Source organism: Chlamydotis macqueenii, chromosome 1 (assembly GCF_036417535.1).
Source record: "Chlamydotis macqueenii isolate bChlMac1 chromosome 1, bChlMac1.mat, whole genome shotgun sequence".
In the NCBI taxonomy this organism is placed as follows: Eukaryota; Metazoa; Chordata; class Aves; order Otidiformes; family Otididae; genus Chlamydotis; species Chlamydotis macqueenii.
This window is the reverse complement of record NC_141556.1, coordinates 124,705,015-124,849,193: the sequence shown is the minus strand read 5'-3', so window position 1 is coordinate 124,849,193 and position 144,179 is coordinate 124,705,015. Positions and strand designations below refer to the sequence as shown.

General features: G+C 40.5%; 2 protein-coding genes across 4 annotated transcripts; one reads left to right on the top strand and one right to left on the bottom strand.

Annotated features, from left to right (window-relative positions):
• The first annotated feature begins 25,883 nt into the window (after window positions 1–25,883).
• SYTL5 (synaptotagmin like 5) lies at window positions 25,884–83,480 on the top strand. 2 transcript variants are annotated; one of them, XM_086740165.1, is made up of 17 exons: window positions 25,884–26,002; window positions 39,101–39,316; window positions 48,483–48,598; window positions 49,991–50,123; window positions 52,586–52,711; window positions 57,723–57,879; window positions 59,485–59,614; window positions 61,351–61,457; window positions 65,990–66,082; window positions 70,148–70,213; window positions 71,170–71,348; window positions 72,207–72,309; window positions 74,968–75,129; window positions 78,833–78,941; window positions 80,278–80,413; window positions 81,726–81,934; window positions 82,538–83,480. In XM_086740165.1, exons 1-17 carry the CDS (start codon window positions 25,884–25,886, stop codon window positions 82,678–82,680), a joined length of 2,304 nt encoding a protein of 767 aa, XP_086596291.1. In that variant the 3' UTR covers window positions 82,681–83,480. The 2 variants fall into 2 exon arrangements, with proteins under 2 accessions (XP_086596291.1, XP_086596292.1); XM_086740166.1 differs by lacking the exon at window positions 70,148–70,213.
• Window positions 83,481–93,340: 9,860 nt separating this feature from the next.
• On the bottom strand, window positions 93,341–142,679 carry SRPX (sushi repeat containing protein X-linked). 2 transcript variants are annotated; one of them, XM_086740163.1, is made up of 10 exons: window positions 142,526–142,679; window positions 116,625–116,684; window positions 109,497–109,688; window positions 108,582–108,758; window positions 101,987–102,113; window positions 99,903–100,024; window positions 99,015–99,194; window positions 98,417–98,550; window positions 96,971–97,092; window positions 93,341–93,892 (listed from the first exon to the last, which is right to left on the bottom strand). In XM_086740163.1, the coding sequence occupies exons 1-10, from the start codon at window positions 142,593–142,595 to the stop codon at window positions 93,712–93,714; spliced, it is 1,365 nt and encodes a 454-aa protein (XP_086596289.1). In that variant the 5' UTR covers window positions 142,596–142,679; the 3' UTR covers window positions 93,341–93,711. The 2 variants fall into 2 exon arrangements, with proteins under 2 accessions (XP_086596289.1, XP_086596290.1); XM_086740164.1 differs by lacking the exons at window positions 116,625–116,684; window positions 142,526–142,679 and adding an exon at window positions 116,423–116,545.
• Between the last annotated feature and the right edge of the window lie 1,500 nt (window positions 142,680–144,179).

Below are 144,179 nucleotides of genomic sequence, written 5' to 3'. Positions count from 1 at the left end.
AGCAGCAGGGGTTTGAGTCCAAGATGGTAGGTGGGAGGTATGTTTGTGATAGGCTCAGGAACTGAATTTGTATGGGGTTTTTACCTTTACCTTAGCCTGTACTGAAATTTCTTCATAATTCAATTACTTTAATCTGTACCTTTTTATTTTCACTGTAACTTTTCCCTGGGTATGCTTTTGTATCGCTTAGAAAATTAAATGGATATCAGAAATGAAACAAAATTCCATCGTGGCTTTTAATATATTCCAGAGATGAGTATTAGCAGGAATCTCCTTAAATGAACATTTTATTTATCTGTTCATTTTTAAGAGAGTTGCTCTGCATTTTCATTTCAGTGTTTCTCTGGAATATTTAAATTATCTGGGGCATCCTTCGTTGTTGACATATAAGTTCTCTTTTTTGATTGCTCTGTCTTGGTTCCAGATGAATTTGTCACAGCTTTTTTTTTTTTTTTTTTTTTTTTTGTGAGAGATCACCTTTCACCCCAGCCGTTTCATGTGAGGAGGACTGTGCTTTTAGGAGCAATTGCATTACGTGCTGGGATAACTTGTCATCTGAATGCAGCTCAACTTATTCGTGAGTCTGGTAATTTCTGGACTAGACCAACACCTTTCACCTCTACGGCCTGGCAAGCTGCGGAAGTAGCAGTGTATTGGTAGATGGGAGGACGGTATGGTTGCTGGATGAATGTCTCCAAATTTTTATAGAATGTATTACAGGGATCAGGACAATGCAAGAATTGCTTACAGCACCAATGCATTTCCAGGAGTTGCACAGGAGAGTGGAGCTGGAAGGAAATATTTTTTTATATGTATGGTGTGGATCTTGCAGGATATTATCTGAATACCATGGAAGCAAATGTCCATGACTATGGGAACATTGTTTCCAAGGATTCTGCTCTTAGACAGATTTCTGGGAGATGCACTGTTTGAAGGCAAGCCATTTGTCATTTGGAGATGATATTTTTCATTTGCAGTTACTACATGGCACAGCTGATGGCTTTTTGAGCAATTGTATATAGGTTGAACCTGAGCTTGTCTCCTTACTTCTGGGGGCATTGCAGAACTGTAGAAAAGGTCAGACTTAGGAAGAGGTGTACGTGATATTGCTTCTAAGAGCACATTCCTTTTCCTGAATCTTTGCACAAAATCCCTACTGCCTGGTGGGTTGGGGAAGAGAAAAATTGAGGAGATAAGGAACTGAATTCCCATTCTCACAATATTCTACCTGCTTAGGAGAAGAAATAGGCTAACGATGCCAAGGGTGACAGGTGCTTATACACAGGTGTGACTTCCAAAGGCTAAGAGAAGCATGTCATACATTCAATTAAATAAAGATACGGTGTAGGAATTAGCGTCCATTCACTGTAGACATTAGTGCAGACTAACTGCATTATGGAGTGTGTTAACATGGACAGGTGAGAAAATGAGACTTGTATTGGGAATGGACTATCTTAATCTTGTGTAAAGTAACCCACAAGACTGGAATATGATGAAAGTGAGCATTCTTGAAACCTGTAGGTTTCAATTATATTTGAGTTTTACACTGGAGATTAATAGTAAAAAATTGCAATACGATTCCCTGCAGTGAAATGTTGCATTGCAGAAGACATCTTTTTTTAACAGCATTTTCTACACTAGCTGTTGTTTCTGTAACATCTTTCACAGTTGCCAACTACAAAGCAGCTTCTTTGATTTTTGTTGTGCTTTGGAATTAAAGTACAAGTATATACTTCTCTCCAGGAGTATTTCTATCCCTTTGCTCTGCAGATATATTTTAAGTAGACTTAGATGATATAGTAGTGAAAATGTCTATTAACTGTTGGCATCTTTACCCGGATTAGAGCCCTCTTAATTGTTATTACCATGGTTAAGCTTCAGAGGGGGAAAAATCATGACACCATAGCTAAGTTTTTAATGGGACTGCTGTCTAGTTTTGAAACCCTTGCTGCTAGAACAATATGGACAAGTAGGATGCAGTTAGGAGAAGAAAAATGATGAGTGTGCTGGAGAATGATGACATATTAGGTAAGACTGAAGAATATTAAGGGAGAAGGCTATAGCTCCTTGGTATTTTCTGTTTCTGCTATAAAAGTATTACGGCAGCAAAGAAAGGTGGAGGAGTATGAGTAACCTATGCAAACACAAGTGTCATCTGGCTGGCGCTAGGGTGAGTAAGGAGTGCCCTGACAGACCAGGGTGTGAGGAATTCTGCATGCCATGGTGCTGCTGGTATATTTGTAAACCCTGTGCTTTTGTTAGTATACGTTTGTCTGGCTTTGGCTTTGCCAAGTGCAGAACCTGAATGGAGGCCATTTAGGCATATTTAACTGCGCAGTTTCCCAGTATTCGGGCTGCCAGAATTTCACACTAGAAATAATATTGCTTTGGATTTCCTGTTTTTCCTGAATGTCTTTAGGCAGGGATATGTGTTTGCTTAGGACTGCAAGAATCTTTAAGGGAATTGTTTAAATTGTATAATCCATGATAAGGTACAAGTCCCTCTTGATTAAACCTTTTTTTTTTTTTTTAAATGAGACAACCTCTGATTTGGCAGGAATTTGGAGTTTGCCCTGAAATCCCTTTGAACCATGACCTTGCCAATGACATTTCAATTATATTGTGGAAGGGAGCAGAAACATGTCCAAATGATTTGTGGGACATGAGTTTTGAAAGTGCATATTCTCAATTAAGTGTGTAAATAATTAATGTAATATTGCTTATATCTGATTTGAAATTATGAACTCACTTCTGATTAATTTTGTGAAAACATTTTAATGTTAGCTTGCCACACTGTGTTTTCAAATATGAAAAGACTGTGTTTGGAAGTAAAAGCAATTAAGCATTTGGCTTTAGGCTTGGTGGAAGACATGAACCATTGGTACCTGCAAAAGCCTTCTTGCTAATTTAGTGAGGATAATGGTGCTGATTGCTACAGGCATTTCTAACATTTTCAGAGTCAAGTGGGGTTTTGAGGAAAATATGGGAAAAGAAATGTTCTAAAGGATTTATGTTCATTGTCCGCATCCTGCAGTTTCCTGTGAGATTGCAGATGATTTTAATTGACCATCTGCAATGGCTATCGTAGACGGTCATCCACAGCGGCCTGGCCAGCATCCTGCTTCTGCTTTGAACAATGTTCCAGCAGCAATGTATCTCTTGTATGAGGAAAGGAAATTCAGTTACAATCTGTCTCCCGGGATGAATCGGGGATGCACAACATCAAGTAGTAAAACTTGTAAGTCAGTCACAAGGTACTGTTTTTAAGTTCGTAGTTTTTCAGAACAGAGTTAAGCCCTGGGGATATTTAGAAGTATTCTACACATCTGATGCTTTTACACCTAAAACCAAGTCCTATGGTTCAGAAATAGTGGTGTAGAATTGTTTTGCAACAGTTTACCACCTTCCGAACATTGCTCTTTCTCTCCCAGACTTAAGATTGAAGGACTTGCACCTGGGTAAAAGCGAAAAAAGAGCTGTGGATTTTTTTTTTTTTGTCTTGCTGTAAAGGTCTTTGCCTTCTACTGCTTTACTGAGATGACCTAGTGGAAAGTCCTCTTTCTGAACAAGTGCAGTCTTTCTCCTGGCCCGTTCCTGTGCTTGCTCCCATCATGAAGGTTCTGGCTTTCATTCATTGAACCTCTGCACTCATTCAGATGTTGGTTTCTGATGAGATTGATCTGAGTCAGTGCTGTTACTAGAGATAGATTAATTTCATTGACTTAATTTTAAACATACTGTGGATCAATTCAGAGACTTGCTATGTCTGTAGCCTGCCACCTTAAAATGCACAGCAGTATCACAAATGATGTTTTATGAGACTGATCTTTCTCCCTTTAATCAAAGAAAGTAATATTAGAAACGCAATAATTGTTTCTTAACCTTAAATCTGGACAACATTGTACTTAATTTGATACTGAAAACATAGCCGTCAGATGATACAACATGGATTGCAAGTTTTTTCGGGGAGTGTGTGTTAATTTGTATCACTAGCACTCAAACAGCTGATCTCAAATTTGAAAACCCCATGAATTAATACAGCTTTAATTGCACAAGCTGTTTATGGTGGAATAGTTTATTGTAAGTACTGTGTGTAGTGCATGTTTTCTGGATTGCCCTATGCTCAAAAGCTAGAAGTAATCAAAGTCTTGTGTGATACTCTTGTCTTTTGACTTGATACGATCCTTCTAATTCTGCTTGGAAATAGACTGCATCTGATGTACAAAATTGCACTTTTTTGAAACTGCCTTTTTATTTGACATTTTCAAAAATACCCCTTTATCACCTTCTGGTTCTTGTTAATGGTGAAGGAACCAGGTCGAAGTTTTTCACTGTGGTATTTGAGGAACAGAGGAAGGGCAAGAGGGAAAGAATAACGTTATCACCACGTGGTGAGCCAGGGATGTGACTTTCTTTTTTCAATAGGGAATTCAAATGACAAAATAATCAGTAACAAGACAGGAATCACTAAATGGAGTGGAGCTGCTTGTCTTAACTGTTGTCACTGATTTTACAGTGGAGATGCTTTTGATTTACATAGGTGCAAGCTGAAGCCAGAAAAAATAACACAGCAGTTTTCCTGTCTTGGCTTCAGAGTGCTCTGAACCTCCTATTGGCATTAGGTGAAGACCCAGTGATGGTGGGCAGAGAACACGCTGGGGTTTACTGCATGTCCCCAGGTAAATGAATCATTTTGATTTCAGATGGATGACAGTGCAAGTATGAAATGGGTCAAGACAATGAAAGACACTCAGAAGCTCAACATTAGAGTTTAACCGGATAGTATGAAAGTTGTAGCTTTATTCAAGAATGAATATGTATGTGCTCATATACATAGAAAACTCTCTCAGTTAATTCACAAACAGAATTTTTTGTTAGATAACTATGCAGATGTCTTCAGACAGTAATGCTTGAGGACAGCAATGATGAACTGTTCAGTTATTAGTGCATAAATTATATGAGAGAAGGCTGAAAGCTTTCTTTCTATTACTGCAAATATTCTTGAGCCTTGCTGTTAAAGTAAGGTCCCCCATTGTTATCTTTCCACTTTTTTTTTTTTGTTTTGTTTTGGGGAGGAAAAGAAAAATAACTGTAGCTCATAAAGGATAAAATACATGGCAAGATATTCTTCATTCAGTAGTGTAAGCAGATATTTGAACAACATTTTGTGAAGGAAAGCACTAACAATATATATATGAGGTCTTAAAGGTGTGTAATGTTTGGGTTCTTGTGGATAAATAATTCTGGCATGCTTTTATGGGATCGCAAGGTGTCTTCCTTTACAGTACTATTAACACGCATACCCAAAAAGCCATTTTTAGGCAAAAGAGTAGCAGCAGAAGGGTTATGCAATTGTCATGTCTCAGGTGGCACTAGGAGGCCAGTGACAATTAACAGTCTGTGTCTTGTGAGGTAGAAAGAGTTTCTTTTTGCCTCCCAGTGGGTTTCTCTGTTTAGTTTTGAAGGACCTGGTATACCTAAGCAGCTTATGGTTCATTTTAAATGATAAAAAGCATGGACAGAAACTTACTCTTTTGAAACACTATCTTAAAATTGCAGTGGAAAATACCTCTAATGTTAAAGTGTACTCCCTGTGGCATGATATTCTTCATTTACTGGTGAATACGGATAGTGGAAAAAGCAGCATGGGCTGAGTGCATGGTTCCCTTAAAATAAGGAGAATTTTTCAACTGGTCAGAGTCAGCATTCAAGCAAATGCTTCTGAATTAGCCAGATGCCAATTACTTTTGTATTATAAAATTTCTGCATCCTTAAATTAAGGGACCATGACCATATCTATTCTTCGCATCGACATTATAACTTCTCTGTTATTATTTAAGGAATCCCACAGTGTTGATTCACCTGACTTAATAGTGGTGTACCTCCTATTAATACCTGCTGGGGCTGGAGAATGTTGATTCATAAATACACAGCATAGTACAACATAATGTTGGCTTTGTGCTTGTAGGTTTTGTTGCTCTGCAATAGTATGATCTTCAGTAGTAGAGGAGTGGTTCATCTTGAGTGCGCTCACCAGGCATGTGCAGGACAACCAGGAGATCAGGCCCAGCCAGCATGGGTTCATGAAGGGCAGGTCCTGCTTGACCAGCCTGATCTCCTTCTATGACCAGGTGACTCACCTAGTGGATGAGGGGAAGGCTTTGGATGTTATCTACCTGGACTTCAGCAAAGCCTTTGATACTGTCTCCCACAGCATTCTCCTAGAGAAGCTGGCGGGCTTGGACAGATGTACTCTGCAATGGGTTAAAAACTGGCAGGATGGCAGAGCCCAGAGAGTTGTGCTTTACAGAGTTAAACCTGGTTGGCAGCTGGTCACAAGTGGTGTTCCCCAGGGCTCAGTTTTGGGGCCAGTCTTGTTTAATATCTTTATCAATGATTTGGATGACGGGATTGAGTGCTCCCTCAGTAAGTTTGCAGACGACACCAAACTGGGTGGGAGTGTCGATCTGCTTGAGGGTGGAAGGCTCTGCAGAAGGATCTGGACAGGCTGGACTGATGGGCTGAGGTGAACTGTATGAGGTTCAACAGGGCCAAGTGCCAGGTCCTGCACTTCGGTCACAACAACCCCATGCAACGCTACAGGCCTGGGGAAGAGTGGTTGGAAAGCTGCCTGTTGGAAAGGGACCTGAGGGTGCTGGTTGACAGCCAGCTGAACATGAGCCAGCAGTGTGCCCAGGTGGCCAAGAAGGCCAACAGCATCCTGGCCTGCATCAGGAACAGTGTGGCCAGCAGGAGGAGGGAAATGATTGTGCCCCTGTGCTTGGCACTGGGGAGGCCGCACCTCAAACACTGTGTGCAGCTTTGGGCCCCTCAGTACAAGAAGGATGTTGAGTGGGGAGAGAGAAGGGCAATGAAGCCGGTGAGGGGTCTGGAGAACAAGTCGTATGAGAAGCGGCTGAGGGAACTGGGATTGTTTAGTCTAGAGAAGAGGAAGCTGAGAGGAGGCCTTATTGCTCTCTACTACTACCTGAAAGGAGGTTGTAGTAAGGTGGGTGTTGGTCTCTTCTCCCAAATAACTTGTGAATAGGATGAGAGGAAATGGCCTCAAGTTGCAGCAGGGGAGGTTTAGATTGGATATTAGGAAACACTTCTTTACTGAAAGAGTGATCAGGCACTGGAACAGGCTGCCAAAGGAAGTGGTGGAGTCACCATCCCTGGAGGTGTTAAAACGTGTAGCTGTGGCACTTCAAGACATGGTTTAATAGGCATAGTGGTGTTGGGTTGATGGTTGGACTTGATGATCTTGGTGGTCTTTTCCAATCTTAAAGATTCTATGATTCTCCAACTGTGTTTTGAACTCCTATCATATAAAGAATCGTAAATGGAAAATCAGCATGAGACAATGTATAGAAACAGTTGAGCAGTAATCATCATGACAGTGTTGTAATGAAACGCTGTGCAGTATTTGAGATGTCCAGGATTCTCTAGAAATAAACAGAAACTTTAGCAATTATGCTTTTTGGTAGACTTTGACTGAAAAGTTGTCCAGTGATTCTAGCAGAGAAAGAGTATGCTTTAATATGCTCAGGGACTGTGCTGGTTTACTGCAACTCCCTGGTTACATGAGACCTTTTTTTCTCTCTAACCAATGTAACAAAATGCTGTATTGAAGTGTTGAGGGGAAACTAATAATGGAGCTGAAACAAACTGAACCCAACAGAACCATATAATGACAATTATTTTTCCTTCAACAGAGCCATATCAATTTATATTACTCGAGGAGCTGAATCCCTGTATTTAAAGGAATTTAACCTGGGCTCTTTGTTCTCATGGAGAATTCTGTCTGGCGCAGTGGATGGTTCTCAATCTTCTGTGAGAACTCAAATCATGTGAAATTGAGATATATGCATCTTCATAGGGGCAGATTTTAATGACAAGCTTGAAAATCAAAGTAGGCTTTCAAACGTTTGTGGTAGTTCTGGAGTGGAGCAAAATCTACTGAATGGGTTTGAGGTGGTTTTATTCTAGAGTGAGTTTGAACAGAATGATTTTTGCTGAAACACAAAGGAAATAAATGCCTGAAGCTCTAGCAAAACCAGATAATGTTTCATAGCTCTAATTATGTCACTCTTAGAGTCCCTTTTCCAACCCCTGGTACAACAGTTCTTCACTCTTTTATTCCAGTAGAGCATTAAGGACAGAATGACTACTTTACCAAAATACTGTTAACACCTTCCCCACACTAAAAGACTGCAAGTATATATGTGTATGGAGATCTTGGCGGGGAAGAAGCTATGACCGGAAAAAAAAGACAGGTTATCCACTTACTGAAGGAGAGCAGTCAGCCAAGCTGCAGAATAGTATTTAAGGCTTACAACCGTTAGCTGTGGTATTTTGCAATGACTTTCATGACCCGTGCAGGTGCAGTTTTCATGTTCTCTGAGAGCCAAGCATAAAAGCGTGCATGTTAGGTCAGAAAAAAGGTTCAGTGAGGCTGGTTTTTCTGACTATGAAAGAACTGAAGAAATGGAACAAAGACCTTCATTTTCCTCCCCACAATTCTCTGTAACTCCATAACTAAATGGAACCAGTGCACTTATGCTTCCTCAGTTAAGTTTGTATCTGGACTATTGCAATTAATAGACCTGGTAGAAGTCTAAAATCAAAGCAAGCTTCCTAAATTTTGTGAAACCTCCTGAATTGAGTTGTTTCTGTATTGATACCCCAGGATATTAGTTTTAGCTTTCAGTGCCTTGCTCTCTCAAGCTACCCATTTAATTAACTTTTAAACCATTTGTAATATTGACTTAGACAGGAAAGTCATCAAATGAATTATTTGGTTTGGTGTGTAGTGTTCCTTCTTTTTGCTAAGCAAATAGTTTCAGCTGTTCCAGAAACTTGAATTTCTTTGCTTAAGTGATGACACATGTTTATGGAGAAGTCTTGAAATGCCTCCCTTCTGATAAGGGTGAGAACAGATGGAATTGGTGGATTTGGATGTGTTATTCTCATAGATCAAGTAGATAAAGTTTCCCAGTATGTCTTGCACATAGGGTGTTTATAACTTCATATTTATTTTATTTTGTGGGTTGTTTTTGCAATTTGTTTGTTTGGGTTTTTTGCTTCCCATTGTCCCCAAATCAGCCAAAATTTGATCCTTGGGAAATTTCGGTCTTCATGTATTTAGTAGCTCTAGCAAGTCTTTAGCAAACTTGTAGGAGCTATGCCTTCTTCCAGAAGCTTAAAATGTGGTTTTAACCAGAGAAATTTTAACAATGCCTGCAAAAATAGATCCCCTGATAGCAAACAGGATAGGGAACATTTTCTAAGTTTGAAGTCCCTGTCCTACAACCTGTATATGAATTTATGAAAAATGGAAATTGTTATGCCTATGACAAAGTAAAAGCAATGTGATAGGGTCTTGTTCCTTGCTCTTTTCAGAAACTTGAGCTAAAATATTTCCCAAAACATCAGTGTGATGGAAAACTTAATCTCTGATAGACAACTTGGCAAAATTGTTAGGAAAATTACCTTTTATAATGGGGAAAAAAAAAAATTACTACTTTTTAATGGAGAAGCTTCCTGGCCCACCTAATGTTACATGCAAACGAAGAAAGAAGGGACTCCTATTTGCCACAGAAAATAAGTGGAGGGCTTTAGCAATTTGACATTAATGCGTGCGTTTTAGTGAAATGTCTGGTATGCCTATAATACCAGTGAGCCTCATGATCCTTGATGAATTTTTCCTTGGGATAATGTCTTGAGGCAAGAAAAGGGATTCTCCCCGTATAGGCTGGGAACTGGAAGTGTAGAAAAGTGAAGAGATTTGCTGTGGTTTACCTCCAGTGGAAACAGTTTCTTCTTAGTAGCGGTCTGCTGTTCCTCTCGGAGGATTGTCGCTTTTCATATTTTTACACGGTGATAAGAGATTCTCATGAGCAGCAGTGAACTGATGATTTACATAAGAATATATCACAGAACAAAAGTGTTTAAGAAACTTCTCAGGAATTTGGGGATTTTATAATATTTTACATGGAAATGACTTGTACATGTGGAACTTTTATTTTAGAACTTCCTATAATAAATTACTGAGAAGACAAACTGCTTGAAGAGTTATAGAGAGTCAAATAATAGTAAACCTGTCTTATCTTTAAGTGCCTTTAAATGAGTAAGCTTTGCCTGCTACTACAGAAGACAATATTTGAAAAAATGATGAAAATTTCAGAGCGCTCAATACAAGGAAGATGTCAGAGCACGTAAATTGATGGATGGATTTTGATAAGTTTCATGTGGTATTATATATGTAAAGTGATATAAGATGACTATTATATATTCCCCAGCATTCTGGTGAATTTAACACTCTGAGTCCCACTTACTCAATTCTGCAGCAGTGTGGAAAATGAGTAATGTGTCTGGCAATTAAGGGGTCACTTAATCCTGATTTCTCATCTACTTCTCCAGGCTGGAGAGTATGTTCCAGTGTCTAAAAGCTTTCAGAAACTTCTATTCCCTTTGCTTCCACAATAGGTCACGAGTAATCTTCTTGTCAGGTCGTTTGTAACAGCAATAAGGGCTGCACTTAATACATCTAGGATTAGTGGATTCATTTATTAAACCAACTTTAGTCCACACCTAGAGACCTGGAAATCCAACTGTGCCTCTCCTTTTGCTTTCATGGGTAGGACTTCCCTGTTTCCACACATTTGGACTGTGTATAAACAATTGAGCTTGCTTTTTTTTTTTTTATTTAAACACAATATTTTTCAGTACCTTGGCCTACTCCTTTCGCAAACAATAAGGAGAACATCCCACAGGTGAGATCATCTCCCATTCAGCTCCTCAGTGATTAGCCAGAGACAGCCTCTCCTTGATCTGCCTACCATCCCAGGGAGATGCTACCCTGGCCCAGTGAAACAAATCAGATTTTGCTTGCATGTGGGCAAGGTGTCCTTGGGCCAGGCCATCTTCAAACCTCTGCTTTCTCTTCTTTTGATGTTTTGGCTTGTGTCTGTTGTTGTGTCATGGGAACTTGTACCTCTTCCTTGAGCCGTGGGATGGATGCTTCCTGTGCACATCAGGTCATTTGGAAGGACTGGATCTGCTCAAGGAAACTACACCTGGCAACTGGGCTCCCTAGGGGGTTATGACCAGCAAAGATGTTAAGTTGTGGTGCAGCACAGCATGTTTTATCCTCCCCAGTTACCTCATCTGCCAGGTGTGTGATGAGCTGACTAGCTGCATTTGTTCATGCAAGTTCACAAATTGGCAGAAAGCACTTGCGTTGCTCTGAAGAAAACTTAAAAAGGGAGCCTAAGATGGGAGTTGAATGAATCTTATCTGTAAGATTTGATGGGTCTGCATATCTGATAGTAGAATTACCCTCAAGAAAAGGTTGCTGCTGTTGAGAAAAGAGATCATAGCTACAGAGAAGTAACCTAATTCCTTTTTGTGGGAATTCATGTTGCATCTGCATTCAAGCTGTATGCAGAAAATGTGATTTTTCAGGTGACATGGAAGAATTGTGAGGGAGTAAGCCTTGCGTTAGAGGCTTGACCATGGTTTGGATTTTCCTGAACACAATGGAGTGCATCTTGGGATAACTTTTTGTACCCATGTATGTGAAACTAAAAAATTAATTCCCTAAGGTTTTCTGTAGTGCCCATAGCCCATTGCAGTGGTAGGACATTGAGATCCTATTGTGGCATGAAAGAAGTAAAAATACATCACCACTAGTCTGCATGGACACCAGTCCTGCAAGTTTTTTTTATTTATTTTTGCAGCTGGTTGAACTTTCTATTGATCATTATATGGTATAATTAAACTTTAAGTGTATCTGTGTGTATCTGTTTATTAGTTTACCAAATGTACTGAGTAGCATAGCCAAAATACATCAAAGGTAGTTTATCATATCTTAGTTATACAATTCAATGATCTAAAAATTGATCCTTTTCACAGGAAAGTACATTTCAACCTGCGCCCCTTTTCTCTCCCCCCCCCGCTATGCACCAAAGAAAGTGCCCAAGTTCTAATTTAGTTCAAGGAAAGCTTAAACTTTTCTTGTTGTTTTATAATGGAGTGGTGTTCCCTGCTTGAACACCACATGTTTCCTTATGGCAGGAAACCTTATTGAGGATGTTATATGCAAAGCGCTCTGCATCCTGTGGTCCCTCTGCGAATGTTTGAGTTCATACTGTGTTTGACCTATGGACTGGCACAACTGCACCGCAGAGCTGCGCGATCAAACGGGCTGCTGAACAATACTGAATTCAATTAGAAAGTTCTTCCATCTGCCATCCTGTATTGTTTTGAAATGTACCGTGCTTCCATTTTTAAGAGACTATTCAGTATTGCTACAGGTAGTTTATTTATAAATTTAAGAGGTGAAGGAGTGGAGGGAGGAAGACTGTAAATCTAAATATATTTGCTAAGAAGTGATTGGGTTTCTAGGGCTCGTCATTTAAGAGGGGAAGGAACTGCCCTTTCTAAAGGTAATCCAATTACTATTACAGTAAAATCTTGCAGTTTTCTTAGTAATAGATTAAAGTACTAAAGACAATGTTGGCTTCAGTTATTATTTTAAACAGGTATTTAACACTGAATTATCCCTACAGAGAGCATGTGGGTTGATAAAAAGGATCAGGCTAGCCTATGTTGAGTTGGGCTTGATCTGTGGTCTTTAGGGTTAAGTCTGAAGCAGTTGAGAAGTAAAAGATTCAATAATCTGTTACTAAGTACGGTTCCCTCAGACTGGAGGAGAATATTTTGTCCTTTTGATATGCTTTTAATAGCCTGAAGTGTGTTCTTTATGAGGCCATGCTTTTCCTTCAGTAGATCATGTGCGGCAAAGACAAAGCTATGTTATTTATGCTGTTAGCTTCTGGTTATATTTTCTGCTTTCCAACGGCAATTTGAAACTGTAATGTATGTTATTAGTTGGATTTTACTGCTTCATTTTGTGCATTATATGACTCTAATAACATTCACTCCAACTTAGATTTTTTTTTTTGCATCCTTTTAAAAAGCTTATATTTAGAAGTTTCTAGAAATATATTCCTTAATGTCTTCCAAGAAGATGTCATCTCACAGTTGGAAAGGCCCTTTAGCTTCTGGGACTGACTTTCTTAGTGTCTCTTGCTATCCTTTTGTTGGAAAAGATTAGTTTTATAACAGTGCTGTGGCTTTTAAACAAATGTTGCAGAGAACAGTTTTAGATTTCCAGTTGACTTCAGATGCTCTGAATTTCAATATAGAAATGTAATCATATTGCTTACAACTGGTTTATCCATTTACCTGTGTCACTATCACATTATATTTAATAGAATCATTGCTCTACAGTTTTGCAATGGTGTGTGTATGTGTGCATATATATATATATAAATACATATATATAAATAGGTAATGGATAAATGTGGGATTTTTTTCCCATTAAAAAGATGTTTTGTGGCTTTTTGAAGGGCATAGGGAAGCCTTTGCAAGGAAAGAAGAGGATGAGTGAAGGGTTTTTGTTCTCTATAACAAGGTGCAGTATTTTATGCCTCAGAGCCTGGCACTCAAAGGTGCTGGGACTCCATAAATTTCCTTAAAATCATATGAAATTATGGGTGATCACAGTAGTTGAAAAAAATCAGGCTGTCTGTAACTGGAATATCCAGCCATCAAAATACATCAAATTACCAAAGTGTTACCCTTCCTGTCCTGTCATTAACTTAAAGGAATTTGCTTTTCTGTCTAAAACTTAAGATAATACATCAAAAATGCTATATAAATCAGTGTTTGTAAGTTACTCGGATACATGTGTAAAGGTACGGTAAAAAAAAAGTTGAGCCTTCTATTAATTTTGTATTCAGGAGTGAGAAAATGTGCCACAAATGAGGCATGGGCTATATGCTGAATGGTGAAATTTTGAAGAAATTTTGGGCAGCTGCCTTGCCATTCTCTTTCCTGTGTCTTGAATGGAACAGGAGTCCTGTGGAAAATAATATTTGTGATTATGTATTTGTAAAACTCTCTCATATTGCCAAGTGAGCGGAATAAAAATCCATTTTTAAGGTGTCGAACAGTTGAAAGTCTGATGTAGTACCAAAGGCTGTGCCTAAGACTTCATGGCTTAGGGGTTTTTGTTTTGTTTCTTGAAGAATTCCAGGAATAGTACGGACAATATAGCAACAGTTGCCTAGGGGGGTTTGTGCATGCACACAAGCTTAATTGCTGAGGGTTGGAATAGTGCTGATATTCACCAGTGGTAAAGGTAGGAGTTATTGTGGCATATTAACTTGGGATGATCAGAAAGTGGTTTTGTCAAGACCTCTTATTTGCATTTATTTACTCTGGTTTCTGGAAAAAAAATACTTTAGGGGCTTTACTTAAAGATGAAAAGATATGTGTTTGAGTGTACTGATTTGCAACAATGATAAAGGAAATAATAAAAATTTAAATAGAGTTAAAACCATGCACTTCTAAAAAATTGAGAATGCTTGTTCTTCTCTCATAAAATAACAAACTTCCAGTCCTGACAGTTTCTTCCTCTGCAGTTTTTGAGGGGACCCAAACAGTTACCAGTACCCAATAATCTACATATGGAAATGTGGGGCAGTGTTTGCCGGTGTGTGGTGTTTCAATACCAATGGAATGGGAAGATCACTTGATCTAATATTAGAATAAGTAAAAAAAAAAAAGTCATGTTCTCTTCCTCAGCCATGTGGGTTTATCACATAGGGAGGCATTTTTTTCCCCCAGATTTTCTTGAAAGATAAGCTAGTCTGCCCCAGACAAGGTGCATGCAAGAATCCTTTTGAGAGTGCCTGCTAGGCTGAAGAGCATGAGCTATGTGCAACAACAAGCTGAGATACTAATAAATGTGAGGAAATAACAAAACCTACCCCAAATCTCAGTGTGAGTGAGTCAGGGATTGAATAGATAAATCTTATTAACCTTTCAATAGTCCTAAGCTAAAACTGTCCTTATCACTCCTGTATACTCCCTGAGGGCATCTATTAAACTATAGTTGCTGCACATGATATGTAAGGAGAAATGCTCAACTTTGGAACATAGGTATCCAGTATTTCATCACTGGAAAAAATGTAACTCTATTCACACTGATAAATTATTAACCAGGCTTCCATAAATGTATCCTTAACTTCTAAAACCTGTATTGCTAAATGAGGAACTTGGCTTTGCAGGTCAGGTTGTGATGGGCTGATTACTGTAGGTTAGCAAGAGGCAGTAGGAGTAGCAAGAGACCTCATGCTAGTACTTTGAGTCGTCTTGGATAGAAATTTATCTTAAAAATCCCACCTTGGGAAGCAAAGGAAAACCCCCACATATTCCACCACCTTCCCTGCCCTGCTGAAAGTGATCCTCAGGACTCTGATAGCCGATGCACAACGCAGTCTTCAGACTGACACCAGTGTAACCTGTGAAAGTAAGATTACATCTTCTGACAAGATTTTTGTGGGTTTTTTTTCTGCCTGCCACAAGAATTTTGGAAACTGATATGCTTACAAATGCAGACTTCCTAGCCATGCTCATTTTGAGGTAGACACACTGGGACAACATACTGATGCATTTCATGGCAAGATTTAAGCACAACTTGTTAGCTTTATTTGCTGTTTGTAGAGAAAAGCATTGTAGCATTGTATTTAATGAAAAACAAAACAAGGCAACACTCCAAGCTCATGCAGCTTTCTGATTAACCTGTTTATATCCTCTGGTAGGTTTCTGAACAAGTGTCCTTGTGAACAGCTCATTTTATACTGCAAAGGAGAAGCAGAATGTATTTGCTCATGTGTTTTGTGTGCCTGCATTTGAGGTACTTGTGCTGCATCCCCTTCATGGTCAGTGGAGAGAAATGGATGCTACCAGGCAAGGGTTCCTCTGACCTTCTTAAAGTCTTCTTATGAAGATGAGGTGAGTCATGCCCTAGAAATGCCTGTTTCTCTCTGTTGCTTATAGAATGGGGCTGGGATCACTAGGTCAGATTAAAGAGAGATCATAAGATGGTTTGAGTTGGAGGGTGCCTTTAGAGATCACCTAGTCCAACATCCACCCGTATCCCCCTGCCTTGGGTAGATGAATCAGCTGAAGATTTTCCACACCTCTGTAGAGATAAGTCATAAATGTATGACTACACACCTTTGGTGTGCATGAAACAACCTTATTTCTTGTCATTAAACCTGAATCCAGTTGCTTTGCTAAATCAAATAGAGAGATGTGTAGCGGATAATGAGTGTTACTACACCATACTGTTGTTGCAGAAAAGCAAACAAGCACTTAGCATCTAACAGGCTGAAATAATGGAGGACTGGATTTCTCACCTCCTACGCACACACCACATGCACATTTCCTCATTCAGAGCACTCACATGCAAGGTCCAGATTCTCTTCTCCCCAGACCCAGACGGGGTCTCACTGGCTTGGTGGATGCTTTTCCAAACGGCTGCTCTTCTAAATGCTAGTTCCCTCTTCGCTGACTCTGCAGCCTGGCTGCAGTTCTTCGGCAATCTCCTTGCAGCCCTCTTGCAAAGCTCTGAGATCACTTCATTTTTCTTAATTCATGAAGAAAGCAAAGTCAATGACAGAATTTTAGCAAGTGGACTAAACCTCAGATTGATAGTCATGAGTTTTTCTGCAAAATTAAATGTTTGATAAAGTCAAGGCACCTTCTTTGGAGTACTCTGAATTCAGCAAATTAGTGAAAACATTTGAAGACTTACAAACAAGTTTCTATTAAAATTTTTGAAGAATCCTCATATATTTATGTAGAACATACCTGCTCATGTTTTTTTGATGAGAAACTTCTGTTGGGGGACAAAATCAAGCAAACCTACTGATATTCCAGTCAATCATTTGCTGCAGCTAAAAGAAACGGGCACTTTATTTTGTGACAACATCTTGTTAAGTAATGAAAATAATCGTTTTACCATGCATTTTCTAGTTCATATCAGATGAAGTTTCCTGTAATAGCGCTGCAGTACAGACCACTGCCCAGGAATCTCACACAGTTACATGTGATAGTTGCAGCCCAGAGCAGCTTCGAGTCCTAGTGAACAGGAGAGAGGGCATTTAAAGAGGATGGAGATAGGTCATGAGTAGATCATGGAGCAGCAGCTGCTGACCAGTAACAGAGATGACAGTGGCTTTCAGGTGTCCTGGATGTGCCAATTCATTCCTGTCCTATGCGTTCTGGTGTCAAATGCAATCATGTAATCACATAATATGTATTAATTTAACTTCTCCTAAACTTACTGTATTGAGAGTTGTAGTAAGAAGTGCTAGTGGTTAGGAAACTTGCTGGCATTGTACTTGCTCTCTATTTCTAAGAGAACTCAGTATCAACAAATGATTTCTTTCTCCCAAATGACATGCCTATTTTCATGTGGGGAAAGGATGCCACAATTTTTTTTTTAAAAAAGAAACAGTTGATAAACCTTCTTCAACTTGTCTTAGTTAAATTTCATAACTGTGAGACTTGGTTAAATTTATAATTCTCCTAGCTATCAAACAAAACATACGTAAGGTGTATATGAAGACTTGGTTTTAAACAAAAAAAAAAAATCTGTTCTGTTGTAGACCTTGGTTCACTGCTTTTCTTTCAATTTCATCACAGAAAGTATAGAGACACAGGAATAACTTAAATGTATTAAGGTAAACTTCAGTACTGAATGAATACTGCCTTTATACATGTTGTGACTAAGCAATAAGATTGAGATGACTCAAGCCCCAAGTCATATTTTCATGGGTGATTTAACACTGCACAGATGTTTTTTTTGCTTAACAGTAGCAAAAATATTTTTCCTTCCTTCATTCTTTGGTCTGGATCTGTTCAGTTTGTTTAATTTTGCAAGCTGACGCATTGAATTTTATTTCCATTCTTACCCCGGGAAGTATCATCTTTTCTGGTTAAATGCTCAGCCAAGAAAGTGAACCATGTTTACTCAGTGATGAACAAAACAAGAGAAAAAAGTTGCCACCCTGTTGTGTCAGTCTTCCCACTCCTTGCTCTTGTTTGTAAGTATATTAGCTAAAGGCGTGCTATATAGAGATTATTAGACATTTGTTTATTCCAAAACATCTCGTAAGGGGTTAAATTCTCTCATGTAATTGTTTTGTAGGATCTCTGGGGAGCATGGGCTTGTATTCACAAGTGAATGCCGTCTGGTGTACTCCCTACCTTTGGTCTGTTCTATACTTGCTCCTTGCCTGCATCCGCACTCCTTTCTCCCAGCATAATGCGCCTGAAAAGTAGCACAAGGCTGTTGGGGCAGCGACCAAGCGTTGCTCTCCGTTGGGAGCGTTCACTGGGCAGTGGTGTTCCCTGTTGCATGCATGTGACCTGACCGTTTGAGGAGCTGGGTGAGCCTGAAGTTCTACGGCAAGGAAACAGAAAACATCATGTTTATTTTTTTTAAAAATGCTTTTTCATGTTACTTGAAGATTTTTATAAGGTATGAAAACCAAGCAGGGGGAGACCTGTAGTAGGAGCACAGTTTGACGAATGCTCAAACTGGCAGTGCTGAGCTTAGTCTTAGCCCTCTTATTATACAAGTCAGGCATGTTAATTTACTGCTTTCCTACACAGTAAGGTGGAATACTTTGTAGGCTTAATGAGCTTTAACATTATTGCTTTAGTCTTTAAACACTTATGATTTTGGTTTTGAAATGTTATTACACCAGTGCTAAAAACTAGATATAGCTAGCAGGAATTGACCGTGGTTGGAGAGAGACCTGCAGTCATGTAGGTATTACAGCTTTGCCAGTACATCACCAGAAAGCTGGAATTGTGCCTCACCTAAAAAAATGAACCACCTCTGAATCCATTGCTTTTGTTTAATGAATCTGATTTTCTTACTACTGTGAAGTCAAACACACTTATGACTTACACACACATGACTTACAGAGGGTTAGATTTAAAAAATGTAGTTTCACTCTTTCTCTCAGCTTATTTCCATTCCAATGCAGCAGTACAAATTTGTATGATGATACTCTGTACTTTTAATGTCTCTCTAAACAACGTTGTTGCCACTCATACATGACCCTTTCTTTAATGCAATATATGACTTGTCGGTTCATAAATGTTCCAGTTCTTATATCTAAAGATCTTTTAAGTTTGGTTTTAGGCAAAGAATCTGTTTGCTTACTGCTTGCATTGTAGTACTGGCTAGAGCTCTCAGTGAGTCTACTCCAAGTGCCGTTAACCAAAATTATATTTAGCAAATTTGGTTTGGTTTTCTTTTCTTGCCACTTGGTTTCAGTGCCTTGAGTCACTCTTCCTTACCTTGCAAACGTATTGGTTTTGTGCAGGAAGCATTTCTGGATGCTTCAGTACCTGCTGGCACTTAGTTTGCTTACCTGGGCGTGTGCGCTTTGCAAACACATGGTTGAGAAGTGAAGCTGGTTTTTCTTGCTCCTTTATATGGCATTTTGCAAGCAGCATGCTCGAATTAAAACAGGGAGAGAGAGGAGTTGGCCATTACACTCTCAACATAGTAAGCTTTATATTTGTTAAGGTTTCTTGATGTGAGAAAAACCTTCCTATGTCTATCTGCCATTTTATTAGACTTAATTGTGGTGGCCTCCCTTTCCCCATCATAAGCTGATATAGAGCTGTGGGCCTCAGAAAAGATAAAAGACAGCATGGAGCATGTTTTGGTGGCTACCTTATGATACCACCTTAGTTTTGAACTTTATTTCAGGCCGCTACTGGTGTGTTTTGAGCCTTGCATATATGAAATGTGTCTCTCTTCATTTGAGTGCCAAAGCTGGGTGCACTGGATCCAGATTCAGCATGTTGTGATACACTGTGCCACCACTGAGCTGGAAGCTGGGAACTGGGGCCTCCTGAAGCATGTATCAGAGGCTGCAGTGCCATCGGTTCTGCTCCTGCTCAGTTTCAAACATTGCCACTGTGCCTCGTGCAGCTTTGGTCTTGACAGTGGTTGGCGCCTTTTTGAGAGACAACCTTATCTCAGCTTCTCAAGTGGCAAAAGTCAATTACAGTCCACAACACCATGCTGCATTCGGCTGCTGTTGGCAGGAATATCTTTACCAGTACAGAAATACTGTGCCTATCCCAGATACACTCATGCTAGTAAATATGTGTAGTACAGACCACATTGCTGGCAAAGAATTTCCCACTAGCAGTAGGCAAAGGCTCCATCACTCGAGCAACGTGAGGTGACACCGTGGTTCCCACACCACTGCAGTCAGTGCACGTGGAAAATGCTTCCTCTGTTGCTGAGTCACTAAATTGTTCCACGTACTGGCTTCTGTCTAAGTAAACATTATGTCTTGGCAGTAGAAGTAATTTCTTACATCAAGCAATTTGATAATAGCGCCATTGAAGAGAACAGGATAATTCCTCTTGCTTCCTTTCAGTTCTGCCTCTGTCTCTCGGGGGCGGGATGCCTCTCCTCCTGCTGGAGGAGATGGGGAAGAGAAGAGGGGAAAACATTTTGGAGTGCAGATGAAGCTGTTGATTTGTTGGGTTCGAGAGGACGTGCACGGCAGTGACAGTAGTGGTCACTGCGCCTGTGGTGACTAAAAATGCAGCTGATTGCAGTGGACTCACTGTATCTCCTGTAGCTCTTAACTAACATCCCTCATGAAGATTCAGTTTTGGGGGTGCTGTATTTCCAATTGTCACAAGCAGCTGTACCAACAGTTAGCAAAAAAACCACCACAAAGGCATGTTCTTCCCCACTAATGCTTTCTCTTCTTTTTCTTTTTTTTTCTTTTTTTTTCCTTTTTTTTTTTTTTTTTTTTTTTTTTAATTAAAAAAAACCCCAAGCCTTAAGTAATTCTTTTGTCTTGGGATGGTGAGCAAATGCTCTCTGGATAGACATATCGTGACGTACAGTGGATGGAGGTATATTGCAGGATAAACTGCACCTTATTACTCAGTTCTAATTTTGTGAAAGCTCTCATGTGCTAACGAGTCTCTTATTTCTAAAGTATTTTTTCCTCAACAATAGCTTCAGAGAGCAAGACTCCATTCTAGAAAACCCTTTCCGCAGGGATAAGAGAAGTGTGAAAAGCATGCAGGTAGTCCCAATGAGCAGTTCTTCTATCCCTTTTCATGAGGCAAGGGAAAACAACCATGTACTCGAGAGGCTCGCTTACGTACTGTCTTACCATTGTGTTACTTCATTCCTCCTCCTTTAGTAGTTCCTTTGCAAGTCCAATGATTGGATTGTTGCATTACTCTGATTTAAGAAATTAACATTCTGTCTACAAATTGAATGTAGATTAGAACTAATCCCATTCTATTTAGGGGGGTTTACGTTTTCCTTTGTGTCCTAATCTGCATTTTAGTGTTCCTCAAAAGCTCTGTTGTGTGAAACCTTCACTCAGTTTAGGATGAAAACAACTGAATTTCCTAACCAGCCACAGGGCTGTTTAATAAAACATCAGAAGTGTGTTAAAACGATCATTGTCACCTTCTAAAAGCTGACTGACTTATTTTGTTTTTAAACCCTAAGTTGGTTCATAATTCAGCTTTTGTCAGTTGATTTATTCTGGACTATTTAGAGAGCAAGCAAAAATTAGTGCAGAAAAGGAGAAGTGCAAATTTTCCTATTAAATCTTAATGTGAAATACAGGCCTGATCTTTAATCATGTGTTGTCTAAAGCAGAGAAGTCTTAAGTGGTAGTTTGTTAAAACAGTATCTCATTACTTATTAGTCTCCTTTTCCACAGAGCAAATATTTGTGCTGGTTTTTGCTGTCGCCATTCTTTTTGATTGACAGCTACGTGTATAACAGAAATACCCACCACTTACCAGAAAAGATACGGGAGCAAAACCAGATTGTCTCCTGCTGTGAGGTAGGGTGTGTTTTGGTACCTCTGGTACCAGCACATGGCAGAATGAAGACAGTGTTATCAGAGTTTCAATGCAGAATTTGTCTAATCAGGCAGGAGTGAAGTAGGATGCAGGGACAAGGGATTTTTTACTAGATCTGCTTCATGCAGGGTAGAGATACCTACACTATCTTCAGTCCTAAAAGATAGCTTTGCAAGAGTAACATTATCTAAGAATCCGGAAAACTTGGCTTATGTGAAGTTGACTGCTCCTAGTACTTCAGCTGGCTTGGGGTAGAGAATATTGCCTTGGCAGAGGTGACAAGTGTATTATTTCCTATATTATAATAGGAAATCTATTATTTTTGAGTAGCAGTTTCACAGTGCAGAACAACATCGGGAAGCTGAGGTGCATCCAAATCTTAATGTCAATTAGCTGATTGGTATGCATGCATTGGATAGCTGGTGGACAGAAAAACTGGGCTATTTCAGTATCAGATATGTTACTGTGTCCCTGAACACAAAAGCTGTGTTGCCGATGTGCTCAGTGTTGTGCTGGAGGCTGTGTTCCCCCACCAAAGCAATAAGGGAAATGTGAGGATACTGGTTTTTTTTGTTTGTTTGTTTTTTTTCTCTCCAGACTCTTGTTGCTGGGTTTTGTCTTGCTAGTACCCAGTATGAGATCATTAAACAGGCTGCTATCGTGGCTCTTTAGGAGAATGTTTTTGCTAATTCACAAGATACTTTAACCTACATAAAACTGGTTGATGACATAAGCAGGTAAAATTGTATTTTCTGACAGTTGCCAAATCCCACTGTTACATGATAAAGACAGAACCCACAAGATTTTTGTCGTAAATGGGACTGAAGGATCTATTCCCAGTTGTGTTCAGTAAAAAATAGAAAGCAACAGAAACTATTGTGAATAGACTAGAACTTTAATTGATTATAGTCTTTCTATAAGAATAGATTTTACTACAAATATCTTTCTGTTAATGTGGGTAACGAGTTTAATTTGGCTTTATCTGTCTATTTGGTAAACATTATCATACTCTGCATTATTCTCTATATTGCAAACTCTAACGTAGTTTCTATTGTCTTTACAAACAAGACTGTAATAATTTCTACTCAGGTTTCGCATAGTTCATCTAAAAGGTCAGCTGTCAGCATAAGATACCAGAATTTTGGTGACTAGACCACTGTCCAGTGAGTCTGCTCCGGTGTTTCTAAGCCAGGCTCATCTGGCGTGCAAGGTAGTGGTAGCTCAGAGGTCAGTTACAATGTCAGGTTTTGCCTGTGGGCAGTAAGAATAATTCTTCCATTCTCTCCTTTTTTGACCACTTCTTGTGTGCTTCCACTCTCCATGCCTTCAAACCTCTTGCCACCACCTCTGGTGCTGGCCCCTAAATCCAACCTCTTCCCCACCTATTCCTGAGTGTAGCTGCGGGTTGCTGTGACCACCGGTGAGCCTGTGGCTCAGAAGGATCTCCATCCATGTGGGATTTAGATCCTACCTGCTTTTTACCTGCAAGTGTTGCCTCCGCTGCCAATGGTGTGTGTTCTGTGGTTTAGGATTTCCTCACTGGTGAAAGCTGTAAGAAACTTAATGAAATGATCTTTCAGCTGATTTACATCTGGCACAGGAGAGTGTTGCACTGCCTTAAATTTTAAGTCCATCTAATCTGACAATTTGTGATCTCATCACCCTTTCCAGTGCTTAGTTCTGCTCTGGAGTCGACATATTTGACCCTTTGCTCCAAGTGGCAAATGAAATAACTGGATTCCCAATTACAGCATGTCACCTAGGTAATCTTGGATTTTATATGTGCCTTCCTGTATTGAGAGAAAAATCTTCCAGGAGATTGAAGGATGGACGATGTGCTTAGCCAAAGGGAATTTTTGTGGCTTTCAGATGTTCTGGTAGGAGTACTAAGCTCTTCAGAGTCAAAAGCAAAAAGCCCAGAAAATATGACCAGATGTCAAGTTAATCTTTTGAAGTATTTTTTCTCTTTCCTAAATTTCCAACACCAGAATAGATCTTACAAGGTCGAGTGTTCTTGTCTGCTTACTTGTCATATCACTGCACTCTGTTTTTCTGCAAGAACCCTAGTTACCTGCGCTGCATCATCAAGACTATAATGGTGCTGTCAGAGAAAAAAGTAGAAAATATAGATGAAAATAGAAAAAATAAATGAAAATACTTATATGCCAGTTTTGTATACTTTATTATTTTTTATTCATTTGAAAATTTTGAATTAATTGAATTAATTGAAACAGCTTATAAAATATCAGAAGAAATTCCCATGCCAATGTAAGACTAATATGAGGAAAAATCTCCTTTGAAAGTAAATTGTCACACTTGTATCCTTTACTTAATAAATAGTCAGATAACTGGGGGAGTGGGGTATTTCAAAACTCATATTCTGAAGTCGTTGATGAAGAGCAACACAAGAATTTCATTTGATGCCATTGGCAGCAGTATTTGCTTCTGCAGTGGTTATTAAGAAGGGAAACAAAAGGATGCTTTGTCTTATACCCATAGTTGTCTTAAACTGTGAACACTACTCCTTCAATTCTCTGTGCTGTTTATCTTTGTCAAAACCTTTCCAAACTGTTGAAAGCCAGGGAAGCAAGGGCTATTTAAAAAAAAAAAGTTAAAAATAAAAATAAATCTTAAAATCTGTTTTAGTTCTTCCAGGATGTATATTCTGCATTATCTTATAGCATATGTGCACTTATGTATGCTCACTTACGTATTTGCACTTATACATGATGGTGTGGTTGCATTTTTTTGTGTATAAGTGGGTTTATGTTTGTGTACTGTATATAATATGTGTATAATTCAAAGTACAATGTGCATCTGTTCACATAGCTTTTTTGTTTGTTTGTTTTTAAGGAAAAGCATCTCACAGGTCTTGCCTTGTTTTGATGTGAAACTCTATGTTTACTTATGAGACTATGAGGGCTGGGTGTTCCAACCAGTTAACTACAAGTTTTAGATATTTTCCAAGTAGTTTCCTAGTGACTCTTTCCAATTAGGCTCAAGTTCAGACCTCCAGTATGGACTAGGTTATCTCTACTGGTTTTGTTTGGAAATTGTTTTCTGTTTAGAAATGACTGAAAAAAAAAAAAAGTTAAATTTGTCCTACTTCTCGGTGGCTATACAAATCACTCTAAGTTCTTGCTGTATTTACTGGAAGGCAATGGGCATTTCTAGAACACGTCATCCTAAATTAAATGTCTGCAGTAAGTGGATAAATCACTCCTTGAAAGTTCCTTTTTTTCTGAATTGACCATGAAGTGAGTGTAACAGATTGCTTGCTGAGATGCAGGTGTACACTTGTTTTGAGGTGAGTCTTACCTTTAGTGCTGTCCTCTGAAGGCTTTTGATTTGTTAATTTTTACTTTTACTCTTAAAATAATCTCAAGGAAATTTGTAGAATCATTCCTCCTCCACCGCCCGCATGCTTATGGATGTTAGGGCGGAAGTATTACAAGGTGAATATAGTCATTTAAATGTATTGCAGTAGGAAGATAATTGCAGAACCCTCATGGGAACATAATAATCAAACATTAGCGAGTAAATAAACAACAACATAGAAAACATGACGTGTAAGTATCCCCTGAGATAATCTGACAGTCTGCAAGCCATTCTTTGGTGAGTTTCAAACCATTACTAGATGAGGCGTTTCTCATATCAGACCATGATGGTAATGTCAAAAACCCTTGTTTGTTTTGACTTTCAGGTAATTTGAAATAAATATACCCAGCTATTTTGTGGCTCCAGACTACAATTATGCCAGGAAGTTGACTCTGCAGCTGCTTGTGAATGCAGTCTGAAGGCCTGCAGCACGCCGGTGGGCATCGGCCAGGACGCAGGGGCACTCAGTAACCAGGAAAATGACTGGCTTTCTTGAGGAAGAAACAAAGAAGAAACCTTTATTTCTTGCGTAGTTGGAAGGCAAAGCAATACAATCTTGATACCTGGTTAACTCAAAGAAGCATTTTTTTTTTAAAAATACCTCTTGACTGGGTGGATCCTGTAACTCTGACACAAACGTGGCTTTGGACTTGTGCAAATAAATCATTGGAAGGAGCAATCATTGAAAGGGTGGCTGTTGAAGAATCATGACAAAGCACTTGGAGATCATCAATTTGTCATTTTTGTTGGAACATGAAAGGGAAACAATATTGGGAGTGCTGAAAAGAGATGAGTATCTGAAAAAAGTGGAAGATAAAAGGATAAGGTAACCCTTTTTGTTGTTGTTCTTAAAAATATGATCCATAGTACAGATATTTTTGTGGTACCCAGTTGTCGTAGTTCAGCCCCGATCAGGACCAGACTACGCAGTCTCTCTCTCTCACTCCCCCCACCCTCCGAGAGAACAGGGAGAGAAAATATAAGAAAAACGGCTTGAGGTTTGAGATAAGGACAGGGAGAAATCCTTAAAGTTACCGTCACGGGCAAAACAGACTCAACTTGGGGAAAACTATTCATTTATTACTACAAATAGCAGGATAATGAGACAGAGAACAAGATAACCTCCATCCACCCCTCCCTCTTCCCAAGCTTAACATTATCTCTACTACTTTCCCCCCTCCCGAGCGGCACAGTGGGGGAAGAGGGAATGGGGGTTGCAGTCAGTTCATCATACATTGTTTTACGCCACTGCTTCATGGTCGGGGGGAGAACTCCTCACATTCCTCCCCTGCTCCAGCGTGGGGTCCCTCCCACGGGCCACAGTCCTTCATGAAACTGCTCCGGCATGGGTCATCTCTTCCACGGGCGCAGTCTCTCCAGAACAGCTGTCCCAGCGGGCCCTCCACGGGCCACAGCTGCCTTCAGGCATCCACCTCCCCCAGTACGGGGTCCTTCACGGGCTCCAAGTGGATCTCTGCTCCTCCGTGGACCTCCATGGGCTGCAGGGGGACAACCTGCTCCACCATGGTCGTCACCACAGGCTGCAGGGGAATCTTGGCCAGGAGCCGCATTACTCCTCCCCCTCCTTCTGAACTGACCTTGGCGTCTGCAGCTGTTCCTCACAACAGGCTGGTAGATGTCTCTCAGGATCTTTTTTTTTACATCTTATTCACTTCTCATCTCCTTTCCACTTCTTGCAGCCGGGCTGGACCGAGTCGGGCCCAGTCGGCTGCCTGGCAAGAGGCCAGAGGGTGAGGCCTGCAAGGCCCATGAGGCCTGCGCCTCCCCCTCTGCACCTCTGCCCCCGCTCAGCTTCTTCACATCTTCTCTTTTTTTTTTTTCTGTTTTCCCCTTCTTAAATACGTTATTGCAGAGGCGTTATCACGGGACATTCTGCTACCAATCGGCTCAGCCTTGGCCAGCAGTGGGTCCGCCCTAGGCCTGGCCAAGTCCACTGAACAAAGGGGAGCGACTTCTAGCAGTTTCCTACAGAAGCTACCACCTTAGGCCCCCCCTTACTAAACAAAACCACGACACCAATGAAGGTTTTCTAGATGCCTCAGGGGAAGGATAAGTGTTGGGAGGTGGCACAGTTAATTATAAGTCAAAGTAAAGTGTGTTAAAAAGAAAATTGCTTGCTAGTGTGACCCTCTGCAAACAAAATGTTGCATCCATTACTTCAAGGCAAAAGAGTAAGAAAGATAACAAGTGCAAAAATACACAGCAGTGGGTTTTAAATTTCAGATTCTGTAGATTTTGCCCAGTTTGGCTGAGTTTTCCCCTTGTGAATGGAAGACTTCAGTGAGGCTCTTGAACTTTCTTCCTTTGAGAGGAGCTGTGTGCGTTGTGCCTTCAGAGCCGACTGCGGGAGGGGAAGTTTGGAAGGTGTCACAGGGAGAGAAGTGAGGCATCTGTTTCTGTGCAGGAGTCCATACAACATGGAGCAAACGCTTTTTCTTTCTCTTGCAGTACTTACAGAATAGGGAGAAGGAGGAACACTTCATTTTTTAGATGGCTTTGATTTGCTAATAAGTAAATAAAACTGAAGATCTCTGGTACGAATCTCAAAAGATATTGATGGGAGAAGTAGAGACTTAGGGTATTAATAGAGTCCATGTGTTCTTTTCTGAGTAAAAAAACGTAAAAATCAGATTTCAGAGAACAATGTGTGGAGGCAGGCTGCGAGTCAGCTCTTTTAGGTGACTCAAATTCAGTTAGTTCAGCTAAGTATTGGTTCTGCAAAGGTTCATATGCTTTTCCAGTATGTTGCTGCTTCCTCTTGCTTCTTCCCACTGCCCTTTTAAACTTTTCTATAGAATTGGTTCTGAGAAACAGGCTTAGTGTGGATAGATGCAGCCCTTGGTGTTGGTGAGGCTGCTGAGTGTAATGGATGACAAAAGGAAGATTTCCAGCCTTTGCTGGTTTCTGTCCATCTGTATTCAGAGGCTGGGCTGCATTGTTCTTCCCTTTGATTTGCTGAAAAGCATTTTAGATGTTGTGCATTGCAGAGGTGTACATTCAGCACCTGCTGAGGCTTATTTTATATAAAACTATTATTTGGAAATCCATGCAAAGTTAGCCACTGGTTTTGGAAGTCTTTCTACCTTGAGAGAACCAAGTCTAAGTGCAACGCCCCTATTGGTGTGCAGTCCATTTAACTGGGGAAATGTAGTAGCTCATCTAAATGGAGTGGGCTAAAACAGGCTTGCCTCTTTGAATGTAAGACTGGAAGGAAAGGTTTTTCTTTATGGTGATGTGGGCAAATTAATAATTTTGTCTCCTTCATGATTTGTCAGATGAAGAAGAAAACAGAACACAAGAAAACAGATGGAGCACTGTTTGTTCTAGGCACTGTGCTCTATTTTGTAATAGGATAAGCATTTCAAAGCAAGTGTTTCACTTCTCTAACGTGGTGGGCTTGGAAATATGTGACATGCCAGCAGTCATCGATCAAAGGTGTCAGTATGAAGTGCAGCAGTGTATCAGATGGCTAGCTTCCCTAACCCTCAGAAGCCCTGCTTGCTTTTCTACTACTGTCATGTTCCAATCTCAAGTGGAAAGTTGAAATTCCTGAGGTTTAGTGGTGGGGTTTTTTGTTTGTTTTGGGTTTATTTTTTGTTTTTTTTTTGTTTTGTTTTGGGGGGGGGGTTGGGGTGGTTTTTTTTGTTTTTTTAATATGATGTCTTAAAACCTCTAGTTTTCTGCCTTTTTTTGGCCCTACTGGAAGTCGCTGTGCTAAGCCTACTGACTTCGAGAAGCTAAGGCACCTTTGGAGGATGTGGTTCAGTAAAGTGATAAGTGGTATTGGCTTATCTGTGTTTTGGTACAAATGGAAAGAGTACCCTAAAAAAGGCTGAAAATGAAGTTCATCTGAAATATAATGCTAATTAGGATGACTAACAATGCAATGTGATGCTTATACATATTTCTAGCACCTGTATATGAAGAATTGGTATCAGATTCAGAGTATATTTGGAGAATTGTCACTAGACCATACTGTGCCTGATAATGGTGGAATGTACCTATAAGATCTCTAACATATACAAACCATAAATATCTGGGTGGGTAACTGCTGCCTAGAAAACGTCATAATTTTTCTTTCTGAATACAGCTTGGCAAGTGTATCTTTAATCATGGCTTATAAGTATACTTCAGAGGAACATTTGTTGTCTTTGGAATTCCATTTGGTGCAATCTGTTATATATTTTATTGAAGTATTTTGCAGAAGAACAAGTCCCTTTGTATTTATTTTCAAGGCATTTTTCATTCTAGCAAGATGCTTACTTGTACATTGTACTGGAGAATTTTTATAGTCTGTTCCACTCTTTCTTGAATCTACCTTGATAATTGTTTTTTCTATTCCTACTAGTCTTCAAAAGCCATCATAACTTGAAAGGATCTTTCCATTCAACATTAAAGCAATAGTAAGTGTACGAGGATGTCCTAATAATAAAATTATTAAGAGTTATTTTCACTGCTCTTACTTGTGTTCTGGCGTGCAGGTGGCTGTTCTTGTATTCTTATTTGATGTACAAATGTTTCACCTACACACGAGAGAAACACAAAGGCAGCAAGTACTCTTTTTGTGGTCTAGTTTTCATAATACAAATAAGCAATCTCCTTAGTAAATATTAGGTTTTATGTTCTTAACGTTGTGTGCATCTTGTGTGACAGGAAGTTTTCTTTGAATATGGATTTAAAGTTGTTAGTAGATTACTCATGCAAATAACTTAGTGTTCTAAACATTGGTCTATAGTGCTTTTGACATCAGTTGAGTGACAGTCATGATTGTTTTCAAATGCTAAGATTATTTGGATGAAATAATTAAATTACGTAGAGCTAAAATAGCTAAACACAGTGAACTTGACCATACTGAGGGTGGAAAAAATATGATTTTTTTTTTTTTTTTTTTTTTTAACATATGAGTGGCAGGGAGAAACTTTCATCCAGATGATGTTAGTCAAGACATTCAGAACTGACTGGTTTGGACTGAAACATGTATCTTTTCCCTTATTTTCCCATCCTTTTACTATTTTCAAATAGTTTTGTTCTTTTAAGACCCTTTTAATGAAAACCCATATCACATTTAATGTGTAGTGTTACAAGTCATGAAATCAACACTAAATCGAAAGCATGTGTTTGCTGAAAGGGAGGTGTACTATGTATGAGGTGTGTTTCATCTAAGTGTTGTTGGCTTGTTTCTGTTCCAACAGCAGCCCCACTGCATCCTCCCCAGCTGTGGTGTTACACAGGGAACTGGGTCGCATGGTCACAGCGTTTTGCGTTTTGAGCTAGCTCTTCATCACAATATTATTGTGCTACCATAGAGCAAACATGCATGACACACTGCTAATGTACATTACTTTCTTGACTATTTTCCTAGGCAGTGTTTAAAATACAAAAGTTCTTGTCATTCTTTATGAAGCAAAGCTGTGTATACTGTGCTTTTAGAAGAAGAGTTACCAGCGTAATAATTGCTGAACTGAGAAAACAAAGAAGCAACATGCCAATTTCTTCCAGGATAGGCTTTATTGTGTTATTACTTGAACTATTGCCTCAGCATTTAGGTTGCCGGTAGTTGTGTAAGAATTGCACCAGCCCCAGATCTGTATTCACAAGGCAAGTTGACATTCCTGTCATTTCAGTTAACTAAAATGACATCTCCTTATCAGTCCAAACTCATCCACAGAAGCATTTTAGGGCATTAACTTTATTACAATATAGGAGAAACTGTTAGCGTGGATACCACCATGTGGTAACTACAGGCAAGTACTTCAGAAAAAAATGAGTAACGGAAATGGGAATTGACTTACCTGCTGAGTATATATTTTTACTTGTTTATAAGCACAAAATGTTTGCAAGATAGTGTAGAATAAGATATATGATTTGTGTCTTTGCAGAACTGCCTATAAATATTCAAAGGAAAGAGTCCTTATGTTAAAGCATATTCCTTATTCATACATTTATGAGAAGTTAGGAGGTTGCTTCTCTGGCAGCTCATTTGTCAAGTGAATCTAGCACATTGTTATTCTTTGACCCGGAGACTTTTCCATCAAAAGTAGTTAATATTGCCAGTACTTTAAGTGTAGACATGCCTGGTTTGCTCTCCAGTGTTCTTTGAGAATGAAGATCCTCCACTGATGAAAGAATTTGTGGTAGTGATTAATTCTCATACTCTGGGTACAATTTATTTTATCAAACACTAGTAAGAAACCAACAAGCAACTTGCATTTTATTTTAGTTTTTTAAAAATCTTAGTAACAGTTTTTAGTTGAGAGAATGAGGCAATTTCTCAGAAAAATGTTCATCTGTGGAAGTTCGTCATCATTATAGTATCGAATATAATTTCAGTTCCCAAGACCCCTTTCCTTCTGTTCACTGGGCTCTGTTCTGCCATTCATTACACCAATTCCCTTTGCCTTTGCTAATTAATTCTTTGCCTTTCCCTGTTTCCTTTCATTGTCACCAATATACCTCCATACTCAGATATTCTTAAGACAGTTTTAATCATACAGATCTGTTACATAAGCAAAATGTGAAAATCTGTGCTTAAGAACCTAAAAAATACTTCGAGTACTCTGGTGGCTAGATTTTTACAATGCAAGGAGATCTCAATGGAAACTGGTAATAGCTTATCCTTTTCTGAATTGTCAGTAATAGTTACTGTTACTTTCCATGTATTGTGTCAGACAGTGAAGGAATCTGGTTGAATTTGGAGGAGGTACTGGAAATCAGTCTGGGGAGGAAATTTCCTAATTTCCTTTCTCCCTCAGCCTCCAGAAGTGTGTTGATACCATTTCCTACACAGAAAAATTCTCTTGTATCTAAGTTACCAGCTGCAGCTGAAGGAGGAGGATGTGGGAACTCATCTGTGCAGGAAACAACTTTCTTAAGAACAGGTGCAAGACTGGAGCAGTTTCATATATTTAAACTTTTTTTTTCTGCTAAAATCTTTAATTACAGTTAGTTGAGGAGAGGGTGTTTTTCTACTGTAATGTTTTCTGACTCTTTGAAATCTGGAAATTTAGAATGGCGAAATGAAATTAGGAATACTTGGATTCTACTGCTTTACATTTTCTCTTAAGATGAAAAAGTCTTTTGAAATGGAGAGAAGGAAGATGCAGGAGAGATTTGAAAATGAAACTGAGGAAATGTATTCAGCAGCGTTGTTTTTTTTTTTAAAAAAAAAAAAAAGGGAGAGGAGATGAGGTAGAAAAATTTTTCTAAATAAGAAGGTGTTTTCAAAAATCCTACTGGGGAAAAAAACCCAACCAAACAAAAAACTAAAACAAAACCCTGTCTGGTATTTTTAAAAAAAGTTACCTGACTAAATGCAAGTGAATTGTGCTTACAGAGGTAGAGGAAACAACATTATTCATTTAACTGAATGGCTTGAGCAGTGACTGTCTTGCCACTTGCAGCAGTGAAGCTATTCTACTTTTCTGTGTTTGGGGGATAAATGTTCTCTAGGGTAAAACATACAAACAAAATGGATCTGTTAAGGCTTCTCTTTGCTTTGTCATCTTTGCAGGATTATGAGGGTCTGGGAATATTCCATCCCTGGAGGCTGCATTTGTGAGGGAATGAGTGCCTTTGCCTCATGACTTTCAGCATCTGTAGGAAAGAGTCACTCTCGTAGTGCCCGTTTTGTGCCTCTTGCAGGTGGTGGGCAGCTGTGCCAAGAGCTACGACTGCTTACTGCTCCTGGTTTGGGTTTGTAGAAATGCAGTCCTTGCTGCCTGCATTGTTCCATCATCTTTTCAAGCCATAAGATTTTCGTATTTACTGGTTATAGATGGACTTAATCTGGGATCTCAATCATTTACCAAATTTGCTGTAGGCTAAGTTTTGGTGGGTTTTTTTTTGGTTTTTTTTTTTTTTTTTTTTTTTTTTTTTTTTTTTCTTGCTTTGATATTTTATACAGGCCTTTTAGGCTCCATTTGGAAAGGCTTAGATTAAGTCATTTGGTGTTACCTGGAATACTAGTTACAACAAAACTATTTTCCCCAATGCACTTAACGTATTTTCTCTGACACAAGAGGGTTTTTAGTATAAATTCAGTTACAGGAAGGGCTATATGCTCTGCTATCCTTGGCAGTAACAAATTTCTTTTTAATAGCTATCTTCTATCAAACAGGTGTTGTAATAGATGGTTTAGAAACTTCAGTGTATAATAAGATTATTTTTCTTAAGCGGCTTATTAAATTGGCTTCTGCTGAGTTTTTTTCTTTCGTATTACTAGGAGAGGATTCATAAAGATTAATTATTGCTTAGTATTGGAGATTAAAAATATCTGTGTGGTTAATTAGATTCCTTTAAAATTAAGGAGAACTCAAACATTAGAATGGCAAAATGGATGTTTATAATACAGCTGTATTTTGGGGATAAAGAGTAGCGGTAAGTCAGTTCAGCTACATGCTGCACTTGTTATCCCTTTTCAATATTGTGCAATTCGCGCAGCTAGACTGGGGTTGTTTAGAGGCTGTTATCATGATGGATTTTTTCAGATGATTCACTCACCTCCTCCTACTCTTCCTGGCCCTTGAGGTATTTCATTCTTTATTTTCTTTAAGGTTTGAAGATATTCATTACAGTCAGTCAGTAGTTCAACTCAACAAATAGTGTAGGGAATCCCAAAAGAAATCTCGTATCCAGTATATCTGTCCATACATTGTTTGCTTGCTTTTTAAATTTTTCTATTTTATTTGTTTGATTAAGTGAGCAGAGAAGCTGGGAGTTGATTTATTTTATCTCAGTTCCCTAAAAGTCATCAAAGGCAACTCTGTATTGAAAAACAAGAAAACAAATACTTTTCAGAATTCATGGTGTTGGCAGATCAACTATCACCTGATAAGAACTCAAGATTTTGTATCACATAAGCAGTGGAAAGTACCGTTGCAGTCACCACTCCTGGGTAGTAGGAATAATGCCTTTTTAATGTCAAAAGAATATTGTTAATTTTTTCAACATGTTGATCTCTAAGCAAGCTTTTGTTTAAAAATACACTGTTCATTGGTTTGGGCTGATTAAGGTTTCCTTATTTTAAATGGGAACTATTTAAAACACAGAGGACCTAGTGGCAAAGCATGCGGAAAAGGCTAAGGTGCACAATGCCTTCTTCATCTCAGTCTTTACTGGTAAGACTGGTCTTCAGGAATCATCTAAGATCATTGGAAAGTCCAGGACAAGGTAAATTTGCCCTCAATGGAAGAGAATCAGGTTAGGGAATATTTAAACAGACTGAACTGGTCCATGAGGCATGATGAGATGTACCTATGACTGCTGGCTGATGTCATTGCAAGGCTGCTCTCAATAATCTTTGAATGATCATGGGGACTGAGAGAGGTGTTTGAGGACTGGAAGAAAGCAAGTGTCATTCCTATCTTCAGAAAGGACAAGAAGGAAAATCCAGGGAACTACAGGCTGGTCAGCCTCACCTCAATCCCTGGGAAAGTGATGGAGCAACTAATCCTGGAAACAACTTCCAGACACATGAAGGACAAGGAGGTCTGCAGGAGTATTCAGCATGGATTCTCCAAGGGGAAGTCATGACTGACCAACCTGATAACCTGCAATGAAATGACTGGCTTGGTAGATGAGGGAAATGCAGTTGTAGAATCTCCATTCTTAGAAATAGTTGAAATAATCAAAGGCAACCTGATATAGCTTACTGTGCTTTGAGCAGGGGAGTTGAACTATTCTGTGATTGTGTGTTGTGGACTTCAGCATTGGAAAGATTAAGTTTGTGCAGGGAAGGAGCTTGTGCTTCAAGTGGTTTGGCGAGTTCTCGCAGTTCTTTTCCTCTGTGTATTTTAAAATAAGACCTTACTGAGTCGAGTTGTGTTGAATGCTAGTTTTAGAATGAAGCATGTAACAGTGGGTGCATTTAATTGTAGAAAAACTTCCAAAGACCTTAGCAACATTTGGGACAGTACACTGTAAAAGTTGTTCTTGTGAATGCTCTTCATCCTTTAATGCTGTGATTTATCCTAAGGATTTTTTGTATTAATAACTTAAACACATTCTTGTTTAGAAACAATTATTTTATTGAAAATATACAGCTTTATGATGAGAAATAATATTTATAGGAGAAATTAAGTGAGCCCAAGTGTATTTATTTAGCTGCAGTTGTCTGATTTTTGTGCCACAGACACATTTCCCCTCTCCTTTCTTCTGTTTCAGGCAATCTAGAAAGGTCTATAGCATGCAGTTGCTTGTCTTGAACTCTTCGGCTTGCACTTTCTCCCTTCTGACTGGATAACCAATACTCTGTGTTTGTAGGAATCCAGTCCAGCTAGCTGAAGACAATTTCTGTGCTCCAGCTGAAATAAGAATGTTTTGGTGTTACCAGCTTCTATCATACTGTGAGAAGCCCTTAGACTTTGTTGTGTTTTTCTTGGCCACAGTTTCTTAGGTTTCGCTGGGAATGAGTGGAGGGAAGAGAAAAGCCTGTCCCTTGTGGTTGCAAAGAAGCTTGAACATACTCAAGGAACCAAGTATGATTTTTAAATGTTGAGTATTATTTTAGTATTGAATCAATCATATAACTCTGAGAAGATTTTGAAGGGATTCAAAAGTCACAAGATTTTCAAATGCGTAAGTTGCCATTATTGTGGATTGTTGACCAGATGAAACTCTGGTAAGAGGCAGGTAAACAATGAGAGTACATTTTATGCGCAGAGTGTTTAAGGCTGATTTGCCCTATTCTTCTCCAGAGACTAAGTTGTCTCCTCAGTACTAGTAAGCTAGTTTTGCTGCTGAAGGAGGCTCAGAACACACAAGCAAAGAGGAAGGGGGAAGAGAGGCTGTGGTGGGTTGACCTTGGCTGAATACCAGACACCTGCCAAGCTGTCCTCTCACTCCTTTCCTGACCGAGACACGTGGAGAAGATAAGATGAAAAAACTCATGGGTCAAGATGAGGACAGGGAATTGCTTACTAATTACTGTCACAGGCGAAACAGACTTGACTTGGAGAAAATTAATTTAATTTATTCCTAATTTTTTTTTTTAAATCCAAAACATAGCCTACAGAGAAACAAGGACAAAACTGAAAACATCTTCCCCTCATCCTCCCCTCCTTCCCAGGCTCTACTTAACTTCTTTGTTTCTGACTCTTCTATTTCCTTCCTGTTGAAGGCAGGCTTATTTAGGACGTAGATCCAAGGAGGTGGTGGCAAGAGTGGTGATCATCTGCCTTCCTTGTGAGCAAAGGCAATATTGCAGTGCAGTTGGCAGCTGTTGTAGTGCAGGTCACCCATTTGCATTTGGACCTGGCTGACTGACAGAAGACAAAAATGGACATGGACCTGTAACTAAGTGTATCTCTGCAGAAGGTAGCTAGATAGATATAAGATGCAATTGATAAACTGCAGGAACAATTAGCAAAGTATCAAGAAAGCTCATGAAGCCTGGACAGACTTTTGAAGGCTGTGGCATGAGGGGAAAATTGTTTGGATTGATTGTGGGAGAAGCGTCCAAAGCAGAATGAAGAAATCACTTTTGGATAGAGGCTAGCAGAGGAAAACACTTGACAGGATTTGTAGTAACTGCCTGGAGGAATTGGACATGCCCTTTTTCAAAAGCTGTCAGAGGCTGAGCATCCAGAGGCCAGGTGGCTGCAGAGCAGCTGTTGTTCATGGGATCCCAGTGGGAAGCAAAATGCTAGCCAACCTTTTAGCAAGGCAGTGTATCCACAAATAACCTAATTCTGTCAGAACTTAGTCCCTGCTGACCCAAGCAATGTTCACAGCCTCCCTCACTGGGCTGCAACCTATAATCTTTTATTGGTTTTCTCTTCCTAAAGTGTTTTTTTTTTACTGATCTTTAGGTGAAGTTTATAGTCAGGTTTTCTAAATCTCCTTTAAAGCATTTTGTTTATGCAGAGATTGTGATTTCGGTGAGCTGGAGTGCTTCATGATAGAGGGACTCAGGAGGCTTGTGGATGGCAGTGCATGAAAGAGAGCATAGGGAAGGGTGAGGGAATGGGGACAGACACAGCAACACTCAGGCACGTAAAGCTGAAAGAACTTAGCAGCCATTGATCTGGGGCCTGGGGGAGGAGGTATTTTGGGGTAGAGTGCAGGAAGTGTTTGAAAGGATGGAGGAGCTTAGGATAGGAAGGATTTTGGGAGGGGGAAAGTCAGGAAAGAGCCTGGGGAGAGCAGGGGACCTGTAGGTTGTTTACTGAAAAGGTTGAGATGGATGAGAAGATAAAGAGGAGCCTGGGAGTTGAGTGGATGGAGCTTCAGCTGAGAAGCGTTGAAAGGATGTAAAAATTTTGACCACATACAGGACTATATTAGCAGTTGGGGCCAGTGATTATTCCCTCTGTTCAGCATTTGAGACCACATTAGGAATACAGTTTCCAGTTTAGGGCTCCCCAGAACAGAGGGGTATTAATATACTGGAGCATGTTCGATGTAGGGCCATCAAGATGATTAGAGGGCTGAAGCACATGATGTAGAAGGAGTGGCAGAGGGAGCTTGGGTTTCCTTAGCCTTCAGAAGAGAAGGCAAAGGTGATTGTTGTCTTCAAGTCCTCAGTGTGATGGTATAGAAAAAAACGGAGCCAGACTCCTTTCAGAGGTATGCAGTGAAAGGAGAAGAGGCAATGTGAACAAGCTGAAATGTGGGAGATTCTGGTTAGATATTAGGAAGGCTTTTTTTTTTTTTTTTTTTTTAAAAAAAAAAAACAACCAAACAACAAAAAAAACCCCAACCAACAAAAACCAAAACCCAAGAAAACAAACAAACAGAAAAGCTGACCACCATAAAGTTAGATTCTAGAGCAGGTGCCCAGAGATATTGTAGACTCTTTACTTTAAATTACTCTGTTACTCAAGATTCAGTTGGACAAAACCTTCATCAGCACCATCTGCTTGGCCTTGCTTTGAGTGCAAGTTTAGACTGCCAATATTCCCTTCCAATCTAGATGGTTTTGTGGGTCACAGTGGGAGGAGTAAGAGCTAGAGGCTGTGGTGTAGGAGGGAAAGCTCTGGAGTTGAGGTTGGGAATCAAAATACAAGGCGCTATTAGTGAGAGATTTGAGTTATGATAGGGTCCTGCTTGAGTCCCTGATTTGGGAAGACAGGCATAGAAAACTGCCTTTCCTGTCGTCCTTCCCGATTCTTTCTCTTAAAACTCCTTTTTTTTTTTCTGTTGTAAATATACAACACAGTGAGTGTTGTATATAAGTGAGTTACATCTCCCTTATGGTTATTTTCTCATTAAGGACCCAACTCATGCACCATTGAAATTGTAGCCTTCAAAATTAGGTCTTAAATGCAAGTATTTTTGTCCTGTAGAGCAGGGGCAGAACTGGTAATCTGCAAGAGACATTATTTCAACTGACATTCTCATTTTTTTTCTCTTTTTTTTTTTTTTTTTTTCTTTTTTAATTGTGACAGCATAACACCACTATCCATTTAGGTGTTTTAGTCTGGGGTTTTTTTTAGGCTTTGAATAGCTGGTGCAGAATTCCGTATGCATTCCTAGCTAACTCTACACTGGCATAGTATTAAATGCACACTAATTACAAGAACGATTTTCTTCTTTTCTTTCTGTGGATGCACAGGATACTCAGACTTTTGAGCTGCTGTCACCCTGGGCTCAGCCTGACTTGAATTACTGATGAGGGAGAAGCAAACATGCTTTATCAATTGTCCAGAACGGCTCAGCTGTCTGCAGTTACTTGTACAGATCTATCACAAGATTTTCCTCTTGACTGCATGTTTGGGACATGGAGGATAAATTTATTCTTCTTTATCATATGTGTGTCAAAAAATACAGCAAATATTTTAAAAATCCTTTGTATTGTACTTATTTGTGTCTTGTAGTTTTTAGCGCTAAATCTTAATCTGTTAAAAAGTTCTTATAGATCATTGAGTTGTATTATCTCCACATTAAAAGATTTTCTTACTTCTAGGAAATTGAAAAATGAGCTTCTGGAAGTGAGAAGGAAAGGTGGAAACCGCCATTGTCAGCAGGAAAACAGCAGGGTCTGTATTCGCTGTCAGAAAAGCCTGGGCTTGATCTTTGACAGAGGAGACCTGTGCCAAACCTGCAAACTTCGAGTCTGCAATAAGTGTCGTGTCGTGGGAGCTGATGGGCAGTGGAAGTGCTCAGTGTGTGCCAAGATTGCGTAAGTTGTGCCACTTTCTACAGATTACCACTGAATAAGTAATTTTGTGCTGGTGTTAGTGTTTTACATGGCCTCAGCACAAAAGCGTATGCGTAGTAAGTACACAAGGGAAGAAACTTATCTGGTTGTTTTATATGCTGCACTGTTTTGCAGTGTCTTTTTTTTATAGTTCCAAGCCAATTTCAACTGTCTTGCTTTCTAAAGAAAGCTGCAGGCATTGCAGATACTAAGCTGTTAGTGGGAAGTACTCTGAAAATGGCAGAAAATCAGTTACAAGCCGGTGACAGTCTGTTCACGTTATGAAGACGTAAATGTAAAAATCAAGGAATTAAAAATTAGCTAAACAGAATTAAGAACAAGTGAGGTCTGCGTGTTCTGACTGACATGGTAGGTGGATTTATGGGGAAAGAGATGTAAAAACTGTGAGTCCAAGCACTTCAATCCATGTTTCTGTCCTTGCATTTTTCTGTGTTTGTAGTAACTGAACATCTCTGTATGAAGAGAGAGGGCTGTATTTATAATGTCTCTATTAGTGAGCGTTCTAATGTAAATTATGCTATGGTGGGAGGGAAGACAAAAGGGGATAGATTAATCTTCACGTTTCTCACTGTTGGAATATTGAGTGTGGGGAGCAGAGGAGGGTAGCAGATCACCGTGCTGAAAAGCACAGAATTGGTATTCTAACACAAGATACCAAGTGAATAAACAAAAATAGATGTTCAAAGATATTTACTTTGTATATACTTGGAAGAATAATTCACTTAATTCCTATGGTAATATGGGATTTTGTTGTTTTGAGTCAGTAATTTAACCATGAAGAAAAGAAGAAATGTGTTGGGCAATAAAACTCAGTTATTCATCATATCCTGATGTAAGAATTGGATGGTGTAAGAAGAAGATATGAAGAAATAATCATGTTAAAGGAGGTAATTTCAGAAGGTTGTAGGGTTTTTTTACAGATCATCAAACTAAAGAGATCAGGAAGACTTTTCGTAAATCATATTGGAGAGTGGACCCGAATTGCTAGTTCTGTCAGACTTTGGCTACTGAGACAGTTAGTGAAAATTAATACAGCAGGACATGGAGTTTCAGTGTTTGTGTCTTCAAGCTTTAGCTTTAGAAGTTTAACATCTGTCTTTAGGTAGATGCCTTAACTTTCTGTGCAGCCTGTGGGGCACATCTAGAAGATAATGTCTTACCTCTTCTTAAGATGAAAGATGTTTAAGTGCTTGATTTTGTAAAATGCTTTTAAGTTGGCAGGTGCCTGTCTGAGCTCCTTATGGGATGCTTCAGCCAGTCCCTGAGGTGAACTCAGTGCTGTGCCTTTCAGAAATGATGGGGTGCAAGCGAGATGACAGAGTGGAGAATGGCAAACACAATGCTACTCTTCAAAAATGAAGAAAGGAAGAACAAGAGATTTGTTGGCCCTGTCAGATTACCTTTGATTTCTCTGAAAATACTGAAACAAATGATTGCTGTGCTAGTTGAAAGCTGAGAGAAGATGACAGAGTGATGAGTAAGAGCTGGCTCAAGAACAAATAATGTCAAACCCAATATAATTTCCTCCTTTGACAGGGTGACAGACCTCATGAATAGAGGAGGATCTGTTGATGTGTTATAACTTGACTTAAGTGAACCTTTTGTTGCATTCTCTTGTGCCATTCTAATAAGCTAATAAAGAAGGGGAGCTACGTGTGATTTCAGACCTGCCTGGAAAATTGTAAAGCTCCATTCTCAAAAAAAAAAAAAAAAAAAAGGCAGTGGAATAGAGCGGAATACTTCCTGGCTTTTTGCTGTTAAGTATTTTAGTTAAGGACTTCGATGCAGCAGATGAATTTGCCAGTTACATCTGCAGGTGACATAAAACTGAGAGGTGCTACAGGCATGCTGAAGGACAGGGTTAGGATTCAGAGTGATGCTTACAATTCAGAGAAAGGGTCTGAAGAAAAAGCAAGTGGTGGCTCCCCATGGGCGTGTGCAAGTATTACAGTTGGGCAAAACCCGCTGCAGAAACAGAATGAGGATAAAAAAAGCATATGCAGCTGTTCCTTAGGAAAGGATTTGGGTATTGTGCTGAATAAAAAGCTGAACATGAATCAGCAGTATTTTCCACTGTAGAAAAGCCCAGCATTACACAGGGGGATGTACAAGCAGAATCATGGTCTGTAAAATACATTACATAATCCAGTTTTATGTAAAGTACTCTGCCCAGATTTGTGTTGCACACTTCATGTTGGCCAACTGGAGAAAGTTCAGCAGAAAATAATGATCATAGATCTAGCACTCAGTATGTCCAGAATGATGGAAGGAGTCAGAAATGTTTGGCCTAGGCAAGAAAAGACTGAAAATAACTGAGTTTCAAATCTACAAAGGCAGCTGCATTGAGGAGGCATACAGGCTGTTCTACCGTACTCACTTTGGATGAAAAAGTAATATAATACTTAAATTGCAGTGAAGGGATTTAGGTTAGGGAATGTGAATATTGAGAGGCTGCAGAATCTTGTTTTGAAAACAGATTAGGTAAACCTTTCCCAGGAATGATGGCATCAGTAAAGATGGTCTTGTCTTTGGGCTGCAAGATGGGTGAGATAGCTTCTCAAAACATATGCCACCCCTGTTTCTTGTGATTGTGCTGCAGTTCTGTATGCCAAACAGTGGTCCTAGTAATCGTCTTGAAAGTAAGTTCCGGTTGAAGTTTGCCTCTAAGTTACTACAAACCGTGGTGTAATTTGTTTGCAAAGTGCTAAAGTTTGTCCCTGTTGAGTATCTTTATTAAATTGAAATCTCTCTCTGTCCTGTGTTTTTGTTCACGTGCAGTGTTTTTGCAACACTATAGTGCCAGTTAATGATACGTAAAATGCCTTTTACACAGTTAGGAGTACGCAGCAAAATGATCTTCTATGTGGGCAGTATAGAAATGAAAGTTTGAAATGGGTATTTCAGTCACATTGTTGTGTGTACTTTAAATTCTTAGATTTCTGCCTTCCTCTCTCTCACTTAAGTGAGAAACACAGGGAAAATTAGAACTTTTAGGCTTTTAAAATTATATTTGAAGGAGGAGCTGATTAAGTTAATGCAAATAGGGCCTTTGGCAAGATTAAAAAGGCAGACTGCAAGGAAAAGAAAATGGGAAACCAATTAAGGGACAGTTATGCTGTGTAAGTAGCAAATGAAAGGCAGGAGGAGAGGAGAAAACATTTAGCTCAGTAGTGTTGATCTGCATACAGTGTTTGGGTCTGTCCAATTGGATTGTTTCACCATGCTAGTGGCTTTGCAAAAAGGGATAGGAAACTTTTTTTTTTGCTCCTGTCCTTTTCTTTTAGCAGCCATGACGAATAAGATTGGTTAATGCTGATACGTGTATAGACTCTAGGATCTGCTATGCTCTGCCGAGAGCACAGCCAGGTGATACTATTGTTATATATATTTATATAGTCCTTTTATATAGTCATCAGTTATACCCGCAGGAATATGTTCAGAAGCAAGTTTTTCCGAACTGTTGGAAAGCCTACTGCATTACATCTGGTGACAGTGAAGAAGATCTGATGCTAGATGTTGAATGAACTCAGAGAGATCGACAAGTACTGCAGAAATTACTACAGAAATCCCTTGAATTATGCAGATAATCCAAAATAGTTGCTGAAACAGAGAACGTCTTGTGGCAATAAAAGAAAATCTGGATGACAACAGCCAGCTTCTACCTGATGCTTCTTTTAACACATTTTGACCTTTTCTTCCTTCTGAGCACCGTGAGTCCTGCCTGTCCACTCATAGCACAGGAGTTTGGGATACCCGTAGTACAGCAAAGGGACATTCTGTCAAATAGCCTGGCATGAAATGTTATCATTGCATTAGTGTTTATGGTGGGTTTATGTTCAGCTACCAAAAAAAAATTTTAAAAGATGGCAGCAAACTGCAAGTATGCTGACTTTGACTTGAGGATCAGGTAGTTTCAAGATGCTAATTTTTAAGGTTATGGTAAAACACAGTATTATTTTCTGAACAAATTTAAAAAGATTACATAGTAGCATGATGGCAGTTGTAGGGGTGAGATACCAATTTGTTTAATAATACAATCTATCTGTTCATCTGTCAGCCAAAACATCATCTGTCAACAAGTGAATCTGACTTCTCCAAAATAATCTTTAAAGCATTTCCTCTACCATTCTCCAAAGTCAGACTTGCCTGAAAGACAGGTTATGGTCATGGGGAAACCCATTACAACACAATAATTACATTCTAAAACACTTTCAAAAAGAGATTTAGTGAATTTGAGGAAAGAACTTCTAAGCAAATTTGCCTTCTTTTAATAGGGTTGAAAATTTCTATTTAATAGCCTCACAGCATGTTAAAAATTATTCTGGAATTAATTATGTTATGGAAAATACTCTTTGGAATTGAATACACACAAAGATGAGTATGTATGGTTTGGTATGTTCATGTATAGGCTGCATTTTATCCAGCCTTTGGTCTTACCTTTTTTTTTTTTTTTTTTCTCCCAAATTCTACTCCCCATGAGGAAGTACGATATTTGAGTAACAGGAAAGGAAAAGGAACCCAGACTAAATTTCTCTTGTCTACTGTGAATGCAGGTTAAGCTGGATGATCAAATGGATAATGAAAGTGTTTTACCAATATGGGTTTTTTCCAAAAGAAATGATGAAAAGTAACGATTGGGACTTTCCATCTTAAATAGAATTTTTATAATTGGGCATTTGACCATAAAGCGTCTTGCAAAAATAAGTGGAAAATAACAAGCTGAGATTTTGGCAGGACTAGGCCACAGGTTATGTCCAATTTTTAAACTGAGCAATGTGTTAGTGAAGTTAATCTATTTGGTAGAAGGTCATAGAGGAAGAAGCCTGGAACAGTAACATGCTCCGTCTCACGTGATGGTGTGTGTAGGTGGATCAGTAATTAATGTATAAGGACTTTATCTGATACCTAAAGTATTTGGTACTAAACCTACCTACTTGAACGTGATTTTTTTTTTTGTTAAAATTTTCCTAGGTATTCTGAGGATAGGAAAAAGCAATCATGCAAAAATTGCTGCTATTACAATGTATAACACTTCTTTCTTTCTGGAGCTGCTCGCTTTGGCATCTGTTGTACACCCTCAAAAGCCAGTCTAAACACTTTTGGTGGAGCACATACCTATTTTTTAGTTTGTATGCTGTATGCTAAGTGAGAAGGAAAGTAAATAAAATGCATGCACATGTCATGATTTACAATCAGTATGGACCTTGGACCCAGTTTAAAACCAACAAAAACCAAACCTGCGATTTGATGTACTGTTGCGTAAATGCCCTTGTTTCTTTTCCCACTGAAATTATGTGGAAAGAGTTCATTTAAGTCCTATACCAGAAATAGAAGAAAGATGTGTTGTCTCGGTAGGAAAGACACTTTCTCTTTGTCATAATTATAAATGCATGAAAATAACATTATTATAAGACTGTTTAAATCTTGCTCTTCAAATTTTGATTCAGAATGTCAAATGCGATTATGAAATTCAAACTTCAATTCAGAGACTTAGGCAGTCACTTAATCTGAGTTCATTTCTATGTAGAACAAAAATTGTTTTAATAAGTACTCCTGACATGTATGAACGATTAAGATAACACGAACACTAGTCTTTCTATGAATTGTTCAGTATATGTGAAAAATACATCCATTAGTGCAGTAGAAATTCAAATCTGCAAAGCTTAAATTTTTTTTTTTCCCCCTGTATTTTGTTAGAATGTGATATTTTTGTAGAGGTGCTTTGTTGGGTAAGGACAGTTTCACAAAAGGGGACTGCCAGCTGAAGTCAAGATCTCAAGACTGAGTAGCCCTGATGATAATAAGGATGAAGTTCTGAAGAAGGTTGAGGCCTCTAGACTTGTTCCATGCAATACTCGCAGTGGCTGGCTATTGATGGCTCCTAGTTTTTCACCTTTGCTTTGAGTAACAGGATTGGCTACAGAGGTGAAGCACTTGACTAAAACAAGGCAATACTCCCTCTGTTTGCTGTGCTTTGTGCCTCAGTGGAGGGAGCTGTCTGTGGTTTACCTCAGACCTCTTTATCTTGGTGAAGTCAGAGCAGAATGGGTGTGGGTCTCCTCAAAGAAGCACTGCCAAGGAGCTGGCAACTCAATTTAAAAAGTGGATCTGCTTCACAAGACCAACCAGATGGAGAGGATGGGGAATTGTTTACCATCGTCAGTTGAACCGGCACTCGATTCAGCTCTGTCGGTGTAGTGGATATTGCACTCCCTTCTGCACTCAGTCCTGCAAAAGGGATCGTTCATACCCTCCTTCTTCCTTTAGGGTCTGGTTTTTGTTCACCAGAGCATGCAGCGATTACCTTGAACTTCCTTGGCTAAGCAAGAGGTGACCAGACACATAATAGGGTCTATTTAATGGTGGCATGTTACAGCCTACAGAGAGAGATTACTAAGATTAGTAGATTCCTTATTTATCCTTTGCCAGAAGATACAGGGATCAACTGCTGTTGCCAAAATAGATTAACCTATCTCTTCCCTGAACAGCTTTATGCGACTGTGAGGAAGATGAGTATGGAGTCAGTAGTTATTACTACAGGGGGATGGTGAGAGGAAATCCTTCTCCACAGTACTCCTGCCTCGCCTGATTCTGGCTCTTCCCCTCTTACAGACTGCTTCATTCCCAGAGTGAGGAGGAGGAGAGGTTATTGGGATGGCATGGGATAGAGTGGGGACAGAGAGAAGGAGACATGGTGAGCTATAAGGATGTGGGTGACCCAAACCACAGTGGAGTGGAGGAGGAGAGGAAGACCTTCTCCCAGAGGTGGATGCTGGGAGAGCTCATCTCTCCACCAGTATCCCCGCTGATCCTTCATTGCGCAGCCATTCATCCTCTTCCTTCCTGGCTTCTTCCCACAGCTGTCCCAACTGTCCTTCTCTTGGCTGCAGCTCTTCGATCTCTCCAGCCCCCATGACCCTCCTTGAGCCCTTGATTCTGCTGCAAGGATGAATCTCCACATCATGTTATAAGACTAATCTATGGTAAATCAAGCAGATACACTGATCTCAGCCACCGCTCTGCCCTGTCTGAGGTCCCCTGGATGCTTGTGATGCAAGAGGCACCAGAGAGATTTTATTTCCTTCATCACTGTTCACATCTGGACAGAAAATGTAGGAGATGGCTCTTCAGGGATCCTGTGACAGAGGAGCTGCTCCTACATGAACTGCAGTAGCCCAGGTGGATGGCACAGTTCAGGATCGAGTGCAGAAATAATTAAACTTTTTTGTTGTTGTAAAAGCCTGTAGTTTTGTGTGGGCAGCCTTCCATGCTGCTGAAACCCTAGGTGTAGGTTGCACCACCTTCTTCAGATTGTCCTGAGTTTGGAGAAATGTGAAGGCACTTGTCTGGAGAACGGGGTGGGGAGTGCCCTGTCTGATCTTGATCAAGTCAAGCATTGCTGGTAAGATATTGTGGACTAATAAAATCTCTATTCAAGGGGAAAACTGTGCTTCTGGAGTTTTATGGTCAAACCTGAGAGTGACTGGGGGGGGTGGGGAAATGAATGAACTGTCTAGTTCATACTGCAATGTAATACGTCATTTATATTGCAAAGGAATATGATGGTGTAGTCAAAGGTCTGAAAGCTTTATGGTTTGATATAACGCATTAAGCTTGCTGTAAACCTTGGTATAAAAATAACTACACTGAGAAGCGCGTGCTATAAATGAATTGCAAAAATACACATTCAGAGAAAAACTGTTTTTCATACTAGCCAGACTGTGCATAGTTTCTAATGCAATGAAGCCTTTCCAGTGTTTGTGTTTAACAAAAGTAATTTAAAAATTCTGAGTGGAAGCGTAGATATTTTATTTAAAGCCTTGCATAATGACTGACTGATTGTGATGATTAATTATATGGGGCTTCGTCACTAGGAGTCTGGAACAACAAGATAAGGCAGTAATCTTTGATTTCAATGCTTGTGGGCACATGTTTTGGATTTAAGGTGCATGATTCATTAATAGGTTAGGAAGAACTGATGATATTAGGGTCTTTCTACCAATGACAGGATCCTAATCGGTAGTTTTTAGTATTTTCCCAAGCCAGACTCTCCATTCAGGCATGACTCAAAAGTCATTTAATAGCGAAGATATCGATCAGTGCTCTAAATCTATCTGCAGTCATTTTCATGCTCGAGAGACTAGGTTATTTCTTTTCTGGTATAGCTTTGAAAGTAAGTTTTCTTATTGAGCATAAAGTAAGCAAGAACATGTCTGGAGCTAAATCAGTCTTTAATGTAGGTTTTTTTTTTTTTTTTTTAGTTTGTTTACTTGCTTTTTATTTGAGTATTGATGATTAGTAGCTTTTTGCTGTTGCCTGTATGTAGTGAGGCAGTAGAAATGGTGATGCTTTACCATGATGAAACTAATTCAGGAAAGGGCTAGTAATCAGCATAAAAATGTATCTACAGAAAACACCAATGCCAGTACAGAATTTCTCTGTTGCTAGTATAGGTAAGACAATTTCAACCTAGAAAAAGCAGCATTATCCAGAACAGTAATAAAGGCAAAAGTTCATTGCTCTGAACCTCTAACACACAGCTAATTCGTAACAACACTGTCATGTGAAGAAACTGCACATAGTAGCAGAATATGAAGCTTAGAGATGGAAAATACATATAGGCTTGCAGCAACCTGTGTATAACCAGGCTGGGCCTGTGAGATGCTGAAGTGGCTGGCCAGGAGCTTTGGTGGCGGTGTCTCTCCCTCCATCTACTGTTGTTGTTTCTATGTCTCTTGTCATTTTGGAGATACTGAAAATGGTGAGGTTGAGTAGTTCACTATCCAGAGGGCCAGGGAGATGGTGAGTTATGTGTTCTCTACGGAAATGTGGTAAATGTGGTTGAAACACTTTTTTGCCAAGTAAATTTCCATGTACTGGAAGTTACTTTTCATTCACAAAGAAAGATGCTAATATTTTTCTGCTACGTGTCCTGCTATCTCAAGCTTTGCAATCAACGTTTTTACTCTTTATTTTGAACTGTGCAAATGTCTGGAGTTTGTGAGCATGATGGCTGAATGATGACCTAAAGGTTTAAGCAGTAGTTTTGGTTGGCCATGTTTGTTAATGTGCATGTTGCTATGGCTTTTTTTTTTATTATTATTTTTTTTTTAATTTCCCCATATAGGCAGCTACGGATAGTGACAGGAGAATGGTTTTTTGAAGAGAGAGCAAAGCGCTTCAAGCAATCAAATCTTCTTGGAACCGATGTTGTCAGACAGTCTATCCTACGCAAATTCCCAGGTAGGGACCACAAGAGAGAGATTTGCCTGTGCTTAATACATTCAAACCTTGTTTCCAGAGTGTTTGACTTGTACTGTATTTTATTCTTCACTGTTGAAGGTGTAAGTATAACCAGTATTTTAATTTTAATTTCAGATTTGGGTATTACTATGCAGTGATTTGTGAATTATTAATATATAGGAAAGGTAAGGTGTAGATGAATGAAGAAATATCTCAGAGAAATCTTACTATCCAAACAGATGGACAGCATTATTCAGATACAAAGCCAGCAGCAGAGACTCTGAAAGTTCATTCTCAGTTCCTGCCAGGAAGTGTGGCTGTATGCAGAGATGTAAACCCAGCCATTTTTTTTAACTTTGGCTTTTATTTGTGATGGTGGTATGTAAAAAGTATCCCATTTTTCTTTTTCAATTCTATATAAGAAAGATAAACGTTAACTCCTGTGCTGTATGTTGGAGCATGGGCTACATCCGGACTATTTGGTACTTCTCAGTTCTCACTTGTCTTTTCTTCGGCCCAGATATCTCCAGTAACTTTAACTGCATTTTTAGGTACAGTGAACAGTCTGGCTGTCTTGAGCAAGCGTAGCAAGTGTACCGTGTCTGTGAGCTGCTGTGGTACCTTGCACTGGTTTAAGAAACAGGAGTTTTTCCTGAATGCTGATGCTTCTGTCTTCACTTGACTACTTCACTCTGCACACAGAAGCTGTTATTTAGGTAGTCTGTTTTCAGATGCAGTATTTGTCACTTTCAGGAGGAAGGTGATGGGTATGGGCAGTTTGTAGGGAGAGGGACTGGTTTACTGCCATTGGAAAAATGCCTGGTGCAAATATACTTCTTCATGAAATGCTGATCTCTCCAATATCACTGTGGTTCAGAAGCTGTCAAACTGGCAAGTATCTAGCGTTCTTTGAGTTTTGACACTATGCAGCCTGTCCAATTGGGTATTTTGTGATTTGTTACTTTGTTGTTTGATAGATATATTAAAAATATATTTAAGCCTTTTTTTTTCCCCACACGTTGTTCCTAGTTGAACAAAAATTTTAATTAGGAAAATGTTCTTCCATTTAACACAAAAAATACTGTACACTGCAAAATGATATTTCAGGTCCTTTGGTTATTAAATGTCATCAGTGATTAATTCAGCAGCATAGTTCAAGACAGGTTGATAACGAGAAGCATTTCAAGCTACTTAAAGTTTTAATTTCTTTTGTTAGAAGGAAAAGCCAAAGAACCTCCTAAGTTTTTTTTTTTTTCATTATATTTTATCATATGGTTTTATGTCATACTGAAAAATGGAAAATCTATTTTTGTAGGTTGTTTGACACATGCTGTCTTTTTTTGTGCAAACATTCACCTTTTTCTTTTTTTTTTCTTTCCATCTCCACTGAAGACATGGTTTCCAGTAAGGATGAAGGAAGAACATTTAAAGATCAACCCCAAGAGAATGAAGAAGAAAGACCAGATGTATCAGTCTCCTCCACAAACGGGCATAAATCAGTCTTCGGCAGACCTAGAAAGATAGGGTAAAGCCTTTTCTTTTGGAAGCTGATAGATCTGATAACAACTTTGTGTAGCTGGATGGATTTTCTTTTGAGTTTATTGTGTGTAGTTTCTTTTGAGTTTCTCAATCAGCATTCCACATCAGCCTCAAACTTCCCAGGGTTAGAAACAGCCTTCATTTAAAAAGTGTGCTTACTATAATTAGGCTACTGTTTCCTAGGAAATGCAGCAGTAATTACTCTTCAGCTATAAAGGCAGCAGAAAAAAAGGCAATTTTACTCCTGGATTTTTCTTTTCTATACTCAGAACTAACAGTGTCCCTAAAGGCAGGTTTGATGAAGAAGTAAATTTGAAAAATAATATTTGAAGGGCCTTTTTTTTGTGCGTACTAGTTGGTTCTGCTCACAAGTCAAGTTTTCCTTTGGTTTCCAGCTGTGTAAGAGCAGTCAGTGAAGCAGTGCTCCTTTTTTGTGTGTGTGTGTGACAGTGAATAAACAGATATGTTGCTGGTCATCTTGCAGTCTCAGTGACATATGTAACCCCAGTTTGGCTATGCCCTTAGAGGAGTGCTTGCTTATTCTCAGGGGCCAATGTGTTGAATATATGGTTGCATGAGTGTTGTCTGGATGTAACTTGAGGCTGTTGAGTGAATGGGAAGAAAAATCGGATATGAGAACACTCATATCGTGGCTGAAACTCCATGGCCTGGTAGTTGTAAAGCTTTGTTTCTGTTAGAAGAAAGGACACATTTTATTATGGATTCTAGGGCAGGTAGATAGCTTTATAAATCTTTTTTACTTCTGAGGAGAGCTGCATATGGAATTATTTCTTAATTTCTGGAGTCACTGGAACATGAGTGATTATCTCTCTTCAATATTGGGGAAAAGAGCATCAGAACACCTCTAGCTTCTCCAGTTAAGGTGAAGAAAGAAACAGCTTAGGGACTGTGAGCGTCTAGCTCTGGAGCCCTCAATGTAAGAAGGATGTGGACCTGTTGGAGCGAGTCCAGAGGAAGGTCACGAAGATGATCAGAGGGCTGGAGCACTTCTTCTATGAAGACAGGCTGAGAGAGTTGGGGCTGTTCAGCCTGGAGAAGAGGAGGTTCCGCGGAGACATTATAGTGGCTTTCCAGTACCTAAAGGGGGCTTATAGGAAAGATGGGGAGAAAGACTTCAGCAGGGCCTGTTGTGATAGGATGAGGGGTAATAGTTTTAAAATAGGAGGAGGTAGATTCAGACTGAACATCAGGAAAAAATTTTTACAATGAGGGTGGTGGAACACTGGCACAGGTTGCCCAGAGAGGTGGTGGATGCCCCATCCCTGGAAACATTCAGGATGGACAGGGCTCTGAGCAACCTGATCTGGTTGGAGATGTCCCTGCTTCTTGCAGGGGTATTGGACTAGGTGACCTTTAAAGGTTCCTTCCAATCCAAACCATTCTATGATTCTGTGAATCTGCTATAATAGGACCTAGATGTTGCTCTAAATCATGCTAATTGGTAGCTATAGTAAGAGTGCATTAAAGTTTATTTTCCTAATCCTCTTCTCATTTAAATAATTTATACAAATATATGAGTCATATTCTCCTATGAGAAACAATTATTTTTATATTTGCCTGTTGTTTATTTTAGTGGTGTTCAGCCTTTTTCAGTTTGTGGCCTGGAATGTTTTCTGATGGTGATGTTTGCCATAAAGGAAACTTAATCCTACAAGAATTAGACTTCCTCTTTCTAGTGTATTTCGTGGCCTCTCTTAGTAGAGCATTATTCCTCCTTTTACCTCCTTACTCCTTTTTCCTCCCTCAGGTTCCACATTCATATATTGCATGAGTGGATTTATTTTAGCAAAGCCATTTTGGGGCCAACTCCTACTGGCACTTAGTGTAATGGGATAACTTAACAGTCTATTGTTGTTTGTAAGTCTAAGAAGAATACTATTACTTTTCAAAACTTTATTTCTTTCATTTTTGTCTTTGTAGACCACATGTTGGGGGGGTAGGGGACGATGTTGTGTATTTGGAAATATATGTTTGGGGCATTGATGCATGTAATTGTAGACATTGCAAAGAAAGCTTTAAATAAAAATCGATGTAGTGTAATTTACTAGGGGAAAATACACATATTTAGTCAAAAATACTTTGCTATGTGTAAATTGTAAAAATAAAATAAAATTGAGAGAGAGGAATTTTCACAAAAGACACTTCTGGTTCAAAGATTGTAGTGGCCATGTTGAGTAGGAGAGGTGTTTTAATGTTTTGTGTCTTAAAAAAAAAGTTTATAGCAGATATGATGCCTTTTTTTTTTTATTCATAGGAATCAGTTTGGTAACCAGATTTGGTGCTCTGTTGACTCTTATATCCCAAGTTGTCCGTAGGTCAGACAGATTAAATTAATAGAATGCGTGTGTTACAGTATTTCAATCAGACTACCATTTTCTGGGAAAAACTTTACAACTTTTGAAATCTTTTATCCCTTGTTTTCATCAGGAAGGTAATTAGGGCAGTTACCAAAGGAGAAATTAGAAATACAAAAGACGAAGGTGAAAGGAACATAGGCTCAGAAGCTGAAACCCAAAGTCTGCGCAGTGGCAAGTCAACGCCTTGCTCTGAGAGGTGAGCAGCAGAAATTTGATACAGCACATGCCAGGATTGACCTAGGAAAAAACCTAAAAATTATCTCCATCCATCTTCCTTTTCTCTCCTTGTGTTTGGCTGGTGATTGCCATAATACATTGGGGGTTTTTTTTGTTTTCTGGCTTCTAATTGATAAGCTGTGTTCATGTTACAGAATCAAGGCCCTTTGTTCCAAAGTTTTTCTTTGGTAATGACATGTTAATTGATTATGATTTATATTTTCTTCTTCAAAGGTTCTGTTTGCCCTTCTCTTTCCATGATTATTGTCTCAGTTTTTTCTAATAGAATTCCATTTTTCATTCTTCGGGGCTTAAGAGATCTCTGTTAGCATTATAAAATGCCAGATGCAACATTCCTCTCATGTCCCACCTCCAAAATGAAGCAAAAAAATAGCTCAATTTTTTTCTTGTTCAGTTGGATAATCTATACTGGATGTAGATTCACATTCTTTGCTGAGGTGCACACACCTAGAAATCTTGTAATCTGAATTGAAAAATAATAATAATTTACTGTAAGATCCAATAGAAGTTTCTAGTTCTAAAACAGTGTTTCTGAGAGACCCTAAATAGGCGTACGAGGAACACAAGATATGAGGTAAAAAGAACATCATAAAGGCTCATCTATGGGTGAATTAAACTTTTTCTTTAAGCGAGAACTTCCTTCCCTTTGTTACCTGCAACTCAAAAGCCCAATCACTGGATGTTCTGCAACATGCCTAAAGTTGATGGTGACAACCTTCTTGAAAGCTGATAATTTGATTTCTCCATTCCCTGCCCCCCTCCCCTGCCCCCAGATACTGCAGGACTTACTAGACAAGTCAATTTTAAAACTAGTTTTCTTCTTTAATGTAGGCACAGTTCACTCAGGTTTTTTCACTATGCTAATTAGGCCTTCTGTATCTAATCAGATTAATACTTGGCTTTTATAAGACCAGAAGTAGTATTTTTGCTGTTTTTCTGGATTTGATTTGCTTTTCATTGAATAGAGTAGAGATGAGTGAAGGATCTAAGGGACAAGAACTCAGCAATCTGGTGTCTGTGCTGCTTAACACTAAGGCTGTGCAATATTAAGTAACTGTCTCTAAGAGTTTACCAGAATAAGGACAAAGGGATGCTTGTGAGAGATCTGTGTAGCTGTTAGGATGTGCCATACTGCCAAAAAGTTACCTTGCAGTCAACCATAAATAACGCAAAATAATTTTGTTTGGGATGGTAGAATTCAGAGCTTCATAGGCTCTGAAGGATAGAGTGAAGCAGTCAATAAAAATAGCCTTTATGTTTGACCCCCTTGCTTGACTTTCACATAAAGCATCAATTACTAGCTTTCGCTGGAGCCAGGGTGCGGGATTTATTAAATTAGGGATATTGAGCCATTATGGCAACTTCTTCTCTACCCATCATCTCATCCTCACCTGGCCAGATCAGTGCCCTGTGTCCAAATATATAGTAAGCCAGCTGTGTTGCCAGGGTATGCTTTTTCTAAGGGGGCTGAATTATTTTAATGTCTGTGGAAGATATGGCACTTTCTAAATACTCGTGTGTGGAAGGATTGAGGAGCAGTTTATGTTTCTTAGTAGAGGGATGAAAACTCCTGTCTTGTATGTGCATGGTTAAATACTTAATTAGATGTCTGAAAATGCTTGCTTTAGTTCATCTATTGCTAACTTACAGAACTGAGTAGTAATTATTAGAAATAACAGCAAAGCTTCCCAGGCTGCCCTCCATAACTGTTTTGAGTTTCAAATTAAAAGAATATAACAACACAGTGTGACACTGTAGCTGTCCTAGGTTTTCCTGCATATATCCGATTTTTGTAATTGCCCTAATGTTTTTAGCAGCATTGTCAAAATTGGTAGTATTTCACCTACCAGCAGGAAAACTGAGAGATAATTTTTATTCTTTCTAAACATTTCTGTTTAAGAGAATACGTACTGAGCTGGGAACAGGGAGTCCCAGGTCGTGAGTTCATGTCTTCAACTGGTTTATTTCTACTCCAGCAAAAATGTTTATTGCTTTTGCAGCTGAATGAACTGGGAGGCTGCATCAGGATACTTCCAGGAGAAATAATATAGGAATTTCAGGCTCATCTATACAGGCACACTACCCCATCATACTGAGCTCTTATCTACTACATGGCATAGTCACCTTAGAACAAGTTTTTTCTTTTGTTTTCTACTTAGTATGCACATGAAATGTGTTTAACCTCTCTCTAATAGCAGACTGATATAAGGGTAAAGTACAGGAGAGGTCTCTTTAGCAGGTTTGATGTGCAAGTGCTCAATCTGACTGATGACTCCTGCAGAACCCCTTGTAACATAGAATCATAAAATCACAGAACTATTTGGGTTGGAAGGGACCTTAAAGACCATCTAGTTCCAACCCACCTGCCCTTGGCACAAACACTTTCTACTAGACCAGGTCACTCAAAGCCCCATCCAACCTGGCCTTGAACACTTCCAGAATAAGGCATCCACAACTTCTCTGGGCAACCTGCTCCAGTGTCTCACCACCCTCACAATGAAGAATTTCTTCGTTGTATCTAATCTAAATCTACCTTCTTTTACTTTAAAGCCATTACACCTTGTACTAGCACTACATGCCCTTGTCATAAGTCCCTCTCCAGCTTTCCTGTAGGCCCTGGAAGGCTGCTATAAGGTCTCCCTGGAGCCTTCTCTTCTCCAGGCTGAATAACCCCAACTCTCTCAGCCTGTCCTCATAGGAGAGGTGCTCCAGCCCTCTGATCATCTTTGTGGCCCTCCTCTGGGCTCTTTCCAATAGGTCCATGTCCTTCTTATGTTGGGGGCTCCAGAGCTGGACACAGTACTCCAGGTTGAGTCTCACCAGAGCAGAGTAGAGGAGCAGAATCACTTCTCTGGACCTGCTGGTCACGCTTCTCTTGATGCAGCCCAGGATGTGGTTGCCCTTCTGGGCTGCAAGAGCACGTTGCCGGCTCATGTTGAGTATCTCATCAACCAACACCCCCAAGTCCTTCTCCTCAGGACTCAATCCATTCTCAAATCTTTTATCCCAGCCCACTATTACTTCTGAATGCTTCCCTGGATTCACATTAGTTTACACAGTGAGGAAAAGAAATCTGTAACAATTTTTGTAGTGGAAAGTCACAACAATCCATCAAAAGTGATGTGACATGCAATCAAACTCAGGTTTTCAACATTTTGTCTGCTTTCCATACACTGGCAGGTTTGGAAATTAAGGTGTGGGCATCTAAGTCCATCAGCTTTGATAAAATACAGATGGCAGCCAGTGACCTTGATTTTTTTCCTGACTTTGCAGCACCAAAGATGCATCTTTATGTAAACAGATATAACTAAATTTCAACCAAAGTGCATTTAGTAGGATTTGTTGATCTCTAGGTCATCAAATTAAGATGTAGCAATGCACATATATGAAGTGCACATGCATGAGAGTGTGTTTATTATGCAGTATCTACTGTTGTCAATATACAAAATCAGATAGCAATTGTTAAAAGGGTTACCATATGCTCAGTAAAAGGCAAAAACATGGCTGCACAACATTTGTAGACAGTCCTGGTGTCTGGGATTTTTTTTTTTATTCCTTGTTTCAGTAACTCCACCAATGTGGATGCAGAGCCTATGCTCACCGCTTAACAGCGGTGAAACAGGAGCTGTTGTGTTCCAGAGTGGTTTTTTCTCAGTTCAAAAGTAGTTCTCATAAAAATTGTGGTACGGAAGGTTTTTACTGTACTTACTCTAAACGTGATATGACAGCCTAAACTAAGTGAAAGTGAAACTCAGCTGTTGTCCAGTACAATGAAGATGCCTAAAAATCTAAAATATTTATTAAGCAAGCCTCTTTTGGCTGAAAATATACTGTAAGTTCAAAAAATTTTCTCCAGCAAATTTGCACTACTGTTGTCCTCTGACACTATTTTCCCTATGGAAAAGGGTGCAGTTCTTACTCAATGCCTGTTTACTAGTAATTTTTTTTTTTTTTAAGTACTAAGTAGGAATGTATGCAGAACTGTTACTGTCCTGCAAGACTTTTTGAGATTTTTCTGAATTGTGAAGAAAAATTAAAAAGTTTGAGCTGATGTTTGTGGAGAAATAAGAGTAGATCAGCCAAGAACTTGTATTTATACTATAAATCAAATTTCAAATGAAAAGAAAACTGTAATTGGAAATGTGTTGAAATACATTTTGAATTAATTTTAGTTATTTCAAAAGGTCAAAAAAGTGCAACAGCTTACCCTTTCTGACTCTCATTGTTCACATAGACTAATCAATATTTTCTAATAGAAAATGTCCCATGGAAAAATTTCTCCCTGTTGTGGTATTAGACAGCAGTTGGGTTGTGGTATGCTGATCACAGATGCTATTTTGTCACTTTTACTAACATAAAACCTGGCAAAAAGACTTGTTCATCTTTCCTAGCTTTCCAGGCTGGTTGGAGGAATTGACCAGTTTGGGTCAAGAGTCATTATTACAATATAAATAGGACAGTGAGCAAGTTGTTTTTCTGGAGAGGATGGAGAGCAGATAGCCAAGGATTTAAAACTTTCTGGAGCTAGTGCTGGCATTAACATTGGCTGCAGAAGTGGCCAGAACTGTCATGTCACCGTAGTTTTTCTTTAAACCAAGGAGCAGCCTGGTAGGAAGCATTACATGAGTTGTTGCACCCACTGTTGGGATATGAATGCAGTGCGAAATGAGCATGGACGAATGCAGCTTCTGCAGCCTGGACAAGAGCTGCCTGTTTGGGCTATTAGCAGTTCTGGTAGAAGTCCTGAAAATATTTGTATTACTTGCATGTATAAAGTAATTGTAATTCAACTTTGCCTGTGTTTTTCCTTCCAGGTGACCGTTTCCTTGCAGTGGGATTACACAGTTCATCCGTGGCGATGTTATTCTATTAAACTGTTACTATGGCTATTTTCTTGCAATGGTTTGCTAAATGAGTTGCCTTAGTTTGCTCGAAGCAATAATGCTTTAACGCTTTTCTCTCCATCCCAGAGGGAGCACGCTTTCGCTGAACAGCAGTGATGCAGAGGCCACTGCAGGCCATCTGAAAGGGGCCGTGGGTCCTGGGAACAAAGGCAAAGTTTCCATACCTTCCCTCCCGAGGTCTCCGACACTCAGCACACGCAGCATGACTGCAGATTATAGCAGGGTAAGTATAGTGATGTAGACCTGACACCAAATACAGCTGACACTAAGCAAGATGAGCTCTCTGGCATCTACCCTGCTAGAACAATTTGTAGCCCAGAAAGGACAAGCTTGACAGGGGTGATTTTGTTTCTTCCTTAATTCTGCTGGGACCAGTGAAGATCTCTACTAGAACAAAATTTGTCACGCTCTGTCAGTGATGTGGTTTTTGGTTTGGTAGACTTTTTTCTTTTGTCTAAAAATTGCTGTTAACATCCAGCATTACATAATGAATTACAGATTCTGAACTGGGAAGCACAAGGGATCAAGGGATAAGAGTATGCATTTTTGGCTCTTCAGGGGCTTTAGTAAGTGCTATGAACTAAGGATGTGACTTTCCAGCATGGCTGACTTCTAAGGGAAACTTTGCAAGCTTAGCACTTGCAGAAGATCAGGCCATACTGATTTCAGGTTTTTCTGGATTGTGACCCAGGGCTCTCTATAAATTATGGCATAAGGCAAAATGTGTGCTAGACGCTTTAGCAAAATGAAAAGTGGGATTCCTCTTACACTGCTGTTAGGCCTCTTGGGATGTAGGTGGCCACAGCTGAGCTAGCCACCTTGGCTGTTTTGTAAGAAGGAGAAGGATGTGGCTCATTCAGCCAGAAGCAGACACACTCTCGTTCCCAGGCAGCCTGCCGGTTTGTCAAACAGCTCCTGCTGGCTATGCACCGAGACGCCCATCCTGAATTTGTTTCAGTCACCCCTCTTAAGAAATCAGGATTGTACTTACAAGTTATTCTAAGTTACCATGACTTACGTGTACAAGGAAAGTGAAATTTATAGTCAGAGGTAATGCCTTTTACCATTCATTTTTTGAAAAATGTAGGTGAGCATTTGAGATCAGAGCCCTACTGAACACGTCAATTTTTTTCTAACTTCCAAATACTTGGTCTCATACATTGTCTTTCCTGATAAAAAATAAGTTAGTATATATGAAGGGCAGTTTTAGGAGCTGTAAATAAATTAATAATTGTCTTATTTACATTCTTGTTGGCACACAGACTGACTTGATTTCAAGCACATTAGATTTGGTTGAAAAAGGCCAATCTGTTTAATTTAGATGGAGTTATGTCATTAGCTATTCCTGTAGCGGAAGGCAAAAAGCCATAATGATATCAAGCATATTTGTTTTTTGTTTGTTTTTATGGGGTTATACTGGCATAATTTAATTAGTTCAAGTCCATTTGATTTTACCGTGACTGAAATTATTATGCGGGTATAAAAACAATAGGGTTTATCTTTTATTTCTTTTTTTTTTTAATTTCCAGGCTAAGTGAACTTTTAATAGATATAAGTGCTTCACTTCCCTCCTCTTACTCCTGACACATTGCTCCAATTCTTCAGTTGCAAATTCAGAATGTATGCATGAATCACATCCTTGTGCAAATTTTATGTATAATCTGTGCTAAGTGAAGCAGATTACATTGTGATCTCAATATATTCAGTAATAGACTGGATGCTAAAGGAGCTTTGGAGTTCTGGGAGCTAATAGAAATGACACTTCTGTAGACTGTGAATAAGCTCACTTTTTGTGTTTATGGGATGTACATTTTTTCTTATTGGGCAGGACACTGGCTTAGAAAATGGCATAATTATTCCAACAAGTGAAAGCGTACCTGAAGATTTAGTAAAGAAGCACTGTAGGAAAGCATCTGGAACACCTTCCATTGCAGTTTCTAGGGTATCTTTGTCATCAGGCAAGTATTCTTTTCCTTCTTTCTGCCAGCCTTTATCAGCAGGGGATCATCCCTATGCTTGTGACTCTGCTCCTTTTGTTCTTAAAGTGCATTGAAAGATCAGATGTACATTTCATAAATTTGTTCATATTCATGCTGAAAATTCTTCCCTTTTACTAACCAAATTTATACCACTTCACAAGTTTTACATTTGAAAAAATTGTAATCTTAACCCCAGTAGTGTTGGCACAATGTTAGCATTAGGTAAATCACATGCTCTTGCAACTGTTACAAGATTTCATTCATAATTGCACATTGCTAAATCATTCTCTGTGGTCAACTGTATAGAATACTGCTGTGCTGCTGCCATTACATTTCACACCTGCTTTGCCCAGAAGCAAATTTAGGAAACATTGCGCTGTCAGAGAACAAGTCCCTTATGGACTTCATATCACTTCATTTTTATATGTGATGCACCGAACCAGTTGATTCTTCTGTAATTTACCTCTTTTCATTGGAGGCTGTTAGGTAAATGAGGCTTGCACAGGAAGGTGCTGTCAGAGCCACTTTGCAACCGTGGGTGGAGATCCTCCTTTTCCTATCTGAAATAGGAGGCAGGAGCACCCTGCACTCTTCTGGTTCTCCCAGGCACTCAGTTGGCTTCTTACAGGGCTAACAGAGTGGGTTCAGATTTAAAGGTTTCACTCCAAAACACAGCAGGGCTCACTTTGTTTCAGCTGAATTTAGTCCAAAGCAGAAACCTAGTGGCACGTCCCACGGAGCTAATCAAAGGAGGTAACGTTCTTCACCTTAGATTTTTCAACTTGAAAGCATCAGAGCTTCTTTGAGAATATTATACAGTGCAACAACTGCAGGCAGAGGTGTTACTTCTTTATGAAGTGAAAATTCTCCTGTAACTGCTACCTTACAAAATAGAGGTTTCCCACTAGAAAAGAACTGGCCTCCTGTTACCAAAGCAGAGCAATGTTGAGCAAATTTGCAGGCTACCTGGGAACAGGCTTCAAACTCTTCATTATCTCCTCATTAGAAGATCTCAGAGGACATTAAGCTCTGGAGAGTGACCATTCCTGTCACATCAGCTACAGCCCAGGTAGAAGAGGAACAGTTAAAAACTTTCCAGATTCCTGCCTGTGGGATCTAAAAGTATTATCTCCCCCCTCGTTCTTTCTTGATACATTGAACAATCACACAAAAGATTTCTATGGGGAGGACTAAGAAAATCTGTCTCCAAGACATTGAACATGTCTTATACCGATAGAGTGGGAGACCCATAGGTCTGAAATAAACTGGTGTGGGTCTCGAGACTTCTTTACGTCCTCCCTCTTTCTGCACAGGGAATGCCACTAATGGCAGGAGTACTTCCTATGTCCATCTGTATCCCTCGTTGCTTAATTCCGAAGCAGACACTGAGGAGAGTTTGGTGGTTCTGGGAGATGTGACAATCACTGCGAACACTTGGACTGCAAGTTTTGCAATATTCCAGTCTTATAGGATAAACACTACAGGGGAAATAATATTGGCCAGAAGGCTGAACAGCATCAGAAAGTGTATTTTTCCATTTAATATATTGATGTTCAGTTGTCATAATTTTGTGACAGATACCTAAAATATTGGTTTGATGGTTTTTTTCTTAAAAAACAATTTAATTTGAGACAACACTTATTAAAGTGTGGAAGATGAAAGGGAATACTTTTGTACAAATTATAGAGAACACTTTAATTGTTTTTATTTTCCAGATCGTAGCCGATCTGAGATAGATTTGAGTGAATCTTTCTCTGAAGGAAATGAGGATGCTCTGAGCATAAGAAGCAGATCTGTACCTAGTGCCTTAGATCAGGAACTGGTGAGTCAGAAATATGTAAATGTTTATCTGGTGGAAATCTTTTTTGTTCAGAGTTGTGAAATCAGCACTGTTGGTATATCTATGTAAAGTATAAGTATTGCAGAGCATTATTTTGGAGATATTTAAAGAGTTTTTAAGCAGCCTCATCTTCTGAGTATGGTGACTACAGAATGAATAGTCATGGTTACAGTTTGTTATTGATTTACTGGTTTCTGAGTTTACAGGTGAAAAAAAATCTGTCCTGAAGATAAATTTCAGGCACTATATTACACATGCTCCAAAGTTATGATAATTCATACTTTCTTAGATTTTAATTTGGGTGCTGAGCTTTAATCTTTGTCTGGTTTTGATTTTCCCCCATTTTTAGCCCATGAAGCCCCAACTTTCTGTTCTGTCACTGTTGCTTGCCTCGTCGTCTTGTTCACTGCTTTCTCCCATAGAGATCCATGCCTTTTTTATGTATTCTGTGAGCTGCTTTTCCTGATGTGATCTGCAACTTCCCTCTCCTCTTATGCACATACCCAAGACACACAAGTTGCAGATGTGCATCAATGCTATAAAATAATTTCCAAGCTTGTTAAATATGCACGAGGGGAAAAAAAAAAAGATTTATTTAAATAGTTCTTCATCTAATCATAGTTTGTTCTGAAGTTTCCAAATGTGTGCTCGTAGCTTAAAAAAAACCATAACCCTCTGCATTATGGTTTATGCATTCTGTCTATTGTCATAGTCCTTCCCTACCATCTGTTTTTTTCAGAGTTGTCTCCTCTTCTTGTAGCATTTGATACTTGCGGCTTGGTGGAAAACAACGTGTTGGGATTCCCATCTGTTTCAGAGAATTTGCCTGCAGCATTGCTTTGTTTGTGTTAATCTTTAAGGAAAGAAAACAAGCTCTTCCTGCATGTCAGATTTCTGTGGAAGGAAAACTTCAAAAATAAATGGTTTGGTTTTTAATTGTAGTAATGAAAAAGGATGTGTTCTTAATGAAGAAGCTGGAAAGTATTGCAGAAGAAAAGCATAAAATAAGAAAATACAAACTTAAATACCTTTATATCAGTCTTCTACTCTAATTGTACAGGGTGCGGTAATTATCCCTTAGGGATTTCTCTGAAGCAGGTGCCAGACCCGCCAGTCCAGAGTGGTTTTCTGTTCTTTGATATTTTTTTTTTTCTCTTCCTCTTATTCAGAGGGGTTTTTTTTCTGTTTTTTTTTTTTTTTCTTTTTTGCTGACTCTGAGTGAAATTTCAGATTGCATGTCAGCAACTCTCTAGCTTTTTTGCTAACACAGGAGATCTCTCTTGTGGCATAACCTTGATTTAGTTGCTCCAGGGTCTGTGAGAGTCCTAATGCCCCTTTGAGCTTCATTCATAACAGGGTCCATAGGTCTCTGATTCTACCCATGTCCTTGCTTGCTCTGTCATATGAAATAAATTGATTGCATTCATCAGCTTTAGTGCTACCATATTTTTTTCAGGGTAGTTTGACTCACAGGAGTCGTTCAGAGTCTTGCCCTCTATTCGTTATGGATGCAGTGTTTTCAGATAGAAGTTGTATTCTTGATGGAGTTCAGTTTATTTGGTGCTTGATATAAGAAGCAAAAAGAAAGATATCTGAATAAGATAACAACAGCTCCTGCAGTTATACCTCCTTTTCTCCTTGGCCGGCTGGTGGAGCTAGCTGAGGTCCTTCAATCTCATTCCTGGGTGATGGGAGCTAGCAGCAGTGATGTGGGAGATGCTGCATCTCAATAGGATACACAGAATGCTGGAATTCAGCAACTGAAATGGAAAAGACTTTTAGTCACTTTGCTCCCAGCTTTGTCAGGAAAATCCATTACATGTACAGAGAGATCAGCTGGAAAACTGCACAAGTATTTTGCTTCTCTAACTTAGCGTTGCTCTTGATAGTGAAAAACCCGCACACTGTAGTACGTATTTATTAAGGAGTATGGGGAACCAGTTAAATCTAGTGTTGAGCTCAAGTGTGAGCAACTTTTCTGAGAGGTGTGTGGTGAATTCCAGCCCAAGTAGTGTTCATTATAAGCTCAGCTGCTTTATTAGAAGTAATTGGATAATGTGCATTTTATAACCCCCACTGGAGACCATGAGATTAATGTCCTACTAGTTCTAACTTTAATAAGCTAATAACACTAACCAATTATGTAGTTGCAGTTCTGTAATACCTCCCGAGAAACATAATCATTGTGGTGCAAAGTGGATTAACAGCATAGGTTAAATGTTAACCACTTTTTTTAGTTTTAGGTATCTACTTGCAGACAATAATTAGTAGTTAGCTAGCTGTTGTTAGGCCTCTCTGTGAAACACTTAATATTGATCATGTAGACCTGAAACGCTCCAGTCTGAAGATGTAGCCTTTTTTTTTTTGTGCTGTGTTTAATTATTCAGCAATAAAAATGTAGCATTGTTTATTTTAAAGTCCACAGGTATGTGTAAAACAGAGCAAAGGAAAGCTTTGCATGTGTTACCAGACTTGGTTCTTACTGTTGCATGGGCAAGAAAGAAAATTGTGTATTCTCATGCCAGATTTTAAACTTAAGTACACCACTTAATTCTGAAGCAAATGAGGAGAGTAGAAGTGAAGAGTGGGGTGGGGATTTTTGTTTTTATTTTAGGATTTTTTGGTTTTTTTTATTTTTGAAGGATTCAGTTCTCTTATCTGTCTCCCTGGAATAGTTTGCTCTGTTGTGCCTGTGTCTCCATGGACTTTTTCCTTAGAGTACAACATATCGGTGACTCCTTTTTTTTTTTTTTTTTCTGTGGGGTAGTAACAGTGCCCTGAATAGATTAGAAAGAGAAGAGAACAGCAGAGGAAGCACACTGTAAGAACCTGAAGCTAAGAGGAATGTTTGCTTCAGTATGTAAATTTTGGTCCCAAATAGAGTGATGGCTTGTCCTGATTTCCCTCTGCTCAATAATAAATATGCAGTTACAATTGGAAAGTAGTAATAGAAAGTTTTGCCTCACTTTCAGATAGTTTTATTTCAGTTCAGTCACTGGAGCAAAGGAGAAGAGATATAACAGCTAGTTTCATGCACACTGGTGACAAATGCTCTGCAGATCTTTACGCAAACTGTGACAGTTCCGCTCTCTAGCAGCATTCTGCTCTGCTCTGATTTTCCTGATTAGCATAGAAGTCTTTGAGACTCTGTAGCTTGAATACAGTACTTCTCTGTTTAGTTTAAGAGAGTGAGAGCTACTAAGCAACAGAGACTGAAGTAGGTCACCACGTGAGATTTTTACCTCTGCAAAGCAGATATCAGGAAGTTGAACATTTGACTTCCATTAAAACTAAAAGCAGAGTCTTTCAAAATACCTGTCATAAGGTTTAAGGACATGCTTGAAATTTCCAAGTTATATGTGATAGGATGATAACTGTCTGTTGCGTTTTTTTCCTGGAACTTTAAGTGAAAGTTAACAGTCCTATTAGGACCATCAACCAGATTGTAAGTTTCTTTTTAGATTTTACTTTATAGCTGTGTTTAAAAGAGGAAAATTATTTTTTTTTCTGTATATGAGCTAAAGATGTTACAGTTCAGTCTTGCTTATTCAAACTCAAGCATATATATGAAGCTGTGCAATTACCGATTTTTCCTCCTTTTAAAAAATTATTAAAATAGTACAGGAGTTTATTTTTAAAACATGCACATCATCTGGATCTTTTTGCTTAGCCCTCAAATATATTCAGTTTGTATGATGGCAGGACAAGTTTGTTCTCATGTGGTTTCACAGTAACCCAAGGCTTTGGGTTTCACAGTAACCCAAGGCTTTCAGTACTACCTGTTAGAAAGTGGGTCTGTGTGAATGATCCTGTTCATGAAATCGTCACCTGTCACCAAAGACAACATGAAAGGGTGCGTGTCTAATGCAAATTGTGTGCTTGTCCATTTGTGTGAGTGTGGCTGATATAAATGTGGTTAATAATTGGAAAACTGGATTGCTGAATTGTAAAAAATATGACCCATAAAAACAGAACCTGGACTGTAACCAAGAAATCAGTCATCTAATGGCTTCTCCCTACAAACATCTTCAAGTAAACCAGTGTCAGTGATCCTCTGGCCCCTGATATTGAACCTTAATTCGCTCATTTCTTTTGTTAAGATTTGAAAAATTCTCACTCCCTCTAAGATTTTCAAACCTGAATTCCTGAATGCAAATATTAGTAAGTAGCATAAGGTAATTCACGTGGGATTGTTAGTAGGCATGGAAGTGGGCTTTGTTTATGTGCACAGTTGTTGGCCTTGCAAAGGTGTGTGCCTCCAGAATAAGATATGAAATATGTGTGTCAAGTTTTTCCATTCTTGAATAATTGAACCCTGAAACCATAACAGCATCTTTTTCCCTTAGGCTGAGTGCCTGTGCAAAGGTGTGGAAAATGTAAATAATTCCTCCAGAGATTAGAATTTTAAATGCACACTGCACCATCTTCCTAGAGTGGAAAATACATGAAACAAAACAGAAGCTGACCAAATACAGAGCAGAACACGATGACTAAAATGCCTGTTTATCATTTAGGATTATCTGGATGAAACAGAAGAAGATATTGATGACATAATGGCCTCTCATTATTCAAGGAGACACGGACATTTGACAAGTGAATTACCAACAGTAAGATCTTGAGTAGAAAACATAGACATTTTCTTTGTGCAAAAGACCATTGCTCCTCCAAAAAGGAGTTTCACTTCATACCACTTAGCAGCAGATCATATTTCATCCTGCACTTGAGGAACATCCTTTAATATTTAGATAGTTTTTCTATTATATTTTTAATGCTATTCAAAGCTAAAATGCTGTTTTCTGCAGTGCATGGAAAGAGAAAACCATTTTGCCATCAGCAGATTTCCTCACATACTTAGGTTACTACTAAGCTGACATGTGGAGAAGACAAGCCATAGGTGTTTGCGATACATGACTACTGAGCCTTCCAGAGGAGCACTTAATCATTTACTTGAAACGAAGGGAACAAGGCTATGGTGGGATCTTCCATCTCAAGCCACTTTCTGATTGTTCAGGTTCTTGGGACACAAATACTCATCTGTGTGCTTGCATACATACCACTTCTGTGGCACCATTGTCCATCCCCCAACCCAGCTCCTCCCATTCTTCATGACATGATTGTTATGCTACCCACATATGAAAGGTATTTCTCTTTACAGTGAGGAGGGGTAGATACTTGGGGGTTTGGGTTGGTGACTTTTCTACCTTCTGCAATAATTGTAGTATTTTTCTGTTATATCCTTTTGTTTCTTGTCATACCAACAAACTATATACTGTAAATCAGATATCTGAGTCTTCTGGTTGTCTAACTGTTGCAACTTAATGTTTGTTTTAAAAGGATAGCTGCATTTTCAGGTTGTAACAAGTGCTTGAGATGCAACAGAATTGGTATAACAAGCCTTGCAGTTCATTATGCAGTCTGATATTCACTGAGAAGGAAAATGGATGATAAATGTAGCCTTTAACATGTCTAGCTTATGACTACCTGCTGTGTGCCTTGTTTTGGGGATCTGACACTTAGGATGTGGGCAACTAATAACATCCTCAGAAAAGTCACAGAGCCCTCTCTGGCTGCTCTTCTTCATGACTTGTGCCCAATTATAGCTCTGATCAGCATAGAGAGCATCAGAAAACTGCAACAAACTCCAGGTAGAAGATGAGAGAGTTGAAGAGGATGAGGGAACATGAGGAGTTTGCATGTTAAAAGGGAAGAGAAAATTTGGTCCATGACAGTAACCAATGAACTGTCCTTTCTAGACTGCATCCCCATTAGTCCCCATGCAAGCAGGGCCCAGCGAATGCCCACTTAAGTTCTTGATCGCAAAGAGATGGAGTTGGCAAAATCCAAGTTTGGCTTACCTGGAGAGGAGAAAGGACTGATAAAATTGCTGTCACAGAGCATTTTTATATCTTAGATCTGGCCATGTCCAGACCCTTTTCCCTTCTGAATTGTGTAGTTCACAGAAACAGACACAACAGAGACTTGTGGCACTTCACTTCAACTTAGCCTGTTGACACTGGTCTAATTAGATTCACTTACCTGAGGTTGACAATGACTCATTGTCTCCAATGCTTGCTGGTCCTATGGATTTTATAGACAGAATTATTTTTGTTTCCTCTGAATATCGATATGAAGGTTGCAGGTGCTTAAGTGCTTTCTCTGTTTAGGCCACTAACTGAGGAACTGTGTTTATAGAGCCTTCCCTCTATCTGCTGTAGGCAGCATTCTGTCTGTGCGTTGGGTTTTGTCCTTTGCTATAGATTTCCCTTTGACCTTTTTCTTAAGCAGAGCGTAGCTTTTCCAGTGCTGTAGGTTTGAGATAATCTCACATCTCAATGCTCTTGTTTCTCTGTATTCACCGTGACATGATTTTTAATGTCACTGCATGCTATGTTAATGGCAAAGTTGCGAATGACAAGCTGCTTCTACCTGGAAAAGCAGGTCAATTTTACAGTTTTGTTTGTTGTTGTTTGTTTGGTTTTTTTTTAATTCTACTTATGTGTGTTACTAGTTAGTAACATCCCCCCTTCTCTCTTATTTTTGCCTTTACTCTGCTTGTTGTAAGCCTTTGAGCCTTCTGTACTGTACAGACTTCTTTCATATGCTTATCTCTCAAATGACTGTGCACTATTAAGTCACGTTGAAATAATGTTATTAATGAACAGTAGGCTCTAACTGCATGTTTTTTCTTTGTTTTTTTTCTTTTTTTTTGAATATGAGAATTTAAAGTATACTATGAATACTCTTGACAGTGAGCATTCGAGGTAAAGGAAGAAATATCTCGGAGTAAAGATACTTGAAATCTACCTGTAAAATGAGTGAGCAAAAATGGGAATGGAAAATGACATTGAACAGGAGCTGTATCTCAGCACTGGGGTATTTTTCTTTGTGTTTTCCCAAAGCTAATCCATGAACTATGAATTTAGTTTTCCCTGCATCCTTCACCGATTCCTCTCCTAAACACATTAATGTGGTTTTGTCAAGACCTGTCACGTCAGTAAGACGGGGTTGTTCCAGTGCCTTACTGCAGTTGATAAGATATGATGCAAAACCAAATATAGTTCTTAGTGAGGTACTAAAATGAGGCTCTGCATCCTACATATGTGGCGGTTGTTTACTACTTATGCAACTGGAAAATGAGTGGATTTCTTAAGAACACTTAGTGTATGTGATGTCCAGTGTAAATGCCACAATACAGACTCTGTGGGGAAAAAAAAAATCAAGTATATCAAATACTCCTAGTAAATTTGTCTTACCTTGTTTGTGGTTTGTAAGCAATTCAGAAATCGTGTTTGCATAAATTCTCGGGTCAGAGGTCATCTATTTGTTTAGGACTCTGTTGGGTTTTTTCCCAATTATTTATCCCTTGTTGCCCACTTATCTAAAGATCAATAAAAAGAATATTCGGTTTCGGTAGAGAAAAACTCCACCTCCTCATGTTGGTATAACCTTCTTCTTTTCTGAAGCGCGCACACAAACTGTTACTTTACTATTACAGGGATAACTTAGGCATTTTGTAGCACGTACTGGGACTGTTACATTCACTAACAGTGTCCAAAGATACCCATGCTAGAGGTAGAAATGCATAAATGGTAAAGGCAGGAATTTAGCTCGAGGCGTGTTAGGATTAGGAAGAAACATGACACATTTGTCGAGGTGTGTTGCTAATTTTCCGGTAATTTTAACCAGTCCTGTTCATGGAATTTCAGCCAATTGTACAAAGGAGTAAAAAGCACAAGCTTTTTTTTTCTTTTTTTTTTTTCTTTTTTTTTTTTTTTAATGAAGGCTAAAGGTGGACAGTAGAAATACCAAAACCCCACCCTTTTTTGCTGTTTATTATTCCAATATGATGTATAAAATTAACTTTATGGATAATAGTTGCTTTTTCTGGTGTTTCATTTCTGTGGCTGATAGCCATATTGGCACAGGCCTGCTTAGCCCTCCAGCTTTCTTCGCTGCAGAGCCCTTAGGCAAGGTGCTCAGAGAGTTTTGCCACAGACCAATTCTTTTTGTGTGGCTCTTCCCCTTGTCTGTGCTCTTCCTTCCTCCCTGCAGCTGATAAGGAAGGAGGTAGATCAAGATATAGTTTCCCTTGAGGTCATTGGTGAGATTCCCAGGTACTGCTCTAGCAAGCAGAGAGGGGAAAATGTTTCCTCAAATATACTATTACTATATATTTTTTTCCCCCACAGTGTGATATGTTTAAACATTTGTGTGCGTTTTTATCCATTCTTACAAACTCTGCAGAGAAACAGCAGTTTCTTACAAAGGCGCCAATCCTGCCGATATATGAATGCTTGCTTTTGACTAGCTTAAGTGAGGATTGACTTCATGCGGACGTAAATGAGGACAAGTCCAAATACAATCCAATACAATTCTTCCAAATCTGCTGAGTTGGTGTTCTAAAATGTAATTTATTTATTTTGGTACAGCAGATAATTAATTTCCCATTAATGACCTTGAGCCATGTGTCCTTCAATACTTAAAGCAGATGGAAAACACTTAGAATTTCTCTGACTTGGTGATACCTTTTTCTTTCTTTCTCACTGTGGCTTTGCAGTACAAGCTTCCTTTACCTGTCTGTATAGGTAAAGATTTATCACTGCACTTATTATTTCTTATTGCAGCTATCTAATGCTCTTTTCTCTTGATCTTTTGCACTGACTTCTTTAAAGAACTCCCCAGAAGGCTCTGACAGAAAATGGACATATTTAAATGTGCCTGAAACAGACGGTGATACTGTGAGTTCTCCTGAATCCTCTGCTTAGCTTACTTTTAAGGTTTCTCTCTTTTCTCCCTTTTTGTTGAAGACTGTACCTTTATGTCTTGCAAGGTTCTTGTGTGTTAGGATTTAGATGGTTATACATGTTTTTGAGCAATCTTGATGGCTCAGAAGAAAACATGCACCAGATTTCTTGAATGCCTGTTTCTAGCAGTGTGCATACTGCTCTGGTTTTCTTTAAAAATATTTATTTCTTTCCTAATTGCAATCTTTTGGAAGAGAAAATCCTCATAGCAATACTCTGCATGGTATGAGTGAAAAAAAAAAAAGAAATTGAGGGGTGATGTATTACATGGCAGTGGAAAATGTTGTGGGATTATTGCTAAACATTTTTGGCTTTAGGAAAATTGCAGTAATGATGGGTAGTGAATTTTGCCCATTCCTTTAGAATTGCTAATGAGAGGTGAGTGTCGCTTTAAACAAACGTGGATTTATACCATCCCTATTATGGAAACCATCCTTATAACTTTTTCTAATGGTTCTGTCAGCAGTTGTCTTATGAGACTCAGTAAAAATTAGGTGGATAGCTGAGCCAGAGAAGTGATTTTTTTTTTGTTTTGTTTTGGTTTTTTTCCTGCTTGGAACTTACTTGAACTTACAATTTATGTAGCCTATCTGCTCTTCAGTTCATGCATGAATTAAATGGTGGTAATTTAGATTTAGTCATGTTTAGAAATCAGTTTTGAGTCCTGCATGGAAAAACATCAGCTGTCTAGACATTTAAGCTATTATTAGTTATAGTTCTTATTCCCTTTTACAACAAACGATGATATTTCTGTTCTATGATATATCTGTTTCCATAGCAAGTCCTAACAAGTGTGACAATATTGCAAGGCTGTAGCTATATGAAAAAAGCAGATTCTGGAAAAGAGTAATTTGTTTAAACGTCTAAGTCCTTTCTCTCTCCCTCTCCAGACTAGTATTAACAGCATGCTGAGTGTGTACAGTGAAACTGGTGACTATGGCAACGTGAAGGTCAGTGGTGAAATCCTTCTCAACATCACCTACAGCTACAAAACAGGTGCTCTCAACATCCTGGTGAAAAGCTGCAGGAACCTGGCCATTGCAGATGAGAAGAAGCAAAGGACTGATCCGTAAGCACAGAGAAGAACTTCCTTTAAGGCTCTGCAAGGGGTGTCCTCTACCACATCGCGTACTGTAGTCAGTGACGTAGCCTGGGGTTGTGATATGAGCCTGAGAGCTCATAGCATCCAGTTGGTACAAGTCAGAATTCTGGTGATGGTTGATTTTTGGATTCCCTGTAAGAAATGCGTTTTCAGCATGTTTATTAGAGCAACGCGTGCCTGTTCTGGGAAAACAATATTACTTAAATTATCAACCTGTTTGATAGTAAAAGGGCAACACATATGAAGGAATAGGGAGGCTAAATTGACTTCCTCCTACAATCAAAACTAAAAGTATATGAGAGAAGTGATGTTTTGGAGGGTGGGTGGAATAGAGATAACGTTGGTTTCATGCATCCATAGATTCACATTGTAAGGACCATGTTTTCTGAGCTTCTCATTATAGTTTTCAGTAAAATATGTAAACTCTCTCATCACTAAGTAGTAATAAGTGTCTCTAATCATGTGTAATCCTATTGTATACAAGGTATGACATTTTTCATTCTCTTGTATTTTCAGTGTATGTGGTCTTCTATGTAACCAGTCAGTAATCATATAATACAAAAGGGAAAGCTTTCTGCTTTTCAGACAATGAGTAAATTAATTTAGCTCTACCTTTTGTTATTCTGATCCTGTCTGACTAACATGGCTGTGTTTGTAGATAAAGACCATACTTTTCCATGTTTCACATATTCTCTGTTACATGTGTATGTTGTTAAGACTGAAAAAATTAATTTCCTTATATGTGTTGCTGATGCAACAATGTCAGGTCCTTTCTCAAACTGGTAATTTTTATTCCTTGCTAATGATTTACTACTTGCTCTGCAGATACGTCAAAGCATACCTTCTGCCTGATAAGTCCCGCCAAAGTAAACGCAAGACCAAAATTAAAAGTAACAGCACCAATCCAGAATTTAATGAAACGCTGAAGGTGAGAACACTGTCTCCCTCTCGGGCTGTGATGAATGTTCCGCTTGTGCTCATAGGCATTTTCTGTATATGTTCCAGTATGGGGATTAGAATTTGGAAGAGATGCCTCAAAAGGGAAGGTATTTAAGCAAAAACATCTAGTAATCCTATAAGTTGTAATTTCTGGGTTTCAGCATTGAGGAATTGTTTTTGTTTGGTTCTCCCCTTTTTACAGATAAAATTTCTATTAGTTTCCGTAGATCGCTTTCAAAACTGTTGATGTTCCCATCTAACCTGAGCTCAGAGTTGTTAAAAGCACCTTAAGGATTTTGTACACCATAAGTTAAGCAGCTGACGCCAAACTAGAGCTAGCTTAAAACTTCCTGTGTAACAGATTTTGAAGAGAAAATAACCTTTTGCACTAAGATATGAATTTCTCTGGAGGCTTTAATTTATTTTTAAAGTAGAACTGACCTGTTGGAGCAGGTCCAGAGGAGAGGCACATAAATGATCAGAGGGCTGGAGTACCTCTCCTGTGAAGAAAGGCTGAGACAGTTGGGGTTGTTCACCTGGGAGAAGAGAAGGCTATGGGAATACCTTATAGCAACCTTCCAGTACCTAAAGGGGGCTTATAGGAAAGATGGGGAGAAACATTTAGCAGGACCTGTTGTGATAGGTCAAGGAGTAATGGTTTTAAACTAGAAGGGAGTAGATTTATGTTAGACATAAGGAAGAATTTTTTTCACTGAGGGTGGTGAAACACTGGCCCAGGTTGCCCAGAGAGGTGGTGGATGCCCCATCCCTGGAAACATTCAAGGCCAGGTTGGACGGGGCTCTGAGCAACCTGATCTGCTTGGAGATGCCCCTGCTCCTTGCAGGGGGGTTGGACTAGATGGCCTTTAAAGGTCCCTTCCAACCCAAACCGTTCTATGATTAATAAGAAGATGCTAACAATGACTTCACTACCTGCCTTCCTAAAAAGCTGTGGTGAAGTTCATTTTCTGTTGCACAATACAATGACAGATTATTCCTTGAGGACTGGTGGAGGACAAAACCCAGGCTCTTTCCTTCTTTGCTTTTTATCCATATCCGCTACAGAGGCTGAACCATGTAGAGCTCCTCACAAGCTGCTTATTCACCTCCTTGGCTCTGCGGTGCAGGTGGGAATGGCAGACTTTCTGCCCAGTTCGCTGCCCGTCTGGTACCTGGACCGCAAGGCTCCTAGTGATTCTCCTTCCTGTCAGTTGATGAGAGTTACCCCAGCTGGCTGTCATAAGGCCAGAAACTCTTTTTATTTTCTCCTGATACTTTTTTTTTTTTTTAATTTCAGTAGTATTTTAAGTAAGTTTCTTATACTAGAGGCTGTAATAAATGTTCCCTGGCCAGTATACTTGGCTTAACCTGGCTGCAAAACCATTTTGCAGACTTACGTGCACTTGGTCTGACCGGACTGCTTGCCAAGGGAGAGTCTCTTGTACAGCCTCATTTTTAAATGGTTTATAGTAAAGTTAAGACTCGCCTGAACTGGGGAACAAAAAGGTGTTAGACTCTATTTAGCAAGGAACATAGCACTAAACATGTTAGTTGTTAGGCAAGTCCGTGAAGATAGGACCTAGTAGCTTGCTAAAAATGTGAATTCTAACAAAGAGGGCTTACTTGAATTATGGGTGGGTAAGCAAGAGCTACATCTGTTCATCCCAACTGTAACTACTGTTAAAAAAGAAAAGGAAAATAATTAAATCTGTCTGTGTCTTCCCTCTTTGACATCTATTCCGTTGTTCCTAGATATGACATCTCTCACAGTGGAACTGTTGGCATCTAGGATTAAGCACTGCAGACATATCTATACATAAATAGCCTACTTGTGTGGCTCACCAACTGACTTGACTATTTCAGCTTTTGGAGGAGAGCATGTGTCTGTGTCCAGACATTGTTCCTGCTGCAGAAAGGAAGACATCTGGGTCTCTTCAGCTAACACTAGAAAAAGAGTGAATTTTGGGGAATTAATGAGCCTGTTGCTAAAAGCAGCGTGTGCAGAGCTAGAATTCCAGATGTTTATAATTTTCTCTGTATTTGCTAGAATATGATGTTTCGTCAGAGGAGTTTTTTAATAGCTTTCAAAACCAACAATGGTTACTAAGACTGATACACTTGGTGCATGCATCTGCTTTGCAGATGCAGTTTTACTTGTTTTCAGAACAATTTTTCGTAAGTTACAAAGACAGAATTGAAAAGGAGAGGACACTATTTCTAGAAAGCAGTATACAACAGGCTCTCTTTAAGGATGAAAGAACCAGTGAGGTTTCTTCTTACAAATTAAACTTCGATGTTGATCTGCTTCTTTTACATAAACTTATAAGGAATTAACAGGATAATAGTTTTAAACATCATAATTTACTTTATTGCCATAAATACTCAGTAAACAATACAGGAAAAACCCACAGTCATGTTAGTAACATTAATTACCATTGGATGCATACTGCAAAGAAAAGTGTAAGATGTGACATGAACATTATGAGCTTTCTGGCTAGATCAGTCTTGTCTACAAAAAAAGCAAATCTCTCTCTCTCTCTTCATTTGTTAGCTGTTGTGGCCTTTATGAAATTGAGCTAGAGCTGTAAAAGCCTGCACGGAAGCTGTTATTTTTGCTTATTCTGAGGGTTTATTTTTCTGTTCATAGTATGTCATCAGTCACACGCAGCTAGAAACCAGGACCCTACAGCTTTCTGTCTGGCACTGTGACAGATTTGGACGCAACAGCTTCCTTGGGGAGGTGGAAATTCCATTCGATTCCTGGAACTTCGAAAATCAGGGCGATGAGTGGTTTGTGCTCCAGCCCAAGGTAAGGGTTTCCAGGGGCCACTGAAAGTGTTACGAAGCAAATTTAGTAAGTCTTAGTCATTTTTCCTTTGGAACATGTTTATAAAACAGTGACTTTATGGGTGTCTAATATGGTAATAAAAATAGTGTATTTGTTTTTTATTCAATCAAAATGTACTGTTTTTAAAGTCTTTATGAAAACTTTACACATGACTGGCTACTTAAAAGCAATCCCTCCCATCACCTTTTAAATAAACTATAAGGTCATCTTGTAATAAGCTGCAGTGGAGAAATGATCTAGTAAAGAGATTTATTATTATTTTTTTAAATAACATGCAAACCAAAGGGCTTTTCTACCACTCCCCCATACCCAGCGCTTAACAGTTTATTAAAGAAAGAGATCTTTTGTGTTTCAGTTCAGAGTGCTTCACACTTTGCAGGTGTGACAGAGTGACTTAGTAATCTCTTATTAACCTTAACCAGAAAGGTACAAGATAAGGCTTCTCAGCAGGCAAATCAATTTGTCTGTGAAACAGGACTTGCAGTGTACTTAGCTAAGGATAGGATGACTTCTCTCTCTAGGGCACTCCCTGCTTTGGCAAAGGTGTTTATTTTTGGAAGATATTTAAAGAAGTATTGTAAGCGAGAGGATTAAAGGCTTCTGCCTTGCCTGCTCCTGCAGCAGCCAGAATCCCCAGAAATTCCAGTGGTTTAGATTGCCATTTCAGAAAGTGTGTTTTTCTTGCTGCAGAAAAATCCAGGGTTTTACTTCAAGTGATGCGGAGATGGACTCAAATGACTTGTTTGCTCTATTGTTCATTATTTTTAAGGAAATAGTGTTACATTAAGGGTTTTAGGAGGGAGTGTTTGATTTGTACCTTTCAGGAGGGAGATGGATCTGATTGCTGTATAATTAATTTCTAGGTATAGCCCTTTGTGAGATTTACATCTAAACTGTACCAAATTTATATTTTGGTAAATAATTTTCCAGGAGATACATAAGGAAATTGGTCTCTTCTTTGAACACTTATACACCTCACTCTTTGTAAGTGGCAAGAAGGATCATTCCCAGTTTTCTAGTTCAGCTTTGTTAATAAGGGTGACAACCAGCTCTTCCTTCGTGGTCCAGATGAGGTGAGGCCAGGAAGAGAAGGTGGCTAATGAAGGCAACCATGTCTCAGCCAGCACTGTGTCCAGGCCAGGATTATACTGTCCTACTTAAAAGCTTGCTTCATGTAAGTTACTTTTTTTGAGTCTGCTCTTGAAGTAGACAAAATGTCTGCTGCATCTCTGTTGTAGTTCAGATTGGTATCAGATGTTGTTCTTATTTAGTACCCACGGTTCTACAGCAATAAGATACAGCTCTAGTATTTGTTTTGTTTGCAGTTTGTATGCAATGTTGGTCTGAAATTGAGCTTCTTATCATGAAGTAGTCTCTTTGTCATCTCATTTCAATCTTTGGGAATTTGTGTGTGTATGGGTGATTTCTTTTAATCTTAACAACGGAAGAAAAAAAAAAAAAAAAGACAGTCCTGAAGCTCTTGTGCTCAGGAAAAAAGTAATGAGGCGCTAAGCATTTCAGCTATTCCAGCTGGAAGGTGTTGTCTGATTATTTCCAAACCCATTAAAAGGATTTTTAAATGAGTTATTTTGTACCAAAGAAAACAAACACAGGATTAGTCTTGTCTGCATCCTAATTTGTTATAAATAATATGTCTGCACTTAAAATGCTGCTAAGAATTGTGATCAGTAAAGATAATATTTTTTTATAATATCAATAATTGCATTTTGAATTTTTTTTTAAAAAAGCACACATTGATACCCATGCAAATTACATGCTGTTCTCCTGTATGATCTGCTTGATAGAGACAGGAGTGGCAGTGAAACATTTCCTGGGTTTTATTACATCGCTTTATTTGTTCTGTCATGAACCATTTAGCTGCTTTAGTTAAAAGATTGGAGACTTTAAATCTTGTTTCTCCTGTGAGCAGTGAATGTCTGTTTTCAAGAGGAGTGTGGTTAAATCAGAAAAAGGAGAATAGCTCTGTGGTTAGAGAGGGGGCAGAGTCTAGAGCCATGTTATATGTGGGTTTGTGGGGGAGCTTGACAAATCATTCCTGATGTAAGAACTTATACCATCACTTGCACACCAGGAGAACAGAAAAAAATAGTCCTTGCTGCCTTTATGGGAAACTTGATCCTAAACTTACATAGTTTAGACCATAAGTGAGCTGCCTGACTGGCAAGCCTTACATGTGCAAATTATTCCACAGCCATTTACTATGGATTTTCTTTTGTCCTCTGTTCTAGCAACTGGCGTCAGACAGTGGTGGAGACAGGACTGTTTTACTCAAAGTCAGTGCAGGAAAGCCTGTGTTGCTGTAAAAGTGCTTCAAAGTCTCAAAAGGGCCATGTTGTTATCATTAAAATTGCGTTGTTCCCTGTCCCATCCTTGTGTACAGACTTAGCCCCACTGAACATGGTTAGTGTCTTACCTGGAGTCTATGATATGAAGGCAGTGTTGACTCTGTGTACATCACTGTTTGTATGTCTAGTGATTTTTTTGGTTCTGTTTTCTCTTAATAATAGAATTTTAACCTTCCTGGGGAATCAGGAAACAAGCTGAATGCATTTCAGAGAAATATTGTCACTGATCAGATGTTCGTCTATAAGCAGTTCTTTAAAAGCTTGTGTGGTTCCCTAGTGTGTGTCTCTGGGCACTTGAGGATCCTCTCTGTTTACATACATGCTTTGTCCCTGTTGATAGATTAGGAAGATTTGTTTGTTTGTACCCAAACCTAAGTACTGAAGCATGTACAGAAATGTGAGCATCTGAGTAGTCCCATCTCCATTAGTGGACATCAGTGAGCAAGCTTAGTGTATGCCTGAATTTTTCATAGACCTGATCTCTAAGGTAAATGTACAAGACTTCTTTTTTTCACTGCACTTTATTTTTCTAAAAATCAGTTTGAAGTGGCATAACATATCTCTCTGCATTGCATCTATTATTTTTAAAACGTAGTTCCCAACTTCTTGCAATGCGAGTGGAAGTTCAGAGTGCGTCAGTGAAAGCCTAATATTCTTCTAACAAGGATGCTCTGAAGAGCACTGAATGCGTTCTTTCTGGGCAAGATTCAACCATTATAAAACAAACAGATGCAGAAATAGTAGCTCTGTAGAAAAGGAAAAGGACACTGGAAATAAAAGTTTTCAGGAAGTTTTTCTGTTTCAGAGCTGAACTCTGTTCTCGTCCCTCATCTTGTTTCCCCACACCTCCATTCCAAAAGTGACTCAGGAGTGACTCCTCTAAAGCACATTAAACCAATTACGGTTTAAAATCCTGACTGGGGGAAATAAGGGCTGAATGTCGGCTTAAATTAGCTACAGTTTATATGTCCATGAATAAGTTTGAGGGTTTTTTTCTGTTTGTTTGCTTTGCTTATTCACGCTAGATATCTCTCTCCTCTGTATGTTCACTGAACGGTGTCTAATGCCACATGGCTTTATTTTTCTGAGAGCTTGCATTCCCTAGCTCATAAAGTTTTCTAAAATGTGATTGCATTCAATCTGGAATGTCTAATTATCTGAAAGTGGGCTGGTATGTCTTGATATGTTTAAGAAGTGTTTCAAACACTGTATCAGTACAAGAAAATTAAACTCAAAAGGAGAAGGTGAATGATTAATCTTAGCTGGATTTCTGGTTTGTTTGTTTGTTTTCTTTTCAGGTGGAGGTTGTGACAGATGTTGGGCTTCAATATAAAGGGGAACTGACAGTTGTTTTACGTTATATTCCCCCAGACAGAAACCTAATGCTTCCACTAGGGCAGTTTCAAGGTAAAGCAAACATTAATGACAGCATATGATAACATCCTTCTGAGTATAAAAATCCTTACCTCATGTGAAGTAATAGTATTAGTGAAATTTAAATCATACGTAAATATACTAGTTGTCTTTATCTGTGGAAATTTTGAACCATGAGTGTGTTTCTCCTGTTCCACCCTCCTCTCTTACATTGAACTTAAGGGGAGAGAAGGGAAGAGGAGTGTGCTGTCTAGTGTTCATGCATGACTGTGACATAATTAAAAAAAAATTAGACATTAGGTAACACAATTAGGGACAGTCACATAGAAATAAAGGTCTACATCATAGTCTGTGAGTTCTTGGTTCAGCTAGATATGTTCAGTGTATAGCTTATCAGAGTAATAGACTTCACTTAGTTCTTCATGCTTGATTTTTAAGCTTACCTATGGTCTCATTTTCACACTTTTTTTTTTTCACACTGCTTTACTTCTGCTCAGTTTTACTGTATTACTGCTGTCATCCACTCCTGTAAAATATTACTTGAATTCTTTAGGGTAAGCCATTATTTTCATCAACAACGAACAGGGGAAATTAGTTACTAACTCTTTGCGTTGTAGTAGCATGAGGAACAGCAATCATCTGAAGTGAAAGCAATCACTGGGTAGAACCTGAATGTACACAGATATGCCAGATACAGGTATATCACTATCTTAGTGACAGTGTTGCTTGTTAGCATTAGGATTTGATCAATATATTAGACTTCTTTCTTTTTTTTTTTCTTTTTTTTTTTTGACTGATTACATTCCCTCTGCTAGCAGTAATTCCAAGGTTTTCTCTCTTAAAAGCTAATTGTCTGAAAAGTCCAGATGCACACTATCTGCATTTTGTTAAAATAGTACATCTTAACATCACTCCTGAACTTTTTTTTCACTCTGAATCAGTGTGTATGGTCTCTGCTGATAAGCTTCTTAGAATCCGTATCAGCAGCAAATACGTGTGTCCTCGTGCCACTGTTCAAAAGCAGTAGCGTGTCAGCGAGCACAGTGTCCTCTGTCACGGTCTCTGAGGAGCACTGCATCCTTACACATGGAATACACGCGGTGTATTTCTGCATTTTAAGCTTTGCATTTATACCTTGCTTGCAGTGTAGGGCCGCCTTAACATAGGCTGTGAAAGTGGATTTTTCTGTTCTTGCCTTACTAGTTTCTCTACCCATAGAGAATCACAGTTTCTTCATAAGGAATACTTTAATCCCATTGCAGTAAATGATTTTTTAAAAGTCTAGCCAAGAAAATTTACACTTCCAAATCAGTCTTGCAGTGTGTGTATAATTTCTGATGATGATGTTGCAACTCTGTTCTATGTATAGGAAAGAAGAGCTTTAAAAAAGGAAAAAAGGGAGACTCTCACATGCCATCTGGAGGTATATTAGAAGTCCTCATCAAAGAAGCAAAGAATTTAACAGCAGTGAAATCAGGAGGCACATCTGACACTTTCGTGAAAGGGTCTGTGGGTTTTTTTCTCCCCATTTTTTAATGACTGCACTGAATCATATTTTGGCTGACCCATTTTTTTTCAATATATATGTATGTATGTGTATGGACTGTCAGTCCTGAATACTGGCACCTCGGAATGGTATGTTGAAGAGAAGAATGCTGTGGAATAAGGGCAGAGAGGTACGAGTCATCCCAGTGGTTAGATACAATTGTATTTGAATAGTACTCAGTCAAGTGGTACAGAACCATTCATACAGAAGTATGCGGTGCGCTAACTTGCGCACTGTTATAGAATATAACATTCGGTAAAAGAAAACACTTCCAGTGAGTTGGCAGAGAGAGGTAGGTGAATAGTCATCACTCCTGGAGACGAGAAGTTGTAGATTAGGGCTCTCACACTGGAGATGATACCTGATCTGATGGTGACATTTACATTGTTAGGAAATTAATTAAAATTAATCCCTCTACTAAAAGGAATAGTCAGACTATGTCCTGTACAAGAAACTTGTTTTCAGGAAGATACCAGTCTGTCTGGATTCCTTGAAAAACTGCAAGTAGCACCTATAAAAGCTGGCATGCTCCATCAAGCTGAGGTTCTTCAGGCCCCTATTAGCCCCCTGTGGTAAATGAGCTCATGTTTGTTGTCAAGTAAAAACCTGCACAGGAATCCTGATCAGGGTCCAGTGATTTGTTTGTATGTGTTACCCTTCAGTATTTCTATGCAACCACACAATTACTCCCTTGGCTTTGCTGAGGTAAAGGTACAGACTGAAAATTTGTACAGACCTCTGATTTTCAGCTAGAGTATTACATTCTTTTAGTTTCACTGAATGAGTTTTCCACTGAAAGTAAAATGTGAAAAGCTTGTCAGACTTGACAGCATTAGGAGGGTGTTAGGCAATTCAAAGTACTGGTGCTAAACTGCTGAAGTACCTTCCTTATCAGTCGTTTCTGTTTCTTTCTGGAGAACTCTCTCCTCCTTTGAGAGGGAAACTGGACTGGGTGACTCCAGAGGCCCCTTCTAGCCAATGTTTTTATGATCCTGTCTGTATTTAGTCTCATTGAAATAAAGTTTGTGCCTAAGACCCAAGACATGGGGCATGGAGACCTAATTTCACTTTTTGCTGGTGATAACTGATGCTAGCTGTAAGAACAAATGGAGCACAAAAGCTAAATATGCACTTCAGGTATATGCTTAATTTAATAGCAGTGGGGAATTAGGGTCCTGATCTCATTTGATTTTCTACATGATTGTAATTATTTGTGACTATTATGTGACATCCTGTCCACATATTTAATTTTCCTTTTTTATATCTCACAGTTACCTTCTCCCAGATGACAGCAAAGCTACAAAACACAAAACTCCCATAATAAAAAAGAGTGTGAACCCCCAGTGGAATCATACCTTTGCTTTCAGTGGCTTGAATTCAAGGGATATACGTAATGTCTGCCTAGAACTGACTGTGTGGGACAAGGAGTCACTCTCTAGTAATATTTTTCTGGGAGGTGTTCGTTTGAGCACTGGAAATGGTAAGGTCCCACCTGACTGGTGACTGTGTTTCTTGTTCTGCTCTCCTCCTTCCTCACCCAATGTGATTCATGTGTATGAGGGACAGAAATGCTACTGAATGTATGGAAAGTATATGGGAACTTGGGGAAATCAAAAAGGGAGAGAAGGCAACAGGTAATCTGTAGATGACTTAGTTTTTTTCCTTCATTGAGTGAGACACAAAAATTTGGTCCCCAGTTGTACTTCTGTGCAGTCTAGAAGAACTATGAATATCTTGGAAGTGTTTCTTAGCATCCCAATGAGGAGGAGGAGACTACTTTTGTTCAGCAGCAGCCTTTCTGCTCATGATGGTGTGATCTGGAAGAAGTTCTTCCAGATCTCTGTTAGGAGAAAGTTGCTTTTGGTGCAGAGTGGGGAGGTTTATGTGCCTCTGCCCACGTGCCAAAAAAGAGTGTAATGACAAACTGGTGCTCTCCAGGAGCTACCTGTCTTCAGTATAACTCCCTGTCTCGAAGTGTAAATTGCTTGTTGTCTGTCGTATAAGCTGTTGGACCAAATGAGAAAGGTTATTGAGTAAATGCTTACTAATATGCCAGAATGCCTCATGTTTTTGTAATTGCCAGGTGTAAGTAATGGCAAGGAGGTTGACTGGATGGACTCTCAAGGGGAAGAGCAGCACCTCTGGCAGAAGATGATTGACAGTCCTGGAGCTCCTGTGGAGGGGATATTAATGCTGAGATCCAGCATGGGAAAACGCAGACTCTGAAAGACTTTAACTACTGAGGGGTACCCAAGTACTCCTGACTTCAGTGGTATTCAAGCTCTTGTCACATTGCCCATTGGAAAGTGGGGAAGAGTTGTGCTCTTTGCCTTGCGTATTAAGGCTCCGAGTGAGATTTTACTGCATTCTGCACTTTCACGTGCACATTTTTTACCCAGGCTTCTTGTACAGATTTTTCTTCCTGAAGCCAGTGAGAATTTGACCTTGTACAGACTGGCTTTCTCTGTCCCTTTTGGTGACTGGTGCGCAGCTGGTGAACACCTCTGCCTGTGGAGGGCATGGAGTGGGCAAATTCTCTAGTTAGTAATTTAGTAAGTAATGCCTGGTTTACACATCTCTCTTGGGTCAAGGATGGCCTAGAAGACAGCAGTGATATGATACAAGCAGATTCAGAGTGAGTCTGTGGTTTGGTATTTGAAAGATAAGAAGCCATAATGTTATGAAGGATAACAAACAACATTTCTTTATCACATTTGCTTGTTGGGTTGTGCACTGTGCAGGATGGCAGGCTTGGGACCAAGCAGCCCACTAAAGAAAGCCAAGCACTGTGTTGCACGCTAGAAATAGGCAGCAGATGAGTTGGTGTACAGTGCCAGTGTTCTGGCATTATCTGGGTTATTTTAGTGCACTGTATGAAAGGCAGACTTGGTTCAACATAATCAAAGAGCCTCTATTGAAAATAAAGCATAACAAATCCCCAAACAGTTTCCAGAACTACATGATATTACGGTGTTTTTCATTCAGTTGAGAACTCTAGCCAAGATCTTCTGATGTCATTGAGCAGAGGGAATATGTTCATGTGTCTGTCCGCATCTGATGAGCTGCTGAGATGAGACACATACTGAGTCTGGATGTAGCTAAGACCTTGATTCAACAGATCGTGTAGTAAGTGACATGATCAAAGCACATGCCAGAATGATTTGCACAACTGTGGAATTTTCTTTGAGTGGGCTGGGATCCCATTCAGGTGTGTGCCAATGCATGTTAATTAGTAACCAGAGTAGGACTTTTTTTTTTTCCCCTGAACATCCCTCTGTGAGTTAACAGTGGTTTTAATTATAAGAGTGGGTTTTGGCCAATTCAGTTATTAATCTTATTAACCATGACAGTCGTTCAACAGTAATTTTGCCACTTGGTTTCCTGAAGTGATTTTACACCTACCTAGATCCCCCATCCTCTGGGGACTTATGCAGGTCATATGTGAAGAGTATGCTGTTTTGGATAGTTGTTGTGGGCTACTCCTACCATAATGAGATAGGATTATAGTATTTTTTCAAGGACAGCTTATGTCCGCTTGCAAGATTGGATAACAATATAATTGCATGGCAGATGATTGCTCAGGATATGAGACAAAGGAAGATGAGTAAACTGAGTGGACAACATTTCTTCTGAATTTTCCAGAATCAGAACACAGCTTCCAATTTGAACTGGTAAATTTTGTCTATAGCTATTCTTACCTTTCCCACCCCCCCCCCCGCAATGTTTTCTTTTTGGAAGCAATGTAATGTTAGTACTAAGGAAACAAACTTAAATATATGGAAAAGTAATCCTTACATAAATTACTGGAGGGGAAAAGAAAACTTTCAAAAAATGTATTATTCCCTATAGATAGAAACACCAGTATTCAAAGATTTCTGTGAAGAATAAAGACCGTAAAATTTAAGTTGTTCGAGAGATATAAATGTTGTTCTTCACAATCCAGAAATTACAAGAAATCTAGATTGAAGAAGAGAATGTGAACTTGATAGCTAATTAACTACAGCTGGAAATTTTGACATCTGTGACTGTCCTAGTGTACAATTATGTACATGTATTTAGAGCTAAATTCAAAACCTTAAAATGTAACGTCCATACCTTTTTTCTTTCTTTCTTTCTTTTTTTTTTTTTTAAGATATTTTTATACTGGCTTTAGTTTGAGTGGTTTGAAACTGCAGGGAAGTTTACAAGCAGTCTTTAAAAATCCTGATATTTTTAGAGAAAAAATATTATTTTTGTTTAAAATAGTATCTTAGTTTTAATAAAACATTTTTTTTAATGAAAATTTTGTATTAAAATTCTGATATGACTTTTAAAAGTCATTGGAGGTACTGCTTGCCCAGTTTGAGACCCACGATTTTCAGAAATTAGAGTCATCTTTGAAAATAGAATTCCCTTAGAGAATCTCAGTTTGGAAACCAAAATTCAGTAGTTGTTCAAGAAAACTGACTTCATTTTCCTTCTATATCTATTGTTCATTGTCTTCTGAAGTCTGGCTGAAACTAGGCAGTGAAGCAAATCTAGTCTAGTTTTAGCTGGCTTTTCATTTTATGCTGCAGATGCAATGAGGTGATAAATTACAGCACAAACATCAAGTACATACGTTTTATGACCTTTTTCTTATCATAATAGTCTTTCTTTAAATATTAGATTTTTTTTTCCTTTTTTTTTTTTTTTTTGTATCAGCAATCCCCCAAAGTGAAACCAAACCTAACTTTTGGCACCTAAACTACCTCTCTATTTAACAGAATTGGTCTGAGTTGTCTTGGTTGTTTGTACTGCAAACCTGTATTTATTTTGGGAATAATAATATTATATTGACATGGAGGCACAAGCTTGATTTTTTTCTCATTTTCTGGAAATTGATTTAAAAAAAGTAAAGCTTGTTAAATCTAAACAAAATCATTCTTCAGGGTAGAAATCCAGCTAGAGTTGATGGTGAAAACTGGAAAAATAATAACACAAAAAGTTCTCCAAGTTGGACCCCAAAGTAGACACCTTTTTCTCTTGCCAGATCGAAAACCTTAAAATAATCTTAAACCAAATGCAACCTTTTAGATGGAGTACAAGAGTTTGTCTAATTTTTGAATAGTATTTTCTGACCTTTTCAGCATAAACATTTTAGCTAAATCAAGTCTTGCTTTGAAATGAAAAAGTCTGTGTTTTACTACTTCTGCTTCTGCCCGTTTTGGTCCTATGGGAGAATGTGTGATGAATGGACTCATCTAGGAAGCATCACCCAGTTCATACACAGGCTTTAAGTTCTGCTTTTTCCTTCCAAAGGGACAAAATTTCACAGTGAGCCTGCACCTGAAATTACAGACCAGGCTATGAATAGACTCTAGGTATCAACTGCAGTTCAGCCTATGAAACGAACAGTTTCACCTGGGAAGTAATTTTGGCCAAGGTGGTGGTGGTTGCCATTGGTGGGATTTGGAGCAGTACAGTGAAATTACCTCCCAGGTTAGCAGTGACAACTCTGCATTATGGTGGCAGATAATAGTTATCACACTCTGCCTCAAATGAGCCTTGGAGAGATGATGAGCATCATATAAACACCAGAGCAATTTGGAAAGCTTTGCTGTTCTATGATGTTATCAGCACATTTGTAGGAAGCGTTTGATTTGTGGAAAATGTCACATTTAATTACATCTCTTACATCTTTGTTCTCTTCCTTTACAAAAATGACTTATGGTTTGGAAAAAGCAAAAAAAAAAAAATTATTAACTGCAGATGTGATTTCTCGTTTCCCAGATATTTGAATTAATTGCCTATAGTTGTGTGTCATCATGTACTGTGTGTTACCAGGCTGAACAAAAAGACAGAAAGGCAGGAATTAGGCTAAAGCCTTCCTTTTCTACGTATGTTTATGGTATTGAAGGTGCATGAATGGTTTATTAGAGGCTAATTTTTAGGATAAAATCGTTACAGTTTTAACATTGATTCATAAACTTCTGCTTGAGTAAACAGATACAGCAGAGCTGATGTATGTAAAGGATTTTTCCACATGGACTTGAATAGCTGAAGATGTGTCATGGAGAAGAAATCTTCTTTACGGTGGTTTTTGAAAATGTGTTGCACGATGCATTTTACTCTGATACAGATTTTTCCAGCAAGGTAGCTACAGGTCTTTCCTCACTATCTTTTCTCTTGTGATTAGATTTTGAAGGTTTGACCCCTCAAAGAAGAATAAAAGGGCAACTTCCACCATGAAAGGTCAAATGGGTCCAGTAAGTACATCTTTAGACAGTGCGGTTATTGCCACTAGCCATCAAAAAGAGCCAATGCTGAGGGCTCTCCAAGCCCTGCCATCAGCTTCTGGTATTCAGCCCTGCTCTCCGGAAGTTTCTCTTCTCAGTTATCAGCTGAGATGAGGACTTTAGGCATCTAAATGTTGATGGTCTGGCTTGCAGGCTTAGATGCCAAAAGCAGGCTAAAATAGGTTTGAAATGGCCTCCCTATGTCCTCATCATGTTACGTTTGAGCAAGGCTGGGAGGAAAGCTACAAAGACTCTGAGGGACGCTACTGCCATCTTCCTGCGCTAATCCAAGTGCCATTGCTGTCCATGAATGCCTTTTAGATGCCACATTTTGATCTTTCTCTCCCACTTGGTTTAACAGAGAAGGCATTGGGATAGTGAGTATGTTTTGGTCATGGTGCATTAGACAGGAAGCTTATTCTTCTGTGCCTCTTTCAATGCAGGTTATGTGAAGGTAGCACAGAAGAAGCATTTTTACATATTAAATTATTATTTTCCTTTTCTTGCCTAGTTAGACCCTCCCAAGTGCAATTCAAAGTTTTATTCTGCAAAATATCAACTAAACTATAACAGCAGAGCAGCCATTGAGCATCCACTGGTACTAACTGATAAAAAGAGGTAACAGGAGAGTTGCATTTAGACTGGCGTAATTTTGGCTTCTTGAGGGATATGCACATTGCCCAGCTTCAGGAACGTGAAGTTTGCAGTTCGCTCTGTAGAATCAATGAAGAGAAAGGCTGCTGGGATCTTGTACGTCTTTGAAAAAAAGCTGAGAGTCGTATTTCCACAGCTGTCTAGTTTGTGGATTCACAAGGGTCTCTTATCCCTCTCTTCCATTCAGCAACCCTCACCAGAATGTTCTACCTGGATGTTAATCTCCAGTATCTGGAAGGAGGCAGCATGCAGTGGTTAAGTGACAGTCCCATTTATTTTCATCCATATGAGGTAAAAACTGAAATTTTACTTCCCTAACATACAGTATTGATTTTTTTTTCAGCACTTTGCAGCAATGACAGAAATACCATCTCCTGAGAGCTGGTCCATGCACTTTGTAAACTTTTTTAAAAAAAATTATTATTTATTTTTACACACAGAAATGTTAATATTTGAGAACCCTAGAGAAATGGTGGTAGAACGTGTGATAAATTCCAAAATAGGCTGCAAACTTGCAGTAATGTCTTCTACCATAACTCAGCAGGAGATGCTGAGAAGCACGCTAGCAGAACCTTACCACTGTGTCCCGTGAATTTCCTGCGTGGTGGTTTCATGTTTGTAAATGCTGTTTGGTAAGTGGTAATAATACAGTGTTAATTATACTGTGTATATTGACACTGGAAAGTGAATCTCAACTTGCTTTTTAGGTGTTTTTTTAGGTTGCTTTTGAAACTCCCCCTTGCTGCATCTTGGCCCTTTATATAGATTGCTTATTTCAACAATTCTCCTTTGCGGCAGTAACATATATATGGCTGTGTGCTACTGCTCCTGACAGCTCGCTGTATATTTTTGAGGATAGCTCTAATTGTTGAGGTTTGCCTAAAGCCAAGTGTAGTTGTTTGTTGCAGCAATTAGAGAATGTCACGTGTCCCTCATTCTGCCTTTGTTCTGCCTAAAATCTGTTGCTAGCTATTTGTTTAATTATTCTGCTGGACGTGAACACTAGTAGCAGTAAATGACATTGCAATATGTTAAGTTATGCCAAAATTTAGACAAAATAAAATGTTTCTTGCCCAGAACATTTTTGTACTGTGCACTGTACGTTCAGTTTTGTGGACAAAGGTGGCTGGTAATGCATTTGCAGCTGTTGTCAAGATTACTGTTCTATCTTTTAAATTAAACTACTGAAATGTTGCTGTGTCCTTGTCTCTCCTAAAATGCATTACAACAAACTATAAGCATGTTTCCCAAGGATATCCCATATTATCTCAGAGGTAAAGACATTGCTTCACTTATATGTGATGAATAATGCCAGAAACCTGGCATGTCTTCAGAGGTGGGACTCCATCAACAGTATATCTCTCTCTGCTTTTTTTTGTTTGTCTTTATTTCTACACTTTAGGTGTTTTTAAGCTCTTTTTTTTTTTTTTTTTTTATTTCATGAGCATTAGATTTCTTTTTAACATGCAGTTCTAAGAATAAGGGAAATGCAGTGTTTTCTTCCTCCTTCCTAGAGAATTATTTTACATGTGCCTTCACCCTGGACAGCAAGTCCTCCCCCATCTCTGAATCTTCTACCTCTTCCCTAGTTCAAGGCCCTGCCCACCTGAAAATCCAGGTGTGTTCAAAATGCAGCTTTTCTGTAATTACTAGTCCTGATTTTTATTTTTTTTTTTTTTAAAGAAAAACCAAAAATCATTCAGTCATTCACTTTATACTTTCAACTGAATCATGTTCACTTTAACTTACTTCTCTGAGCTGAGGGCTCTCTTGCATCTTCTTTTGGTTCTCCAGTTCCCTGGGTTTTTTGTGTCTTGCTTTCCCTTCCCAACTGAGACAAAGTAGGAGGCAAAAAATGCTCCTGGGCTCTTGGCCTGTGCTGGCCTCTGCTCGCTTTGCAGTAGTCTGAAAGTCTGGCTCAGCGCATTGGGTTTCTGCACCCAGGCTAAGGGGAGACCACCTCAGCAAGGTTCACTGGTGTGTTGGTGTGATTTAGGCACAGGCAGCTGGCTCTTCTGCCCTCACACCGCTCCTGACTAGGCTGTCTCCATGTTGGTTCTGGCCTTTATGGAGGTGGGAGGTCAAACATCCATAAACTGGAAGGCAGCTGCAGGTGAGGAAGAGCCCTCCTGCCATTTCTTTGCTCCTTGTACCTTTGCTTGGGACCGTACTTAAGGATTTGCTTGGGGGTCTGGATGACACCTCTGTAACATCTGTACAACTGAACTGCCACCTCTCCTCCCCTTCTCTTTGAGGTGATAGATGCCAAGTTCTCCTTGTAAATTTGCTGTATGGGCCAACCCAATTACTGAAATTCATCTCTTTTACTTTCTGGGTCCGTGGGTGGCAATGGGAGATACTGTGGTAACTAGATATGCCCTAGAACATTCTGCACAGACACGGGCTTTTCCATCTGTTTCCCTTGCATTTTACAGAGCATGCAGCAGCTGGATCACCACTTGAAAGAGGCCAGAGAAATGCAGGTGCCACCCACAACTGCCAGCCTCCTCACCAGCTCCTTTAGCCCGGGCAGCCTTGCTGCTCTCTGCCTTCCAGTGCCTCAAAACACTCTCCCACTCTTCCCTGCACCAAGCTGCCGTAAAAACATCCTCCAGCCACAGATGGGGAGAGAGAAATGGGCAGCAGCTACACGGCCAAGAGGAGCTGTGCCATCTCCTGATGGTGTGGAGCACTCACTCCCTCTTCTCTGTGGCTGTACAGCAGTAACTGAGACTGAAGTGAGTGGCTGGAAGTGATCTAGCGCTGAGATTGCTCAGCCTAACCTCCGTTATTTCACCACTTCAATTTAAAAAGTGGGTTGTGAGTATTTAAATGTATTTCAGGTTACTTTTTAGCCTCTGCATTTTCATTAATTATGTGATGCAGTCTGAGTCATGCTCTTATGTAAGTACTGAGCTGTAACGAAGCTGCATGTTGTAGTCATTTAGCGCAGAGCTGTTAAGGGTCATTGGTGTTTTCATTAAAACATAACGCTTTCTGTCCCAGAGGGGATGGTTGGAACTTCAAGAAGAGGGATGTGCAACTTTCCATTTTGTCTCTCCTCTGCAGGCATAGGGGAGATATGTGACAGCAGGGGTTGTTCTCATCAAATTAGGTGGATTCTTGGGTAGGATCTGGGAAAAATCAGACCATTTACAAAGTTGTTTCATGCTCTTGAGAAACTGCTGCCTGCCACAACTTATCCCAGTAGTTTTGTTTGCAAAAGATGCCAGAAACATGAATTCTTTTCTGGTCTAGAATGACTGAAGTCTTTTGGTTCATGTTCAAATTTGAAAAGTAGTTTCAGATTGATTTAGGGACCACCAGCCCGTGGCTGTATCTGCACACTGTGATCTGCCACTTCTCCTGCAGTGAACAGCCTGAAGGTGGGAGAGGAAAGGACAAGACTCATGGCAGGCCCTTGCTTCTTGGAAACAGCCTTTAATCCTCCCAACTAAAATTCATGCTTTAAACAGGATTTTCACTTTGACAGCAGTGGTAGGATTAGCAGCTATGTTGGTAGTACAATAGAGATTCCAGTCTGTATGATTTTGAGGGAGCTGAATTTTCTGTTAAATGCGAAAAAAAACCAAACCAAACCCAAGTGCAGTAATGTAGATATTGCACCTTGTTTACACAGCATTATTTTTCTGGGACCAAAAGTCTACAGGATTAATTACTGGAATATATTTGAATATTTGGAGTTTTTTGAATATGTAAATGCTGGGCTAAAGCCAGAAATACTAAGTCCCTTTTTGAAATACTCCTTTCCCAAAAGGCCAGTCTGCCACATCCCTGCATATCATACATGCAGGCTGTTTTGCCTCTAAAATAGAGATGGCACACGATGTTTTTCACTGTTCTGTTCCTCCCCACAAAAATGTACAACAGAAAATGCCAGAAACCTTCTATGACTAATCAAGAACAGCTTTCCTTAATCACAAGATTTTAACAGATGTTCTCTGTAGAACTACAACTAGTAATCCAATCACTCATGCACTCTCCTCCCCTTAATTCAATTTCCTGTAATAGCCTAGTGATTGCAATCACTTTCCTGATTGTAGCAGTCGTAAAGCCCCACTCCTGTTCACCCAGTCATGAAAGACTGGATGCACTGATTGTGTGCCTAAATCAAAATGGAGCGGCAGCAGATAGCAATTGCAGCAATATGGTAGAAAAATTGGACCCATTAGAGATCTTATTATTACTATTATTTTAAATCATTGGAAATCCGTTGATGTGCTTTTTGAATGAGGAAAGAGAGGGGAAAAGCCACCTGTCTGCCTGTGCATTCATGCTGTAAGCATATACACACCAAAGAACTTGAGCCAGAGAACTGTGGCCACAGCGGTAGGTGTATGGATGTGTCCTCAGGCTGTCTCTGTTCTGTCTGTGACACTTCAGGCCTGAAATGATTTGGTGTGCCTGGCCATATCTGCTTTTCTTAACCATTGGTGTTAGGCAGAAGAGGAAAGGCAACTTGGGGTTCAGCTGTATCCATTAGCACGCTGGCTCTTATCCTCCTTGCTCCTCTAGACTGGGGCCAGGACTTTTTTTTTTTGTTTTGGTCAGGTCTGGAACAGAAATATTATTTCTGTGATTTTTGTCACCTATCTTGCCGTTGCATCTTAGTCCTAATGACAACACTTGGAAAGCTCAGTCAGGGCTTCCTTGCCTTCCAGTTGCTCACCCTTGCAAACCTGGCACCACCACTTGCAGAGTTCAGGGTGTACCCAGATCTTCTTTGCCTTTGGCATCAGCACTGCAGGGAGCTTTCATGTGGCCGTCCCATGCTTTCATACCTACGCTTGGGTGTTTAGCAACAGTTTCCTAACACTCTCAGAAGCAGGTCATCCTGTTCAGAAGACATGACCTATCGCCATAAACACCCTCCTTGGTGCTGTCGCACTTCAGTCCACAAATTGGCTTTTGCTACCTGGAGTCAGGGCTGACTGCCCTCTCTTCACATTCTTTCCCTCCTGAATTCACTTGCAGAAGCAACCTTTTTGAAAGATTTTTCTAATTTCAGAGGACGTGAGAGACCCAATTCTGGTAAGAATTGCTTTAAAGATGCTGATAAATTGTTCCTCTGCTGACACTAGAGTGTAAAATTAAGCCATCCACCTTACGGCTCAAAAAAAAAAAACCAAAAAAAAACCAAAACCAAAAAACAAACCCAAACCAGAAATGTGCTCTGAGTAGTGAGAATGAAAAGCACAGACACTAGCATATCAAATCCTGTAAGCAGGTGTCTGAAGCTGTAACTCACAATTTTTACTCCTTTTTATGCTTATATCCTTCATGCAGGATGTATATTCTTCACAGTGGACTGGCAAGAATGTGGGCTATAATAAAACAATAAAAAAACTCTTTCCTTTTTTTGGTTGCATCCAAACACTTTCCACTGAGCAGGGAACTTTTTTGTTACTTTGCAAGTGATGACTTGGAAAGAAATATTGTCACAACTCTGGAAATGACAAATCCTTGATGAAGTTTCCCTGGGGGTAATGTTTCCCTGCCATCAAATCATCTTGGAGACAGACCAGGCTGTTGAAGAGGAAAAGAAATCTGCTACTCCGAGTCCATTGGACGTGAGAAGCCAGAAGCATACCAGGTAAGAGTGTATTTTTCTATCAAGCATCGCAGTATGTATGTGGCCTTCAGTAATTACTGCCCATCTTCTACACCACTCAGTGTTCCGTTATTGTATTCCTTCTGGTAATGACTTCCATACTCCTGCTATCAGCTTTTCTTCTCGCTGCTGCTGAAAACAAGTACTTGCATTGCCTTCGGCTTATGCTTTGTGCCTGTGATTGACCATATTATTAGTGGAACTGAGAGACACCGCTGGGTTGCTTGTACACTTTCAACCTGATGCTAATGTCTCTGTTATAATGGTTTGCAGAGAGGTATTTTGATCCAACTTGTGAATTAGTTGATCAACATTTATCTCCAAGAGGAGTTTTAGACAACTATCTGTTTGCAAAACAATGTTTTATTAATAAAAAGACTTACAAACGGTAAGAAAGAAACCCCAATTTTACACTGAATGAAAAAATCCAAAATAAACTCCCGGAGATGTGCTGCGGTTCTTCGCTCTCTGTACAAGACATTCCATTCGGTAGTGATCCTACGTACACGTTTCTCTAGAGATGGCCGAAAGTACAAAAAAGCATCATGCATACTTCTATGCAGAGTAGCTACACAGCTGGACAGACTGAACAATACACACAAAAAATCTGTACATCAGTGATTAAAAAAGCCATGCTTTGTGTAGCACCAAGGGGAGAATTACGTGGATTAAAAAAAAAATTTCACTGACAACTGCAAGCCCTGCAATCCTAAATTAGGGACATGACTGGCCACTTTCTGCTTGCAGTTTCATCTCTTCTTTTCTCAAGGGAAAATTGTCAATAAGTGCAAAGAGCTCGGCTGGCGTTGCTGGGAAAGGATAACGTTCCTTGTCCATTCCGTGCTTGTCCATCACCACGATGTTGAAATTGTAATGGGGGATCCTCAGCAGCAGCCTGCAAAATAAAGAACTTGTTTTGTTGAAGCCTGTCATCTACTGCCTGAGCACTTCAAACTAATAAATGGTGGAACCAGCCTGTGGAGTCTGAGGAGAGGAAGGTGAGGCTGGTCAGAGCGGGCTATACAGGGTCTGCTTTGTTTCAACTGTAAGAACAAGGAGTCAGAGAGCGAGTGGGTGTCTGCATGTGCTGCAGGCTCTACCTCTGCATTAGGGAAGGGTAAGGGCACTCAGCTCTGTTTTCTTCTCAGACCTTTGACTGTTGGTATAGCACATGCCATTACCTATTGCTATCACAAGAGGAAAAAAAAACACAAGACAAAAAAAGTACTACATACATTGCCTGAAGAAAACCATAGTGATGAAGCTAGAGTTACAGGTAGACTATTCCCTTTCTTGTCTGCCACGTGGTATAAAACCACAATGAGGAAAAGCAGGACAAAATTATTTGAGTCAGTTTTCATTGCTTCCCATTAATAACCATCTACCTGGTGGTAACGCCAGTTTAGGAGAACAAAAGCCACTGCTAATTACGGCAGAGTCCTTTCCTTGGAAGTGGTAAAAGGTGTCATTTGAGCTCCTCTAGAGGGGTGACAGCAACATAAGTATATCCTTGGTGCTCGTCTGATCATTTGCTTGAAGCAGTAATGAAGTACAAGATCCTTAGACATTGTCACATTATGGGGGAAGGGGTTGTCAGCAAACCCTTTACGGGCATAGACCCCAGTCTGATAATATCCCAAGAAAGATGAGACCCTTACGCCTGACCAGTCTGTCCGAACTCACTGGATAGCTCACTGTATCGGAAACTTATTCGACTAACCTATGTGGGCATCCAGGCTGACAGACCCACTGAGTCAAACCCCCTTATTTCAATTATTCAAGGTCCTGGGAATTTTCAAAGTTAGTTTTATTAGACAAACTAGAGATCTGTGACAGGATGAGGTTTGACTGTTGCCGGTGATAGTATGCTGATGAGCAAAGTTCGCCTAAAGAACATGATTTTGCCTCGGTTCTTGGCTCAGCAACTGACATTCTTCTTTGACAGCTGCAGTGCCCATTTATCAGCTACTCTATGGCTCATCAGCCACCAGATACCATGAAGTTCCCATCCCTCCAGGGAGTGTAACAGAGTCTGGTCACGGTGCCTTCGCTCTGCTCCATCCTCTGTTCTGTTCATCTTAGCGTGTGCTTCCCTAGGCTAAGGTGTGCTGCCTAGGGAACTGCTGTAGCAAGCATGCCAACCACATTCCATCCTGGAAGTAGCAACTGCATTTTACCATAAGTTGTTCTTCAATTAGGATGAACCTTGGAGAAACTAATTCCCCCCACCCCGCAGTCACTGTCCTGCAGACAGTCAACATTACTGGTATGGGGAAAATAAATTTAGGCAGCCGTGACAGAACAGTGTCAGGAGAGGAAAGCTTCCATGAAGAAGAGGGTCTGTGGCGGATTTCAGTAAGGTGCGAAGCATCAAAATGAACCTTCCTCAGCCTTGCAACAAGTCTGAATGCTCTAGGTATTTTCCTGTTGCAATTAAGGATCTTGGCTACTAATTCAGACTAAAATAAAGTTTGAATCTAAGCTATGATGATAGAAAACTACATTCATCTTGTGCCTCATCTTACCTAAGAAAAATACTTCTGCAAATCCAAATGCTAACATTCTGAGGTTTCTGAAGTTTTAACTAGGGCACCTCTGCTCATTAGTTTACTGAGTGCAAATTCTGGACAGCATCTTTACTGAATATATTTAAGAGTGCATTTCATTTTTATTTAAGTGCCTTCCAGACATGGAATGCTCTAATTCACACACTGCAGTAACAACACAGAAAAAAAAAAATCAAATGGAAAACTAACTTCCACAGAGTGCAGGGCAGGTTATACCATACCAATTTCTGAAATGTAGCTCTATTGAATGTTTGGGGGGGGGGGGGTGTCAGGGAATAAGGTGTTACCAGAGCTTATTATTTTCTAAAGAGCCACAAGAAAACCATTTCAACTTCAGTAAAAGTACTTTTACTTTTTCAAACAAAAGAGAAGCTCTTTGTTCTCTCTTTTTCCTTTTATAGAGAACAAATGTGTTGTTTATTTTTTGCAATCCAAAAAAAGCTCTCTGACTTGTCAGCATTTTTTATTGTCCTAAATTAAAACTCACCACATTTCCTCAGGCATATCACAGAAGATGTTGCCTAAAATGCTCCTGGACTTTTTTCCTGAGTAACTACTACTTTCCCTGCCACCTAGGCCTCCACTTTTGGCTCCTGTAGTCCTCCTGTCCCTAGAAAACGCTGGCACTTTGAAGTCTCCCTTTCAAGTGAAAACCAACCCCCTGCCAAGTCTAAAACCAAGTCAAAACAGTTTAGGCACTTTAGTAAAATGCTGAATATTGCAGTCAGGCTAGGGAGGCTAAGATAACTTCCCCTTTGAAATACTGCCCATATCATTTCTACATGTGGGACTTCTTCAAAGAGCAACCACTGCTTCTCCTTCTGGGCTGGCCACAGCCACTGGCAGCACCGCAGAGAAGAGGAGCTGTGGCTGCCATTTGGGGATGCATCAGCCGCTGCTCCAAGGCTGTCCTTGCAAAGTGACTGCAGCCTGTCATGGCTGCATCAGACAAACTCCCGCACAAATACAGGCATACTTGAAGTGTTTTCAGTGGCAGGACCTGAAAATACAGACCTACAACATGATCAAAATAACACACAGGGAGCTCACATGAAGTCAGAAACTCACTCGGTTTGAGCAAAGGGGCAAGGAAGACGTAGCACTTGAAAGAGTGGCATAGACTTCAGCTTGTTTCAGATTTAAATGGGTCACGACACATTTTAATGTGAAACAAGCTAAGTCTATGCTCTTAATTTCATAAATACCAAATACCCATGAATTTGCAGTAGCTATGGCACAGAGAGCAAATTAATCTTTAAACTTACTCAGCAACATCTACCTTCCAGTGTCCAGCTATGTGCATCAGAGCAGCATACATATATTTAGAGAGTAAGACACAGGGAATCAAAAGCAATACATCATAGATGCTAAGGTGCAAACACAACAGTAGTGAGAGTCTACTTTACCTGAGTTGGAGGGCAAGTGACGGGGGCAGCAGCTTTACACCTATTCTTCCTATCTGTGCTGGGAAGACACCAACCAATTCAACTACGGTAACGTGTCGGAGGTCTAAACCACACTGTGCTGGCTGGAAGGGTTAAAAGAAGAATGAGGTGTGTTAGTTATCCAAGAGAGGACAGGGAGTTGTTTTGAGTGTGCAGTAAGTGTTCATAAAGAATCTCATCTTTTTATATTAGTGAGATGGTTTAAACTGAAATGAGAGCATATGTTGAAAAGTCTCTAATTCTCAATGCAAAGAACCAGAGCCTCATGACTCTCGGGGACGTTTAATGACAGATGCTACTCTAGTAACACCACCACACAAGGACCACCTAGGGGAAATATAAACTTGTCTTTGGATTGACATGAAAAGATGCCAGCGCATTAATCACTGTGCGAGTAATCTAATTTGGCAATCAAAGCAAGGTATGTGAAATGGAAGTTGACTGCAGAAAGTTTTCTTTCATGCCAACTTGTTCAACCACTGTCAAGCAGTGGGACAAGTACTGTAGCCATTTAAATTCATTATTTTAAACTATTTCATTTTTATTAATATGTAGAATTGTCTTGCCAAGTTAATCTAACGAGGAAAAATAAAAAACTTTTCTTTTTTTAAATATAACTGTAACGTAAGCCAGCAGTTAAAAACATTACCATGTTCATATCCAAAAGACTATGCACACTGAATTTTGTTACAGTTGTGGGAAAAGAAATGAGATACAAATACTCGCTGCTATGAAAAAATACAGGACGGGCTCCTTTCCCCGAGGGCACAGATACATTTCTGAGAAGCATCCCTAAGTCTAGCAAGAACTCAACAAAAGCATCATATTTACAACACGCAAGAAGGACAAAAAGTTTTTGTTGGTTGTTTTTTTTTTTTTTTTTTTTTGAACAAAAGACCCCAGTGCTATCATCTCTGGAGAAATTCTATGCTGAGTCTCGGGTCCTTTGTTTGCTGGTGCACTGGTTATCCACACTTCCTTGCATTGTAGTTACAAATTCTGTAAGCCTAGTTTGCATGAAGTGCAACCACTGAAGGTGGTGGATGGGTTGGTTTTCTTTTTTTTTTTTTTTTTCAATTTCTTTAGCACCTGAGCTAGGGCATTATTATTGAGCACAAGTTAATATTAAACTAATTTGGGGGGGCTGGAAGAGGGCCAGAACTGCCTGGGATTCAGCAACTGTCTCTGTCAGAGGCAGCACAATCCAGAACAGAGACTGGGGAGATATTTAAACCCAAACCCATGTAAAAATTATTAATCCAGAACCACTACTGCTTCAGCCAGATCTTCCAGTGGCTGCAATAGAACAGCTGAAGTTTGCAGATTTATATCAAACAGTGGAGCTTGTCCTCTTGTGTCTTTAAAGAAAATAAAAAATAGTTTCACCCTCCCCCAAAACTGTTTTACCTGCAACATTCCCAACTGCATCCTGTAGAAGAAGTTGGCTGCAGTAGGAGTTGAAATAATTAGCAGTCTCCGCTTCTCATAAAACTGATCCAGCAGTGCAGCTGCAGTCCTCACATTCACATTAATATTCATGGCTAGAATTAAATGTAAAAGAAAAGTTCTAGAGCATACTGAAAACAGATCTATTTCTAAAAGCACCAACTGTTAGATAGCAGAAGTACAGGAACAAGAGGAATAATAATAAAGCTGATATGGGTGAAATACTGGCCTCAGTGAAGCCAACGATTTTATCTTAAGCTGCTCCAGCTTGCAAGATGGATTGACTCCAGAATGTTAAGTTTTGCACAGAGCTTTGGGCTAAAACACACTATCAGTTGTGAGGTACTATCATCATCCTAGGAAAGAGCAGCCAAAGGTGCCAAAGGCTTCAGCTGAAAGTGCAAATTGGCAGAGGAGGCAAAGATGTTAAGCTTCTTACCTCTAGGGCACTAAAGTTCGCAGCTGTATTCCATCCCACACCCCCTTCCCAAATTCTCACTGCCATGAGAACCGTTGCTCTTGGCAGACCTTCTGGCAAAGCGGTGAAATACTCACTTACGTGTACAGGTTGGCTCCACTCCTGACCACCCCAAATTGTACTGGCATACTCTAGCTGGGCTTCCTTGCAGCTCGTAGCCACCAATGCAAGAGAACTCACAGGTAGCACCATAGTTATTTCCATCACCTGAACACTTGATGTAGCCATTATCTGGGGCGTTTAACTTCACACAGCGCCTGACTTTAAGCACAAGAGAAAAAAAGAAAAAAAAAGACAAGGCGTGCATCACCCTATTTGTTACTACTGTAGCATGGCCAGTGGAATACCAATACAGAAGACATTTTTCTGTTTGCTTTCTATATTATTGGAGTCATGTACTTAAAAAAAAGCCCAACTAACCAAACAAAAAACTCCTCTTAACTCATATGTGAACTACAATGATACAGATGTATAGGTGTATGCGTGTGATTGTGGTACCATAGTGACAAAAGGTCACAGAGCACAGAGAGAGGTAAAGCTGAAACCTACATGTTTCACCTCTGTATGTTCAACTCCAGATTTCAAGTTCTAGACTTGTGAAAGGGCAGCCCTGCTTGACAGATGTGAGTCACAGCTGCAAAAACTCCTTCGCCTACTTGGTTCAGCAGCTCACAAGCTAAGTATGAGGGAGAAGCCAGCAGCAGGGAAGGGAGAAGCCAGCGGAGCTGGAGGTAGGACGGATCAATAAAGCTTTTCCCCAATGTGTGGGAGTGCCAGCCACCCACCCTGCTGCACGCCTGGCCCCCAGGGTCTTGAGCAAGACGGCGTTCTCCCTTTCAGCATCAACAAACAGTTTACATACACATACATATGCAGACAAATATAGAAATGAGGCCATTTCTCAAACTGCCTACCAAGCCAGATGCAAACCAGTGACTGTATTTATATAGGGCAAAACATCATTCTTACCTCTGACTTTAACAAGAAATTTGCAAGTGCCTTTGTTTTCAGCTCTGTCATACACGGTATATTGGATTTTGTGGTCGCCTTCTGGAAAATGTGACCCTGGTGGCAGGCCTTTCAAAATAACACTAAAACAGGAGATAAAATGGGACAGACATTCATAAATTCACCGGTATTTTCCTACTGACAATGCTGTAAAAGCCTGAAAAGGGAAGGCATGCTAAGATTGCTTGGCTGCACTACATGACTCAAGGCAGAGTAAGCAAAGGAAGGAGCTGGGCAGGAGAGACCACAGTATTTAAACTTGCCACCAACAGCCCACCCTGGACTTGTACAAAAGGGTCCCTACCCTGCTGACACAAGGGAGGCAGAGCAGGCAGGGCCTACTTGCTTCCTATAAGACAACCCATAGTGTAGCCAAGCATCGCACCATGCCCAAAGGAACTCGAGACTCCTTTTCCTTAGGTAAGAAAAACCTGAAATTGATCCTCCCTCATTTTGCATTGTGAATAATCCACTGTCAGGGCTGCAGAGTAAGCCAGAGCCAGCAGAGCGTAAGAAAACTTCCAGCCCCTTACGGTGGGCATGTACCTCATCTGGCTGCTCTGCGCTGCTCCTGTGATTATACTAATGTACAAAAATTGAATGGAAATTGAGATTTATTGTCACAGCAGAAGGGCGTGGTGATCCACAGCAGCGTTTTCACCTGGAACTTGTTCCTATCCTGCAAATGTGTCAGGAGAAATGCAGACACGTTAAACACATCCTCAGTACTGAAGCAGTGAGGTTGAGCAGTGTTCCATGCAACACGAAAGCTTACATGCTCACGGGACTACAGGGCTCAGTGCATTTAAGGGAAAGCACTGTTCATAGTATGAAACATAACTGTTTAGCAAGATTTTATGAAAATAGATTTATGGAAAAGCTTCCACAGATTCAACAGCTTAGCCTCTTCTGAGCTAGAAACAGTCACTCATATGGCAAAGTCTACATGGGATATTCCGCTTTTATTTTTGCCTACCAGACATTATTTCATCCAAAAGACTTCGGCATTTCTTTATTGTGACAATTTTCAAAGTTTTTATTTTATCAGGCTTAATTTTTTTTTGATGCTGTAAATTGCCATAGAATTACCACATTAGACCTTAACAACAATACTGTTTTTAATTGTGTAATATTATTTAAACTGTAACAATAAAAAGACAATGTCACTGTGTCTTTCAACAGCTTTTTTTCGTATTGCCATAAAACTGTAAACATCTTTAAGCTTACAACTTCGAGATTTTAAGCTTAACTAGTCCACTAATATAGAGGTAGAAGATGTAACTTGCTTAATGAAAAAAGCAGATTTTTCTATATTCTTTCTATTACAATAATCTAGATAGATTACCATAAATCCTGCATGATAAAGATAGGAAAACCAGAGACAGTGGTACCACCTTGCTCTTCTGGAAAATGTGACTGTGAAACCATAAAAATTGACAAGGAAATTTTGAAGAAAGTTTTAAGTTTAAATCCAATGTTTAAAGCTGTTTAAGTTTCAAATGAGAGGCATTACTTTACAAGTAACTGCAGAACACTGTGACATCAGTACCCAGCACTACTTCAGGAAGAATCCTAAAGATGACTGCAGGTATTGTTTTTGACACAACTTGTCTTGTTTTTTTAAGACAGTCAAAATTGCCTCTGCTGCTACCTCCAATGCGTTATTATCTTTTATTGTTATGTATAAAAGGTAACTTGCTTTAAGAAAACTTGTTGTACATGAGAAGAGACCCACAAAGAAGCCCTGGAAAATTTCACAGGTCCAGTCAAGATGCTACTGTCATTTATTCCATCAGCTCTAAAATAACCACAATGATCTGCTACCCCTCTACATGCCATGTCCTGAACGATTCAAGTTGTCAATTTTTAATTTTTCAATTAAACATGCAATCCTTTACAGGCCATTGACATGTAACAGCTATAAGTAAGCATCTTGGATGAATTAAGGGGAAAGGGTACCTGTCCGCTTTGATCAGCTGAATTACTAACCAAGGACCCCAGGAGTCAAAAGGAGAAAATGGAAACATTTACACATTTGCACCTACTCTGTCAGAATCCCATCAGCAGTGTCCCTTCCCTCTGGGGTGTCCCAGAACACTCTGGCCGTCAACTTGTTGGGCTCCGCGGTTTTCTCCTTCACGCTTGGGCACTGGATTCTCGGAGGTTCAGTATCTGTTGAAATAAACGTCACAGAAATGGGCAGGTGTCCATCTGTTATAGCCAGGCATTTTCTTCACAGCTCTTGCCCTGCTGTCAGAGTAACCCAGGAGCACTTTCAGCTGGCCTCCTCAACACTGGAGCCGTCCCAGCCAAGGTAGATGGAGCCTGTACTTCCCACTTTTTTGTAAGAAGAGTAAGGGATGACAATGATCAACTCCTTGCAATGTAAAAAGCTAATTAAAAGTAGTTATTGTAAATTTCTTTACATAGATCCCGGCTACAAAGCAATGTCAGCAGATGGACGTATATTTCGCTTTGAACTATAAGGAGGGACGCCCAAGATTGTATCCGAGGAGCCTGTCCCTTCTGTTTATCTGCTCTTCCTCTCTTTGTTCATCTGTGCGGTGGATATTGCAATTAAGAACATTTGTAAAGCACACTGAACATAAACCTCCCTCGGCATGATAACTGCATGTTACTGTTAACATGTTGGTTATTTTTTCTGCAGCAAGGGCAAAAAGAGAAACAACAGAAGACTGACGGAATTGTAATTTTGCAGAGAATTGCTGCTGCGTTTGGCTTTTTCCAAGTAATTCTTACAATAATGCCTTACAGGTAATACAAAACAAAAAGTAGACCAGGTAAGTTTTGAAAGCTTGTTTAGCTGTTACCAGAACACTGTGATTATTATTCAGGAGTAAAGGAAGAGTGGCAATGATAAAAGACCCTGATGGGGGATAAAACTGAGGAACAGCTACTTGTCTTCAGCCATCTTCATTGCCAGGCCTGCCAGCATAGCAGAAATGCATGGCTGAACCAAGCCCATACACCATCACAATCATTAATCAAAAAAATATCTACCTTTAATAGCTCAGTCTCAGCTTTTTGACCATCTCTTGGGTTATGTCCAAAACAAAATCTAAATCCATGGAGTCACATACCAGCTTTAAAAAGAAACAAAGAGATAAGACTGCTCTTAACCTGCAAATAGAAAGCAATCCCTAAAACACTGCTTAAATTTAAAGGGTGGCAGGTCTTGTCTTTTCATTTGCAGGGCAGATATAAAGCCCAATCTGGGTTGCTTTCAAAAAATAACAATGAGAACACATTTAGGTCTTTATGAAGTATTGAATATACAAAATAATTTCATAGACTCTCATATTCTACAAGCAACACACAATGTTTTCTCCCAGTTTAACAAAGGCAAGTGCAGCCCTGCTATAGCCTCTTCAAACTTTTAATGGTATTCCAAGAGCTTGGGACCCTTGAAAACTAGCTTCTATTTCTTCTGTACAAGTTTTTCTCCAACCCCAAACACCACAGCTTTGTGAGGCACTTCCTTAGGAAGAGCTCCTGTCTTAATTTTGCACAGGAGGGAGTGGGAGAGGCACAGGCAAGGAAGTGTCGTACCAAAGTTATTCAGAAAACATCAGGCATATTGCAAATAACCTTACACAGATGCTAATTTTTGTGGTGTTTTTTTTTTGTAAATAAACAATGAAAAAAATACGTATCTCCTCCTATAGGACTGGTAGGATAATCATTGATTTCTGTGTAGATCCTATTAGAAGGTGAAGCTAGCAAGAGTGGACTCCCACTACAGGGAGTGAAGCAATCAAAAACCAACAGCAGAATCCTCTGAACAGCTTTTGAAGCTTCCTGTACTTTACAGTAACACCCTTCACTAAAGATACATAAGGCACTTAGTTCTTCTTTACGAACTCTTTAATTTTTTTTACTTCATGAGAGCATTCACTCATTCCTTCATCTGCTACAGTATGAAAATGAGATGGATTTTCAAGCATCCACTCCGGCTGTAGGAAGCACTTTGTCTCCTTTCCTCATGTTTCTTATTCACTCCCTTTTTTTTTTAGAATACCTTCCTATTATGCATGGAAACTTGCTCACTCTGCAGCCAGCGAGAGCTCTGTCCTCCTCTACAAATCCCAATAACCCCCCAGTGCAGCTGAATTAGGGTAGGAAACAGCCCAGTCTCACCAAGGCTGCTCTGGCCCCGGTTAGTTTTACTGTGGTGACAGCTCACCACTGTGCTATGGACAGTACGCATTCAATAAACGTCATGCTGGAATAAAAGACAGAACGGCAATTAAAGGCCCAGTGTTTTAAGCACTTAAAACTCATGATGCTATTGGGCACAGAGAAGACTGGTTGGTACGAACCGGCTTGGTCTTTCACATGGTGAAGACAAACAATTTGGTTACTGTGGGAACCAACTCACCAAGCACCCAGGAGGCAGGCAGCCTTTTTAGCAAGACTTAAAAATTCCTGGAAAGGATATTTTCTTTGGTCATTTCAGATGCCTCTTAGCATTCAATAGGCAGTAAATGAACCCCACCAGAATAACTCTGCTTGGAAATGGACCAAGAGAAAGCAGCTGTCTACCAAAGAGGCTCTTTAACTGCAGTGGCCACTGTGATGCGTTAAATCAAACAGCGTGCAGGTCTTTTTCCTCATGCCCTTGTACAAAGTTGCAGCCAACCTACAGCATATTAAGCACATTAGCCACAGCTTGGCAGAAGGAAGACAGGTTTTAAAAAAAAAACAACCAAACCCCAATCCATTTAAATTCAGAGGTGACCAGAGAACAACCAGGCAAATGCACAAGGGACAAAATTGAAACACAGCCCCCATCTCCTTCCCAAAAAAACCCCTCCCTTCAGGTATGACCTGAGCAAGGTGCACACCTGCAGGTTAGATAACTAAACTGGGTCCAAACCAAACCCCCAATGGAGGGACCCACAAGATCGCTGACTGCTGGGGAGGTTTCACCAGAGGGAAAAATCATCCCGTAAGCGCTGGATTGTCAGACTCGCTCGCTTAGTAGGTATTTCTGGCCAGAGCTGGAGCCAGGACACACAGCAAGGTGCCTGACCCCGTAGGGTTGGTCTTACGCTTTCACTACAGTGTCATTGCTGAAAGACGCCCCGGAAAAGCCAAGTGGATTTAGTGAGAATGTTTAGCAGGGCTACATATTAAACGGGTGAATCTTGCCTTCAAGGTTTACGTCATGGGCAGGGAAATGGAGTTTTCATTAAGAATTTAGTGCTGTTCAGCCGCTACTTCTCTTACATTCTTGGTTACTCAGCAGCAGCAACTGGTACCCTGGCTGCACACGAGGAAGCGGCATTGCAGACGCAGCATCAGGAGGTCAGCAGTGGAATATCGGATTTTAAAGCAGCCTTTTGAACTTTGTGGAGAAGAATGCTAAGATTTCAAATATGTTTTAGATTTATTTATTTATTTATTAAACATCATTATGGGACTGACCTCCAGTTGTGGCAGAGGAGGTTTAGATTGGATATTAGGAAAAATGCCTTTACGGAAAAAGAGGTCAGGTACCGGAATAAGCTGCCAAAGGAAGTGGTGGAGTCACCATCCTGGAAGGTGTTCAAAGAACGTGTAGACGTGGCACTCCAGGACATGGTTTAGTGGACATGGTGGTGTTAGGTTGATGGTTTGACTTGACGATCTTGGAGGTCTTTTCCAATCTTAAAGATTCTATGATTCTATGACTGGCCATATTAGCAATTTCAACAACACTTAAAGAGCTTGTTAACTGTCTTTCTCATCGTTTGTTAAAGGTTTATGTTTATTTGCTTGTGAATTTGAGATAAGAGGAAAGAAACAGAGGAATGGTACTGAATTCCCACTGCTCGTTCATCCAAGAGTCTGTGTGGGACAGGGAAACGGTCTGCTGCTACATCAGCACACTGTTGTTACTGATTGCTGAGGACATTAAATGATGGCTGGAAGTTAATTCAAAACATTAGTCTGTGTCAAAAGCATAAAGAGATGAAGAGAGCAGAAATCATAAAAGTGGGAATGAAAAACACTGTCCTGCTCTCCCCACCCCCTTCCACAAGGCATTGCTCTGTATGTCAAAACAGCCATTACCAGGGCCTGTGTAATTAATGACTCAGAGTGCAAAGCTTGTTTCATACATCCATGGTTGGAAGCTGTTAGTTAACTACCTACCAATACAATCTTAGGATGTGACAAAAGGATGACTTAGCACGGTGACAACCATTTACCACAACTTCTGTTATACAATCAGCAGGAAAATGAAACCTTTATAGAAGAAAAGATGGTGACATGTTTCAATCTTCTAGAGGAAAACTCCTATTTCATTCCATGTTGCAGTCCATTAAGGATATAATGGAAATATTATTCAAGTGAGTATTGGCATTTTCAGCTAACTGAGAACCAAAAGCAGCTATATGTTGATCTTTTTTAATCAAAGTTATTTCAGCAAAATGAAGGGTATCTTCCCTCTTATAGGAGGGGATCAAGGAACAGACAGGCTGCTTTGTTAGGACAGAATACTCAGGGTTGTAAAGGTTTCTGTAAGGGACTACCAAAAAATACCTAATTTTCCTGAATTCTAAAAGTTATTATTTTCCCACCTTTTAATGAATATCTGTTTCAGCAACGATGTTAGCCTGATGCCTTTCCTACATGGACCTTCACTAGCACACTTTGAAGCCCACATAGTTTCGTACAAAAACGCTAAGCAGTGCAGCTGCAGTACAAAATGGTAGAGGAAAGCCCCTTGTTTTCAGGATTATAAATTCAGGTCTGCAGTCATTTTTCCATACTCGATGCTAATAGCTGTGGTGTCCCTGGGTCACTTCCCTACCTGTTTGCAGGGACATGGACTCTACTAGCCCATGCCTATGATCACACGTAACATCCCTAATGTGCACAGTGCAACTAATTGCTTATATACTAAAGTAAGGAATAAACCAGCCTCTTTGCCTTTGTATTTCATTGCTCCCTCACATAATTTTACTCCTCAGCTGAAAGTGAGCTGTTCAGCCAGTTCTCCCCTGGCCACTGGTGAGCTTTCATAGGCTGCAGTTCACTGATGACTTTCCTGTGACTACTGAATCACAGCAAGGAATATGCATTGAATTGCAAACTGCATTATACTGTTAGGGTCATGTCTGGTAACAAAAAAATCTCTATCCTACCTATCAGGAGGTCAAAAGATAACCTTCTTAAACAGTTTGCTAATCGCATAACTCACTATTTGCATACAGGAACTGTGTGCACACAAGGACTGAAGAGGTCTCCTCCATACTATATGTTATAACCAGAGCTTAAATCATAGTATTACTTTTACTGGGTTACTTGTGACTTGCAATCATGCCCTATGCAACAACTATCCTGTGTTTTTGGATTAAAAAAAAACTGTTAGTGCTAACTTAGCCTCTTTTTTTTTATTTCTTAAGATGTACTTGCTTACTCTACTCTGCATGACAGCGTCCTCTGTAACAAGCACCCCGTTGCTGCAAACAGATGAGATTCTGAAAGTGCCAGGAAATACAGAGGACATAATTTTATCATTCCCAAACTTAAAAGGGTTTGTTTTTCTTCCTCTGCCCACACCATTGGGAAGGACAAGGCTTGTTTTTGTCAATAAAAACAAGAGACACCACAAACTGTCTAGACCTAAGCATTTCTACATTTGTACAACAGCAAGTAACAGGAAACCTGAACAAAATTCTACGAATGTCAGACCACAGTGGAGAGACTCCAAAGCCATTTGCTAACCTTGACTGAGCCACAGGCATTCTGAGAAAAACCAAATTATCATACACAAAAAACACTGAGCACAAATACTCTACCACCCACAAGCTTAAATTACTGGTACCCAATTGAGATAGCCAAAAAAATACTTTCCTTTGTGGGTGGCTGCTGAAACTTTTATCAGAGACTTCCCACAAACAAGAGCAGCAGCTGAGACTTCACTATCTGCTGAAATCTTATTAGTAGGACGGAAAGTTAAATCTCAGTATTTGATTATCTCTGTTTTGATTTATGTATATAAAAACAATTATTCCAGCCGAGGTTCCCGGGAGACCGCTGACTATGTAATGAAAATTGCTGGCATAACTAATGTGAACTAGGCTGAAATTTAGCTTAGCTCACTGCAACTACGCTGGTAACTACAATCCCTTCATATTCCCTGGATATATTTGGACACCATGATCCCAAGAAAGAAAAGCAAGAGAGGAGGTCAGACAAAGGATTTAGTTTCAAAGCTATTTTATTATTAAGCTGCAGAGAGCAGGACAGACTCAGCACAGAGAACATCCTAGAAGAGCAGCACAGTAATTACAGACTACCAAGAAGTCACCCAGGAGATCAGGGAAGGCTGTTAAAAGCATTGTAAAGCACTGACTGTTTACACCAGCCTCATCTTCATTAAAGGGATAACGCTCGAGCCTGATAGCGTGTGTGTAAGGAAGACAGTCACTTGGGACTGAAAGTACTAAGTGACAGAGCACACGCTGTATCCCTAAAAAGCCATTCTCTGCTTCCTCAAAAGGGACAGTTGCTTTTTCCCCCCACAGAACAGGCTGAAAGAACATTTTGGAATTGATTTGGAGGACCCGAGCACCAGCAGGTACCTCAAGATGTAGACTTGCCAGGATGCAGCATAACTGTCCTACTTACCAACGCAGGACGCTGGCCGGCCACTCCAAACTTTGTTGTCCATGCACGTTACTATACGGTCGCCCTTCAGCTGGTATCCTGGTGAACAGTAGTACTCACACCTTGAGCCAAAGTAGGCACCATCTAAACACTTGAAGCCCCCGTTGGTCGGCATGGACAGGGTGGGGCAGCGCTTTTCTGGAACAGAAAACAAAGATTTCTGGAAACCTGTTATCCTCGTTTGAAGTAATATGAATGTGGGTTCTGACAAAGAAATAAGGATGCAGCCAGCAAACAAGATAGAGAAAGCCATATTCCAAATGGGGCTTTTCACACTGTTCTTATTAGCTGCATTTCAAACTCAACTTTACATACACAGTGGCCTAATGCAGTATTTGTATGAGAAAAAGATTAAAAGTACCTATTCCTCTCTTCTTGGAAAGTATTCTGTGGCAAGAGCCCACTTAGACACCTGATACAAATTGTGTCAACTCATAAAAGCCAAGATGAGCAGTATCTAAAGCAGCTTTATGGCTCTGTCATAAAATCATTCCCACAAATCAAAAGCCCACCCTTATAAAACGTTCCCCATCTTCGTCCTCTGCCAAGAGGATCTGTACCTCTCATGATACTTACCATGCAACGTACCACTGTAAGATCCTCAGCAACAAACCAACATACATATCCAAGTATACTGTCAATGTTTAAAATCATAGAATCATTGAATCATAGAATGGTTAGGGTTGGAAGGGACCTTCAAAGGTCATCTAGTCCAACCCCCCTGCAAGGAGCAGGGACATCCCCAACTAGATCAGGTTGCTAATAAAATGCAAATATCAATAACAATCCCAAACAACCCGTTTCAAAGGCAAGTAAAGTTTATTGTCTGCTGAATCTGAGGTGCAAGCCGCACACACAGAATTCACAGCTACTTACGTTTGCACAGCACTTTCCCAGACCAGCGTTTGCTTGACTGACAAATTAGGTGCTGAGGGCCGTGCAGTTCATAGCCTTTCTGACAGCGAATATCACATCTTGTCCCCAACACATTCTTGTAATATTCCCCTTGAGGTGTCCTGCAGTTTGCATAACCATGTTTCACCTTAATGGGGGAGCACCATGGTGTTTCTAGCACAGAGAACATAAAAACACTCACAGTAGTTTGCACAATGTAAAAGGTCAGACATAAACATAAAAGTACTTTCTTTATTCAAGGTCACAGAGAAGAAACAAGAAAAAAAAAAGTCTTATTTATAAAGCCACCAATGTTCAAAGTGGAGAAATAGCTGTGCAGCAAGGTGTATTAAGTCTCACAAAGTAGGTGGTCAGCCCTTCAAAGATTGGCAGCTCTTTTTTATTACAAACATTAAAGATTGTAGCCATTAGACTGGGGGGAAAGTAGATGTTTTGTGTTTTTTTGGTCTATGGAATAAGTGTGCCACCATGTGGACGTTTGATGACAATCAGACCATTTTTCCCCTCTTGTTTTTTAAATTGTTACATCTAACTTCTCTTTGTTAATAAAAGTTTGCATTAAGAACACCTTTGGTCTAGCTGTAGTTGTAATCTTTACAACACTGAGCTCTCTCACTGCCCACTTAAAATAAAAAAAAACTTCCATAATGGTTTGTGCAGTAAAGGACGCTGCCTTGGCTGAACTCTGTGACAGTTCAAGCTCTCCCACAGCTAGAGAGGCCGTCACTTACAGAAATCATAGTGCCCGTACGCCAAGCGTGTCTGTACACATCCTCCACGCGTCAGAACAACCGCTCAGGGTTGAAGTGTGGCTCCAGTTTCGCAAGGTTATTTTCCCAGTCGGCACCCAGGACCAAGGCTGAACGGGAACTTGTGTAGCGTGCAAGAACTGCAGCTCCTTCACTGCTCTCAGCAGTTCTGCAGTGCCACACCAAAATGCTCAAATGCTCTTCATGTCGCCAATAGAACAGCCTTCTGCCAGCAAATGGGCACAATACCATCGCCATGATTAAATCTGAAGGCAAGCGCCCAATCCAATAGACTAAGGGAAGAGCTTTCGAGAAAGATCTGATCTTATTCCTCTGTTTTTGGCAGTGATTTGTAGCTTCCAAGTGTAACATGCGTTTGGGCACAATGCATATATTTGACAGCACAAACCCTTGCACTTCCTACTGTCCGATCCTTCTGAGGGTGTCGATGTTCACTCATGAGCGTCCTATATACTTGGCACATATTCAGAAAAGGGAACACAAGCTGCAGAAATTTAAATCCAGTTCTAAATATTCTCAAATTCATGAATTACACTTTTCACCTCAAAAGATGGGTGCAGGACTACCGTTTCCTAATATCACAGAAATCCAGCTTGAAGTAGAAGCACCTTCTAGTTGCTCCTGGATGCAGGACAGTGACATGGATGGCTCTGCCAAGTCAGAGGAAAGCTGGCATTTGGCTGGCACTTCATGGCTAATGTTCCTACCAGATCCATGGGGAAAAGGGAAACACATGTACATAAAACTGAACCTTTAATAACGGGTCAGGGCTGCACTTCAAAATACTCTGGATATGGTTACCGTCTTCTTGTGAGGATTTAATACCATGGGTTCCCTGCCAAATAGAGACTTCCCTTCCCAGCCAAAGCTTCAAAATCTTTGTGTAGCTTTGACAACAGGGTGCACCAAGAAAGTCGTGCTTTTTCTGCAGTGGACAGCTTCTCAGTAGGAGTTTCCTACACAAGGAGTGACTAAGCCTATTCCTTCTTAGCTCCGAGATTTGAAAAGGACATATCAAGAGAGAGGGAGGGAGGGACTGCAAGGCAAAAAGAGAAAGATGACAGGTCCCAAAATCCTGTGTGACAATGTGTGACATGTGGGAGGTACATGACAAAACTTTCTAAGTCTGCAAGAAAGATGGGAAAAAAAACCTCCTCCAACAAAATACAAAGAGTTTTAGCCTTCATCCTTACAAAGTCACAGGACACATTTAAAAATAATTTCTCAATCATCTTTGGCAGATGTTCACATCTAGCTCTTAATTCTTTTAGTTATTATGTACATTTTCCTACAAGATTTGGATGAGCCCCACATATAAATAAAGAAAAATCAATAGAGTCTGTTGTATTTCTCACACATGGGATATTTATATTCAGTGTACAATGTCTCTAGGACATATTTACACTTTCCCAGTGAAAACTACATTTTGCACCTATATTTTGCTCTGCTGGTCCTGATTCAACACAAATAGCATCTGAGGACTAAAACTGGAGACTAACTGTCAAGCTTTTGATGAAACCAAAAGCACTTTCCTCTAGACTAGTCTGTTTCTGTAGCAGTCGCATTGTACCGTGACATGCTTATTTTTGTATTTCATCAATACATGTGAAAACCTGATACAAAGATGTGTAAGTAGCATTATTCCCGGTGCCACCAAATAAGCAGTAACGGAGGCACAGGAAACGAGCAGACTGGTCTAACAGCACACAGCAGCTTAGGGCCAGAGTGCAGTTCAGCTTTTTTGCTCAGACACACAATCATCCCATTTCTGTTTTTTTGGGGTTTTTTTTCCGCTTATGGTCCTGTTTTCCAAATATACTGTCAAATACATCCTCCACTATCTACCTTACAATTATGAAAAAGCAGTTTGGTGGAGAGTGGTTTTTGTTCTTTGTTTTTTAGAACTCTTTCCTGTCTTTCACCCTAATCTATATCCCATAGTTACCAGAAGACATTAAAAAACCCTCCATCAACCGACTTGGGCCACTTTGTGGAGGGGCTGTATTCACAGTGGCTCACATTTTTCATGCTTGCTATGAACCAAATTAAAACTGGGAGAGCAGGCGAGGAGTGTGAACTAACAAGAACAGAAGTCAACCAGCTACTGTTGAAGTAATGAGTGACAACAGCGCCCATCTCTGCAGCCTCCTCAGCTGCCTATCCCACTGCCACCAGTGCAGTCTCAGGCACCACCTCCGACCGCTCTTGTGGGGAAGCCACGCATGTTTGGATTCATGGAGGCAGCCTCTGTCTCATCCAGCTCCTGGAGAAATCCTTCTTCTCCTGAGCTAACAACAGATTTTCCATAATCTCCCTTTCAGTAGTCTCATCCCCAAAATTTCCAGCTCTTCTGTCTCACTTGCTCTTCTCGTGCTCTGAGACTCTAAACTTCAATTATTTCATAGAATCATAGAATAGTTTGGGTTGGAAGGGACCTTTAAAGGCCATCTAGTACAACCTCCCTGCAAGGAGCAGGGACATCTCCAACCAGATCAGGTTGCTCAGAGCCCCAGCCAACCTGGCCTTGAATGTTTCCAGGGATGGGGCATCCACCACCTCTCTGCACAACCCCTTACCACCCCCATTGTAAAAATTTTTTTCCTAATGTCCAATCTGAATCTGCTTCCTTCTATTTTAAAATCATGACTCCTTGTCCTATCGCAACAGGCCCTGCTAAAGAGTTTCTCCCCATCTTTCCTGCAGGCCCCCTTTAGGTACTGGAAGGCTGCTATAAGGTCACCATGGAGCCTTCTCTACTCCAGGCTGAACAGCCCCAACCCTCTCAGCCTGTCCTCATAGGAGAGGTGCTCCAGCCTTCTGATCATCTTCGTGACCCTCCTCTGGACTCGCTCCAACAAGTCCATGTCCTTCTTATGTTGGGGGCTCCAGAGCTGAATTATTTATCCACAAATTATTTCAAAAAAAGCTCTTCCCAATTGCTGTAGGATCTCCTTAACTAAGGAGGAGGCCTCAATTTTTCTGCAGAAGAGTTTAAACCTGAAGTTACTAGGAGAACACTGACTGAAGTGGCACAACAGGGGGAATAAAGACACAGGTGGGCTGAGCTTTTGCCCCAGCCAGACAGGTAATCCTTCGGCATACCAGTTCAAGATATTTATGCCTCAGGTTTTCCACATACATAAGATGCAAATGCACGTGGCTGATTCCCTTTGTAAAGGGTGTTAAGATGAATACACTTTGCAACATGATCAAGAGGCTAATGAAAAAAAAAAGGGGGGGCAAAGCAGCTGTTTCACGTATTGCAAATTGCCTGAGTTTTTCTGCATATTTTTGTGGCTTTACAAACATGCATGCCTTGAGTAGAACTGCATAGATATTTAAGAAAAAGCAGCTAACAGCTAATAAATGCAGTTTAACGCACAAACAGAATATTGAAAAAGAAAAAAGCCCTTCCTGTAGTGTTGTTGCAGCTATGGTGGTCTACAGAGAGAAATAGAGCGAAGCTCCTAGACAGGGGTAATACATCTTTCACTGGACCAAATGATATTGTCAGAAAGAAAAACAAAAACAGACATGCTTTTGGATGTAGATAACTTGAAGAGCTTAGGAGGAACATCTGTTTGATCTCAAATGTTATTATGCTCAGCCTAGAACTGAATGTGATTAGAAGAGAGTGGGTGAGGCAGGGTTTATAACGGGGGCAAATACCTGGGTTTAGACCAATTGATATCACTGAAAAAAACCTCCAGCTAATTTGAAAACCTTATGTGCCTGAAAGCACATCAAACGATACAACAAAGTTTCAGATCAAAGTTTGTTTATTTTTAAGTGAAGGCACATATTGGTTTTCAAAGGCTAGGCAGCTACATGGAGTATTTATGGAATATCAGGGCTGGATGGGGCCCCGAGAGGTCACACAAGCTATTCCCGGCCTCAAGACAAGATCAGTTGTGTTCCTGAAGGCTTTGGGAATAAGAAAAGCTATGGGTTTCCCAGGCAGCTCTTCTGGAGCTTCACCATCCATACTGGGCTCCGTTCACCTAACTGAAATCTGAGTTTTCAGGTACGAGGACCCCTGTAGTGTTTTTTTTGTTTGTTTAATAGAAACAAAATAGAAAGCTTGCACCATTCCTCAGCGATACAATAGCCTGCATTATCACTCAGTAGTAAAAAGAGACTCAATCCCGCGTTTGAAACCACTGGAAAACAGGCAGCAAGCAGAAATGGTTGAAGCCACAAAGTTGCTTCTACAGCTAGGGCTACTGTTTGATCATTACAGTATGGGAGAAAACGTATTAGAAATTAGGATCACCAGAGCAGTGGCACTAGAGCTGTGATGATCACAGAAACTACTGTATTTGGGAAGCCTTTTCTCATCAAATATGACCTGAGCCAGCCATGCCAAGTGGCAACAAGGAAAGCATTTTCTAGAGCATCGTTTCCCGCAGGCCCTCAGTCCGGTTGAAAGACCAGCCTCAGCCGAGCGTTTCCTTCAGAAGCAGCATGCAAAGTGACCGGCTGTGCTGTTGCTTGCTGGTACATCAGTGAACAGAGCTGAGGGTTCACCAGGGAGGAAGGGAAAAACTTGTCAAAAATGCTGTGGGCACAGAAAGTCTCAGCGATGTTTCTCTGGAAAGCTGAGCAAGCTGAAAAACATCCAGATGAAGACAAAAGGGTTTGGTAGGAGGTCGATCCACCCCCCCAGTAAACTGCAATGTTTTGTTTGGAGATGCCAAAGAGGATGAATTTGTGTGCTCGCCTGCACTGTTTAGTCAGTATTTGTGCAAAGAAAAAACAATGCTGCTTACGTATGTTAACATCAGTTAAGAAAATTAATTTAATTATTTGTTACTGGGAAGTTTTATTTGCTGAGCAATGGGTCATATCCAAAGTGCCGGACTGCACATATAAGGAGAAGCAATGAACATAGCTACTCAGCCCTTGCTTTGTCTTTTTCCACCCCCTCCCCCCAATACCAACTTAAATAAGTATGCTAATGAAGAGTTAGCCTTTTCTGCCCCAACGCTTTATACTCTTAAATTCACATTGTCTGATCTTCAACATTTGGCAGTAGCACTTCCAAACTCAGGGCAGTTTTTAATATCTGCGTGAATGAATCACTATGTTTCACTTACTCTGGTGACATTTTGGCTGACATGAGTATAATCCGTTTTGGATCACCATATAAAAGGAATTTATACAGAATCTGCATTTTAACTACTTGCTTGACCTGGCATGAATTTGCATTGGTTTATCTTCATGATCTCTGGAATTCTTTTTCTATGCGTCTGCAGAGGGTTACATGTTAAACAGCAAAGAAAAATGTGCTTACCTAAATAAAGCTTTAGAGAAATATTTCTGCATGTGTTAGAAAACAAAATTTTATACTGCAGTATAAAGGAACATAAGACATAATTATGAAAACAGCAACACAGCTATAGCATCTGTGCTTTCCTTTTTGTTGTTCATAAATGTCTGAATTACTTTATGACTTACCTCTTACAAGGCCCATTGATTCTTTGCAGAGAATCAATAACGTACAACAAGACACCAATGCCCAGTATTTTCAAATAATCAAAATTATTACATTACAATTCTGGCATGTCCACAAATTAGATGACTGAGTGACAAATGAAATGCTAAGTTTCTTTACTGTCTGGGCTTCTGAGGTATTTTGGCAGAGGAGATGGGAATTGACAGAAGCAGACTTTTTAAGAAAATGGACATAGTAAATGGAAGATTTACTGGTAGTGGCAACAAACTTCTCAATCTTGCTGAATGGCAAAATCTTCTAGAATAGGGAAGAAAAGCTGAATTTGCTTTATAAACACACCAGTCCATTCACTCATTCATCCAGCAACATAATTTGTTTTTGGAACGTACATGTTCATTTGTTAAACACACTTCACTTGGCATTTCAGGCAGCAGGTTAACCTGAAATGTGAACAATTTTACGGGAGGAAAAAAAAAAGTCATGAAAATCAAGTTCTCTTGCATGTGCTTCTATACATTACCATCAGTAGGCTCAGGTTTTCAGACAGCTTACCATTGATGGTTTTGTTAGGATGTATGAAGAAGAAAGAGAAGCTCTTCCTAGATTTTCATGATTTAACAACCTGATCTTCCAGAAGCAAAGACTGTGCAAAAGTTACTTACTCAGGTGCATAAAAGACTGGTGATCAGTACTTGGTCTAATTTCCATTGTTAAAAAGAGTAGAAATTAAATCTCAATCTAAAAATCCATGAGAAAAACCATGGAGCTGGATCACCAAGACTTTGTAATCCATGAAAAGAAAAAGAGCGAAGCTTTCTCTCAGCAATCAGCTGATCCTCTTTAGCACATAAGCAAAGCATTCACCTCTATATCTATTGCGTGTATACACATCTTCGTCATCTTCAAGGGGTGAATATCCCGATCCTACAATACAAAACAGAGAAAAAAACTGCAGCAAGAAAGGAAATATAAATTAAGAATCAAAGAAAGTTTTGCGAAGAGACATGCAAGATTAGGATGCAATAATCTATGCAATGCCATCAGTACGGGCTTCTCTGAAGCTCAGATTTGTAGCAGACCCAGTTTATAGTGAATTTTGAAGGGGCAAATTTATTTGATAATCAAGTGAAATAGTAAACCTCTTTCACTGCTCCTAGAGCAATATTGTGCAATGCGACGCTACACGTGTCAAGTCACAGCTATTCTGTTACAGAAGGCCCACCTACCATGAAGTTGATCTACTGAGCAGTGAGAACAGAGGAGGTACAGGTGAAGGGGTACCTCAAAGGTTTCACTATAAAGTGGTTCCATAGCGTCAGTGGCTGTTAACAGCCATCAGGCCAAACAGCAGAAGTAAAATGTGCATAACTCAAGAACAACTCTCTTTTACAACCTGTATGATCTTCACACCAAGAACAAAACATTGAGGTACATAACCTGCAAACACAAGTTATACCCAAATCAAAAACACAGTTTGGTATCATGCAGTCTTCTGTTGTTCAAACTAAAGAAATAGTACGGTTCTGTACTTTCAAAAACCTGTGCAACAGTTAAAAACTTAAAATAAAGGCAGAATCTGCTTCATAAAAACCAGAAACCATCTGGAGCATCACCATTCAAGTAATCCATCAATAAAACACAGCAGTTGTGCTTCATAGCATGAAGTCCAGCCTAAATTCTAGATAAGTCTTCTCCAAGAAGCAGAGCTCATACAAATTTCCCCTCTGAGAAATCTTTCTAAAAACCTTGCATGCAATAGGCTGTGGTACTAAGGAGGCTCAGCACTACGTTACAGGAGCTTCTCACACGTGGTATCTCAAATTACAGCTAAGGGGATATTTCTTCACCATCTGTTGAGGTCTGAGAATACGGTCTGTAGAAGCTGCTGCTTAAAGTTAGGCTAAATTAAATAATTCAGGAACCTCAATAAGCTACTAATTTTATGTGCAAAGCACAAGAATTTTCTGCAGAAATTAAACCCAAGAGACGTTAATGGCTAGGCTGATTCAGCATAAGAATAAAAGAGCTACCAAAACAGCGTTTGTCTCTCCAAAATTACTGTCAGCATCTGTCAACAGATTCCGCTTCTTATTTAAAAAAACCAAAATCAACTGCCCAGAAACAAGTTAAGCTTTCCTTCTTACTCTACCAGTCTCAGGAGAAAAACCCGGCCCACGTACCTGCAGCTGCCCCACGGGAGCAGCTTTAGTGCATGCAGTCCGTCTACCGAAAGGCAGTGCCCTCCACAGCATCAGCCGCAGCACTGCTCCCAAGGCTTCGGACTGCTGAGGATGAGACTCTTTGCATCTCCTGTGACCCTTCCCACCCACCGCATCACTTGCCCATCAGGCGCTGGCGCCCAGGACCCGTGGCGACCGGCCTGCAGCACTCGGCAGCTCCTTCTGGGAACCGCAGGGAAGCGGCAGATGCGTGCGCTCCACGTCAGACCAAAACCTTGCACCAATACTGCATCGACGTGAACCATTTAGGCTCCTGCACGTGAAAAATCAAGAGAGCTGTGTTCACGTGTACCATAAAAGTAGCAAAACCCCACAATTCATCTTGGGCCTGATTCAAAGCTTACTGTTATCCCTGGGAATCCTTCCACCAGTTTTCAGAAGGCTTTCATCTGGGACCTGATGAAACGAACTTCCAAACAGCTTCTCCCCTGAAATCAAGGGCTTTATATGTAGCACAGGTTTCCTATCACTTAGGAGCCAGTTCTCTGGAATTTTTTATCTTTACTGCTGTGGTTGAATTTTTGATGCCTAAACACCAACATCTGAGAAACATCTCAACATAAAAACATTAAACTTTTTTGCCCTTGAAGTCTGACTGTATAACATAAAGGGCAAGCTGTAATCCCCAAGGGCTTCGTGGAGAGCTTGATATGTAAATGAACATCTCTCTAAGCATCAATTATTCTGTCAGAAATTGGGATACCCTTAACTAATTACTCAGTTTGAGGGTTATAAAACTGTTATCTCAGTGTTACCACTCTTAATCATCCAAATTTTAGTGTACAGCAACTTTAGCCTTTAAAATTAGTAAATGTTAGAGCTATGTGAGCTCTTATGTATGTACCTTTCCTTAGACAAGAAATGATTAAATGCTTTTGAAAGTCTTCTAACAAAAATTGGTCTTAAAGAGTTATTCACTACTCTTGCACTGAAACAATACTCTGTTCACGGGGCATAGCAGGTTCCTGCAAAAAACAGCTGTGGATTTTGTTCTGGCAGACGACAAGGAAAACGTACGAAGTAACACTTTCATTTTAAGATTAATCTATTATGAGATTAATCTATGGACTTAGATGATTCTTTTTATGTTAGGAAAAAAAGATGATTTAGTCATTCACAAAATAATCACTACATTTTTATAACTGGGGGATGCACAGGAAAGCTTTCTCTTTACATACATTTTATTGGGGCACAGAGTTTTAATGAAACTACATGCAACCTAGCAGAAAATATGTAGCCCAGTCTATCTCCACAAACCCAATAGTCTGTGCCAAATGAATAAATCCACGCATATGACTACCAGACAGGGCGGGAGGAGCTATGACAGTAAGCTGATAAGCCTTCTGACGAAGTAAAAATTCTCACGCAAGAATAATCCATCGTTAAGAGAACACATTTACTTTCAGTGTTCAAACCAGCAAGCTAATGGGGCACTCAGACACACAACAGTTACCCATTTGCGCAAAACCTAAATCAGACCATTTCAGGATCAGTTTTGCCTGCGTTTTGTGATTGCCAAATCCACTCCAAGTGTCCTGATGCCACCCTTCAAGCTAATTCAGCAAAACACTTAAGTACCCCCTGAAGTGATCTCACCAGCCTAAACGAGACCACTTGTTTAACCCTAAACTCACTCAAAATTGATTACAGATGTCCGCACTCAACATCAAACATCTGATGAAGTATTCCACTGCTTTAGGACCACAATCTGCACCCAGTGGAGCCTGCTATTCTCAGTTTCTTGTGATGGCTCCATTTCCACATGTTTGCTTTCCTGGGAAGGAAGCAGAGGATATAGCTGCCTTCATGGATGAGCACAGATCACAATGACATGTTCATATCTGCATACAATACAAGATAGATAGATTAAATAGACACAGCCAAACATGTGTTCAGCGAGATACTTCCTATATTTCTAGGATCTGATCTTCCTCCCCTTTGCCTGTTCGTTAATAAGTCTGCAAAAGCTTTGAGAGGAGAGTACAATTGCTACACAAGAGCGACAATCAATTTGTTGGTGTTTGCTGAGCCAGAGAAGGAAGAAAAATGCTACCAGATTGCAGAAGTTGTTTTAAGAAGACTTCTGCTGTCCTTCAGTTTTTCTCAAAACCTGGACTTTCTTAAGTACGTTACTCCTGTGTGCACCACAGATCCTTAGCGGATAGAAAGACACTATTCCAGACAATAAGATCCCAAACTTCACCACACTTGTCAGGCACACCAATTCAAGCCATGGCAGGCAAAACCTCTCTAATGGGTAGGCACCCTTCACAATAAAACCTTTCAGATATTACATGGTATTCACCTTTAATTGGAAAACAATCTTTCCGTTCCGCCCTACCATCTCAAAGGTCTCCAGAACTGGAAGAGCTATTAATAATTGTGTAGCCATCTTGATCCTACAAACAACAAAACACTTTGCACCTTCTCCAGCCTGAAATCAGGCATTTTCTCACTGGATCATTTATTTCTGACAAGCAGCAGCAAGGCAAGCTTTAAAATAATAATAAAAATGCACAAAAGAAAAATCAATACCCGTGCAAGACTTAAAGGTTTCTTTTAAAAAAAAAAGTTAAAAGGAAAACAAAAGCATCAGTAAGTGACAAACACAACAATAAAGCCTGCAGCTGCATACAGACCTTAGCAGAGCTATTCACTTGAAGTTCTTCACCAGGGTTGCTGGGATGACCTGCACGGCAAAGGGAACGAGGACTCTGGTGCTCCACTGTTGGATGCCGCTGACTATGTGAGTGACTGCACATGGGCAAATTTAGGGTCACGCACACAGGACTCCTCTCCCCATTGCAAAGGTTCACCCATGCAGGTCAGCTGGCAGGATCAGGGCACAAGAACATAATGCCCAGGCAGGCACTGACTATGCAGGTGTATATGTGAACAACATTTAGCATGCTACTGTGCTATAAATCCTTTATAATGGAGAAAAAGAAGGAATGTGGGCTGCAAGAGGCAGAACAGCTATGCCACCTTGTTTTCCCCTGGACTGACACAGGAATATCTTCGCTCTTTCTGAGTTGGCTCAACTGAAAATAAGCTATAGACAACAATAGCATAGCTCATTAAACCAATCAGAAATGTTTTAGTTTACTGCCCTGAGACAGGACAAGTTCAGGCACTTAAGTACAAGAGGCTACAGCACCTCACCTGTAAGCAGGGCTTTGTTCGAACAGCAGTGCTCTCCTCCCTAGCTTACCACCAGACAGAGCGAAGAGTTTCATATCCACGGTACTTACAGTCCTGCAGAATACATTAATAAAAGTTCAGATTTTTTAGGTGATGCTATTTTGTCAATTTACACCACTGAGTTTCTTAAGACTTTTCTCCTCTTTCTCATGCTCTTTTGCTCAGGGTTTATAAGGATTACCTAAAATTGAGGTACGTACTGTAAAAGTCAGCAGCAAAAGTCAATGTTCCAGTTTACGCTCTACTGAAGCTTGAAGTCTTAAATACAACACCAATTTGGTCGACAGCCAGCTGAATGTGAGCCAGCAGTGTGCCTAGGTGGCCAAGAAGGCCAACAGCATCCTGGCTTGGATCAGTGATAGTGTGGCCAGCAGGAGTAGGGAAGTGATCATACCCCTGCACTTGGCATTGGTGAGGCCACACCTTGAATACTGTGTGCAGTTTTGGGCCTGTCAGTACAAGAAGGACGTTGAGTTGCTGGCGCACCTTCAGAGAAGGGCAATGAAGCTGCTGAGGGGTCTGGCGCACAAGTCTTACAAGGAGGGGCTGAGGGAACTGGGACTGTTTAGTCTAGGGAAGAGGAGGCTGAGGGGAGACCTCATTGCTCTCTACAACTCCCTGAAAGGAGGTTGTAGGGAGGCGAGTGTTGGTCTTTTCTCCCAAGTAACAAGTGATAGGACAAGAGGAAACGGCCTCAAGTTGTGCCAGGGGAGGTTTAGATTGGGTATTAGGAAAAATTTCTTCACCGAAAGGGTCGTCAAGCATTGGAACAGGCTGCCCAGGGAGGTGGTGGAGTCACCATCCGTGGAGATATTTAAAAGATGCGGAGCTTAGGGATATGGTTTAGTGGTGGACTTGGCAGTGCTAGTGCTTGGGAATTCCTTCCATACTCAAACAACTGATCAGTTTAAGCATATGTAAGAAGAGGATGACCAGCTTCCACCAATAAGTCTGTAACATCTGGATTTAGTTCCTGCAATGTTTTGCCTCAGTTTTACATTCCACAGTACCTGAAGCCATAACAAATACATGAATTTTAAAACTTAGCTTTACGTGCAGCAGACTGTAGAGTTTGTTGCACTGCGGCAGGGCTAGGTCACACTAAGACCACAGCAGACTGGAAGATGTACTTGAGAAGGCAAAAAAGGCCCCCAAAATGGTCACAATCTTCACAGTAGAGGGCTTTATTTTGTGTGTGAAAATACTTGCACTCATTTTATGATGGTAGTAAAAATGGAAAGTCAGGTTTTTCATCTCATATTCTTCACTGGTTTAACATTATGCCCCAGTTCTGCAAAGCTCATGCTTAAATGCCATTGGCTTTGGTGGGATTTCAGCATTTGTTTAAAAACTGCTTGCACACTCAGATGTTTTGTATCATCTGGCCTGTAAGGCTTAAAAAAAACATACAAAATTTATTTTGTTACAGAAATCAAAGCAGAATAAATACCAGAGGATAAGTCAGCAAAATCAATTAATAAATAGCCAGAGAGACCGATTTGCCTTGAACCTTCCTACCGGTGGCTTGATATATAAATGCAACTGCTATTAATTAACATGTTTAAATGCAGATAATCTAATGGCAACTTCTCATATTAAGCAGTCTTCAACATGCATAGTAACTCAAAAGGCATCAACTGCCCTCCTCTTTCCTCAAAGAATGTTCCCACTGGCCACACCACTTTGCAGTCTCCCACTTGACCCAATCAGTAGTTCCCAAGGCACGGAAGGCATGGGAAAGCAAGTCAAACCCGACAATCTTCTATTCAGCCAGAGTTGCGCTGAACTGAGAAGCAGAGGATACCAAGACAGTCATGGCATGTTCCTGAATCCAAACACAGCTCACTCATCCAGACCAAGTTAATAATCCTATGTGCATTTTAGTAGCCCAGATGATTAACTTCCTGAGATATTTAGAAATTTCCCTTTATGTGGGAATATGGATAGCACAGATTTGAGCTTACACACACACCCACAAGCTCCACCCCACTGTTGTGTTTCAATTCCTTGCAGGTGTAAGGTCTTTCAGGCACAGAAAGTAATCCCGTACCAAGGAGATCCCCTCAGGGCTCTACACAGATTAATTCCCTGTGTCTCAGTATTGATTAAGATGCAAACATCATATTTCAAAGCACAGGTTTCAGCTTGCTTCAAGAGAGATGCCTCATACAGGATTCCATCAAAGAACAGTTCCTTCAAAGTCGTCATAATCAAAGCGCAGCTGAAATGCAGAACAGAACGCCTCAGAATTAGCAAGTTCAAAAGAGGTCAGAGACGTCTGAAGTTTGCATGCCAGCAGAAGCTTATGCTTTGCGAAATAAAACCATCTAATTACAGAAAAATCACAAATCTGATTAGGAAAATGAAGGCACGGGTTCTCTTCCCAAAAGATAATCTCTTCCCTCCTCCCCTGTCTTCTGTGACCCAACGTGACGACGAAGAAACTCTGCAGCTGACACCAAGCCACAAAGGTGTTTCAAAATGGCTGGAAAATGATTGCTTTACATAGAAAACTTTACATAGTCAGATAACAAAATAAAACCTGTTTCATGTGCCAGCAAATACTGCATGACAAATCAAACACTACTCCTGGCATAAGGCGTTTCCTTCATTTTGGTGAAGTCCCATAGCCAGAAACATGCGTGCCCATGCAGTTTACTCTCACAAAAGTCAGTAGTGGGATGGAAACTGCATGGACGCAGAAGCTGGTGTTAGTCCAGAAAAGCTCTCTAAAGTACAATTCAACTCTGCTCCCTTTTATGTACAAATGCAGATATCTTAGATACAGCAAATCCAAAGCAAAACACTTTCCACCACTGATTTTGTTTTATTTTTCCCTTTCCAGACTGGCAATAAAAGTGGAAGTTGTTCACGTGGCTCCGGCTCAACCCAGGCAGAAGTCCTGTAACACAGCAACAGTCAAGGGAAAAACTGGTGAAGTTAACAAGAGGCTGCAAACACCTTTGCCAACACACGCGCAGGAACCTTACTGTAGTCATCGACTGCTCCTAAATATCTTGTTCCATTGCAAATGCATTTGCTTCTACTATAATCATGTGTTTAGTGCTAGGATGAGCACTATATTAAAATACTGTTTGTAGTATGCACACATAAAAAGACCAAAGGCCTTGGGTGGTTGTTTTTTAAATTCTATTCACTTGAAGTGGTCAAAAAATTACATCCTTCATAAAAATTGTGTCCTTATATCCAATGAAAACAAATGCAGCATTTCCAGAATCCTCATTCTGGAAATTCTGGTTTGCTCTGGATGCTCTTGTGATGTGACATTTTGAGTGACTCAATGGGAAGTGAAGATTTCATCAAATTTTGCTTAAAATGTAATTTCAGAGTTGTAAAATATATATACATATATAGAGAGTTGGTTTTCAACAGAAAATTCGTTTAAATTTTTTTTTTTTTTAAACAAAAAGGTAAATCTTACGGATGCAAGGACTCAGATACTGAAATAAAGTGTTGATTTCTGTGGAAAAAAAAATCACCAGCTCAACGGGCTAATAAAGATACACTTGGGAGCGGACATTGATATGTCTGGAAGAGAAATATCAGTCTTCTCCTGCGGTGTTTGTTGTATCTCACACAGGCCATGTTCCCTTGATTGCTGGACAATACGTCCCACAAGGTACCACAATGATTCCTCAGTTCCTCAAGTAGATAGGCTACCGGGGTCAAGCTGGGAGCTTGGCTCAAAGGGAAAAATCTGGACATTACATACATGAACAGTGCTCTCACGAAACGCTGATTTTCAGCATGGCCAGTGAGGTTTTGAGGTTGGGTTTTGGGTTTGTTTTTTTTTTCTTTTTGACTCATTGCTAAATCAAATATTTAAATAACTATGTGCAAATAAAAAGGAAGAAGTTAGCTTTCAGTATTTTTTTTAAGCTGGCAAGGGAAGGTCCAAGAGCATCTGTGCTCCCTTTTAAAGGGCTCCCTCTGATGAGGATCTTGTAATAATCTGAAATCCAGCAAAACAAAACAAAATACTCTCAAAAGACAGGCAAATAAAAGAAGTCTCTGAATATTCAGAATGGCAGACTGTTACGCCAGAAGACCAACAGGGAGGAGGTTGGAGCAAAATGTTTCCTCTGTTCAGGCTATGAGGAACTCAAAGTTTGATTTTTCCTTAAGGAATTCTTCAGTAAATAATGCTAAAAAACTAAAGGCAGCATCTCTCTTCATGATCAGGAACAGTCACTGTACCACAGACTGTTACCAAGGAGAGGACAAAAAGTGTTGTGAACATGAAAATGTAAAACAATTCAGCTGAAAAAGAAAAGTACATTCTTTAATCTATAGGCTGAAGGAGGGTAAACAGACAGCATTACATCTACGAAAAACACAGCTACCACAGCTGCATATGGCATAACAATATATTTGCTATTCTGACCACATACGCAGTCCAAGCCAGAGGTTACGCGTATCAGGAAAGCGAAGCATTCGTCATCTACAGCAGCTACAGGGCTGTGCATGTAAAATACAGACACCCCTTGACACAGAAGAATTAGGACTCTGTGCCTGACAGCTACAAGAAGAGGCTCTGCAAAGGCTGTCCACACGTTGCCTGCGGTCCAGACACCCGTAAGTGTTACTGGTTTCTTCACTGCTCTCACGCAGTATCATCCACCAGTAATACTTGTCTGCAGCTAAACCCAGACCATCCCATCCTGGCAGATATCAGCTCACCTCAACTATTGACAGCTCTGTAGCTGCTTAAATGGACTGCAAGAGCCTGACTTACCTAAGCACTAAGTTCCAGGCGACTAAGGAAATTCCAACTATTTTATAACTTTGCAGTACATCTCCACCTGCTCTCTGTTTTCTAGGCTAACTTCTCACAGCTACCTGAAAGGGTGGAAGACTACCTCAGGCGCTGGAATAAAACCCTGCTCAGATGAACAGGCTTTGATGCCGCAGTGGTTTCCATCCCTAACAGCAAGGCACACCTCCATCAGGACAGCAGATCCTGAGGACCAGTCCTGTCCTGTGACATGAACTCTCCTGGCACAAAGGGCTCTCACAGGCCATTACTACCTACTATGCCAAGCAGAAGCAACTGGGTTTTTTTTAAAACTCTTCTTATGAAATTTATAAAACTGAGTTTATAACAAATCAAGCCTGAATTACACATAAAGCCCTACACACACAAGATAATTCAGAAGCTTCTTCAATGGGGAACAGACGGTAGGACATGGTACATTGCAGGCAGGCGCGTCATTGGACGCATTAGAAGGCTGCAAGATGAAAAAGCAAACTGGGACTCTGAAGAGGCAAAAAAATGCTACCATCTCTAGATAAGACCGTTATCTTTTAAGATCCAGAGAAATAATTCCTGTGAATATACTTCAGTATGCTTTTTTCCCCCCTTATATTAAGATATTATAAGGTCTTTAATGTAGGTCTACATTTTAGGAACAGATTGAGAAGGCAGAAAAATAGGAAGCCACCTATAGAAGGCCAATAAGGGACTGAAAAGAGGTATAACTACTGATAACTAAAAAGAGGTAGAACTAGTAGTAACTGGTTAATTAAGTAAAGAACATTTAAGCTTAAAGCCTTCTTAATGACAGGTTCCAGGGGACTTTGGGATAACTTTCCAAAGGAAGAGACTGAAAACTAATCCTGATCTATTCTGAATTGGTGACAGATGGAAGAAATCTTCTTTTTAATTTTTTTTTTAAATGCTGACAGTGGAAACTGGCACATCTCAGTATCTAACTTTTAATGCTACAGCACCAGATACACTGTTTTCCTCTCTCCCCTTTATCCTTGAGTCACGTGTTATTTTTGAAGCTCTGCCATTTAAAAAATATTTTTCAGATTTTATGAGGAGACTAAAAGAAAGGCTCTCTAGGAAAAAAATCTCAGCTTTAAGTATCAGACACTACACCAACACTTGAAATCTAGCATGCGGAGCTGCCTGTAATCCATAGGAAACTCTCCAACAAATTCCTAGAAAACAGAAGAGGAGCGGAAAAATGTAAAGTTCCTGACTGTGATCTCCTCTTGCTCTTTAGTAAGCGGAGTCACATAGTGTCAGAAGTGACATAGAGCTACTGTAAACCCAATGCTGGCAGGGAGCTCCCTTGAAGACTTTTCCCCTGCACAACTTTTCCTTACCTTCTCTGCTTAAGTAACCACTTAAAAAAAAAAAAAAAAAAAAGAAAGAAAGAAAGAGGTATCTTCTTTTGTGGCTCACTATCCTCAATTGGCTCAAGCAGGACTTTTCCCCAAGTTAGTTTCAACTTGCATTTTCTCACTAGTTATTTTCAGAGCATACTTTACATCTCACTTCCATGTGAGCAGCTTCCTTTTAGAGAAACTAGAAGCACAAACATTGGTTTACAAAGTCCTTGCTCTAGAAAATTTGTTATTTTATCCATGACACCTGCAAGCACCCTGCAAACAGATGAAAGCATTAAGAGCTGTTGGTATTAATACTGGAGGCTCTTCTTGGAAGAAAAACAGACACTTTTAAGGACTCCAGGACTACTTATGCTTTACTAGTGCTTTGCAAGGAGGAGAAAAAGCAGGCATTACACTAGGGAGGAAGAGCTGAAGGAACAATTCAGAGTCACATACGGCAGTCAGCAGGTCAAAAACTGAGCAAAGACTACAGAAAACCAGGTGGGACTTAAAAAGAGGTGCAGAGGAACTTAAAATTTAATAGCAAACTAATCAACTGAAGGAAAAGTAAACAACTGCTGTCAAGACTCAGGAGGTAGGAATTGAATTTATTACTGAAGACGAGTATTAAAAACAGCCTCAGAGCAAGCAGTGTTTAATACGGAGTTCACAGCCAAAAGCACAGAAGTTGTATAAACCAACTGATGAGAACTAGCTTGCTTATTTTGTTAAAAACAATAAATGTTAATCATATCCTAAAGCAAACTCAAAAGTTCTTTCCTACAGCCAGCATAAGATAATGCTGATTAGATTTTGAAGGAACATGTGAGACACTCCCTCCAAACCCTCGCTCATTTTTCATTAATATTCATGTCAGTGGCAACTCCCAATCCCAAGGATGTTCTCCAAGTTCTCACTTTCATGGAAAACAAGAGGGTAAACAAGTTTCTTTCTGAAAAAGTGGTTACCAAGGTAATTTTTAAGGACACTAGCTTAGATGCCCCAGTTTCACTAATGATACATGCACACCACAGAAGTCACAAGAGTATTATATATATATATATATATATATATACAGACCCCGTATTGATTGCTTTTGATGCAATAGACATTGATCTTTTGGTGATTTTTAAAAATTGTATCTGCAGAAATTACATGATCCATGAGAAGCATTAGCTTCATATTAAAATATACATATAGCTATACTGCCAAAGAGAATGCTCAGAAAATTCAAATGCCCCAAACTAGAAAGTAAATAAAAAGAAATAAATATAAAATTAAATCTCTTCAGTGTCTGGAACCCTAACTCCTGGTTTAAGGCAAAGAGAAACCTGGCAATACCAATATAAAAACTTAAAGAATATTAATGACCCCAGAACACCAAAGCCATGTTTCCAGAATTACACCCTGCTCCTTCAGCCGAGGGAAAAGGGCGGTGAAAATCCACTGCCACTACCAGAAAAGTCACCAGCAAAGGTGACTGCAGCACCTAAAGTAGGACCATAAGAGAAATCTTTTGGTAGAGAAGAGGAATGTGCATGTCGCCAACCTGTACGGTTTTTAAAAAGTAAGAGCTTGAAGACGGAATAGAAACATAATTTTTCCTAGTTCTTGCAGTAAATGCTGACAGTTCTCTTTCTCCCTTGTTGACCCGGTCCCTGCTTCAGCAGAGCCCCCCAGGCTGCTCAGCCAGGCAGTGAGGGACCCGGGGAAGCAGAAACCAGAAGCGCATCCCCAGCTAGTGAAGGGCAACACAGAAGGTGACTACCCTGCCTGCTACTCTCCTCCTCCCGCCTGCATCACACCATTACTAAATCCCAGCAGCACCCCTTTCCTTCTCCCCATCCCTCCCATCCTAGCAAGGCCAAGAGCAGACATCGAGAGGCTCTGGCTAGCAGCATGGTCTTCAACAAGAATCATAGAATGGTTTGGGTTGGAAGGGACCTTTAAAGGTCATCTAGTCCAACCCCCCTGCAAGGAACAGGGACATCTCCAACCAGATCAGGTTGCTCAGAGTCCCATCCAACCTGGCCTGGAACGTTTCCAGGGATGGGGCATCCACCACCTCTCTGGGCAACCTGTGCCAGTATTCCACCACCCTCAGTGTAAAATTTTTTTTTCCTTATATCGAGTCTGAATCTGCTTCCTTCTATGTTAAAACCATTACCCCTTGTCCTATCGCAGCAGGCCCTCAAGAAGGATGATGCCTAGTCTCCTTCAGCTCCAGGAGATGCAGCAGCAGGTCCAGCCCCAGCCTCCTGACATCAGGACAGAGCGTGCCGGGAAGCAGCAGGGCTAAGCAGGGAAATACAAAATCGTGCTGTATTCGGTGAAGCTACGTTACCTAAAGACTGCCACACTCCAGGTCCCTGTCGTTAAGGGGAGGCTGATGCCTAGCACTGATGAACAATGCCTAGCAGAAATGACCAGCTCCAGCAAGCAAGCCGGCAGACAGCTTCAAATTACCCAGGTCAGGGTTCACTTAACATCATTAGGATATAATCCTTTAGTAGCCAGTTCTATGAATTTTGGTTGTCCACAAAGGCAGTTTAGTACTGAAAAATTGCTCCAGTTTCATAAATGTCCTGAAGAAGGTCACTAGATGCTCTCAAAAAGAACAAGCTGAATTCGTAGCAAAACAGACAACAGATTTATGGGTTCATTTACATTCTTAGCACACCAAGTTTCTTCTAAGCGTCAAAATATTATGCTGGAAACATACAGCAAAGATCAGCTGTTCTGTCTCATAAAGACAGGATAGGGATGTCATCATATTTCTCACTGCTTCCCCCTCACAGACGCATCAAAGTCAGAAAAACTGACTCGTGAGATTTCAGGGCTTGCCATTAAAGGCCGACTGACAACCTGCAAGTTTGTCATACAGACTGGAGATATGGATGTAAAAACACATTGGGGAAAAAAAATAATAATCCACACAAAAAGTACTAAGCTAGTAACAATTCTCACAGAAAAATAAAACCATTTCTGAAATCGTCACTATGTGGAATTTAACACAAAATCCAGCGGGAGGTCAAACATGTGAGACATATCACTCCCCATAACGCTCACACCAGCTCCAGCCCTGCCAGCCCCTCACCCACTGGGGTCCCTGGCATGGCCTCAGAGCTGCCCTGTCCCTGCAGCCGGAGTCGGTCCCCATCCCAGCTCTGCTTGCTGCCTTCGGGCACGGTGGGACGGGGCTGCTGGGGGAGGTCCCTGTCCCGCTGCCAGCCCTCATAGTGCCAAGACAGCCCTAACCCTGAGGTCTTCTGTGTAGAAATGAGAACTGTGAAAGGCACTCTGCTCCTTTTTCTTTAAATAATTGAAAAATATTGACTCTGCAGTTTTTTGCCTCTCAACTAAACATGATGTTTCACAGAAAAAAAAAATATAAAAAAATTATATATATATTTTCAGCTAAAGAGCCTGGACAGCTTCTGGAAAAAGCTTTAATGATTTGGATTACCCAGACAAAAAAAAATAAAATCAAGTGCCCAGGTTCCTTGATTTATTGCTCTGGGCTGCCATTTGCAAATCCAATCCCATGTTATTAAAAATGGTGAAAGATTTCACACGGATTTCCACTGCAGAGAGACCAAATAACAACTAATGGGTCCATCCACTTGCCTATCTACAAAATTGCTTTTGAGTTTTGTTAATTTCTTTTCACTATTTAAAATTTCCCTTCTATCTTATGAAATTTTACTACAATATGCAAAACTGGAAACATACTATACAATCAGTTCCACAGTGTGGTGTGTCTTGTGTACAAAAGACAATCAGCATTACTCTCCCACTGTTCATATATAGTCCTGTACTGGCCTTTTTACCTCAAAGAAAACGGAATGTTACATTTAGCATGGACTCCTAGCAGAAGACAAGGGGTTAAACAGCTGTACAAGGCAGCTGTCCAGTCATTTGCAGCGGACATCTCTTATTTGCAGAGGCACAAGTTCAACAGCAGCCTGAGACAAGTCAACATTTGCCAGTAAGAAACCAGGCCAAGGGCAACCTCCAACAAGATCTGACAATCAGCTCCCTGGTTCCAACTCCCTCACCCAGCCCACTCTGAGAACAGAAATCGTTTTCTGGGAAAAAGCAGCTATAATACAGGTCATTTCAACCCTCCCTCAACAACCCGTTGCCTCGGCAAGAAGCTGTTAACAGGACCAGTCCATGAGCCAGCTCCCAGATGTAAAGCTTGCTCCAGCCTTCAGAAATTTTCAGAAGCTTGTTACCGGGCTGGAGCACTCTCATCACAGGCGGCTGAGAACTAAAAGCCCGAAAGAGATGCCATCCTGTACAAACTTGTCAGCTGCTGTGTACCATGGAGCCTGTCAAGCCTTCCTCCTGCCCTGCTCACACACACACGCACTGCGATGGCAGCAATTCCTGGAAACTGGAAGTGACTAAAAATTAAATAGGATGGTTTTAAAAGAGCTGTTTGAGCAAATATAATCCAAAACATAAATTGCTGCATGAGCTCTCACAAGGGCTTAGGAGGAGGGCAATGAGGGGAAGAGACTGAAGTTTGCAGAACGCAACTGGTGCGTGGGGCTTTCCAGTTGAAGTGTATTTAAATTGTGCAATAACTAATCTGTGCAGCCACGAGGTCTTATTTATGTCTTCCCTTTGTGCGCTTCTGTTGCTGCTTGTCAGTCCCGCTTACCGTGGTGCCTTCATCCAAGAAAGGCCGAGAACATTTCCTGTGAACTGGAACCCTGAGAATCATCAGGCTCTACACCACAAAAACCATTAATAATACACAAATTTATTATCATGTGTCATGTATCACAATATGAATTTTTTCTGTTCACCACCGCGCCTTCTCTTTGTCTTTGCGCAATAAAGACTAGCTTTGTTAAAGGCAGAAGGGTAAAGAGAGACCAGGGTTCTGCTTTAGAGATGACACACAACCACTGCAAATAAATCAAACCCCGTTTTCATTGTGAGGCGTTTACAAACATGGAAATATTTTATAACTCAAATGGAGGACTTATTTTAAATTCCGTTCTAGTGATCTGTTTTGGCAAACCGGTTTACTCTTCCAACAGGCAGGGAAATCAGCTATAAATCAATCACATTATCTTTCTGATGAGTTACAAGTTGTCTTTTATTGCACACAATATATATGTGGTTTTTAATGTATGTTATGGCTAAAATGTCTGAGTCATTTTATAAGTATGCCATACATTAAAGATTTCCCTACAAATCAGCAGACAAAAATATTGCAAAAGGATGATTTTGGATAAGAATAAAACAAAAGAACTTCCAGGGTTGCAGTGCACATCCTGCGCTGTTACTGGTATCTAAGAGGTCTGAAATGCCTTGGAGCCATCTAAAGATATAGTTTAATATTCTTGGGTTTGACATTCAGTTGGGAAGGGGCTTCCCCAACTGGAAGCACTTCTCTTAAAAATACAGCCAAAAAACAATTCAGGTGTTCGTATTTTCTGAAAAGACGACAAGCTGTCAGCCCGTTAACCACTGCAAGCTTTTCATGTGCTGGTGGAAAGGACAAAAAGGCATCGGTGATACCAACAGCACCGCTGGCATTTAAACAAAAGTTGCCTTCCCTTGTTACAGAACTACTCAGGATTTGATGCAGTTGACTGGAAATTTCCTTAAACACCAAGTCAGAGCAAGTTTACAGTGATGATTATCCCCCTTTTCCTCACAGACACATATTTCCAATCTCATTATGGTAAATGTCAAGTACCAATAAGAAACTCAAAACGTGGTTTCTGATACCTACAAAAATGGAAACACAACCAGAAGCTGTAACTGAAGCAGAAGCAAGAGCAATGGAAAGGCAAGCCAGAGAGCACACAGGTATGCCCAGAACCGCAACCGGGCACAGGTCACCCCTTTTCAGCTTTAAAGAGCCTCAAGTGCAACCTGTTGCGATTCCAGAACTAAACACACCCACATGGCTTTACTTAATACGACGCACTGTACATGCAACACCAATAATCGTTATTGCTCCTTATGTGAACGTTTTCAGTCACAGCTCTCCAGATGAACTGTTTCACAGAGGATGCAAACACAGGCTAACCAGCTGCCTTCATGTCACAGTGGTACAAAGTTGAAGCAAACTATCCGTTAGATGCCTTCACAGAAAACACCTTCAGCAAGTCAGCCCTTTTTTCCTTACTGCAGTAATAAGAACGATACCTCCTTTCAGCACACGGTACTCACATCCGTTCATTTCCCAGAAAAGCAAAGTATGGGAAAGACCTTTACAATTATTTGTTGGGCTGGCTTTTTTATATAAACATTTCACCGCCACTGTAACTCAGCGCCAGGCGTATTGTTTCTGGTATCTGCCTCCAGGCAGCTCAGAACAGTGAATGTCTGCGAGCCAACATGTTTTTAACCTTCAAGAACAGCTGGATAGAGGCATGTTAATTTTGGCCTGTTTTACTTATGAGTGACACAGTATAACTAGAGAGCCACAACGGATGGACTCAAGGCAGATTCAAATCAAGTCATTATTTTTAAGTGCACTGCCCTAAAGTTGACAACTCCAAAGAAAAGTGCAATTGGCACAGGCTCATCACTTAACTCTGAGGCAGGAGCTGGAAGTGGCATCTCTTCACATCTGGCCAGTCAGTGTCAGGAAGCCTGACAAAAGGGGACACCAGGACGGATCACAGACCTTATCAGGTTAAAACTCTCACGGTACAGCCTAAAAGGAGACAGGCTTGGCTAAGTGACTCACGTTGCCAGCCCACACTGGTTAAGTGTAGGCTTTGGGTAAACCATACAGCATGACAAGGCACTGCTGGAGAAGCCTGAATACATGACTACTTTCAAACTGCAGTGCTATTCTTAGTGGATATATGTACAGCACGTCTAAATCTAGCACCCTGAATGGCAAAGGCATTTCCTGAAAAGAACAAGAAGAGGGCGAGAAGTACGGAAGAATAAAATCAGATGTCTTCAGTCACACTGCTCAAATTGTAAGAAGCCCCGTCTATTCAGAGCTATGACAAATTTTAAATTTTACACGATGGGGAAAAAAAGGTTTCCTTCTGTAACAACGTCAGTAATTTCAGAATCTTGAAAACAAACTTTCCTTATAACAAAAACTTCTAAATCATCTGAACTGCGTATGTGAAGTATTATCATGAATGTATATTTTTACCCACTGCAGGACCTGGAGCAAAAGCTAGCAGTAACATAAAATGTATCGTTACATATTTTCCTGCAAAGCTGCAGAAGTTTCTTCTTTGCCTCCCTGAAGGCCACAACTGCACATCACAATTCAAAGACTCTACAAATCAAAGACATATATACACATACGTAGATACTTACTCAACAGTTTCAAACAAATGAACGCAATCAAGAATCTTTATGATCTGCATCCTGCACGTTTTGGTTGCCGGAGTTTTTTTTCATCCCTATGAAAATAGCTTGTAACGACCTGTCTCGCAAGAGCAACCATTTCAAGTGTCCTCATTTCTTTTCGACCTCTATGCACTGAGCAAAACCTGGGTCTCTCAGAGCAGCTAACCTAAACCCCACCTATGTCATCTGTTCTCAGATGAAGGCACAGTTCCATCAAGTAAGCAAAAAGCTTATACAAACCGTATCTGCTCAAACAGCAAAAAACTTTGCCAAAAATGCTTGCCTGTCCCCTGCTTGAGTTGCACAGGCTGGCAGGAGCTCAGCGCTCCGGCACAGCTGGGGTTGTTTCCCTCTCCCAGTCTGTAATTTGCCCTGCACACTGCCGGGAGGGGACAGCAGCTCTTCCCAACTATTGAACTAACGTTTGACAGCTGAAATTGGGCAGTAAAGACCCACAGAAGGTCAGCTGAAAGAGCCAGCACCACCCAAAGCAATAAAATAGGTCCCACCCTCATTGCTTATTTCACACTAAATAGCACGAGAGGGTGAAGGAAGACATCCTAGATAAGTTTATGTGAGCCATGTCCCAGTTTGGCCTCACCAGCGGGCTTCCCTCTCCCTGGAGGCTTGCAGCAACTCGCTGCGAGATCACACATGAAGCCACCATGTTACTCACGCCTGGGGGCAGTTGAGAAAGTTGGGCAGCCTGCCTCAAAGTGAAGAGCCAAGTTAAAAAACATGAGCAGGAGAGCAGAAAGAGAGTTGAACCGGGCGAGAGAAGAGGGGACGCTTCCAACAAGAACAGGAGTAGCTTTGGAAGAACGCCATTTTGGAAATCTCTCCTGCACTGCAGAGGCGCAACGGTGCCCTGGCCAGGGCCTGGCCCTGGATCCCACCGCGGTAGCACCTGAACAAACAGGGACCGAGGTGAGGGATGCTGCCCAAGGTCTGGCATGCCAGGAGTCAGACAACAGGGATGGGTAGGAGGAAGCCCAGGACAGCCAGGGAGAGAACACGGAGTCCACCCTGGTCAGCAAAAACAGGCCACAGATGTCTAACGTTTCTTGGTGGGAAAGCACAACTCCTAAAAGTAACAAAAAAAAAAAAAAAAAAAAGAGATGCTGTTGAAAAGGGCATGAAGGTAGCATCTGCTAAGTGCTAGAGAAGAAAGCACAAAAACATCACTAAAAATAAAAATCAGGAGTTGGTGATGAAGGCCAGCCAGCCAAACCAAGGAACTGCAGCACAGCCAGCCCCGTAACTTCTGTTCAGGAAACAAGCAAAAACCCATGAGCAACACTTTCTCCTCAAAATGGCCTTTTAGCAGAAAAGTTTCATTTTAACAGTAGTCCATCACCAAGGTGTTTTGATAGACACACTTCGGCATGCTGGTCACAGGCTTTTAACATGCTTCCATGCGAAACACACTCTCCCTCCATCTTCACAGAACTGAAGAGAGGGATGTCATTTTAGACATTTCTCCCAGGAAAAACCCCTGCACCTGCCAAGAAACACTAATTAGAGAGAATGGTGGGTGGGGGAAGGATTTCTTATCATCCTGATGTTGCACTTGACAGAGTCTTACTACTCCTTTCACACTTATGTATGTTATGTACATGGCAAAGACACCATTTATTTCCTCAAGTACAAGAAAATCTTGTCAAGATTGTTCAGGCAAATCGAAGGAAGATATTGGCAAAGCTGAGCTTCTCATACTTACTAATTTGTGGAAATCTAATTTGTTTCCATGAGTCTCTCAAGAAATATAAAAATTCTTTCTCTCGTCATGTAAAGATACGCCAAATGACAAGTTAAAGTGGTTTCAAACTCTGGCAGAGCTCTTAAATGGCTATTTCAAGTTACAGGAAAGATCAGAATCGTTAAAAGTTAAAACCTGTAATTTGGAGCCACTTTCAAGGTACTGCTGCATAAATTTTCAGTTTGAACAGCCTTAACAGTGCTCTTTTAAATCCAATCAATAGTTAGAAACACCGACAGAGAAGTGCTGGCCAGCCAGCAATGTCCTGTATGCTGAGCTGCTCATTTACCACGCTAAAAAAGTGCAAGTGAATGCCTTGTGAAACGGATGATCCCCAGCACAGTGTAACTTTAACATATAACGTAACTTGAAATAGTGAATAAATAAACCCAACACAAACACAACCATTTCAGAAGCAGAAAAAATACCCAAGCATTTAGAGGAATATTTAATTTGTTACTCTAGTCGGGGAAAAAACATTTGTACTTTCAGAAGTACCATGAAAGAGACAAAGGCTTACAATATTAAATTACAGTCTGTATTACAATACAGTATACATTACAATTTCATTAATTATTAGATTACTGATACACTTTTTGGACAAAAAAACTAGCAGTGTGATGGGAGTGGAGGTAGAGAGGGATGGGAGTGTTGGAGTTGGCCTCTTCATTGCTCTCCACTCCAAACAATCACACCAGTGAACTGGGGACCCATCTTTTGGAAACAGTCTCTCCCAAAAAAGATGGTCCTGGGACGCTTACACTACCTAATCTTGTGTATGGTAGCATAGTACAAGTCCCAAGAGTTAGGACCATTGTATTAGTACCTAAAAATTTAAGCATATTTTTATACACCTTATAAGCTACCAGAGGACCTAGTTAGTGCCTCACCAATTATTTCAGCAACCCCTCCAAGATGGCCTGCCTGCAGTAACTGAATTGCAAGAAATTCCAGCATGGAGACAAAAACTGCAAGAATACATGATTCATCGTCTGAGTCTTTACAGCACAACCAGACAAATGGTGCTCCTCACACACTCCCTGGCCTTCAGTCAATTACAGTTTATCAACAGTGCATCGAGACCTCTTACAGTGCGGGCTGAAGTCCATGCCTATCTCCAGACTCCATTCTTCCTGTAAATCAGTACACAGCAGTATCTAAGTGGCAGACTTTTTACACAGGCATCTCCAACAGGGAAAAGCAAGAAAGAAAAGTAAGTCTAAGCAACTTGCCTAAGTTTATATATCAAACGTGTAAGGAGTCTTACTTTTCAATCCAGTGGCTTGTTCAACTGAATCCTGATATAAGACCAAGCCAAATCTTGTTCCCTGCACTCTCATCAGCCATAAATTTGACCCAGTTGATACCCATCCCATTCATTTCTCTAAAGTGAGAGAAAAAACATATTTCAGTAACATTCACTTTCAGCTGTGCAAGAGATGAAGAGACTACAGTAAAACACACCTCAGCATCAACATTTCCAAATTGTTTCTAGAATCAATGTTTTTGATAATCCAAGTCAGTTATAAACTCATTCATACTTTTCACAGAAAAGAACCTCAGCAGTACTCATGGCAATCTGAACTGCAAGTTTTTATAAACACTGTGTTTATACAGTCTAGATGTTCGGGAAGCCCGTATTATATCTGCTAGCATTTATTACTGCAGTGGACCAAAAATGAAAGGGATACAGTAGCTTGCAGGCATGAAGAATAACTGCTACTGATGGCTGTATTGCACCTCTTGTACCATCTCCAATCCTTGCCTAGATTAACTACCCAAACCATTACATGCAGTTAGCTTGCCTGTGCTCTTTGGCAAGGTGTACTTCACCACAAGAACAAGGACAGACGAGCAACTCATTTAAAGCACCTTCCAGAAAATTTTCTTAATTTCACTCTTTGTTTATGTGATCTCACCCTGGAGATTTCAGCTGCACTGAAGCCCCCAGAGGTTGCTGAAGAGTGAGCAGTCTGAGCAGGCCTAGCAGGGAGGATGTGATGACCTGATTACTTAAGGACCACTCAAGGAAGAAACACAGTGCTTTGACAACATTTAAAGCCATGAGGAGTTTTCAGTAGGGAATTACTACAGCTCATGAAGATGGCCCACTTCACATGGGAAAATATGAAAGCAGCGTCAAGGGATGAGTTTACACTACTGACTGATAGAAGCATGACCTACCTGTTGCATTTGAAATTACCCAAGAATGCCATTTCTTTTAGGCTTCTCTGCTGCTGGAAGTCTTATTCATCCATAGGCAACCACCCAGCTAACTGGAGCTTATTTAGAGGGAGCCAACCTGTCCAAAGCACAACTCTTCGGATAAAGCTGTGCCTTAGGACATACTTATCTGCTTGTATTCGCGTGCTGGTTTTTGTCTTGTACTTGGACTGCAAGACATCTGAGGGCAGCCGCTGCCTTTCTGTTCTGTGCTTCTCCAGCATGCACAAGGCTTCGGTCTGCACCCACCACGAGCTCGCAAGCAGCAAGCTCCAGCTTCAGGGGACCAGCATGTACAGAACCAAGAACACAAGTGGGTCCAAGTCATTGCATGTACTTCTACACAAGTTGTCACCTAAGATTAACAGGCAGACAGCAATCTGTATTTAAAACAAAACAAAACAAAAGGCTCAGCTGATGCAATGGGCTCCACCCTTGGCAATGCAAAACACCAGCTGCTCAGGGGCCTGGAGACTGTTTCTTGACCATCTTGCAGCCTGGTCTGATGGATAGGAGCTGCAAGTGGGAATCAAGATATAAATTGCAATGTCCTATTTTTCTGAAGCCTGCCATATGACTAAGCAATCTTAAACATATACTTCCTTCAGTTTTGTCCTCTTATCCTTTGACTATTTACAGTATAAACTCAACTGGGCAAGGACTGCCTCTCTGAAGGGCTGCAGCACGGAGAGCTCTCACCCACAGATTGACCCCTTCCTCTACAATGCAACTTTGAGAAGAGCTACCTTTTCCACAACCAAACAGACTTCCATCTACTCATATTTAATTCAAACATATACATATGTTTACAACATACCACACGTATATGTTGTTTTTCATTGAATTAATTCTCATACACGTTTTTAAAATAGTTCTATAATATTATGTAGTCCTTAAGTGATTTTAATGGCATCTCTCTCATGGTTCACGCCCCCTTCACATCAATAACTTGTTTCAATGCACAGTTTCTTTTTCCATGTGGTATTAATTCTGTCCCAGATTAGCTTTTCCTTTCAGCTATCTACTAAAAGTGGAAAGACACGAGTATAACAGTCTTACACCAATCAGTGCCACTTGATTTCATCTCCGTGTACCCACACCACCAAACAAGTGATTTCCGTACATATAGATGTATGCGCGTACATCTCTCCCCTCACCCAGCGCTCGTGGATGGTCAGCTATGCTGTGCCTGAGCCCAACAGGTTAAAAATCTATGCTGGTTTTTCACAGCTCAGGAAACCAGGGAAAAAAAAAAAAAAGAGAATGGAGGAGCTCTGAGAAAGAGCAGAAGAACCCGATGAGAAAGAGTCACTGAAGACAAAGGTCCCCTCTCTCTCCCCGCCGCGCCCCCCCCCCACCCCCGCCCCTTAGTCCTTAGGGAAAAGGTTTTAAGATTGTTTTAACTTCCAAAAGGTGCATCTCTAAAATGTTCTTGAAGAGCAAAAGGACTTTTCTCTGAGTGGTGCCATCAGAGAGATTTTGTCAATGCATCATGGGCTTTGAACGAAACAATGTAAAAAGACCGGGCATCCTTTCAAGATTTTAATCTACAGTTACAGGTAATACAGCAGCTGCTTCAAATGCTTTTGAGTATTTTAAGGATTTTAAATATTCAGGCATTTTTCAATTGCCTTCCCAATATCAAGGAGATGGTTAATTCAATGACATTTTCACAGACAGAATACTGTGTTGAGTTTTACTGCCTACCACCACATATTGATCACAGAATTCTGTTCAAGGCATGTAAATTATTTCTGTTTAGTGTGGTGTTCACCATAGCCTTTGGGTTATGGAGCACAAATGTTCTACACTAAAAACTTCAGTGTTACCAAAGTATGAATTAGACTATTTCTGATGCTTAGATAACAATTATTCAAAATTAGATTGTTTCACTTTTTTTCTACAAAATAGTCCAGTGTCAAGTTCCTGGTAGCAGTTCACTGAAGTACATGCATGTGCAATCTGCATTCAAGAGGGCCACATGCACATGCATCTTATGGAGATTTTTTAGACATCTATTTTAGTTTACTCAACGGCATTCTGTATCCAATGTGCACAGTTACATACCAACACAGTACCATTAAAGAACGTATCTATTTACAGTTTCACTAAGATTTTATATTGAGAATAAGGATTTCAAAGAATATCATATTCTCTCCATTAAAAAACAAACAAATAAAAGAAATGGAACCCTAACTTTATATTAGGGTTTACAGTACCCTGCTGATGATTTAAGCTCTTTAGAGACCTTGACATTAAACATAAGAGGAAAATTGGACTGTCAGATGTGTGAAAACTGAAACAAACAGGCTATTGTGCAGCCTACTTGAAGATTACATGCAAAAACTGGATTTTTGAGATCGGAGAAGTTACATTTGGCCTTTTAGGAAGGACAGGATATCAGCACCCTCTGCAAACTAATTGAAGACTAACATTCACATAACCGCGAAGCAAAGCATTCAGTCATCTTCCTAAGAAAACAAAGAGAGTTTGGCAGTACAATGGTCCTCAGAGAAATGCCAGGACAGAAACTTCTGTTGTGTTTGTTGATTTAGCAACTGATGTGTCCAATATCTTCGTGTTTTGTAAATAAAGAACATAAAAGTACGTTCCAGCATCTTTCAGGTTGGAAAAAAAGCCACACAAAGCACGCCAATGAAAACAAGAAAAGCTAACTTCAGCTCACAAACATATGCCATTCTATGCCCCTCCACGGGCAGAACGACAGCTTACGGAGGGATGGCTCCTAGATACAAAAAACAGGTATCCCATCAAACAGGGGTTCCCCGCACGCACAGCTACGGACTGCGTGAGACACCTTTCCCGCCTGTTCATTGCCTCTCTTCACCAGCAACCCACAGTAACACACCTCACGTCGCAGCAACGCCCGCTTACCCTGAGGGCTCCGTTCTGACCACAAATGGCCGTTGACTGCACCTGCCAGACCACCACCGCATGCCAGTTTACACTGGCTTGGCTTGCAGTGTCTACCCAGTCAGCGATGTTTAATCCGGCAAGACGCGGCTGCTTTAGAAGAACAGGCAGATCTACATGCCGCTTTCCTTTTGCCATGGAAATGGGCCTAAATTTGAGCTTATTTCAAATTTTGCTAAAGCAAATGCATATAATTAGAGGTGAAACAGTGTAGGAATAGACTTTTTTTTTTTTTTTTTAATTCCTAGAAGTGTAAGAACCCAGCCAGATTCACCCTTTCATTTTTCACACTGAAAACTGAGATTGGCTTCCTGCATGTGCAGTCGCACACCGGCAACAGAAACCGGTGAGAGCCTTCTGAGTGCCAGGGTCCAGCAGCCAGGGCTGGCACATCAGGGAGGTCCTCACCCCCCCTTTACAATTAAGGGGAACACAGAGTCTCTGTTCTACTCAAGTAACTTCGGAGCGGGTGCCTTCTCCTTTCGCAGGGCTCCGTGAGTTTGCCAGGACAACGGCATGGAGACGCCCAGGGTTGAAAATGCGATGGGCCACCACCAACCCGCGCTCCGCCTGTTTCAACCCAAAACCGAGAAAAGTTTTCAATCGCGCCTTAACAACCCGGGGCTCCGAAGGGAGGATGAGGCTTCCCCCGAGCTCACGGCTCTCCCGGGACGAGCCACGGGAACGACGAGACAAAGCGCTCCGGAGTGTGAAAGGGGGCAGCAACGGGGCTGCCGGGGACACCGCGGCCCTCCCCAGCCAAACCTCCCCGCCGCCCCGGGCCGAGGCGCGGCGGCGGGCGGGCAGCGCTCCCCTGCCCGGCGGGAGGAGGCGGCCCCGCTCCCCGCTTCCCCTTGCCAACCTCCGCCGCGGGGGGCTCCCCGGCCCCAACAGCCCCCCTTCCCTTCCTTCCCTACCCTCGTACGCCAGGTTGGGGCAGGCGCCCAGGGCGAGCAGGGCGGCGAGGCGCAGCCAGCAGCTCCCCATGCTGCGCGGCGGCGGCAGCGGCGGCAGCGGCCCTTCCCGGCTGCGGGCTGCGCGGCAAAGGGGCAGGCGGAGGAGGAGGAGGAGTGGGACGGAGACATTCTCCGAGCGGGCTCCCGGGCGCCGCCGGAGACTCCACCTCCTCCTCCTCCTGCCGCCGCCGCCGCCGGGGCAGGCCGCCCGCCCCACCTCCCGCCGGGACGGGGAAGGGGCTCGGGGGTTTTGAGAGGGAGGGGATGTCGGGACCCCACACCTCCCGCCGGTGCTCGGTGCCCTGAGCGGCCGCGCTGTCCCGACCTCAACCGGGGCACGGAGCTGGCCGGGACGCTGACCCCTGCAAGGCCGGGAGGGAGCCAGCTCTCGCTGCACCCTCTCGCCCTTGCCGGTGCTGGGGCTCGGCTTGAGCAGGGCTCGGTGAGGAGGAAGAGCAGGGGTCTGCTCGCCCCGGCCCCTTCTCCGGCAAGCTGGCACCCCGCCGGGCGAGCACACGGCTGCCGGCTCGCATCCCAGCCAGGGTGGCTGCCGGCCCAGGCCTGGAGAGTTTGGGGGTGCAGCAGCGCCGGGAAACGGACTGTGCTTTTTAAGGATGGGCTCCGGTTGCTCAGCAGTTTGCAGATGGCCAGCCTGAAGTGTTCAAAAGTCATGAGTCAGATCCTCAGGTCATGAGATTAGGAAAAAAACGTTGAAGTCTTCACATTTCCCATTAACTTCTTGAGCAGCTGGGGTGTTGGGAGTCACATTTTCAGGCTTTCTTCCATAACCACAAAGCCCAGAGGCTTTTTTTTTCCGCCTTCCAGAAGAAAGCAAATTCCCCAGTCACTCCTAGCCTACGGAAGCGAGAGCTTCAGGCAGAGCATCAAATGTTCCAACGCTTTTGAGATCTGTCAACCCTGCAGCTTGACTACAGCTAAACTTGGGGTTTTGTTGTGGTTTTTTTTTTTTTCACTTCCCACCATTAGAGGTAGCATCTAATGCGCGTTATAAACTGGTGCAGGTGTGGGAAAGCCCTGTCCCCAGCTAGCGTGCTGCCTGTCAGGAGTTTGCATGCTGGGGCAGTAAGCAGGGGAGAGACCCCAAGAGAGTTCCTGGGGTCCCACCCACTAGAAATACCTTCTAGTAAGTAAAGAAATATTTCTTTAAGGGATACCAATGTTCACAGGAAGATAGTAATCTCAAGGGGTAACACTAGTGTAGAAACAGAAGAAGAGGTGCCAATTTTGCCAACCTTTGAGGTTGGCTAGACCAAAGTGGCCTAAGCAAGAAATGAGATCTTGCTGAGTAGGCGCTGTGTTTGGGAGCTTTCTCCGAAACATTTTCTTCTCACCGAGAGTTTTCATTTGGGTTGGAAGTGTGCCTGAAGTATATCTCCCCACCTGAATCCACTGCGTTTGGTGCCTGAAACTGAAATGTACACAGGAGTGAGCGCAGCTCCCACACCCATGGGGCCAGGCTAGGGCTCCTCCTGAGTAAAATGCCTGGATGAGTATGGATAGGCACTGGGTCGTCAGCACCAACTTTTCTCCAAATTGATCATGCTCTGCCCAGTCTTTGATATACAGTTTTTATCACTTCCATTTAAAAAAAAAA

Coding starts and splice junctions, on each gene's coding strand:
- SYTL5 (XM_086740165.1), top strand. CDS start 25,884: ATGACAAAGCACTTGGAGATCATCAATTTGTCATTTTTGTTGGAACAT. Junction 70,214..71,169: donor CTGAAACAGACGGTGATACT/GTGAGTTCTCCT, acceptor CTCCCTCTCCAG/ACTAGTATTAACAGCATGCT. Junction 80,414..81,725: donor TCTGACACTTTCGTGAAAGG/GTCTGTGGGTTT, acceptor TATATCTCACAG/TTACCTTCTCCCAGATGACA.
- SRPX (XM_086740163.1), bottom strand. CDS start 142,595: ATGGGGAGCTGCTGGCTGCGCCTCGCCGCCCTGCTCGCCCTGGGCGCC. Junction 109,689..116,624: donor TACACGCAATAGATATAGAG/GTGAATGCTTTG, acceptor TCTCTGTGCTAG/AAACACCATGGTGCTCCCCC. Junction 100,025..101,986: donor GCTGATGGGATTCTGACAGA/GTAGGTGCAAAT, acceptor CTCCTGTTTTAG/TGTTATTTTGAAAGGCCTGC.